We start from the raw sequence: 144,179 nt of genomic DNA on the forward strand, positions 1-144,179 counted from the left end.
GCTACAACATGACCTGGTATAAAGTAGTGAGTCAGTCAAGTCTAAATTGCTAAGGTGCAGCAAACATTACAATTGCACTACTTTCTGATCTCTATCTCTTTTTCCCTCAAATTTGTTGTGTGCCTTTTCATTGCTGTTTTGCTGGCCTATATTTCTTCCATTAGATTTATATTAAAATGCTATGAATGGTAAGGAACTTGTATGGTCTACATTTACATTTATACATTTAGAATTATCAAAAATTACATGAATTGTTTTTTTCTTAACTGCTGCAGATCTAAAACCTCTGTAGCGTTTTTAAAGCTACATTGATTTATTTTTTTTTAATTAAAACTTAAATTAAATAAAAATTTTGGGATCGAAATATTGGGACTTAATTTTAGATTAGATTGTGAAATGTCAGGGTAAAATCGAACATGTAATCCTTTGGCAAGTTAGCACTGGTAGTTTTAAATTGTTAGGAAGGCAGGTTGACTGCCTTGAATTGATTAGAACTTGTCTTATTGTGAGTATTGTTCTCCTGGTTTGATACAGCTGGACCAATGAGAGAGCTCCACGGATGTCCTGCAAAGGTGATTGGAAAGGGAAGTATTTAAGCGCCCGCTCATAATTTTCGCCCTTCTTTTGGTTATTTTCGTGAGTAAAGTTAATTGCAGTGCGCCGTATTTCTTAAATTTTTTTCCGCGAGTGATTTTGAGGTAAGCACCAAATTTATTGTACGTTTTATTGAAAAAGTCTTCTTGATCTGATATTAAATTAATTTTGTTGTCTTTTTTTTATAGGAAAAAATTAAATTCATAGAAACTACAGAGCAATCTGAATAACTTATTCTCGAAGAACAATAGAGCATAATATAATCATACAAGTTACATTTGGTTCATGCTTGCAAGAGAAGTGAATTAAAATTGAACTTTGTTAATAACTTTAATTGAGATTTGAAAAAGTAGTAATTTATTAATATTTAACTGGAACTTTTTATTGTGAATTATTAATTTAAAATTAATTGAACTTTATAATTGTTAGAGAGAGAGTTGTAATCTGAATTGCAGAGACTTGAAAGTTAAGGTTCAAATAGTGTAAAGAGAAGTTGAAATTTTATTTTGTATTTTGAGTGAACATTTTTATTTTAATTATTTCCAAGTGGTATTTCATTTTATTTTAAAACTTTATTATTTTATTTTAGAAGAGAGCTCTGATTTTTAGTTTGATAATTTGATTAATATTTTTATTTCTTGCCAAAGGAATTTTTAAATTTACTAAAAGGTTTGTCAATTCTTTGTGGAAAATAGAGTGATAAAAATTCTGAAACGTTGAACTTATTAATTTGCCAGTTAAAAATAAATCCATTTTTTCATTTAGAAATGTGATTTTTATTTTAGACAAACCAGATAATATTTAATAGTTAACAATTTTAGTAATACATTGTACTTAATATTCACTAGGATCTTTACTAATCAAAAAATATTTTATATCGTCTTGGATGTATTATTGATGATTTATATATTAATACTCTGGAATATTAAGATCAACAATCCAAGTCGTTATATTGACTGCGCCACTCTGCTGGTAAAGTATCCAGTGAATTTTTAATAAACTTATACAAACTGTTTATAAACTTTGTTAGAAAACTTTGGCAAGAACTTGTGTTGTCTAGTTAAGTTGTGATAGTTAAGTTAAATTTATTTAACCTAAAATGGCTCTCAAAGTGGACTTTTTTAAGTAAGGACGAATTAATTTATGAACTGTGGTTCCGTGGTGTGGAAACAATTACTGATAGCACTGTAGATAAACTTAGAAAGTTATTGAGACAGGTAGTAGGTCTCAACATTATTGGCAATAGGCTAAATTTGTCTAGTAAAGTAAGTGGCAATGAGGAATATAAACAGTGTGCTGCTATGTATGAAGTGTTAGTTCTTCGAGTGGAAAAGGCAATAAAGGGTTTTAATAATTTGGAAATTTTGCGGTGCCAGGTAAAAATTGCTCATTGGATAAGGCGAAATGAACAACCTGAAAGGTCTATTCAAATTAACGGATAACTTGATCAAAGAGATTGATAGAATGTCTGAGTGTTTAGTAGCTCAGGAGGAGTCATTGAAATCAGTAGAATTGGATGAACAATTATGTAGCGAAATAGAACGCCGGCTATCAGAATCTAACCTGGAGACGGAAAATGGAAGTGTAGCACTTGAAAATATTACGAAAGGACCAATACCCGTTAATATGTGTAATGATGTTTTCGTACCTGAGAATCGTTCAATTGTATATAATAAGTTACCTAACCCACTTGAAAGGTATCTTAGAATGTTCAAGGTAACGGACGGGTTAAAAGTAAATGAACTATTGGAGTTTTTAAAAGTTGTTAAAAAATTAAAAAACTAAACAAAATGTTCTGATCAAGAAATCTTGGAAATTTGCGTGTCTTATTGCCAAGGTCCATTATTGGCAAAAATTTTGGAAGCGAAAGAGTATGGACAACCCGTCAGTGTTGTTCATGAAAATTTGTTAACTACCTTTGTGCCCCTTTGTTATCGCGAGAAATTAAAATTTGAAAAGATCTATCGTCCCCAAAAATTTAATGAAAGCCTGAGTGGTTTTATACTGGATGTTAAGGAATGGGTTAGTATATTAGCCACATCAATGTCAGAGAGGGAAGTAGTAGATATTATTAAAACAGGGTTAAACCCAGACACCCCGCAATAAAATGATATTTATGGGAAATCCTACTTCGCTCAAAGAGTTGGATGAAATCTGCATAAGGTGCCAAAATATTGAGTATGCGGATAAGTTGAGGATGGTTCAACAAGGCACCTCAAACCGGGAAAGTAGGCCTATAACTAATCACATTCAATTAGGCCATAACAATCAAGTTGTATGTTTTAAATGTAAGAAAATAGGACATTACGCTAGAGACTGTAGAACTTGGCATGGTAATGAGGTTAGTAATCAACCTAAATTGCCTGTTGAAAGGCCACCCCGTTTCTCCAATATTCCAAAAAAACTTGTAAAAGGGGAGGGCTTAGAAAAAGGTAGCTTAGATTCTAACCCTTCCCGTAAACTGGACACTCAAAAAGATTTTAAATATAGTCCCCAACAAAAATCCGGACATATTAATCAACATGTGGCAGAAACGCCATGAGGAAAGCCAAAGTACCTTGCCAAGTGTACTAGTAAATATAGAAAAACAAAGTTAATGTGAAATTTTTGTTATACACTGGAAATACACTAAGTTTAATCAGTGCGAAACTTTTATAATCATTTAAGGGAAGCGAATTTAGTTAACAAATTGTTAGAATCTAAGGTACAATGTGTTAGTGCTGGAAACCAAAAATTAAATGTACTAGGAGAATTAAATCTTAAAATTAAAATTGACAACTTATCCTGGAAGGTTAATCTAGTAGTAATTAATAACTTATCACAATGTGGAATTTTAGGGGCTAATTTCATTAAATCAACTGGGTTTATTTATTTATTTATTTATTTCATTCCAACGGCAAAAACCAATGTTTACAAATCAAATCTATAACATGCAGATACTTAAATATACTAGTAACAGAATACTAGCATGCAAGCAGTATAAATACAAGCAGTATGCAACAACTTGAAAAGTATACTAAGTATAATAACAGCGATAAATATGTATATATAGTAACAAAAACAATTAATAAATACTATCTGTACGTATGCAAGAAATAAAAGACAAACCAATGTTTACAAATCAAACCTATAACAAGCAAACAATAAGTATACCAGCAACCGAATACATGCAGATATAAATACAAGCAAAGTATGTAACAACTTGAAAAATATACTAAGAATAATAACAATCGATAAAAATGCATATATAGTAACAAAAACAATAACAATCAATAAATACTATATGTACGTATGCAAAAAAATAATAACAAATGAAGAATAGATACGGTAGGACGCTTCATGTAGAGTCCTGCTGTGCGGCTGTCAATACTCCTCTCCTTATGGTCGAAACCCCGTCGTGGAAGAGATCCAACCCGCCGCAGTGACGGTTGCCAATTCTCATCATCCTTGCAAGTGGACCATGGAAGTCATAGTTTCTTGAATATTGGCGCCTCCCAAACAACTCCCTCGAACGAGTCCCCGATGGTATACGAAAATCCACTCGCGAAAGCAGCGACGGGCAGTCCAGCTCCCCCCTTATCAGCCGAATCAGCAACAAGACATCCGCCACACAGCGCCTGGTCCGAAGATCTGGGAGAAGAAGCTCGGCCTGCAGCTCAGCAACAGGAATGTCTCTAAACAGCAGTCCTCGCCGCAGTCCCACCAGTCTCAGGAATCTCCTTTGGACCGCTTCCAGTTTGTCAACAAGACCCAGCTGGTAGGGAGACCAAACAGGACTCGCATATTCCAATAACTGGCGAACGAAGGATGAGTAGAGAGTCCTTAAGACTGCAGAGCTTGTCATTCCACGAGTAGACCTGTTGATGAATCCCAACATCCTATACGCTCTTCTGCACAGCTCATCGACATGGTCATTGAAGGAAAGATCAGCAGAGAAGGTAACACCCAAGTCCTTAATTTTGAATACTCTATCCAGAGGTTGACCATCCAGTGAATACTGAAAAATACTAGGTTGATGCAATCGACTGAAGGTCATTACAGAGCATTTGGACGAGTTTAGCTTCATGTTGTTAGTTCTACACCAATCCAGAACACCATCAAGACTCGACTGAAGCAGTGCAGAGTCGTCCCGGCTGGAGACCACCGTGTAGATTTTGACGTCGTCAGCAAAAAGCAGGGCATCCACTATCAGTATCGAAGTAATATCATTGATGAATACAGTGAAAAGATATGGGCCTAATAAGGAGCCCTGAGGGACGCCCGAGGATTGATGGAATTCCTGAGAAAGTGCACCAGGAAGCCTTACCAGCAAGCGCCGTCGCAGCAGATAGTCGCTCAGTCAGGAGAGGAGTGGGCCGTGAATGCCATAAGCTTTGAGTTTTTGTCCAAGAATGTAGTGGTCAACCTTGTCAAAGGCTTTGGCAAAGTCAATAAAAGCCACGTCCAGCTGTTTACCAGACCCCATGGTGGATAGTATTTTTTCTTCAAACAGAAGTAAATTGGTTACTGTGGATTTGCAGGCGGTAAAAACCGTGTTGACTAGGACAAACTAGAGGTTTCAAGTATGGTCTCAAACGAGACAGTACGAGCCCTTCAAACACCTTCCCAACAGCAGAGAGAATGGTAATGGGACGATAGTTTTCAACTTCTGAGGAACTACCACTCTTAAGTATAGGAACCACGTGTCCCACTTTAAGAATTTCAGGAAATATTCCATGCAGTAGAGATAGGTTAAATAGAGTAGTCAGGGGTTTGAACTAAGATGTCTTTGCAGTGATACAAAAATGATGGAGGTACGTTGTCAGGGCCCAGCACCCTTCATAACATCAAGATTCCTCAAGACCTCTAAGACCTCCGAAGCAGAGAAAGATATAGCCGCCAAAGAAGAATGTGTGTTGAAATCGAAGTGTGGAGCTGAAGTTACTGGCTGGGAGAAGACAGAAGAAAATCCCCCCCCCCCCCCCACCCCCCCCCCCCCCCACCCCCCCCCCCCCCCACCCCCCCCCCCCCCCACCCCCCCCCCCCCCCACCCCCCCCCCCCCCCACCCCAATTATTACATATATATATATATATATATATATATATATATATATATATATATATATATATATATACCTGTTATATATAGATTGTATACTAAATAGTTGATTGATATCGAGTGTTGACTTTGGAATCCATTATTCATATTACAAAATCACATGCTAGTTTTGGAGAGCATACATCTGTATGAAAGCTCGCAGATTATAGAAGTTGAATAGTTTTTCTTCTGCCTGCTTTGCTCCAAACGGATTTGTTATTACTCCCGGATGGAGAAATAAGCAATGCAATATACGTTAGGCGTAAAATACATATATATTTCATAAGTTGTTTGATTACTGTTAGAGAAGGCTATCATCTCTCAAGAGGCTGAACAAATTGCATTTGTCTGTTTTCCACGTATCCGCACGATATCTCAAGTGAAACTGATTTACAGACATGCTTCTGATCAGAAGCTTGATTTACATAGATGCATCACCAAGTTATTGATGCTGCACGTCACTCTGTGGGATTTGGCTGAGCGTTCGTGAATACCTCTACAAGGGTCGTAATGCAAAACAAGATGACAATGGGTAAGATTTTAGAATAAACAAATTTGCAAAGATCGGAGTACTGAGTAAACAATTTGTCATTATAAAATGTAACATAGTTTTACATTTAATAATTTTCTTTATTTACGAACAGTTCTGTTAAATTCCTCTTTTTGTCTATTCAACTATATTTGTGTCTCTTGAAAGAATAGAGCTCTTTACGTTTTACATATAGTTTATTTTCTTGTAGGCTTGTCCTTCTATGGGATAGGACAGAGCGTTTGCATAGCATAAATATTACCGGAATATCTCAAAAACAACTTCATCTATGGACTTAAATATAACATCCATGTTTTCTAGTACACAGACCAGAATGAGTTCGATGATAGTATAGCGTCTAAACTAAGATTTGATTGAGCGACATTGAAGCTCATAAATCTCTAAACTGGCAAATTTCTCTTTCGTCTGACCAAGGAAATTCTGCTTTGTATAAAGTTCCAACACTTGAAAATTAACTTAGATATGGAATTTACATGTTTGATACAAATTCCGCGAAGCCTGTTATGTACATGTGGTCTGGCATCCCCATATATTGTATACTTTAAAATGTATACTATCATTTATTTAGAATTTTAGTACAAATTATTTGAATTAAAATTAAATATATGATAATTTAATATTATACATTTGTTTCTTTTAAAGCAAGCTTTTTATTTTGTTAAATTATTATATGGTCTGACCTTTAAAACCCGAATATTGACATCTATATACTCGTATTTATATAATCATGAAATACTCAGAAATTTTCAAAATCTTTTGAAATCCAATTATGAGCATCTTGTGTTCAATATGGGTGAATGGAATTCTTCAGAATTTAATGCTGGCTCTCCTGTTTACTCATAACTTAAAGAGCCACTCTGCAGAAACGCTTGTGAATATGAGCAGGTCTGCAGTGAATATTCACAGTCGTCTATCACCAATTTATATTCAGCTTCTCTCTGAACGTCTCATGTCTTCCCACTCAATATAATTGGCTTTATCAGAAATTCTAAGCATTTTATGTTGGATGTATTGGTTATTGCCAACAGCTTACACTCGTTGGTAATCTAAGTAATAATCTAATGAGCTACTTCGTTGCGTGACAAATTAACAAAAAATACTTGTACGTGTACTCAAAATTAAATAAAAAGTGTTAATTAATGAATATAACTTTTGATCGATATTCGTTTTTATTGGTCAGGCAATAGTGGAAATGTACTTATTTGCAAAAAACTGAGATAGTTTATTGATGAGTTAGGTAAAGATAGAGTAACAAACATTTAAAGAGAAAGTATATCGTATTAGTGATTACGATTACTACGACATATGCCAAATTCTTAAAAGTGCTATATTTTATATAAAAGTCGTATATGCGATTTGAGACGTTAACATGGACTCAGAGATTTTCAAGATCCAAAATAAGTTTTTCGAAAAATCAAATGGATGCTTGTCCAGATAGATTAAATTTTTAGCCAAATTGTTTGCTGATAGTTGTTTGCTTATAAACAATTTAATTTTTTTCAGTTATAAGACACTGATTAATAATCCAGTGTTAAAAAAATTTAATTTTAGCAGGACATAAATATTATAAAAAATAAAGACAAAATGACCTTACATTTCTTTGTATTTTACCATTTTCAACATTCCTACGCAGCCTAGATTAGATCTATAACTTTTAAATTCCATCATACTAAAAACGCATTATATAATTATTTGAAAAGATACCAAATTTCTTTTTCAAAATTTGAAGAAAACTCTTAGCTTCAAATTCATTAACTCTCCTTCTTACTATTATATTTCTTATTTTTACGATTTATTCCTTTTCTGATGTTTTAATTTTGTTTTTGATTATGTATGTATTTAGAAAAATGTTTCTTTCTATCTTCAGCAGCATTGTTGAAACGTAATGTTTATAATGCAACTTTAGTACATTATTAGTGCTTTTGTTATAAAAAACTTCTTGACTAATGCAATTTAAAATACAAACAAAAAGATTAATTCAATCAGTTTTATTCAAAGTAGTAAAACTGTTGAAACTATTAATCTTATATGACCCACATTTAGTTGTTTAGAATGTTAGGCTAAGAATTTCTATCAGTCGATCCACTGTAGCTTATAACAAATGATAATGATCATAATTTCTTTAGCACAGGCTGCTAATATTTTGATAACCTAATGATGTTTTTTGAGATAATTTTCTCTCTCATAAGAATAATATTAATGATTTAATGAGCAAGTACTTGTAGTTTAAAGAATCCTATTGCTTGTTGGGTTTTATACTTACGTAACACTTGATATAATTACAGAACTTTAACGGTTTTATACACGCTTTTAAAATTTAGCCGTAATATATTGCCTATTAGCTGTTACCGACTGCATCACAAACAATTTCCAAAATCGAATTCCTTATACTAATTTTTTTACGATGCTTTTACAAGCACTTGCGATGTAATATAATTAAGTCATATTAAATTGTTTTAACTTGTAGGCATATGTCAGGAATATATTATTATGCAGTGTTACCGGTAAAGAGGATAAGAGTTTAACTTGACTCTTATATCGGTTTTGTATGTGTAGGAGTATTTCTGGTTCAAAATAATTATATTTCCAATACCACAGGTTGCCCTGAGATAATACAAAAAATAGGTCTCTAATAAGTATTTAAGGTCATAAAGCCTTCACTTCTACACTTGATCTGTACGGAATGTCTATTATATTTTCGATCCCTTTGTTGAGTTTGTCTTGTAGTCTCAATGAAGTGTATATACATGTACGATTGAGAAGTTAACTTCGATAAAAATGGGTCTATTTCCGGGCGTTTAACTTCAATTAATGTGCCAGAGTTGAGTTTGACTTATTTTCCCTATAAAACAATATACACGTGTTTAGCTTTTAGAAAAATTTCGGTTAAGAAGTGTCTATTCCCGCTCTTATAGTTTAATTTCTATTTATGATATTTAAAGTGCCTAATTTGAGTTTGTCTTGTTGCCCCGATAGAGAAAATATGTATGCCAGGGACCGGGAAGCCTGATAATCCTATTACGGTCTAGGGTAAAATCATGTAATTTTCAGTATAAGGGGAAAGTTCAGATTAAGTTCTTGTAACATTTTAAAATAATGTTTTGAAAGGTTTTGCGTCATAAAAGTCTTTTTGTTTTTCTGAGTTACTGTAGTGTGAGAACGAATGGATCGTTGAGGCATGTTAGTTAATGATTCTCTGTTACACCTTAAACCTCTGTTAAAATTTACACATCACAAGGTCCAGGAGACCTCTCAGTTTCGAGTACCTTATGCGAAAACATTCATAGCTAAATAATTTAGGTTCGTTTTCAATAATTGTAAATACAGTTTTATACTTATTTGACGCAGTTATACTGAACGTGTCTACAGCTGTTTTAGTATCAGGTACATTTGGATTATTAATATAATATAATCCTTCCATGGATAAAGAAAGGAGTGTGCCATGCGTTCTCCCCTAGGAAACAGTAACATTTTCAAGGCCGCCAACCAGTTTCTAGTAGTATATGTGAAAAAATCACGTTTAGTTGTTCTTGAAGATAAGGCTTGTTTATATAACACCGTTTAAATAGTATTTCGAGTACACTAAATGTTTTAAATTCGTCAATGATGAAATGTGAAATAAAAGTAGGATAGTACCTTTGTATTTTTAATTTGCAACAACTAAAGATGAAGGAACCAATACTGTATATTTGATATTTTCTAGAATAACAATGAAACACTGTTTTCTGCCTCTTCAATGAACTTCAACTAAATGTATCAAGAGTTGTTTAGTATCAGTTAACTTTGTACTACGTTTCGTAACCAGAATGTTTTCCCGAATACTGAACTATTCTGGAAAATGTTTCTATTTACTGTATTCAAATCTTCCTCTGCCTTCAACATATACTTTTAAAAAATAACTATGCGTATCGGTCCAGCCGCTTAGGCATTCATTTTTATTTATAAGATCTGCTACTTGTTCGTTGAGTAGTAAGAAAATGGGATAGTTTTCAACGTGTTACATATAACTTTGGATTTACAGTACTTGCGCCAAATCTCTCAATTAACTTTATACAACTGCATTATGTTCTGCAATGTAAATAGAATATTTATGCTAGGGAATAAATTGTGTGTGTGTGTGTCTGTGCATTTTTGTTGTTGTCTAAACTTAATTCTTTTTAAGATTTTTGTTCGGTTATATAATATTTGTACATGATCAGCTATATTAAATAACGTTTGTAATTGGTTTGCAGCCTATTTTTTACGATGTCACGCTTAGTTTTCTTTACAAATGTTGTAGATGACTTTTAATATCTTAAGATTTAAAAATTCCTAGTACTTACATTTGAATTCTGGCTCAATAACTAATGTTAGATAGCGTATGTATATTGTTATGAAAGTATGGACTAAAAGTTCAAGAATTTTTAAGAATAGATCTGCCTATCCAAAATGAAATATTTTGCAAAGTCTATTAATAATAATGGGAAGTAGCTACAACACGAGAGAGAAAGTTTATTCAAGTAAGTCTTAATCATTCCAACCCATAGTGCTAAACTACATACTCTTTTGTCTATAACTGAAACGGGTTATATTGGTTATAATTGAACACTTTCCTTCCGCTACTGAAGTTTTATTCCATATTATTGTTCCAACAAAGGAACGTATAATGTAGCAACTCCTTTTTCTGTCTCAGATGTGATTCCTGCAACTTTGAAAACACCAATATCCTTTGAGAACGAATCCTTATGTTTATTGTTACTTCGTAGCTTCCATAATAAAGAATGAAATTCAATGAGTCGTAAAACTTCTTGTTTGTGTAACAAGCTTATTCAATCAAATGTCAACTATTATACAGGATCCAAACTCTTGTCGGATATTTTACAGGATCGTTCATGCATCTATAGTATACTCGTTTTTAACTATAGTTTGATATTTTATTACCTTTTTGATAATCTGTGTGTATGTGTATTTGTTGTTGATAATACTATTTTTTCGAGTTTCAGTTGCATTGTCGTTAAACTACTCATAAATAAGTTAATATCACAACATTAGTCTGAAAAATATTACATAATAACAAAAATAAACGTTACAGCAAATTTATAAAAAGTAAATCACGTCGAGTTCATGTCTTTTTACTGCAATTGCTTAGATAAAATCCAGAATAATGTAAAATAAAACGAATTTTCTACTATTACTACTACTATACATAAGTAATAGTAATAAATACTAATACTACAACCAGCTGCACGTAGCTGTTTCTAGTACGTTATTATTAATTTATTACGTACTAGTTTCAAATAATTGTTTGTTTGGGAATCATGGGGTACAGCAATACGAACAGAATGTTATTGTTTTGATTTTTAACACAATACTCAGCATACTTAGCAAATAACACTCTTTAATTATTGTCATACACCTTTTTTTAAGGGAATTGGATTTTCTTTAAATTTAGTTTATTCCATAATGAATTATTTGTACATTTAAAATTTCAAAAAACTTTGGAAAATGATTCTACCGAAGACACAGATAACTAATTTATGATTAATATCTGTGACCATTTCATATTTATTAAATATATAAAATATGTAAAATTTTAGGCAGTGAAAAGCTATGCTAACTGGATGATCAAAACCTTGTTTGTGTGGAATTTGTTACGGGACTACTTAGTTGTAATAAGTGAGAAGGTGTGGGTTTAATAACTCACCTCTGAGCCTCTACAGTGTCACAAACTATTCTAATCTCTACATTACTCAGAAGACTCGTACCTTCAGTCACTGAAGTTTGATTAACATAAGTAGGCTACTCGTTTCCTTGAAACCTGTTAGTTCGGGTGCTTGTTACTGCTATGTAGACTAGCAAGTTTTCTCACTGAGGTTTGATTAACATTAGTACTCGTTTCCTTGAAACCTGTTAGTTCGGGTGCTTGTTACTGCTATGTAGACTAGCAAGTTTTCTCACTGAGGTTTGATTCTCATTAATTCTTGTTTCTTCGAAACTTGCAAGTGCGGGTGCTCTTTACATTCACGCACTTATATAAAAATATTAATTTCAGTAAATTATAGTATTACAATTTATATTACTATATAATTGTCTGAGCTTTAGGGAACTCGTAGAGCTAGAAAATTTTAGTTTCTGTGTGACTCTCCGTGCTATATTTTGAAAATTAACCTGATGTAGCCTTGAAATTGTGCGTGAGGCTTCATTTCATAGGAGAAACACTGAATACATGTATCTCCATGGGATTTGTCTGAGCGTTACCAAATATTTTTACAGTGATACTATCGGTAAACATGAGAACAACGATAAAATATGAGAATAAATCAATTTGTAAACAATCTTAGTTATTGTTTATAAAAAAAGTCAAACATATGATATATTAACCGATGTAGCCCAACTATCCTAAAACATATCTGTGCCAGCTGCGTAAAGAGTGTTAAGTCCAAAATTGGTCAAAATGAGTTATTGCTACACCCGCATGCAGAACAATGATATCTACGTTTGTGTATAGGGTGATAAGTCCAATTTCACATAATAAACAGGTTATTCACTTGTGCGCCAATGGTAAAAAGTGAACAATATTGATTGTGTAAAGTGTGTTTAGTCCATGGTCACATTTTACTCAAACTATACTGCTTAAGGTCTATTTGTGTTTAGTGTGTTAAGTCCAAGCAATTTGTGACTTAACGCACTATTCACTAATTTATTTATTAAGTTAACACACTTTACACTGTTTAAAGCCTGATTTGACTACTTTAGTTTTCAGTAGTTGTATTGACCATACTCTGGAAAACAAGCACATAATAATCATCATAACCTGATAGTTTGTTGGTTAATGTAAAGTGTAGTGTACAAGTTAGTTTACCATCATGTCATCAAGATCTAAGCGGATTTTGGAAATGTGTAGTGCAGGTAAAAGCACAGATTTTTTCTTCGGAAGATGAAAAAGGGGCGTATTTAAAAGAAAAAAATTGTCATCTTGAAGATGCAGAGTTTGCATATGAATCTAAAAAGTTAGATAAAGAAAAATCAAAAGTTGACCATACCACTAAAACAGTGACATTTGATTTGCAGCAATGCCTGCCAACTCCTCTAGTTCACAATTCTGTGGCTTTCTATAAACGCCAACTTTGGACTTTCAACCTAACAGTCTACGACTGCACTGAAGGCTTAACTTACTGCTACCTTTGGCATGAAGGTATAGCTAGTAGAGGTGCCAATGAAGTGGGTTCATTTATCTATTCGTTCATTTCGGAAGCTACAAAACCTGATGCGACATGTTTGACAATGTACACAGATACGTGTGGGAGCCAGAACAAAAACACACACATAGCTGCTATGTGTATGGTGACCCTACAGAATTCGCCAGGACTAAATGAAATCAACCATAAATGTTTGATACCTGGGCATACGCACAAGGAGTGTGATACATCTCACGCTCTAATTGAAAAACGTAAAAAAAACCTTTCACAGAAACATTAACCACCCCCACGATTGGAGCCAGCTTATACGAAGTACCGGATCAAAGCATCCTTTTATTGTAATGAAGAACTTGAAGACTTTTTTTGACTTTGCTAAGTTTTTCAAAAGTGATCTCCAGCAGCGCAAGCAAGATGTTGTAGGAAACAGTTTCAATTGGAGGAATGAGCAGTGGTTGAAGTACCTAAAAAGTGAACCTGGAATCATTTTTCTACAAAACTTCATTGGACCCCAATCAATCATTTCAATGTATAAGTTTTAAAAGTAGATGTATATGAAAACCACTTTTGCAATGACCCCTAGTCTACGTTACAAGGGCCAAACCCCTATCCCTGAAAACAAAAAGAAAGACCTCCTTGACCTATTACCTTTTATTTCACCTGTGTTTCAGCAATTTTATAAAGACCTGAAGACTTCACAGGAAGCAAAGGATACCTATCCAGATGACATTCCAAATGAAGAAAACTGAAGAGGCAGTACCATTAGTTGTAAAAAAGGAGGAACGCACAAAATCCAAAAAAAAAGAAAAACGTAATAAAACGAAAAGAAATAAATATAAAAACAATCCGCCAAAGGAAAGGGTTAATAGACATTTTCAAAAACTAATTAATTGTTTGAAATATTAATAATTCACTGCTCTGTAAGATTTAGAGAACTGTTAACTTTTTTTACAGCGATTCCGAAACACAAAAAATTAAATTTTGTCAATTTACCAATATGTTTGCCAGAGTAAAACTTTTGTGTTTGTATAAATATTTAATCTAGCCTTTGACTTAATTAAACAATATACTACTTAAAGTTTGTTTTTTAACCCTGCAAACAATTTAAATATTTAAAGACAGTGTACTGTATAAAAGTTTACTGTTTCAAATCGCAGCTTTTCTTCTAGTATAAAATAAGTTTAAGTCAATGCAATTAGTGTAAACCGTGTTAAGTCCAAGTCAAAAAAAGTTTTACATTTTTTTCTAATAAAAGAAAATATTGTTACGTTATTTTGAAGTATAGTACCTTTTAAGGTAATACACAAACTAATATTTTAATGAAAATAGGAGGTCTGTAGGAGTAAAATGTCCACATACTACTAAAAAGTGTAGGTTTCAGATTTACTTAAAACTTCAAACGTGAATATCTCAAAACTATGTTTTTTGACTTAACACTCTTTACGCAGCTGGCACAGATATATCATTTTATAGGGATTTTGTGTTTAGATTTATATTATTTAAAACACTGAGATAAAGGCTAATGTCATGAGATACATCTGAATATTTTATGAGGCAAGATATAACGAAAAGAACTTTAATATGCACGAATTTTCATGAAACTTAGTTTCTACAAGAATAAGTTCTATGAAACGTATTTTTTGTATATACTTTTGAAACATTTTGATTTGTCTGCAACACATGTTGGGAATAAAATATGCTAAATATATGAAATTTTGTGTGGAACCTCACGAAGCCTGTTACGGCACATAGTTTTGTACATACTTCTGCTTCAAACTTTATAATATTATTGTGTAAATATATAGTGTTATTGATATGCAATGCCTTTAACAATAATGATTGTTTTTAGCACCCGATATAATAACTAAACAAAACAAATTAACTATTCAAGAGACGGACAGTCAGACAGATTTTCATTTCACATTTGACCCAAAAATCTATATAACTCTTCCTCAGCTTAAGCGAAATCTGTGTACCTAATTTTCAATTCTTTCTGACAGTTCAAGAGTTTTCGCACAGACATACATATGGAAAAACATACGGACTGCCTTTTGAGCTTTTGGTCCTTAAAATAATAGTGTGTTTACTTAGACTAATGTTATTTATCGTTTCCTGTGTCGAGGACATTTCTATCAAGGGTTGTCTCACAGACGGTCAGACTGTCGGTAACGACCTGATTTCAAGAATCACCTGTCTGGATCTTATAATTACATATAAATGTTAAATTAGGTATCTGATATAATTGTCTCCCTAATATGGCAGCCCTTAACATAACGCACATTGACTCTATAATTAAGGCTAAATTAAAAAATATAATAAACTATAATAATATAAATGTTCAAAATTACAAGAATTGAAACGGTTTACTTTGATTGGATTTAAATGATAACGGTTTCTAACATTCATTTTAAATCTTCAGGACTTTCTTAGTAAAAACCTAGTTGCTTCCTTTTAATTACCTCAGAGAAATACGTATACTTTAATTGTTTATAAAGATTACAACAATAACTGTGCACACTGCATTGTGAAAGGTGTGTGGTGTTTGATCTCTGTCACCAATGATATTTTTTCGAGAGATCTGATTTGGAAATTTCTTGTGAAAGTGTCCGCATTCCTTCATAATTGAAATTCGCATTCTTAGAGTCAGGAGAGTTTTCTTTGATTTACAACCATTTTCGTTCCTCAGTTTCACGTAAATTATCTTCAAATTTCGTTAGGGAAAAAGTATTCCATTAAATATAACATTTTAATGATGGGTAACTGTAGTGGTCGTCCTGAATTAATACTCTTCTACAACACTGGTCATAGATTTTATTTTAGGTTTGAAATATGTTCCCTTCTAAGATTACTGGATTATTTAATTTCATTCCAGGCTCACCGGAAACAATAATAACTGTTAAGCCACAATTAAGGCCAAAACAGTTATTAGAAGGAGTACCAAGTTTTACGGCCCACGTCAATCTTAGAGCTCAGACACCACCACTTACATCAGATCCAGTCACAAGTGTCACACAGGGCCTAATACTTACCCATATCCGTTTAAATTAAAATTAAAATGTTATGATGTAATTGATTTCTTCCCGACTAAATCTTATGGAATCCTGATTGATGGGGATGGAGGAAGGAACTGAAAGTGCATATATTTTTAGTAAACAGACATACCCAAAAGCATTATGCTTTCAATATGACATGGACTACAAAAAATGGTATAGTGTACAGCACGATAAAAGAATGTAATTTATATTGTTTATGCATGCAGAAACATTTCTGAGTAATTAAAATATTTGTTGAAACTACATCATGCAATAATAAAGCTGTATTTCCCCAGTACTACTTGTGAGTCTGCTCTAAATAGTTCTTGTCAAATACTTACAAGTTTTCACTGAAATAATAACAAAAAAAACAATAAGTTTAATAATTTTAATCCGTCCAAAATCATTGTTTAATATTTTATCTTTATGTTTTGTTATATATATAATGTTTTTATAAACGTCTAGTTCTTCTTTCTTATAGACTTGTTTTAATAATGTGAAATTTTTATAAGTGTGATTTGTTTCTAATGCATGTTTGGCAATAGCTGATTTTTGAGTTTGTCCGTATTTATAATATTTTTCGTGTTCTTTAAATATTTTTTAAGGTTTCATTTTGTTTGGCCAATGTAAATCTTATCACAGTCTTCGCAGTTAATTTTGTAAATTCTACTTTTATTTTCATTTAAAATTTTATCTTTTGGATTTCCAATGAGATTGTTTATCTTTTTCGTTGCGCAAAATGTTATGTTCATGTCAAAATGTTTTCTGAATACTTTTTTAATTTCTTTATAAAATAGACCATAACTCATGGATTGCCAGGTTCCTTTTTCTTCTTGTTCGCTTTTAAACCGTATTTTTGATGTTTTTAATACATTTTTCTTTTGTTTTTTTAATAAACTTTCAATTAATTTTGTTGAGTATACATTAAAAACTGCTATACTTTTTATATTTCTTAGTTCCTTCGTATATTCATCGTTGTTTAAAGGTGTTGTAAGTAATCTATTAATCATGGTGTGGAAAGCAGCTCTTTTTTGGGAAGGTGGATGGTTCGAATTGTGTGGTTTGTATCTGTTGTTGCAAGTGGGTTTTCTGTAAATGTCATATTGTATGCCGCCATTATTCCTTTTTACTAATACGTCTAAAAGTGTCAATGATGAATTTGTTTCAATGTCATAAGTAAATTTAACAGTCGGATAAAACAAATTTAATAGGTTAGTAAAATTTTGAAAATATTGGTTTTTATTAAATACGGTGGAAATTCATCAACATAACGTAACCAGACTATGGGGAAATTTGTCATGTTTTGTTTTGCATTTAATGCAATAGGGATTTTCTTCTTTTTTAGGTGTAAATTCTTTCTGTATGGGTAAACACAAGTTCTGAAATGCACACACACGCGCGCGCGCGCACACACACACACACACACACACACACACAATATATATATATATATATATATATATATATATATATATATATATATATATATATATTATTTTCAGATTTTAAAACTTACAATAATCTATGAAGAATATATTGTTAAAATACTATAAAACATAAAATTCAACGTATTAACAACTACAGCAGTACCAGTTTCAAAGATGTTGTAACAAAGTTTTTATTTTGCTTTACAGTTAAAACCTACATAACTGTCTAGGTGGAATTTCTTTCTTTGTTAAAGTGGTTTTATTGATTATTTTTAATAAGCAAGCTTCTAATTAAAATCCGAGTACCAAAATCAATTAAACAACAAAGCATCCACTGGGATTGTAGTTTGTTTGAAACGAATCAAACTTGGTATACAAATGTTTCTTTCTTTAAAAAACCCTACTGTAAACAACTAATGAATAGATGGTTTAATTTTATTCTTTATACTATCGTTGTATTTCAACTTTGTTTAAATAATTTAATTCTTTCTAAACGATAATAATGTCTTTATTTTCCACACGTATTGTTAAATATTCACCCGTAGACACGACTTGTTACCAACATATGACTGGAACTTTACCGTTAGCCTTTTTTTCAGATTTGTATAGCACGAGTTAAAGTTGAACAGTTGGTATGCTTAAATATTTATATTCTGAGATCATTAGACTAAATTATTTGCGTGAATGTAAGGCCGTTACGAATGGGACAAACTACAAAGGTGTACATAGTAAAATTATTTTTACACGTTTTACAAGCGGTGAGTATATTTTAGGAACTTCGAAACAGTTCTTCCTCAGAGGGTTTTGACTCTGTCAAAACCTTCCTATAGTTTCAGTTAAAAGAATTTGTATTAAATTTACAATGTTTAACACATTAAGTGTGGATAATTTTGAGCCGTGGATCTCAAGTAGTGAAAACTTCGGGATTTAAATATGAATTATCTTCATCAAAAAAGTTGTACTCTATATGGTCATACTTGCTTGATATTACCCGTTATTTCTTAAAGTAAAAGAATTTAGATTTTTATCTAACTTATAATGCACTCTTAAAAACGGACCACTTAGTATGTCTCCACTATTAATATCGTACTTATCAAATTATAAACTACCTATAAAGATATAAAAACAGTTTTTAGTTTCTGTATTTTATGAAAACAGAATAAACTATTTTATTTATAGTAGAAAGCAAGTTGTTTAACTAGATGAAACAATTGTATAAAGCCCTCTCTGAACAGTTAAGGTTATTACTAAACTGACTCTGTCAAGTTTCCCAATTACCACAACAAACTGTAACTGCCTACTTACTGTCTGCGGGTACAGGTAACCCACGTTTACCTTAACTCAAATTTGTAATCCATTCACTATTAACGTAATGTATAGAGATATTATTATTTCCTGTCCACGCTCATTAAACACACACTCCGTATATTTTTAACTGACTCCAAATTGGAATTTCTTCAGTTCAACAGAAGCCAAACAAAAAAAATTGTGTAGATGCGGAAAATGTACTTTTCGTGTATGCCTTAGAAAGACTTCCCTATTGGAGGTAAAATATATAAAGTAAAGTCAAGGCACAGTATCGATTTTGGAGTTTTATAACTTTTCCAGTTCACTAAAAGTTACATGAAAATTTACTTTGGGAAGTTTCATATTGTACATCCGTGTTCTAAAAACGCTCCTATAGAAGTACTTTTAAAATGACAAGGATCAACGAGACGGAATAAGATGCCGAGTTATAGTTTTCTTTCAATATCTATACCTTAAATGACAGATAATATTGAACATATCTAAGTCTATGATAATTGTCTAAATGATGTCCTCATTGGAGGTAATACGTAAACTCCATCCTTTATTTAGGGGTAAATTGAGAGCAGAGGTTAGAATTAGTTTTATATTACAATATTATCAACTACAGAGACAATCAAGAAGGACACAAAAGCAAGGACTCCTTTTACTTCAGTAAAAACATTAAATTTCCCATGATTTTTTTCCGAACTGAATAGAACAACATTTATATATTCTAAAAATTTCTGTTTTATCTGGGTGAAACTTATCTTTGGTTTATACTGTAATGTTTAAAAAAAGTATCAATCATACAGAGTTTAAAATAAATCATTCCAAATAATTGAAATAATTCTAAACACATTTACAATTCATAAATTATAGTTACAAGTTGAGTACAATTTACTAAATCTAATAGTAATGTAACATTAAAGTATACTATCAAAGTAATCCTTAGTTGTGGTTGACTCAGTTCTACCAGGACCTAATCCTAGATGTAGAATATAATATGAATTTGTTATTATGAAACATTTTATGGTGAAAATATAATTTATTTATTATTAATTTTATGCCAGCTGGAGCTTTTCATACATTAGATTCCTCTGAAATACATGCATGTGAGTAAAAAGAAAAAATGTTTCTTATTTTACGTTAATTAGTTATATTATTTACAATTATTTTATTTTTAATATTCAAATTATAATAAAAAAGTTAAAACTTGTGCTGTTTAGGACAACGAAGTGAATGGAATTATAATTAAGTTGTGTGCTGTATAAACGACAGTTACACACATTGCATATTTATAAAAACATATCTAGGTAAATATTACGCATTTTATGTCCGTGTGAAAATATTATAATAAAAGAAAAAGAATTTAAAATAAGAAGTGAAAAAATTCATGAATAAAATGTATTAGTCGTAATAAAACTGAATATCATGATGAAGGTGAATGTAGTGTATTGTTAGCATCGGTCGAAAACTCGTTTACACATACGCCTAAAACTATGTATAATCTAGGAGCTCTGGAATTCATTATGCTGGTTTAATCATACTGATATATGAGAGCAAACACTTCAGTAATAACATATATGTACACACCGTATTGGTTTACCATTACAGTTGTATACATTTGGAGAATATTGACCTGATTTCAGGAGTTACAAACATATACTACTGATTACTCTATTTAGAATAAATATGTTCGTTGTACAATATGTAATCTATTTTTGTTCATTCGGATAACATTTTTAATAATTTAATTTATTTGGTTTATATTTTTACATAATGTTAATCTATTTCAAACTGTAAGGTACGCAAGAGTATTTTGAAACTTACCTCAAATCAAATGTCTATACGTTTTTTATTCTTGTCCTTTTATTCGTAATGGGATAAACCCAATAATAACAATAATAGCGTATTCTGTGTTACATACGTGTAACCTTCAGGTCACCATTGGAAGCAGTGACATCAACAATTTACTTGTAATAGGTGACTGTCACATGTGATACTCAAGTAGAGAACGTGTTTTTCATGGTGTCTATCTTGAACGCTATCGTGAAGAGAAAACGTTTCGTCATTAAAGATCGAATGCACAATCATGCAGGTTTATAACTAAATGTAATTTATATTCTCAAGTGTTGTAATAAAATTAGGTGTGGCTATCGAAACGGTTAAGGTACAATGTTGAGCGAGGAGAATGTGAGGCCCTCATTAGTACGCCGAACCTACTCTACACTGTCAAAACTGTATCAAATTATAGAATTTCGTTAATAAATATTTTAAATTTAGAAAGGCACCTCGAAAAACTCTACTATAACCATAACTGTACAAAATTTAAATTGTACATTTTGTATCATTACTGGATTATAAAATTTAAAAAAAATAAAATTTTTTACACACTTATGAGCTAGCGGGAGTAGACGTTAATGCAGACATTCCTGATTAATTTTTATATTAAATTATGTTTCCTTTACCTGAAGAAACATACTTTAGATCACCATAGAGTTATTGAACACTCATATATATATATATATATATATATATATATATATATATATATACATATTTTATTATATATATATACACATATATATATATATATATATATACATAAGTGTTCAATAACTCTATTGAACCTTATTGAATAACCTTATTGAACACTCATATATATATGTTTTTTATTTTATATACATGAGTGTTCAATAACTCTATGGCGATCTAAAGTATGTTTCTTCAGGTAAAGGAAACATAATGTAATATAAAATTTAATCAGGAATGTCTGCATTAACGTCCTACTCCTGCTAGCTCATAAGTGTGTACAAAATTTAATTTTTTTAAATTTTATAATCCAGTAATGGTACAAAATATATATATATATATATATATATATATATATATATATATATATATATATATACAACTTTTTTGCTTTAAATGTGTTTAGTCATACTAAATCTAGTGCTTACGTCTTATTTATGGGCATTTTTAATAGTTAAAAATAGATTTAGTAAATTTATGCAACCAACCGAATATGGGACGTATTTTAAAGCGGTAGATTGACACGATGAAAAAAAAACTTTTATTTTACGACAGTAATTTACACTTGTCAAAAGTCAGCAACAATATCCTCCTATTTATAGAATTTTAACCGTCAAAATCACACCAAACAGCTAGAATGGATTTATCTGATAACTTGTATTAAATTGTTTTTATACAGTATGCAAACAAAGTTCATGTTAAAAGTTATCTCGCTCGAAATGTGTACGTGACGCAAAGCTGCTGGAACTGACTACATAAATTGCCTCATCGTCACTGAAGAAGTTTTCACTCTTATGTGACTGAAGATTAGATTGCTTTTTTAACTTAAACTATGCCACTAAATCAAAAGTAATTAATCCTTATTTTTGTTATAAATACCTTATATTTGTTTGTGGCGTAAATGTTGTGATAATTCAACTGAATGGGTACCAAAATTTAAATACATACGTGTCTTTAGAAATTTTACATTTTCAATACTTATTCCTAGTTTTTAAAATACATAACATTCATTATATAATTATAACTTTACGTGAAATTGTAAATCAATAATTGTATTGGAAATTATTAACGGATTATTGTAAGTTTTCACTCTCTACATATTTTATAAGTATTTCTAAACATATTTTATTATGAAAATGTATATTTCCCTAGCGTTCAAAATATTGTTTTGCATGAAATTTACATTTGATAAAACCGCCAAAGGTTTTCATCAAGAGTTGTTTGAATGAGTGCTGTGATGTTGACATGTCACGACATGTTTGACAGAAGCCATTCTCCGCTTATCCAATAACTCGTGTTCACTCAGTCAGAATATTATTGGCTTATATAGTACCACGGTATATTCCACAACGTCGTTCCTACCCCACTTACTTACCCCCAAAAGACATGCCAAAGTTAATATTCTATATTTCTTTCTACTTTAGAGTCATAGAATAATTCATATCTATTATTATGTGCTTTTAATAATCTTATTCTGCTTTGCTTTGACAACAATGCAAAGAACAAATCTGTCAAATAAACGTATTTAATCGCTTTTGAATGTGAGTTCTATGCACTAATAGACCTTAGTCTTCACTCTGATAAATTCTGAATAGCGTAATCTGAGGCAACTAACTTAATTCTGCTATGAGGAATATATGAGGAATTTTATTCCACCAGAGCAATAGTGGCTGGACGGGATCAGTCGAATAATCCCATGGAGAATTACAAATAGGTATAAGTTTTACGTCGGTATTTAGCCCCATTTATTCCAAAATTAACCGTTAATGCTGCTTAATGTCCATCCACAAATGTAGCTCTGTTCAAGTTGTGCCCTTCCCAATTTACAGTCACTCATGAATGAACTTCCTGGTCAAGTAAAAATGGAGATCAAACCTGAGATATTGTCATTATAACAGTCTCATCAATACCACTTCTTACTTAAGCTAACTCTCTGGTCAACTGAAATATTTAAATATATTCTTTCAGCTTAATATCATAAGAACATAACCATCACAACAATGTATGGTGATAAACATCCCGTTTTTTAAATTTTATCCTTTTCTATTCTGTTCCTAATATGTTCTGTTGGCTATTTACTTCGATGCTTAATTAAACTTCCGTTGAACTGTTATTCATTACCAACATAAATCTCTGTTAGATTAAACCATATGGTGAAAATAAATCAGTTCATTCAATTATTGTCAAGGCTGATATACTTAATGTATTTTAAAATTAGCATGTTGGTCAAAAACACTACTATCATGTAGTGATGTTTATATTCTGGTTAACTAAGACTCTTGGACTACATATTGAACCCCTATAACCAAAGTATATTTTAAGAACACTTCCTGATCAATTTTACCTCACTGTCAAGTTAATTTAGTATTCAGCTTAAGACTCTGGTCTAATGCACCCATTAATCAACCCCTAATGACTTTAGAGGCACCAGAGCGGGTGTCTGTCCTCACCGAGTGATCTATAATAAAAATGTTACTTACGCTTATTAACTTTAGTATAAATAACTTGTGTCATTTAACTACAAACTTATTAAATGATTTCCCAACTACAACAAGTATCACACATATTTTTCTATTTCTTAAATCATAGTGGTGTTTTCAGAATAATACAATTATTTCAAAGAAATCTGACAGAAACTGTCATAAAAAATAAACTAATAAAGAAGAAGTTGAATGTTATTTTATGGTATCTAAAAATGTTCTGTATGAAAATATAATACTATAAAAATTAAATATTTTAAATTTTGTCACCTCACTCATACCTATTACATTGTATATATTATTCTCAATAGAAAATATCATTAGAATCAGTTAGTGAACCGTTATATCAAATAACTGTAGTGAAAAAACGATGTAACTCCTCAGAGCAATAGTTGTACTTTTTTTCAGTAAATAATGTTGTGGTGATAGGATATTCGATGACCTCTAATTTTGAAATCACAAGATTTCGAACTTGGTACACAATGATTTTGATACCGTTACTGACCCCAGGACTACCTTGTGTTCAGAAACCCCAAACACTGTTGCTGTCCATGAGTCTATTAGCATCCACGCGTGGTGGAAATACGGTATAATTTCCTGGGCCAAATGTCCAAAACTTACCTTTGGTATACTTTTGGTCATCTTCTCATCGATTGTACAGTTAAGAACTAGAAAATTGTGATCTGCCTTCTTTTGATCAGCATTAGCCTAATTTCCAAGTGCAAATAATGAAGATCTTTAGTAGTAAATGGTAATAGTAGCACTCTGTCCAAATACTTTATGTTTATATAAATTTCGTTGCAAATTTAAAGTATTTAATACGAACTTTAACCTTCCAATTGGTGATTTTTGTTTTTTATTGACAAGTAATTAAATTACTGTAAACTAAATTAATTTCTCACAAACCCCATTTCTTGAATAACTTTAGTTGGTTTTTAGCTAAACGATCTTCACTATTAGTTAAATTTGTCTTAATGGAGTTATAGAAGTATCATAATATTTTTATTTGAAATGCTGCTTTTATTTCAAATATAATATTTTCTCAAAGTATATAACGAATAGTACAAGATAATAAATAATTTAGTTAGAATTTTAATGATATTTGTATTGCTTTTAGCTATGAAGGAGTCTGTTTATATTAGAAATCTTTTTGGAGTTTTTCTATGTTTATTAAAAAAAACATTTAATCCCATTAAAATTATATACTAAGAGAATATAAATATACAATATTAATTTTGTTATTTGTCAGGGAATACCTGGCTATTTAATAATCAGCTGTTGCTTAACTATACATAAGGTCTAAAGATTTAAATTGGAACTTTATAAACGTTTCAAGAAAAGCCCCATAGTTAAATGTGCAGTAAATCCACAAAATGTAACAATTTATGTGCAAAGTATTAGGTTTACTCAAAATATGTATATGAACTATAACTTTGAAATACTATCATCCCCTCCAAAAACTCTTCCAAAATATACAGTAAATTGAATTGTAAAGATTGTACTATAATATAATAGGCTAGCATATATAAGCCGTAAGACAACATTTAGCATTAACGAACACTAATTGGTTTTTAAAATCAATATAGGACTTTTTCCTAAGAAAGAAATTTGTCGTTAGCTACGTTAGGTTTGGTGGAATTCGAAATGGAGAATAACAATAAATGGGAAAAATAAGGAATGAATGTTTTTTTCTCAGAATATATTTACTACCTTGACACATTAAATAAATAATAGTTTAAAGAACTAAAAACACGCTTTTATAGCTAATCAAACTAAAAAATTGAAAATAATTTTTAATTACAAAGAGTTTATATTATGGTAGTAGAAGGCAAAACAATCATTCATTGCCAATCACCTCAAAATAAAATTATAATAAAGTTTAAGTTATTAACAGAATACATTAATTCAGAGTAAAAAGCGTGGGGTGCTTGATATATTAAATATTACAATCATTCTATCGGTAATTATCTTTGAGAGGAGACTTATGAAATGTAGTAAAATGCACCCCATGCTTTTTACTCTGAATTAATGTATTCTGTTAATAACTTAAATTTTATTATAATTTTATTTTGAGGTGATTGACAATGAATGATTGTTTTGCCTTCTACTACCATAATATAAACTCTTAGTAATTAAAGATTATTTTCTATTTTTTAGTTTGGATAGCTGTAAAAGCGTGTTTTTTTTAGTTTTTTTAAACTATTATTTATTTTTCATTTTTTAGTTTGATGTATCTATTAGTTTCTTGTGAAAATGTGGTATTTCTTACGATTCATTCCACAATCTCATTTCATTTAAAGCTTCACTATTGCATGGTGTATTTCCTGTTAACTTAGAACAATCAAGTTCTTCAATCCGAATACCGTCTAAAGATCTAACACGACTAAGTGCTACATAGGCTAGTCCAGCAGCAAACAATCGCGAGCCTAGATAAATGACTGCATGATCAACTGTACAACCTTGCATCTTGTGAACGGTCAAAGCCCAACTTAGGATTAATGGCAAAATTCGTCTCTCAGCAGTTCCATAGCTGTATTTCGATGGTAACTGTATCGATATCTGTTTAATCATGTGCACACCATCTGGTCCGAAATCGATACGGACTGACGGGATGTCTTCCGCGTATAGTTGGGCTCTGCGAAAATTTGGCCAGATAATTTCTGTTATAAAACCAATATTTCCATTCTACACGTCAATGTTGGACCTTAACATCACTTTAGTTCCTACGAATATTTTCAGTACAATCGGAAGTCCTCCGGTTTTATTAATATCATTAGGTATAACAGAATCTAAGTCCTTGTTACCTAGATTTCGAGTAGTATCAATGAGTTGGTCTTGTGCTTTTATTGTATAAATAACTGTCCCTTTACTCTCAAAACTCTGGAGAACTTTTTCGTTGTGTCTAGCAACTTGATCATTGGTTGGGTAGATTCTTAATGCTCTCTCAATCGAGAATTCATTAGTCGCATCTTTTGAAACCTTTTCAAGAAGGATTTCAAGATGCCTAGACGTCATTTCTCCAACTCTAAGGGCGTTAAGCACATCTATAAATGTCGTGTCTCCTTGTTGACGCATATTTTGTTTAAGTTAAACCAGACGAAACTGTCTTCACAAATGTGTAGCTTCATGCGTTCTGGTTGAAAAACTTGATGTCCTCGAACAGTTGGTAACTGCATCAGATCACCAAAGAGAATCACATTTATGCCTCCAAAACAAGCGTCTGGAATTTTCAGCTGTCGCAAACGAGAGTCGATCATATAAAACATCTCATAGGGTATCATAGAAATTTCGTCTATGAACAAAAACTCAACATTTTGCCATAATTAACGCATTCCTCTCAAATAATTGTCAGTAAGAAGTGGCATACTCAAAATTACTCCATCTTTTTGTACTGGTAGTTTTAGCAGACGGTGTAGCGTAGATCCACCGATCAACCGTGCTGCAACTCCAGTTAGAGCACCAACTTTTACCACCGGTTTACCATAACATCGGTTCACTTGATTTTTCAAAAGATTAAAGAGGAATGTTTTCCCGGTGCCTGCTCCACCAGTAACGAAAATTTTTTCTCGTTTAGTGTCGCCATTGAGTTGGTTCTTGATACTTTCTGTGATAAGAATGAACAACTATCTTTGATCAACATTCATAGCATGTTGCGCTCTTTGGAATTGGTCATTGATCATTTCTGTCTCTGGTTACTCTTCCTCTTCAGCTTCAGGATTTATGATCAAATTATTGCATTGTCATCGGTCCTTGATACGTATGCAAAGTTTCAAATTAATCAGACATCTGGAAATTGGTGAAGATTATGCTCAAAGATTCCGTTACATACATAGATACAACCGAAGCTTATAAAAACGTGTTAAGAAAAATACTACGTATGTTTCTGTAAAGAGACAACTCAAATTAGTGTTATGTAATGTATACTAAACAAAGAACATGCATGGATCGTGTACTTAGAGATCTGGCTGCCAAGGAAACCACTAGAAATGGCAGAGACTGGATGACTACTATAATATTACTATATTAAGAGAGTCAAGCACATCCGAGAATACCGAGACGAATGGAGACTTGAACGCTGGGTTAGCCCAGATCGCGCGCTAGCTCGCGATCCACTACAGAGGATCAATAAAAGAATTTATTAATCCTGGTGGTCCTTATAAGGATAATGGAAAACTATGATCAAATTATTGCATCTTCATCGGTCCTTGATAATTATGCAAAGTTTCAAATTAATCACACTTCTGCAAATTGGTAAAAATTATGCTCAAATATTCCGTTACATAGATACAACCGAAGCTAATAAAAGCGTGTTAAAAAGACATCAGACGCATAAAGAGTAGCCATATTATCGTCAGACAATGTCTTTCATAAATTAAAATGTCTCTACTTTAGTAAATGCATATAGTAACTGAGTTAACATATTCTTACGTGTCTGTCGATAAATTTTAAGTATGTCAAAGTAAGAAAAATGTTTATTTCATAATTTTAACACGTTTCGATACTAAAAATTCAACCCTCCATAAAAAATAACGTGGTTAAGTTTATTAATTTGAATTAATTCTTTATTAGGTAAAATGTCTATTGATGTAACGAAAACCAAGGTGTGTCACTACACAATGCTAAGTAGCCATTGGTTTCCGAAATAAAAGTTGTTGGTTTTTTTCTTATTATAAAATATTTAGATGAAACTTTAATTTTAATATTATCATCAACATATTAAATAAACAGGTATAAAAATACAGAGTGAGCACTTTGACGGTAGAGTACACCATATTTGCAGCCTTTGAGACAGTTACATTTTGTATTCCAGCCACAACATGACCTGGTATAAAGTAGTGAGTCAGTCAGTTCTTGCTAAGGTGCGGCAAGCATTACAATTGCACTACTTTCTGTTCTCTACTTCTGTCTTGTCTCTTGAATTTGCTGTGTGCCTTGATATCGCTGTTTGGCTAACTTAAATTGGCTGCTATCAGTTATCTATCAAACTGATATGAATGACAAAGGACTTGAATATTTCTTTACATTTATTGAAACTCATACGTATGAAGTGTTCTTGTTCTTACTGTTGCTGTTTCAATGCTTTATTTGACTAGTTAAAAATTAATAAATATTTATATGAAGATTACCTTAAAGTGTCACCTAAAATAGTTAAATTCAGTAAATGATACAGCGCTTACTATGTTTAAGACCGGTTTTATATATTTGCATAATTTATTCCTTCTCACCCTGATACATCGATTTCTGTATTCAGATAATGTTCTAATACTTAAATAAAATTGCAGTAAATATATCGGGCGTCCCACGAAGACGTTTAAACGTTTGATTTTATATTACTTGCCCATTTATGCATCGAATATTTTCAAATTCTACACAATTCATTAAATAGGTATTACAAGTGTTATGTGAACATTTTAGTTCTCTATTAATAGTTGAAACAAAATGGTGGTACTTAAAAAAAAAACTATACTGTAAAAACAGTATTTTTGGGTTTGAAACATTATTTATTTTTAAATTCTTTAAAAATAAATCATTTCCATCAGAAAAGTAAAGCATTGCCTATTAAGAAACCTAAAATTACAGTCCAAAAATTATTCGAACTGTAATCCATCCACAGCGTCAAACTAATAACAGCGCTTAACAAATGAATCGTAAGCTCTTATAAAGAAATTCTGTAGTATCCGGAGAAGTTTATATTCAATTGATTGTTTTTATTCCTCATCATTATCGAAGCTACGAGTATAAACTTGTTCCTTTAAGTAAGCCTATAGAAAGAAATCACAAACCGTTAAATCTGGGGATCGGGGGTGCCAATCTAAAAAATAAATTCCAAGACTAAGCCAACGGCCATGAAGGTTGTCATTTAGTAATCGCTTGACAGGATTAAGGAAATGAGGAGGAGCACCATCTTTTTGGAAGCTTAGTTGATCCATTTCTGGAACCGTAAAATGAGGCAAGACTTCTTCATTTATAAAACCTGTTCATACCTGCTCCCAGACATTGTACTGGCTGTCGTAAGGTATTTCACCCCATCACAACTAACAGCTGCCCAAACAATAATTCATTTTGATTTCAGTGGAGTCTGTTCAAGAACGTGTGAACTAGTACTTCTACTTTCCTCATCTGATCCTCTAGAGTACTACTTTTTTACGAAACTTCCATTTTATGAAAAAAGATGGTCCACGTTAGCTAAAATGTGAAAGAGCGTATGATAAAAGTTAATTAGATTTGAAAGTTAATTACTTGCAAAGATGTTTTAAAACATTAAGATTATCTTGATAAATACCAGTACTATAACAAACTTCAATGCGCCGTATTCAAAGTAATTCAAAGTAATCGCTTTACCCAGAAGCATAAGCTAGTTAAACATCAATCGAATGTAATTAATTTATTTTATTTTACGATCAATCTTTTCGATGATTCTGACCGGGTTTAGAAACGACAAACAATCCATTCGTCTCTCTAAATGAAAAAAGCCTGTGGAAAAATAAATCTGCGTGTGTATGCGAGACTGATTGTGGGAATCGTTAACCACTTCTACACATCCAACTTCAATAAAATCGTTTTGTCTCCCCGCATGTAGTCCCTGATTGCTTAAGTTGAAAGGCGGATAAACATTCCTGAATATGGAAACTAAATGGAATAAGAGACAATAAAATAATAAATAAAACTAATAATACTTGGTTAATTAGTACCAGTAAAAGTTTACACGTTCTAAATATTAGGAAGTTAAATTTAAAAATATACGTGTATTTATTAGGTAGTGTGAATAATTTTTTATTACATATTGGTTTAAAATACCTTTGTTTCTATAATGTTTTAATTGACACATTGCAGCTCATCCCTAGTAATAATTTATCAAATACATAATGTTCTAAGTAACACAGACACACGCGCGCGCGCACACACACACACACACACACACACACACACAATTATATGACCTCATCGCTTCGTTTTAAAAGATTTTACTAGTTCATATGTGCGATTTTTATAATAGAATACACTGGCTTAGATAACCACTGGTGGCCGGAGAGCGAAATTTGTGTATCTCAGTATCACTGCATAAGTAGTCTAACGTATATTCTGGATTTATTTTATTCGAAGGTTGATATAAATTAAACAAGTTAGTGCTTAAACCTGCAAAGTGCTTCAAAAATTGCAAGAAAAGCTGCATTTTAAGCGACCGAGTTTTGCCATACCCTTTATGGCAACTAACGGTAGAGTTATACCTGTACCTCAATAATTAACCCATTCATTACACCGACAGACCATAAGAGGAGACTTTATTGGATAGAACTTGTAAGCGTATAAAGCCACGCTGACTCTCCAATACTGACGGACTGTGTGTAGCTATTGTGTGTGTAGCTAAATCTAGTGCAATTAAATCTGTACCTCTATTATAGCCGTACCGTTTTGTAACAATGAATACCCACAGCTACTATTTAACCTGATTAATCTTAAATTTTGATTGTCGTTTTAATTAATTAACTTTTACAGAATTGCAAAATTTCAGAAATTTAAATTTTTAAATATTAAGAAAACAAGAAGAGCAGAGAGTAATACACCTCTTCTCCAAGTATAAAATTATAAAAGAAAAATCTATATGAATAAAATCAAACAATGAAATATGTCAATTACGTGATATTTTTCAGCAAGAAAGTGCGTCAAAAACACAATATTCTTCTGAACTACCACCAAGACCAAAAGAAGCATAAACAAAAACCATATCACAGGAATACAAGACGCATATTTCAGAATAATACACATAGTAAGTGAAACTCTATTTACTACAGCAGGTAAGTAGGTAAAAAAAGTTTTTCAAAGTTTACAACTTAACACTTCCTGATTAAGAAAGTTTAAATGGCCGAGAACTCTCAGAATGTTTAGGATTCGAAAGACTACCTCATGGTATGAAAACCCTCTGGATAAGAAACATCACTCCCTGATATCCAGGACAACGTAGAGGCTCAGAATCTCTTGAAGGTGGATTATTGATGAAGGTTCCTAGAGCTTCAAAACGTCGCAAACACACTGAGGCTGGCAGAAATATTCTAGAGGTAAGCCCTCGCTCCCTGAAGTAAGGGACATCTTAGAGGCATAGAATCTCTTTAAGGTGAATTATTGATGTAAGTTCCAAGAGCATTAAGACGTCACAAACTCACTGAAGCTAGCATAAATATTCTAGAGGTAAGACCTCGCTCCCAGGAATAAGGGATGTCGTAGAGGCTGAGATTCCTTTGAAGGTGGATTATAGATTTAGGTTTCTAGAGCTTCAAAACGTCGCAAACACACTGCAGCTGGCAGAAATACTCTAGAGGTGACTACTCCCTGGAGTAAGGGACATCGTAGAGGCAGGGAATCTCTTGAAGGTGGATTATTAGTGTGAGTTCCACGAGCTTCCAACTTACAGAGGTGGCATGGATTTTCTCAATATAGCTAACCAAATTAACTAGCCGTATTCAGTGGTCAAAATAATTGGCTTCTGTACAATGTTTGAAATATAATTTCCAAATTTTATTAGTACGGTGAAGAAAACTAACAATGTTATAAATATTAAGTTTATAGAAGATACCGTTAGTTATGTATGTGATGCAATCTAGTGGTATTGGAACCACAACTGAAGTATAATTGTATAATAACATTTGATGATTTCACTTTAATTAAGTAGATTTGATCTCACTTCATTTGTGGTATTCTAAAGCTTTCAGTCTGGCTATGATTCAGTACACTTAAATACTAGTATACTAGTTAAAACCGGCGGGTCGATATAGAAGAAAGTGTGGTTTCAATTACATTACTTTAAGAGTATTTTTTAAAACATTTATTGTTTACTCTGAAATGAACACAGCATTCAAGAATACGGAAAACATGAAATAAAAACGACGACTTAAGGCAATATTCCTTAAAAGTCCATACGCCATCCCTAAAGATTGCACTTGATGTACGATTACCTAACAGAAAAATATGTTTCAGTGTTGAAATAAAACCATTTAAAGTTACAATTTTTGAAACCCTGAACTGCTTTGCAGTATTATTGAGATATCTAACGCTAAGTGTGATTAAGATAAATATTTCGTCAGGAAAGGTGTAATTTCCTTTATAATTGCAATAATTCTTTTATAAGTAAGTGCGACCTTCCATTGCTGTGGCGAGTAGCGGATGGAAATTAACGGACCAGGAACAGTATACAATACTATTTGCAGACTTTTACTTTCTATATTTTTTTAATAGAGTAAGACATTATCAATTTTGAAGCTGGCTTCTAAACCGAGCCTCCTGCATGTTAAGAATCTCTAGGCAGTTGAATACAAAGAAAAGCTAATAACAGATAATTTTGTTACAGCAATACGAAGGAAATTAGAATGGCAATCGCACTATTTACATCACACACAAGCATAAAGATAAATTAAATAATCACCATCTGTGTGATAGATCCAGTGCAGATTCCATAAACTATATGGAGATTAGAGACGATAATTCACTGCGAAAATGACAACAATGTATTTAATCCGCTCGGACAATACGGTGGGAGGTTGGTTGTGCCATTTCCAATAATTCAGGACAAAGTTTTACAGTAGGAAGTAAATATGGACTAACATAACAGTTGTCTCTAAAATAAAATTCTTGTTGAAAACTTGATTTTATTAAAAACTTTTAGAGTTTAGGATGTAATAAATACTTTTTTAGATTTGAAGAATCGTCTAACACCCGAAAATGATGCTTGGATTCTAGTCAATCAATAGCACTGCTCTAAGAGTCTACTCTATTTTAAGTACTAATAGGATACCATAGACGTTAGTGTTATATTCTGCCAACATTCTATAATACCCAAATATATTACTGTAAGTTTATAGATGATAAGAGCGCAATTACTGCACGGATATTCTAAGGTCACATGTACACGTTCCCTTATGTTTTGAGGATAAAGCTATTATTTGTCTTACTATTTATTATTTTTTCATATTATTTTAATTATATCCTTTAAGCGTATATACGTGCTTATAGTATATACGCTTATTATAATGGTACTAAAGTCAAATTTTGAAAAAATTCTAACGCGCATATTGGATAACTATCTGACTCACACGTTAAAAACTAGATTATGGAAAATATATTTTACCAATGTCCAACTATAAAAGAGAGCCCCTTCTTCTTATGCGAAGTTATTCTAAAAATCGTGTAGCTTTAACAAACTCCATGATTCTTTCTCTGACATTCCTTTACAACCTGGTAATATTTAATGGTCAAAGCCATTAATAATATCTACTTTTTTAATTATCTTGAGTGTTTTATAACAAAACATTTTCATACGTATTAGCAATCAACAATAATACGCTTAAATACGTCATAAATAATAAATATAAATATAAATACATTCAAAAAGCTTGAATAAAGATAAAAAATTCAACATGGTATTTATTTTATTGAGGTATGGAAACAAGAGTAAAAAACAGATAACTGCGAGCTGGATTTAAGTTGATTAAGGAGGTTTTCTTAGTGGCTAGTGGAGCAAATCAAATCATGACGTTGAATATTTAAATAGTAATCCATAAATTTAAGAAAATTTACGTTGGAAATCGTATCAAAAGTAGTTGTGTTATTGCTCAACATATACTTCTATACCCAGAAAATGAATGCTTAATTTTTGTATGCATTCGTTTTTTACTGTTGTTTACTAAGACATGCACATGAAATGTTTGCATAGTTCTTTTTTGAAATCAGCCTGCTTTATGCAAAAATAATCTTACACTTCAAAATAATAATGTGTTGGCGGATCCTATAGTTAATGGAAATGGTTTAGCTACCTTTATATCAAACACAATCAAAAAGTAAAATTAGTTTTGAAAGAGGAGTCCTTTGTCAGTACTTTTTAAATCCTTAACACAAATTTCACTCACTCTCGAAATTATAGTATATTTGTGTTTGCACATAATTAAAGGTAGTCTGTAAATAAAAAGATACCTCACCAGAAACATTCATGCAATAGATTATTACCGTTCTTATGTTCAAAATTGATATGTCAGTAGTAAAGTTTACTCGTATTTATTACAAAACAAGTATTTTTCTCTATTTTTTTCCTATCTCCATCTAGCATATGCAACAAAAGTATATAAAAAAATAAAAGTTCCATAATCTGACTACCCTATATGACGTCACCATTATCATTCCAAACTCAGACATATCACCGATGTTCCTCTTCATACGTCGTTTCCTATTCTGGTGACTTCTTCCAATTCTTTACGGGACCTTCTAGAAGGGAAGCTCAAGCAAGAATTCTAAGTTAAATAAAATGTATGGCTATAAATCAAACCTTATTTTTTAATTTTTACGTTGTGATACTCTGCGTAATTTTCGTTAAAAAAATTATAATCATAAATTTTATCATGCTTTAACACCGATGTTTTAAACGATTAGTAAGAATATGAAAATGTAGGTAACGTTTATAATTAAAAATTTCTCATTATAAATGCTTTTCAACTAAATCATTCAAAATAAATCATTTTAATATATTCTAAAATATATAAATATCATACTACCAAATATTCCGATTAATCGTCAATTAATCCCGCAAAATATTGTTCTTATTTTAAATTCTGAAACGCTTCTAAGAAAAAACTCATAGAACCGAAAAGTGTGGACACCCTAGTAATACGCATCTCCAATTGTATTTGCTCTCTTTGCACCACTATTGATCAAGTAATGTTCAAAAATTTTAATTGTAAACAAATGTTTACTTCATTGCAAAACTTTATCTGAAAGTGTAAACAGCTGTTTAGTGTGAGTAATCGTTGGCTTGTTACGAAACTTCCTTATATATAAATGAGTTCAATCAATCTAAAAGAGTTAGCCAAATTGGTCTAGCGTTTCTATGTTACCGCATTTCGATCAGCAACACATTAGCCATTCAATTTTATTTATAAGAGTTATAGCGTAACACGAATAAGTGCTTAGCAAATTTATATACACCTTTTTTTAAACGTGATTCTTATATCTCATACAATTTTCATCCAGCAGGCATGCAGACTTTTAAGTACTAACCAAAATTATAGAAATAATTTGCAAAACGATAACTACCATTGTTCTGAACACATGCAACATACTACCTACCATCCTGGCTGACCTAAAATTGGTACATGACTTGGGTCACAGTCAAGATGTTTATAGTTTTAGACTAAACGTGGTACAAGGAACATATGTACACATACGTTAATAGAGAACGCTAGCCTGCCTTAACCAATAAAATAATTCAAGATTGCGGTTATTCGTATATGGGAAAAATTGTTATTACGTTCATTTCACAGAAATCACAATTTTCTTAAAATTATTAAACAATATTATACAAATTTAGTTGGAATTATTATCCATCAGGTTTGTGCAAATTAAACATCTAAACTACTTATCCATCTTCGGTTTAAAATGTTGACATGATGGCAATATGTAAAATTTACCCTCCATACGACTTAGCCAGTAGGTATTTTTAACTTCAACTTTATAAAATGAACTTATTTATTGGCTACATTTAAATTACTAATTTTGTATACTTTTATGATACTAAATGCACATTTGGTAAACAAAAATAAAATCAGATAGAGAAACTGGGCTCTTATTAAGCAGTGATCCCTGCAGGGTGTAGTGCGGTAACTTTCACGCTTAACACATTATACAAAGTGCCGGGTTATAAGCGCCTTAGAACGCAATGCGCTACGTCTCCATAATGCTATAGTGCTTTAACAATGTTTATGACACCACGTTAATATTTTGTAATACCATACGGATTTGTTTTGTAGCTTTAATACTGTGGCAGATTAATTAAGCTCTTGTTTTGATATACCTTTTACAATTTCGTCCGAGAGTACATATGATATGCTATTGTTAGTGTCCTATTAATCAGAGAAATGGAGTGTAAACGTTAAAAAGTACATGCAGTATTTATATCATATCTGCTGATGTTCTAAGAACACTTACACAATGACAAGTCTTTTCAACATGTGACTTTCTCGGTGGGGTAAAATATATAGTAAGAGAAGGAAATGTCTTTGATACTGATGAATAATAGGTATACACCCTATACTTATCACTTATTAAATTTAATTTTATACATTTGAAACTGTATATGAAGATAATATTTTGTTAATTCTAAAAATATTAAAAACATAATTTTGATACCATTATTTATAATTCCGCTTTTCGTAAAGCGTTGTTGGACTATGTAACTTTAGTGTATTAACCTTTATATGGTTCTGATTATTTTTTAATAATTCAGAGGTTAATAAAATTGTATGTACGCTAATAACTTTTAAAAATTATAGTTTTATAATAGTTACGTTCTAAAACAATGATATCTCAGTTCCAATTCGTAATAACATTTTTGCGAGTAGTAATCCTATAAAAATATTTTATGTTTTTAACAGTTTCAAATATATGAGTTAAATTTGTCGTAAATACGTACATTATAAGCAAAATTTAAATAGTTTAAAAGTTTACCAACTAATACAGTTACCTAGGCTATTTTTGCATTTATTTTAAACTACTTATCAACATTTCAAAATTTATATATATATATATATATATATATATATTTCTCACTGATTTCCATTATGTTAAATTTATTCGTTACATACTAAGAGGCGTCACGTTATTATTATTATAATTAGGTCTCGGAAGTACCCATGCCAGCATTAACTTGTATTGATTTTCGGACAATGTTAAAAAAAAAAACAAACTGAAGGTTCATCAACCAAATTCTGTTCATAAGTGAAGATAAGTCAACAGGTTTTAAACTATCATTATCTGATATTTAACATAATTCATTTGTAAAAAATCATTTTGCGGTTATTTCCATAATTTTCAAACTTTCTGTCAATTGTGAGCAAGTTAATTAGGTATTTTGTTAGTGAAAAGCAATTTGTAAAGCAGAAAGTAAAGTTTAATTTCAAGAAGGGATGGTGCCTGTCTCAGCTATATTACAGTTGTAAGTCCGGTAAATCACTTAGACTTGATCGCCTTCTATAACGCCTTGTGAATTAATGTCTCTCTCTCCTTTCATTAATCTTTAGTCTTTCAAATTTCCTTTAATTTCATTACTTTTCCTTCAGCTATACCTCATCATTTAAGTTTTCTCTACAAGCGCAATCAACCCTACCCACGTTATAAATCATCTGTTAGTGTGACCTCTTAATGTTCGACATGTTTATCAAAATGGATATACGTATTCTACTTAAAAATAAATAACTATCAATATATCAGTTCAATTTATTCGTAAAGTATTGAAATGTAGGTTCATAAAAGGATTGGAATTAAAGAGTAAACACCGATATGATTAAATTTTACCAGCTTCTTCTTATTGCAAACTAAATGCTTAGTATATGATCAAACACTCCAATAAATGATAAATTTTTATTTTTGTGAGGCCTTTTGTGCTCAATGAACACATCGTCAGACCCACATAACTGAAATAAAATTAAAGTAATCATACAAACAATTTAGGCTTAAATAAAAACATATGTCTAGAAAAATACAAAAATATAATATTTTAAAGGCCAGGAAGTATGTCTAAAAATTAATATTTAATTAGATTAAAGGCAGTAGTAACGGCGATTTCCTTCGTAGTTTTCAGCTATTTTCTCTTTCCCGATTATTAATTTCCCGTAGTAAAAGATCCTGCGATTCCGTAATGGTTCATGGCTAAACCGGAAATCTGTCCGCAGGACATTTCGACAGTAAAATGAACTTTAGATTTTACCATGCACCAGGAAAGCTTATTACGCAACAAGTTGTTTGGCGTACTCCTACCTTTTTGCCTATAAGTACAATGTAATAGTCATCACAGAAGTTGAGCTAGTCCTATGGATTGATACGTGCCATCATCAAAATCAATACCGCTAATATAGAGATAAAGTTTCATATCGAATTTGAAGTCTATCGGTAAGACCGTTCTAGAGATATCGTGTGGCCAGACATACATACTGAAATACATATTTTATTTTAAAGAGATAATTTAGGCTTCATTGGTAAAAATGCTTTGCTAACGCGCGGGCAATAAATATTTAGATAAAATAATGTATTGAACATAAAGACTACTTCAGATTTCTTTTGGAGAACACAACTTAGAAATTAAATGAGAGAAAGAGGTAAAACTATTTGAAAGTTATCTGCAATCACATTGTTATTTGTGTCTCTCCACATTCTCAGAAAGGTGCCTGAAGAAACAAGTTTATTGGATGTTGCGGGTGAGATAAAAGCATTTCTTTGTCTTACAATTCAGTTTTCTTGTTTCATTTCGTTTCCTTCATCTCGTTTATCAAGACCTTAACTTTATATAAAGGTGTCGAAATACCATTAACCTAAACTTCCTGTTTAGTTAATTATTCAAATATTTTATGCACTTTCTTATTTTCATTTAAGTTTATTAATTAATTAATTTTCCCCTTTAGTAGTAACCGCATAGTACATTTTGTTTTTAAATATTCCAGAAAAGCTGCAGCGTTTGATATAATTGGCTTACAATTATAATCATCGCTAGTCACTTCATGCAATTAAGAAAATTGATTGTATTAATTGATTGTACTAATTATACTTTAGATTTTAATCGATTGTGTTTTTTATAAAATGCATCAACTTACTTGATCACACAGATACCAATGGTTTTCATCAAAAAGACTTAGTAGGTCCCCTCACCACAAATTTAAGGTAAAATTTATTAATTGTATATTTTAATACTAACCTATATATATATATATATATATATATATATATATATATATATATATATATATATATATATATATATATATGCGGTGTTTTTGACGAGTTTGAATATTTTATTTATAAAAATGTAAAAGATACTTATTTACCTACCTGTTAGATAACCATGATCGTCCTCTAGCTTCGATTACTCAAAACTCTGCGATTGAGGTTATGACGGTGTGAACTATCTACCTGGACTTAGTGCTTTATAGAGAAGTCAGCTAATAAGCAGATATGCATATAATTGACAACAAGAGAAAACCTTTGATACATTACAAACGTGTGAAGCAGCTCTTGGGGAAATTCTTTCTTATTGGCCTTTTGACCAATAAGAAATGTAACGTTTTGAAGATAGGATGTAATTTGTGATTGGGTTTAAGCTTGGTTTTAACTAATCCTTGTTAGAAAGTAACTCCACACACCCGAAGTAAATATACTCTTGATACAAATAAATTGTAAAAGTGTGAGACAGATCTTGGGCAAAATTCTTTATTCATGACTGTATGCCTCTGTGATCACGCCTGTTACAACAAATTATAACCTGTTACTAACAACTGATTAAACTAACTAAGGTTTAGTAACATTTACTGTGCCAAAATATATGAACACTTAACTTTTATTTCGTTAAATCGTTCTCAGTCTCTTCGCAGGACACAATATAAAAATAGTGCTTGTTGAATAAAATGTTTAATATAAAATTGATCTTTTTAAGTAATATTGTATAAATATACACGCTATTTAGAAAGGTTTGTTATAATTTTGACTTGTTTTGTACTACATATTTTTGAAATGAAGTACGATATCCTTCGAACATGGCCTATAAATGCAGTCGACTGTGTTACATATATCAATTTACCGTCATTGATTAATTACACTAACAAGAGCTGCAGTATACAGTAGACACTTGTATAATCGTGTCAAACAGTATTATATACCTAATGAACAGAACAAACACCAATACTGTGTGTTGGAACTAAATGTTAGGATTAAGATAAATTCACCGTCAGGCTTCTTTGTTTAAATCATGTACTAAACTATGGAGAATTACGATTTAAAAATCAATGGTACGCTTTGGTGAGATTTTAAATATACTCACTTATTATTCTATACGGTTAAAGCATATATACGCGTCACATTGGGTAATTATGACATTTAACGGAATACTGTGGCATATTATAACACCTTATAGGAAGTATCAAATGCCTAAGTATGTCTTTTCTTTAAGGATAAAACGATATGCCAAATTTCTGTATTTAGTACTTAAGGGTATATAAGACATGAGTTACAATTTGAATTTTCATGTTAAAAGAACCATTCATAAATTATAAAGTATTATGGGCTCTATGTCTTGGAGAAAGGGATGTACCAGTGAATGGAAATGATTAAACGACATACTTCTATGATTTTTACGATATTAAAACTTACTGCGTGTTTAAATAGTAAACTAAGAGCCTACCGTTGTTTTATTATTGTATTGAATTTATAATACATTTCAGTCGTGTATATACTCATATACACTACTTCGCTTTTAATTTTTGTATACCTGATGGTAAAAACCATTATCATGCTACAAGATAATCAATGAACACAGGGCTTAAGTCAGCTTTAGACTATACAAACAAAACACGTTATTGTCACAGCCCTGTCCAATTCTAAGAAAATGGCATTATTATTAGCTATTAGGCATGTCTCTGAAATGTTATTCTTAGAGAAAATTTAATACATCCAATTCAAAATATAATAAATTTTGTTTTGTTTATTTGGAAGAATGTATACTTCGTTCTTCGTATATAAAATGATTTGCATTTAAATGAATAAATGTTATGGAAGTAATAAGGTTACTGAATACTGAATATGGTTACGGAACATATGAAAGTAAAATCCATCTTTACTCTTTTACTTTGTTAGACAGCAAAACCATCTATTGGTAATTTAATATTCCATTTATAAGGTAATAAATACGTTTCTAAAATCATTCAGTTATCTCTAGGCCCTAGCTTCTAACAGATTCCAGGCTGTATAGTAACGCGTATTTTGGTATACCTTGTTATACCTTGTTGTATACCTTGGAGTTTCAACCTGTGATGCTCCTTGATCTATAATTTCCTGTAACTTCCGACCACGACATGAAGAAAGACTTTTTGTCAAACAGTTTCATTCAATTCGCTCAGAAAGGGCTCTAGAGATCCGGTTTACGTTTGTTTTATTAAAAAACACGGAGCTTGATTCTTTTTAAACAAATTAGTTTATCGAGACTTATCTATGAAAATGAAGTGTCAAGAATTATGTATCAACGAAGGAATGACTTTTCTCTACGACATCAGGGCTGGTAATCAAGTTGTGAACATTTCCATACGAAATTAATTGCAGCAAATACATTTTATTTGTTACAAGAACCTGCTGTACACGAGGCTATTGCACTATAGAACACAATATAAACTATCAACGAAGGTGCGTAAATGACACTCTTACACTATTGTTAACTTCCTTATGGTAATAAATTTATCCAAGCACCGTTAAATTAAATGACTCACTTAAATTATTTCCATTATTTACCGGGGATTTAAACTTACTCAATCAACGATAAAAAGTAATTGACTTCGGTAATCCAATAAACCAAATTCTCAATTTTACAACTGATTTTAAGATAATTAAAACTGCAGCCTTCAGGTTTTTGTTTAAGCTGGTTCTATTGGAATATTCATGAAGAAGTGTTAACTTGCCTAATCTGAATAACACAAAACTTCTCTTGTGAGATGCTTCTTGGGTAACTGAAGCTCCACCTTATGCCGTTAGTCGTGGTCGATTTAATTTATGGATTAAATATTTATAAATAGTCAATTAAAGCATTTCATTAAAACAATACGCTTTGTTTATACACACTTAGTATCATTATAAAAAATATATGTTCATTAAAGCTTATTAGTGGTTCAGATAAATAATAGAAACTATATCATTTAAGGAAACAATTGATGAAGTGTTTAAAATCTCGATATAGATATACCATTTTACTCGCTTATTATAATTAATTTTGTTTTCTACGAAAACTAAAGTCAGACTCTGGTCTTATATAAATGATAAACACCTCTCAAAATACTGAACTAAACGTGAAGACAGGAATTTTTTTTACCATATAACTGGCAGGAAATCGATAAATTATGTACAGAATATTTACGAATAAACCTGTATTATTCTTTTATGTAACTGATTTAGCTGTGACTTTTCAAGTATTATTTTTAAACAACTACCTTCCCTCTATTCTGTGTAACAATACATTAAATAGAGGTAAATTTTAACGTCAAACATAAATCAAGGTTCTCTACCAACACTAGTAGAGAAACTCACAAGGGAGGGAGTTTTTAAATGGACACAATAGAACAGTGAAACAGCTCAGATATGTGACGGCACAGCACCTGTTAAGCAGAAGTGATATAACCGGTGACCTCATGGAACTACTCGTATTGCAGTGCACCACGTATTTGGCAACAATTTAATAGCTTTCTGCAAAACTGTTTCTGCAAAAGTATCAGGACTTCTTTTTGAACCTTTTTTGCAACCGCTGTTGTGCATAGAGTAATAAAATATTCAGGTAAGAAAATTTTTAGTTTAGTATAATTATACTTAAACCTGTGCATATTATTAAATTTTTAAGTACGTAGTGCCTGTTCAGTACTGTAATGAAGATATCGAAGACAATGTTACATATTTGGAGTAATACTGGGGTAAATTACAATGGCGAAAAATATAAAGTTGCATGCATAATTTCTCAATTGTGGGAACACGTGAGAGATCCGGATTCGACTCCCGGCGGAGCAAGTACTTTTTGCGATTCAATGTTTATTGAAATGAAATAAGGCTATTGCCATTTATAAAGTTTAACGTAAATAAAAGTCATTTGACAGTTATTTGGTCTTCCGATCATATGTTAGTTTGCTTATTTAAACGCATATGTGACAGATACGGCCAAATACAAAATAATTGAATCGGAAAAAGTAAGCGCTCTGTGGTGTAATGGTAGCACATTCACCCGGCAAGTGAGAGATCCGGGTTCGACTCCCGGCGGAGCAAGTACTTTTTGCGATTCAATGTTTATTATAAAAAAAAAAAAAAAAAAAAAAAAAAAAAAAAATATATATATATATATATATATACAGATAATACTTATATACGTGGATATTACAAAAAATACAATTAAAATTCATGGACCTAACCACATATTTTTGCTAAATATGTATGATGACCTAGAGTTACAATAAACTAATATTCACATTATAAGTACTACATACTAGGATAGTAATTTGAATACAGGTTTTGTTAACCATTTCGTTAAACAATTTCCAAATTCCATAAAATTTGATTCACTCTAACGACGCCAGTTTAAGAATTTTTCCAAAAATAAGAATGCAGAATTGGTTTACGTTACTTCACAATTTAATTTACATAATATCATTTCCTTCCAATTAATTTATAGTATATTTTATAATTTGTTTTTGACTGCCAAATCAGTTGTACGTTTTCGCTAGAGAGACCAGGGTAAACCCAGTTTATAGAGGGAGAGTGCGGAGTGTGGAATGTTGTGTTTAAATCAACATTCGATACTGTGGTACTTGGCCATCGAAGTAATAAAAATGTAACAAAAACTTTTATGTAACAATGAATCAATAAATCATGCCTTTATATTCCAGTTCTCCAACTTTAAACTAGTTTTAAGATAGCATTCATTAAAATATTACATGCTACCTATAGCTGAACTATTGATCTAAACGTTTATTTAACAATTTTGACGTGACAACGTCTTAAATTAGGTTGCGGCTCGGAGTCACTCATGAAAAAGTGTAACGCCCGGTAACGTTACGATGCCCGTCCAGTGGGTCCGCCGCACGGGATAAAGCAGATAACTGTGTGTCCGCCGCACGGGATAAAGCAGATAACTATGTTTATTCGTGAAAATGTGGAGTGCTTAGATTCGTCATTTACAACAACTACAACAATAAAGGTAAATAATTGTACACTGATATTTCATTATCGTAAACTATGATTGATTGATTAATTGTTAGATTGACACAAAAGTTGAGAAACTGAGTTTATAGGTTATGTCATACTATTGACAAATGTTGATAGTGTTAAGTAAATTATTAGTTTAAATCACTTTGCAATCAATCGTAATTCAGTCGATTGAGAAGAAACAGCGCGTATTGCTAGTCAAACATTTAAAATAACAAATTATAACCTCTAACCTGTCATAACAGTGCGACCAAACAAACGAACTAAACCGACCAATCACTACGCGCGGAGTTTGAATTTAACTGTGTTTAGCAAGAATTTCAAATTCCAATTTTAGTAAATGTTTTATTCAACTTTACCATTTACAATAACAAATTTTAATTAATCTCAAATTATGTACAATGTTTTAGTAAACAAAATATATTTCTATAGTTAAAATTTGTGCAATTCTTATTTTCATTCAATTCCTTGTTCCTATTGTGCAATTTAATAATATTCATATCAATAAATATTCTACCGAGAAAAAGACGTTGTCACGTAAAATCTTCGCCCGTAAAACCGACTTTACAGGCAACCATAATTTTTTTTTAAATTGAGATATTTTTTCAAGATTATTGTAGTTCTGGATCATAAGTAAGAAATCCCCTTCTTACCTGTCTAGTTCCACAATGTTGGTAGTTCAGGCATGGTGTCCATTTGTCCAAGTGAGTGTATCAGTTCCTTACCTTTCTCTTTTGTTGAGAACATATATTTTTACCACTGTTTCTTGTATATTTGACAGTTAAAAAACATTTTTAACGTAAGCGGACCTATTGAAGACAAGCCAATGTGAATGTATAATATGTGTTTCGTACTGAATTGGAACAAATATTGAGTTAAATGATGTTTAAATACATTCTGTGTAAATACAATATACTTAATGCTAACACACAGAAAGTTCAAAAAATGCAGTTTTAAAGAAGCATCATGTTGCGACCGATGTAAGTTTATTTGTAAGAAAACTATTACTTCTATTAAATTTAAGTCAATTATTTAACAATTATTACAAATATTTTCTCAATATTTGTTTTAGTTCATTAGTTGGTAATAAAATCTCGTCATTAATCTGAAAGAAAATAACATATGTTTTATAAATCTTATTAATAACACCATAAAAGATGTAGCGATAATGTGATGTTATTTAATTATAGGCACCAACCATGGATATAAATATGAAATTGGAAGTGATATATACAAATGTATATTTTAAGAAAAGATTTAAAATTACTTTATATAATATAATCCATTTTATACCACAAAAGTTCTCATGCATAAAAGAAGAATTGAACACACTTTTTTAGAGGAAAGTACAGATTTGAGCAAAAATAATGGAAAAAGAAAGTAGGCTTTTGTGAACTTTAAACAGGACTAGTGAGATTGCTATGGAAAACATTGACTACCTAATATCGTCTACTTTTTTATACAAGCTAAGTTCACAAAGGGCAGAAACACTTTGTATGACTGCTGAACGACGAAACAGTTAATCACCTAAAAGAGTGAAATGATCGAAAAAGGTTGGATCGCAGTGAATACATAATTGTTTGTTTTTTCTCAATGGTTCCATCATTAGTAACAGCTTAATTCACATTACCTATTAGTATCACATATGTTGTTAATATTAAAAATGTACAACTTCATCAAAATTCACGTAAAGAATTTTTACATAACTATCAATTTTACTATATAAATGAAATTGGCAAAGAAACGAAATCGTTTATGTTTTAGATTTAACTCAAGAAAACAAAACCTAGTCTACAGTTTTTGATGTGAGATAACAGATTTACAGTAACAGGTAACAATAAACTATAGGTAACTATGTCCATATGCTACTTAAATAGTCAAAAACATGGCCTCTTAACATGTACGTATGTATATATATATATTATATATATATATATATATATATATATATATAATGAAAACGTAAGACGTCCAGAATAAAAACCTTTACTTTTTCGAATTGATAAAATATACCACATAATATATTCTACATTATAATACTTTCCATAAGAACTTACATAAACATAATTGAACCAATTTATTTCTTAGTTCTCAAAAGGATACTTCCGACTCATATGAGTCATAGTTTCATCTTCAAATGCACAGAATTTTAAAAAACAAATTCAACTACTCGATGCTGTATTGCTAAAAATAACTACTAAGCAAAGCAAAAACGTGTCCAAACTAATCGATGGCAAAGCCTTCTGTTGTGTATTTACGTCCCAATGCCCTAGTCCAGGGGATAGTCTAACCTTAATCAGTACAGTTATGAAACTATTATGTTATTTCTACCAATATTACTAGAAAAACTCAAAATATTAACACCAAATGACGCAGAGACATTATCTTAGACCGTAAATTTTAGTTTTTATTACTTTTTCAGCCAGACAATTACAAAACAACTTTATACACTACTGGAAAATCATACTTCGATGTTTAACTTACTAATGAGCCCTTTTGCCAGTTTAATTGTATTTTATACTGATTTTATCATTCGTTTAAGAACTTAAAAGTCGTAAGCTTGTAAACCACTATGTGTGCAGATGCTGATTGTAAAAGTAATACAGGACAGAATTTCTAAAAACTTTTATCTGTAAGATCATAAAAAACATAAGCTGATAAATGCTTTGAGAATTCATAGAGACAATAATCTCAGTTCTCATACGTTGTAAAATATTTGATGTACATTCGTCCAGTGGGAACTGACAAATGCAATCTCATTTAGAATAAACTGAAACTGTTAGACGGAGTCTTTTAGCGCGTACCTAGTCACTCACCGTAAAATTAATTATGTTGGTTCGTTCCTACTGCTGGATCGTTCCTGGTATTAATGAATTATAAATTTACCTTCTTACGTTCCTTAATTTTACAACGTTACAAGTTTTGTCAACACTATGACATCACAAGGTTGTACCATAGTTCTAATTTATTTATGCTGAATCGCGGTAGGAAGTAGGCTCTTGTTAACTAGACGCGGTGCGTGGACATTGTTTGTTCAGTTAGACCGGTCAATCAGCTGATCGAGCTACGGTGATACGTTCCGACCCGGCTCGCTGTAGAGAGAGAAGGAGTCAGTCGAGTCTTGGAGTTTCCACGAGAAGGTGTACCGGTCGAAGCTGAAGTTTTTTCTCTAACCCTATAGTTGGGATTTAGAGTAATTATTTATCGCGTGTAAATTCAATTTCAAGTATTTAATTTTCTTTAGTGCGTATTATTTTCCGTTCTGCCTCCGTAATCTTCAAAGTAGTAAGTCCCGTACCAGCGTATAGTTAATATCTTTTATTTTTATAATACTGTAATTAAAATTTCTAAAGTTTCCCATCTTTCAGAGTCTGAAAATTTAATTAATTTTTTTGAAGTATTGTGAATTAAATTTTGGTCATAAAGTAAATATCAAGTTTTGTGTTATATTAATTTTGAGTATTTTGAGAAGAGAACTTTTTATTTTGTTTTGTTAATTTAAACCATTTTTTGGAGAAGTATACATTTTTAGTTTAATTTTAATTTTAATACCTTTTGATCAGACTCTTAATTAGATTTGTTCGATTGAGTGACATTTTGAAGAAAATTGAATCAAAAGTTTGTAAACTTTGTTAACTTTTTGGTGAACTTAAATTTCGGAATAAATCAAGTATTTCCGAAAAGTTGTTTTAATTTATAAAGTATTAGCTCCACATAAATTCAATATATGTACTTTAAAAAACGGTACAAGGTAACCAAGCATTAGAGTTCTTTGACAATTTACAGTAAAAACATGTAACATACAACACAAAAACACTGAAAAAAGTAATATGAATATTTAAAAAACAGGAATCGCTACGACGCAATGGCCACATGTTCGCGCGTGCTGAGCGGATGGTTAACAACAACCGGAAGACGAAGGAACTTGTAGAGATACATATTCTTCAACGACCCATTATTCCCAGATGCATTGCTGTTTTAAACAATGAATTGGTTTGAGTGTTAATGTTATCAATCAGTACGTTCTAGAAGCAGTACGTTCTAGACGTAACTTTTAACTCCTTTATATATCTTCTATATTTCCAGCGTGCTCATTAAAATATTCTTGCATGTATGAATTATTTGTAGGTTTTTATGTATATTGCAGTAGGTATATGTAAATTTGAGAACTTTAGCGTTTAAATATAGAGTTAGTGAAGTTGGCAAACAACATTGAGGTTGTGATTCCTGACCTAGGCCACAACGCTTTGGTAAGATTTGTTTATTTTAACCTAGTTTGTAATTATGTATTAGGTTAGTTCTTTACCTGAAGAAGAGATCACATTGCAAATCTCAAAACGTAGTGTTACTGATTTCTTGTTTCACTGAACGATGTCAAATGTCCAGAAAAATCCTGTATCCTTCGTAATTTAACCGTTGGGTAGTAGTATTATTTTAAAGGTGTTCCATAAAGTAGGGTTTGTATGATCTACCCGTTTGTTCTAGACAGTACTTGAGATACTCACAGAACAGTATTTTATAAAAACCACTTTCATCTAAATTATCCTCGTCTGGTTTTTTACATAACAATATGTTGTTAACTTTGTAATACAACGTATTACCTTACGACAGAGTTGTCCGGATGTGATTTTGCAATTTATTTGTGTGAAGTATTTTATTAATTATTTTACTGTTGTAGCCATTACTGTGTAATTTTTATCTTGAATTGGCCACTACCATATGTCCATTTGTGTCTTCTAAAAGATACGGCTATTAGAAAATTATTACACATTTATAAATATATTAATTTATGATATCCTTTGCAGATCACAGGTTCGTTTCTAAATCAAGAATACCACGATGAACAGATAAACAACCTGCAATTAATATTTGATAAATTTTCAATGTACACCGTAATAATATATATTTGTCCACCTTAATACAGCAATAATTGACTGCACTTATTAAAATCCTTTGCGTTAATAGTACTCATAGTTTAATTCGGTCAAGTATTACAACAACTAAAAATAACACTTGTTAGATTGATCTACTCTAAAATTGCACAGCGACAGCACATGAATAGTGTATCGTAACAATGGAACTGTGCAAGATTTGATCGGCAGTTGTTTCCGACGCTAACTACAGCAGTTATTGTGTTCTGTGACCACAGTTTATTACTTACAGCTGACCTGCTGATAAACAATGGCACGAAATGATATCCATCATCAGCCATTATATGGCTAGATTGTGGTTTGCATTTGCGAGTAATAAACTACAGATACAAATATATCGTATTGCTACTCATTTACGGTTCTAACGTTGTCGTGGTCTAAGAATGAAATATATTTTAATAACAGTTATCTCTTAGTATTAATTCATTTTGTACGCTTTATTCAGAAATTTGTAACTAATAACAACATAATTATAATTATAATTTAACTTACAGAATCATAACTTATATTTAGTTTGTTTCAATTGTTATGCACTACTGGTTTGGCAATCAATATAGAGAGAGCATTTTCAAACTAGGAAGGAAGTAAACATTTTGTTATTGCTCTGTATCCTAATGTGCCACTTCCCAATACAGCTGAGATCTGCGAAATTAATAAATCCCTGGTAGCTGATTTTCTCTCTCCCAAACATTACAACACCTATTTCCATGTATAAACAAATTGAATCGTAATCTTTTGGTAATTATATAGTCAAACAGCTAACTTTCAAACAAAATTAATCATACAATAGGGGTACGTTTCCTCATAGAAGAACGATTACTAGGGAATGAAATGTCAGATAATATTAAAACACTTTGTGTAGGCTTTTTCCATCGTGATACAAATTATTGTTCAACTCTCGTCTCAAAAGTTATATTGCGGGGCTCGATGACATTCAATCTCACCTCATCACAGGTCACTTTCTAAACTAGTAATTACATGTAGTATATAAATCACTATTAAATTACAAATTGACTATTATTATCTTTATATAATTAAGAATTCGAGATACCTAATTTAATATTAAATCGTTATCCGCCCCTTAGGTTCTTGTTTTACCCTGCCTTTATATTTCTGAGGTGATCATATACTGCTTGTCTTAGTGTGTCTTGGTTCGTGGCAGGGAAGTTTACTAATATAAAACCAGAGTAAAGGACAACTTCAGAACACAGCAACACAGACTGACGTTGTCTCAAAACCTCCCGAAACAAGTTGGTGTCAGGCTAATCAACAGGATCCCTGAAAATGTAAAAAATTCAAACAACACAAATCAATTTAAAACGCTTCTTAAGCGCCCTTTGGTGTCTAAATCGTTTTAACTCTGTTGAAGAATTCATGATGAGCCAGCGGAAAATTTAGAAATAAAGAAATAAACGCTGGATTTGATGTCGAAACGGATGTGTCTATATGAATTTATAAAATGAATGCCTGGCTGAGAGAAAACGCGTATATGGTATTTTTATAAAATGTATTAAAGTTAACGATTGCGATACAATGTCAAAAATTGTTTAAATGCAATAAAGAGATTATTATTATTGTTAGAAAAGTCCTACATACTTGAAAGTAGGTACAAAGTTATCTCTAGGTTCAAAAAAGTACTTTGTTGGTTGAGGTGTAAAAAGTTGAGCATTTCGTCCGTCTGTATGAACGTCTGTGTGGTGTTTCGATACACCATTGTATAAGTTATTGTATATTGTATTCGGAACTAATAATCTTAATTAATATTGTTTATATTTTACAAGCCTCTTTCAGATATTGGCAATTTCCTGAAAAATATCGTCAGAACTTGTATTTCAAAGGGTATATCACTTTCGGTGTTTATCACTCGCTACAGAAACTATGATTTCATATTAAATGCGTGTATGAGACCAGTAACTAATGCCAACCCTTGTAGCAATATTTCCATCCACCAACTCTAATGCAGAGCGGAACTCCCTAACTCCATTTGGCAGGTAGCCAAAACGTTCATGTAGTAAACAGAACATGTATTTAGTTCCATGAACCGTGACGACACATCCTGCCATAAATTACTGTTAAGTAAAAACTCTGAAAGAGGCTATCTGGTTATAACCACGAAAGTAATTACTGTTAACGTTTCTAAAATAAAGAAAACGTATATTATTTTGTTTATTAATCTCTACTAAAATGCTTCAAAGTGTAAACGTTAGTATTTCCTTATTAGACCCCTTTGTTCTACTTAAACTATAAGGAGATTAATGTTGCTTGAACTTTATATATAATAATTTTAAAGCTTCGTAATTGCTGTTGGTTTTTATAGCCTTCAGTGTTCTACTTTTCTTTAATAACTGAAAAACAAGAGTAGTTTTATGTGCATGTAAGATCACTACAAGAAATTACTAAAACTACTCATGATTTGCTTTGTTCAAAAGAAAACTTCTAAGTCGTGAACGTGTAATGCATAGTAATGGGTGGATTAAATACTTTCTAAAAGCAAATAAATGATAAGTACAAGTACACTAAGTTATAATTACAGCCTTAAGTGCACTTTGAATGAAGATAGTAGATGACCGTTCCGAACTAAGAGTATTAAGAATAAGAACTGAGTTTTATTGAATGTCTGAGAGTTACAGCCAACGATCATTTTATCGTTCCACTGTACGCTTCACCACTTAAAATATATATTTTCTTTGATCATTAAAATAAGATATATAAGTAACGATACTCACATATTTTATTTGATGGTTATTCGTCATTAAACTAAAACTTCATGTTCATTTTTTACTCTCATGTCGTAATTTTTCCGTTTTTGTCAGCACGTATTCGCCCTTGCCACCATGTACTATCTTATGAGTTCACTTAGTAATGAGTGCTAAGAACACAAGTAACTAGATTATGTGAACATTCACAGCCTATAATTATTAATACGGTTAACTGTACTTATTCTCTTTGAAGTTATTATTACTGGTATCACCAAACGGCCAAACAGAAAATAATTCAACACTATCTATCTTTTTACCTAACAATATGGAGAAACATTTTAGGCAGTTTTGATTGAAATAACAGTCAAGATAGATATTTAGCATTTTTCTTATTATAACCTAAACCAATCTAAATTATAAATCAAAACCATTGTAAAATTTTAAATAAATAAAGTAATTATAATGTGTTATCGTAATCAATATTAATCATAAAGCGAAATGAATAATTGAACGTATTGGACTTCTTAGTCATTTCACAATTTATTATTCTTTTTTATTTATTATATTTCGATATCCAGAATGGTTTCAAGGTCATAACAGATTTGAGAAACTTGCAATAAGATTGAATTTTGACAAGCGAAAATGTATATTAATACACAGACCAAACTATTGCATCCGAATCACTGTTTTATTGATTTTATAGAAGGCACCTCGTATGCTTATAACGAATTTTGTCTTGTAAGGTTTTAAGAAGGTGGAGATTGTCTGTTTGTCAGAATGTGCCAATGAATTTATTAGTAGGCCACACATGAAATTTGTTAAACTATCATTCCCATAAAAATATGCCTTGAAAATATAAGTAAATAATATCTACCATTCACAATTTAGGATGACAATTAATCTTATATTAATTCTTTATATACATATATTGTTATTTGTATACCGTATCTATATAAATAAACAATATATGCTGCTACATTTAGCCTCAATATTTTGCAAATTTATATGCCATGTTCGTATTTATAAATTGCTAAGGAAATATAATATTTTGTGACATTTTCTTCTGCAATGGTAAAATAATACTATTATATTACGTTGAAGGCATTATTTAATTGTAATCAATCTGACCTGTCAAGTCTAATGTTTGATCTAGTTATATAGTATCGTCAGGTGAGACGTCTATTAATCAAATGTCAATGCTTGTATGAAACACTAGCGTCTAGAGTAAACTTCCTATTGCGCTCCAATATTATGTAGTTTGATGTTATAAGTGTATAGACTAGACTGTATCGATATAGTAAAACTTAATCTGACTGAATTCTTTTTATAGCAAGAATTTTGACATTTTAAGTTATGCTATTTTACAAACAAAAGTTATTTTTTAAACCTTCTATCTTAACATAATGATGCGTCTGTAATATTTTTAAGAGCAATGCATTCATCTTTTTTATCTTGGTCAATAGCATAAGTTTTAAGAGAAAAGGCGTTGTCTTATTAGTTACTTTGCTAACGTATCTTATTCAAAGTCACTATTTTATTTGAAAATATTTTTTTAATATTATTTATATGTAACTGTCCCTAAATAAAAATCTTTCAGTTTTTATCAACTCAGGTTATTGATTATTTATTTCTTCAACCCATTATAATTTAAAGATTTTAGAGAGTAATTAAACTTTAGACTCAAACCTGTGTTGTATTTTTCGTATCGTGTCTTAATCAACTATCGAAGATTGTTAGAAAAATTGGATGGTATTTCAAAATGATATTGAGCTCTATCGATCGAAATATACTTTTAATTCGTAAGACGTAATAAAATGTTGATAAAAAAACCTAAACAAATATGTTTATACCTAGCTTATCGAAGTGTAAGTAAGTTGTTTCTTATATAGAAGAAACAAATAATTTATTATTCCTTCAAGGGTCTATGAAAAACATTCCAATACCCAAACTTATAGAATATATTTCATTATAAGACTCTCAAGAATGAATTATACACTAATTAAATTTTGCATAACACCCTAAATAGAATCCCTTCTGTTTGGTAAGCAAAACCTTCAATTGCTTCGTGATACATGATGTGACAATTTCAGAGATCTTTAAAACAATAAACATATTTAAATTTGTTAGCTACTTCTGAACTAAATTAGGTCTGTTAATATTCATATAACAGTATTGCCATAATTAGATCATCCAAAGTCCTATTTGCTGTAAATTAAGTTCTGAAATTTAACTGGCACGTCATGCATTAAACGTAATAGGCACTCAGAGCATTTAATCCAGATGATTAGGAAAGACAAACTGAAACATTACTTGCTTTCACTCACGGAGTTGTATTTTGTTTTTGCATTTAATTCTAACATTTGGGAACATGAATGCAACCAATTTGTTAACATTTTCGATATAATCGCATAATCTCATCGACATAAAACATTATGAGATATGAGTATTCATTATTGTAAAAGTATGTCTCATATGAAGCAAGTGAAATAATCTCACTATGACGAGTTCAATTGGACTGTGAAGCAAAGCGAAAATGTAAAAGTAAAATTGTATCCTAAATTTGTTGGGAAACCATTGAATTAAAGCATATTTATGTGTTGTTTAATATTGATTTTCTATTTGTAAATAGGCTGACATAGTTTGCAGTATTGTTGAAGCCAATTTAATACGAAAAAACTATGATATATTTTATTCAAACCTAGTGATTTTTTAAACACTATCTATTGTTCTTACCTATAATCTATATCCTACCTATGCGAGCAACTAACAGTTGTGTTAATAATATTTGTTTCAGGAATGTAAATTTTTTAGATTTTTTTTTGTTCAAAAGCAAGGGAAAGTTTACTTAAAGAGAAATTACCAACACAATTCAGAACCGTATTAATATTTGTGTACTTATTTTGTAGAAAGAGATCAAATCATGTAGCTAAGAAGTTTATCGTAGGAAAGATTCTAAGTAGGTCCAGCCAAATTTGATTGAACCATACAAGTTACCAATAGATCACACAGTTTTTTTTTAATGTCTGAAGTTATAAGAGTATGTTTATAATTTTTGTAAAATGTTCTAATAATCCTTGTAAGATGCTTCAAAAATAGTCATAATCATAAAAGCCATCTGAAAAAAGCCAGACTTTCTGCTAATTACATCTTTCAGAATATACAGTATAGATATTTATTCAGTTCTTAATTTTCCACTAATACATGAAGTTGTCCTTTCGCGTTAACAACTTTTCATTTTCTAAGAGCAAGTTGTGTATTCCACGGTGAAATACATTGGTGTTACAATCATTCCAAAATACTTCCTCTTTCCGAGTTTTCTGCTAATATTGCTTGCTCTACATTTGTACCTCAATTATTGTATATGTTTACAATAATACCTTAGCTACTATTACTATAGATGTTGGATAGACAAAAACCTCTAATAAAGGGTAGATAGGTGAGCGTTATATAAAAAGTTAGAACAACTGTAATGAATAAGTTAACGATATCGAATCAGCTACGATATTTTATTTTATTAGACAATCAACATTACATGTCTTAGTATTATAAAGTTATAACATAAATTGTGTATTACGATGTGTAAAGCCATATAACCAAAACATTAAAAGCTAACTAAAATATTTCAAAAGAAACGTATTGAAACATTATATAATGAAAATCATTTAGGTCAATGTTCACTGAATGTTTCTTAAATGTTTTTAGCAATTCATTAAACTTCAGAATTCACAAAGACCAGAACATCCTGACAAACATAAGAAAAAAACCTCAACAAATATACGTCATTATAAACTTAAAATAAAAGACTTATCAACAGTCTGGAATAACATATAACCAATTCTTATTTCATAAATCTATTCGACTATTGCATTTTATAACTTTATTTAATAGTATACTTAATAGTAATATACCGATATTATCCTACAATTTTCTCGTATATTAGCTTGTTATGTGGAATTGCAGCATGGAATTCGAAATATAGCTAATTTAGCCGATTCCATGTATACTCTAATTTTTTTATTCAACCCAAATATATGAATATTAATGATCTTGTTTGTATCGTTTTTTATTTTATTTAAAATTCAAAATATTTTATATTCCAATCCTAATTTGAACCATTAAATCAACCTAAATTTTCTACAAACATTCCCGCTATTTTTATATTGTTAATAATTCCCATTTAAAGTAATGTGGTTAAAACATTATCATTATTTTAAATTTATAGAAACTAAATACCGATTTCTGATCAAAACACAGATTGCCAAATAAAGAGTTTCAGTTTCAAAGAGTATAAAATCTAAAGAGTTAAATTGTTCTGTGCAAATTCCCGCCACACCGACGAGATTCGCGCTGCCACTGTAGGCGTGTTCACCTCTTTTGTTGAATGAAATACTGAGCCGTTTCAATGCAACATTTAGTGTAAAGCGCTTTCCTGGTTGAGCAACAGGATAAATAATATCATGCAGGAATTATTTATAACAACAAAGGAAATTAAAATGTACGGTTAAAACACCCTATACTAGTTATTTAAAAACTCAGTTTTTCTTTTACTTTTCATTCGTAACATCTAATTACGGTAAGATGTAGAAGTGTTTATGTTGTGCATCTATAACGGAATTTGGGAGTTAGAGTTCTGATTCATCTCCTACTACTGATAATTTATGTTGTTAGCTGCTACCATTGCACTTTCCCGTTTAAGGAGCGTAAAAGACTTGTTTTTATTTTAAATGTTCTATGCTACGTGATTGTGTATAAGTTTAGGCAAAGGATCAGAATTTTTATAGGTAAATTACTTTTAAAGGTATAACCAAATTTAATTACTACAGTATTACAAATATAAGAAGGGTTTCATTTGTCTTGAGTGACTCCAGGAAGTAATGTGTTGAGTTACAAAAGGGAAGGTAATGTATGATAAATATTTGTTCGCCTGGTAGTTACGGTGGTAATATCAACTTCCATCATTATTATGTGTATTGACTAATCAGGAAGCACACAGTCTGCAAATTTTGACGAAGTTGTACCAATGTTAGATGGAGCCGCCAAAATGTTATTCCCATGAACCTATTCTTCAATAACATAAATTCCTTTGTGCAAAATCAATATGTTGTGCAAAGTAAAATGTGCTTTATACATAGTCCCAGTTACTTTTTCGTGGTGTAAAAATCGCTTCATGTTTTAGGTATGTAAAAGTTGAGTAATCAACTAATACCAAAACTCACTGTGATAGGGTATGTTATTGCAGTACTTACTTTATAAATAAGGTAAGTACTGTAATAACTTACTTTATAAATAAAGTAAGTACTGCAATAACGCTGAAGCGTTCATATTGACGCACTATTAAACACAATTTGTCATAATAACGGAATTTGGCTTTTTCATAGACCAATAAAAATATAAACAGATATTGCAAAGTAAGTGCATTCTACAATAAAACTATCCCACTAAAAAAATGTGACCTTTCAATGTAATCACTATTTCATAACAACGACTAATCATCACGCTCTGTCAGTTGTTAGAAACAGGAGACAGATACAGTCTTTATTTATAAATGTATAAAGAAATGAAGCTGACTGGGAGATTTTAAACGTTGAGTTAAAGTGCTTCATCGAAAACAAAGGCCACTTATCTGTCATTCATTTTGAATGTCACGTTTTGCATTTATTACTTTCCCATTTTCAAGAAGATATGTTATTTAAATTTAAACTTCAAGGTATAAATTTCGCATGTATAAACAAGATCATTTTATACACATTTTAAAAGTATCAATCATTTATTGTGTTGTACAGTTTGTGGACAAACTCAATTTCTTTGATACTATTCCATAGACGGTCTTGTAAAATTATCTGCATCGTTTAAAAACTAGATGCATTGCTAGTCCTTAAATTGAGTTATAAATTGCTAGTATATTAGACTAAAATTGCTGTTGTGGTTAATTTGTTTATACAGTATGACCGTTATTATGCAGTTTTGTTTAAATGATTAGTAGTGTTTTACTAACTAATGTTTAAGAGATTGTGTACATGGAGGTTACATATAAAATATTTTTTTTACAGATTTATGTGTGTCATTGCTTTGGTATGACGTATTTATTTTAAAGTACATTGTTGTTCCGTAATAGGTTAGCTATCCACCTAGGAGGAAGAGGTCAGATTGCAGATCTTTAAACGTATTGTTACTGATTTCTTGTATCACTGAAAGATAGCAGATCTCCGAAAAATATTGTTTTCTTCACAATATTCCATCATCTAAAAATATTTTATAGATAATATGCAAACTTACTGATCAGTGATCATCTTTATTTAGGACACGATTATTGTTCCAGTGTGATCAGTCATCTTAGCAGGATACCAGTTGACACAGCTACCGTATGAGGTGATTGCACCACACTGCAAGAATGTATACGAGCCTACTGCAGCGTTTTGGGCGACATTCGTTTAAATTAAAAAAAATTACGGATTTAATTTTTTTAAAGAAATAAAAAGGGTGTTTTAGTATTAAGTACATTGACAGACGTCAGGCAATTATATTGGAATGTACTATTTTGACAAATCTGCTTATGTTACTTCAGGATAGTAGTTCGATTCTGAGTTTGAGCCATTGTTGCACCGGTTCATTTGTCCAACTATTACTGGGTTTTGGTTGCTTCAGATCAGGAAAGCTAGCTAATTCGTTTGGGCAAATATTTAGCTTGGTTATGACATCATTAATTATGTGGAGGGAACATTTATTTCAGCGCTTCCCGACTTCCTCCCGATTTTCCTGTTGGAAGAGTGCGCGAATCTGTGTCAGTTCCGTGTGTGTCTAAATTTCCACGAGTGATTTTTTGGAATTTCACGCAGTGAAGACTAGATTGGAGCTTAATTAAAGTATTCCAGTAAAAAGGAAGGCCGGTAGAATAAACACAATTATTATGTTGTATACTTGGTTTTTCCTATTTAACCAAAGGATTAATTTTTGTTTTTCATAGTTTAGACATGAACTATTTGTAACTAATGTATGCAATTTTGCTAATTAATAGGAATTCAAAATATTGTTGCAATTTGGTATTTAATTTTTAAAACTAACTGTAACATAACGGGAACTGGACAAAATCCTATAGTTTGGTATATAATTATAATAATATAAGTTTTTGAGTTTATTTAATTTGAGTTTGATTGCTTGCATAATTTTAAGAAAAGAAGAAGCCTTAATTTAATTTTCTTAAAACTAAACGGTATTTCAAGAGCAAATAATTTTTTCTATCTTTTGAAAAGAGGCTATTTTATTTTCGTTTGATTTGAATATTGATATTCTTCCCGTAGGAATGAAAATTTTGATCCAAATTTGATTGGTAGTATAAACATATAAAAATGTACAGTAAATTGTTTTAATATTGACTTTTTCCAAATGATATTAAAAATTTATAAATTAACTTTAAACTTTTGAGTTTGATTTAAAAACACTTCAATGATATTTCATAGGCGAAGAAAAAGTTGGTGTTGACAGGTTAAGAATCGCTAAGGCATAATTAATCAAAACATATTAGAGTTAGTTACAATCTAATCCTTGAATTTTATTCAGGATGTTTTTTCTAATAACCTTAATCGTTATCCATCACTTATAATCAATTCTTTTAGAGCCAATGAATTTTCGTGCCTAGCACAAACGAACAATACACAATATAACAACACTCAGAGAGCTTAGATCTATTAACGAAAACCAAATTCAGACATAAGTAAGACTTCTTATTAAAAGCGATATTATTTTTAAGTCAATTCTATAGTGCCAAAAATGTATTTATTACATAGTTTATACGTCTAGTGTACAAGATATATGAACTGTATGATTTCAGATCATCATAGCCTTTCTTTTTAGTACTCATAAAAAATTTATATTTTAATTAATACTTACTCCATATTTTAAGTAATAAATATAAGGAACTGTAAGTTGGTTCCATATTGAAGAATTTTATTCATGTAAATGCTATGCATAAATAAACTTAACAAACTCCTATATGCCGAATAAACAGATTTTATATATGTCTCAAACAAAGTTAATAAATGAATTTTATGGGTTTTGTAAATATATTGTTTGGTTTAAAGTAACCTACCATAATGATGTGTTTACAAAGTGGATCCAATTAGGGACTCTGTGATCGGATCCTCGCTTGTTAGTGTTATTAACAACTCCCGCGAGAACAACCGCATCTATTTTTTAAGCTTCTTATGTTACTAAATGTATGTATGGTTTAAAAATATGTCAGCAAAAATATTTTTATCCAGATTTATATATAATTTAATGCAAAATATAGTTATTATTTTAAATATGTGCAGTTTTTGGTTTAGTTGCTGTGCTTGGTAGTGTCTTGTTTCATATCTAAGAATGGATTAAACTAGAATCCTGAATGTGATCCCTGGGTGAAGATAACCATTAAAATTAGGATAAGTTATTCTAGTAGTAATCATATAGATAGTAAATAAATGATTTAGAGCAGATTTACTATGAAAAGACATGATTCACAAATTTAACTTCATGAAACTTAAAAAGTTAATCTGCAGACTTTTAAGTCACAAAATATATCCTATTTGAGCTGTTCCGTAACTCTCACTTGAAATTCCTTGGTGAGGATCGGTCTTACAGAAGACGAGGTGTCACTTCCCTGTGTCGATGTTGCATTTAGTCTATAACTTCCGCACTTCCAATCCTTGGTCGAGCGGGTTTTCCTACCCTTTAAGTCGCCCTTAATACACTCTAGATCAAGGGTTCCCAAACTGTTTTACAACTTTTTTTTACAATTACTTGTTCATAAAGGCTTTAATATTATTAAGAGAATGTATTATTAGATTATCAAAATGTTAGCAGCCTGTGAAAATCAAATAAATTACTATTTATCATTTATAAGCGTGTGAGCATCGTCGGCCCAAATGATCAGATAAATATTTATTTAAAATTGTATATATATAGGTTGTGAAAGGTCGTTGTTTTAAAAGTTTTAATTTTATAAACAAAACTGAACGAAAAAATGAAATATATTTAACTTTAAATTGTAAAGAACAAAAGGATAAGTTTTACATCACTAAATATTTTTTGAAGCTTAAAACAGTATATCTCTTTTAAGATAACAGTGCAATATTTGAATACAAATAAATAGCTTAAAAATTTTAGAAAGTTTATGCTCGAATTGGAAGTTGTTTAAATCTTTAATATTTGTAGACAGAATATTTTTTAGCAACATTAGTTTAAAAACCTACAGCATTTTTGAACGACATCAATATATTTTTAAATAATTAGAAGAAACATTAAATCACCGGAAAAAATAATGGCCCCTGCAATGAAAAGAAGCATACCCGTGAGGAGGAAGAGTTCGTGTATTTAGATATAAAACCTTCTATTCTATTTTACGAGACAAATTTGGTAACATTTCAGATCAATCACGTGTATTCATCGCAAAGAATTACAAACAGCAAAGTCTAGAGACTGAGTGGGAACAGTATACACGGTAAAATACAAAAACTGAGCTATTTTGTCTTTGTTTATTTATGATTATTTTGTTCTTTTTCAATATAAATTTTATTACACACGTGTTTAGTATATTCGTAATTTTCGTTCTCCTTGTTGGGTGCTGGTGTCACAATTCAAGCTTGTGCTATGTTTTTTTGTAATCCTCAATAAAACGTGAATGTGGCAGTTTAGATCATGCCTGGATTAATTCAGGATATTTTAAATTAAAGGAGTACTAACTAATATCCAGAAACTGAATAGTCAATTGTTTTTTCATAAAAAACCATGATGAAAACAGTTTGAATAATTTTGAATCTGTACATTTAGATGCTTAGAGTTTCTGATATAGCACAAGACGTTCCAAGATAAGTTGAATGTACAGTGGAGAGGAACGATTGTACTTGTTCACTGCGGGCTTCATCATGTTCTCAAGCTCACAGCAGAGTGGCCCTTTAGATTAAGAGTAAACAGCAGAGCTAGTGGTAATTATATTTCATTCAGGAGGATTGTTTCAAGTAGAATGCAACACAAGATTCTTAAATTACGATATGAGTGAACAGAGCAGTGACTTTGAGTTTACTAATAACATAAATATAAGAAATTAAAATGTCAATAATCGGTTTCTTAAAGGTCATACCATTTAATATTTTTAGTTGTTTAAGTTATTTAGCTGATTTATTTTTAAGTGGATCATAGCTTTCAGAAATCTAGAGATTTATATACAGATATGTTAACTTTTAAGAAAAATAAATACACAAAAGGCACTAAGGGATAAGATAAACTTTAGAAATAACATTTGTTTCATATAACAAAATCGCAATTGCGTATCAATATCATTCATTCTCTATGCAAAGCGTGGCCTTGACTATTTCTTCTTTCCACGTCCTCAAGTATTAATATTGTATAATGGATAATGGGAGCACGTATTTTCAAACTTATGCCGACAAATCTTTGTTTCTAAACGTGACCCTAACATACTTTTGGAAAATTTCATGACAAATTACAAGGCTACAGCTTATTTTGTTTTTCAGATGGCCTGAAAACAGACCGATTGGTAAGTGATCCCTGAGATAAAATGAATGTTATCAGTCTATAGAGAACCAGCCTTCAATGACCCTCGGCCAAATCCTGTGGTTAGATATGCACCATATTAAAATTAAGGTCTACTGAAGAATCGATTTTGGGATATCCTACAGATAGTTAAGCTACGTGAACGCTCATGAAAATCCAATAGATAGACATACCTATCACCAACGCAATTTTTCTTGTGTAGGAATAAGGTTACATGCAATTTTTTAAGTCCATATCTCAATTTTTCCAGCTCAATAATCCAGAACTTGATTAGATCGCATAGTAAATGATTTATATTTCTACGCACGTCTCTAAAGAATATATCTTGATGAATTGTAGAACATCTTAGGTCAAAATACGGCATTTGCTCTTGCTTTAGCATACTACGCAATTCGCAGTGCGTATAGCTTTTGGTTTTAATAAGAGTGAATTTATGAAATGTAAAAGTTTAGTAAAGTAATTTTACAGATTGTAAGGAGTGTTGGATGAAAGTAACTAATTACAAACGAAACTTAGTTGTAGTTTATCAAAGACAGTTGAAGACTCGATCCACGAGACTCTTTAGACAATTAATCTTCAGTAAATTAATAAATGTAAAAATGTTCAGAAGTTAGATTAAGAAAGTTCATTGGGTTTGTTAATATTATTATCTCCATGAATAATTAATCACTTTTCATTTGAATTTAATCCAAAGTAACTTATGTACTTTTAACGTACATATCTTGTTGTCTAATTTGTGTTTGTTAATAAATATACATGGTTTTTTTGGAAACGAAGACGTACTTGCCAGGTTAATTATTTTCCATTAATGTTCTATCAAAATGTGAACATAATTTTATGGCATAAACGTAATACAGGTGTATTACTTTTAATTATACGTATTTTGTTACAGGCACATTAAAGCAATTATAACTGTGTTTCTATTATAAACGTATAAAACGAGTTCTACTTAAAATATAATGGTTCAATTGTCTATAAGTAACCAAATATCTATGAAAAAAGTTTGCTTGAAATTTCATTCATATATACACCCGAAGGGATCCTATAATGGTGAATATCCAACTATGGAATATTGCTAAGCATTATTGAAGGCTATCGCCTCGAACGATGATATAATTTTACTCTTACCAACCAGGGAATGTATAATTTCCTTCTCCTATGATTCTGGCTGTCTCCCTATCTGCCCTACAGGCTATCTCGAGAATGAAATGACTTACGAATTTTTAAATTATTTAAGTAATCTCAACGTATTCTTTTACGCGACTCGTGATTTTACGTACTCTTAACTTGTATTTATGTACATGAGACTAAGAGATAGGGAGGAATATATGAAATGATGGGAATATATAAGTAAATATTAAAACTCTTCATGTTACCAGATATAATATAACTTTGATAAACGTAGCCGTAGAGATAAGATTTCCTAGCTTGAACATAATATTAATTTGTGAATAGTATTAGCTAGCGTTTGTGCTTGCACTAAAACGATGCAAAGTGGAGTGAAGGTTGAGTTGAGTTGATACATTCTTTGAAAATCCGTAAGCTGAGAACAAATTAAATCGTTCCTAACATCGTAGGATTGGTTTTACATGTTATTTCACCTCTAGTTCATTGTAATTTAGGTTTAGAACTGTCCAAAAACCTATTAGGTAATATGTTTTAGTTTATAAATTTAAAGTAGTGCTCAAAATATTATGAACCTAATAGATCATGTAGTACTGGTCATATTTTCAATACGGATTTAAAATATAACCATAGAGTAGTTCTTTTCGGAAGGGGTGATTCAATGCGAATTTAGTGTTCAATTCCAGTTAACCTTTTTCTTAACGCATCATCTGAAATTCGAGGCTATAAAAACTTGACTCTTGGAATACGAGTAATTTTTGTCTGGTTGTAAAATCAATCGGTGATATAGAATGTAAAAACGAACTCTTTGCGATATTTCGATATCAGAGACATCTAAACTACAAAATGTAGATATATAGTGTAGTCCAGGTGAAGAAGTATTATCATTGTGTCATCAGGTGCACAATGGAATGCACTAAACATGTTGCTGACACGATCTCTAAGAAAGTTGGATCAACCGAGTTTTCTACATTATAACGTAGCTTCGTTGATTCAAGCCGTTAAGTTAAGCTCAAGTCACCTGTATTTAGTCTGTGATGGCCACGGTTTCCATACGCTGCTCTGAGGGGAAGGTCAACTGTAACTGAACTTAAAATTCGCATTGTAATCTTACATTTGTTGGATAGATTGTAAATAGATTTGAGAAAATATTTTTCCAAGATCCTTCAACGATACTCCGTCATGTGCTCTGTATGTTTAGTAAGAATAAGTTACTATTTTGTATACATTGGTATCCTGTCCTACTCACTATATGAAGTAACTTCATATATTCAAAAGTCATTATGAATGATCCAAGAATGTAAAAAAAGTAAAAACAACAACCCCAACAATATAAGTTAAAGGAAATGATAACTGTGTTGTTTAATTTGTATGTGACAAGTATTTCCATACTTCTTAAGTAGTATATAAAATAAAGGGGACAAATATTTACAGTATCATACATGTTTGTAAATAAATATTTAAAGTGAAGTACAATGACAATATATACTGATTAATATAAATGTATGTACATAAAGAATTTCTCATTCAAGAAAACTTTACAATAACTTTGGAAGGATTTTTTACTTCATTCTGCTTTTTGGGATTGTATTGATACTCTTGCTCACTTAAAATTTACACTAGCATTTCTTTTGTAAAAGAAAGAAGAAGATTAGGGGGTGATTTGTACATTTAATATAATTCTTTAGTAATAACTTTGCTGCCACTTTTTAAACACTAGCTCTTACTAAACTTGTTTTATACTTACTTTTGCCTGTAAATGCAAAATTGTACACTTGGCAATAAATATATTATTGAGAAGTATTTATCAAATTGCTCTAAAGTAGAGGTTGCGCAATGTTGTTTTGGATTACATTGTATAAACTGTTATCCTAGGGTTTCTCAACTTTGAGTTCATTGTATAAAACTACTTACGAGTAAATATATTTACTTGTTCCGGTAAATAGCAATAAATTAAATACCGCAGAATAGAGTTAATCTAAACTATTTGGCGTGTCCGGGACTTCCGTTCAAACATGTTATGATTGTTTCCGGATAGAATAAAAACCAAAACATATTAAAACTTCAAAGAAATCGGTAATATTTATTGTCCGAATAGCAATCATTTAGTTTTTACTCCTTTACTAATTTATAATGTTAGAACAGCTTGTTGTAATTTAAACTGTATAAACTTTAAATTATAATATCTTTTGAAACGCCGTACAATTAAATAAGTTGCAGTTAAGTCGCTTATTTAAAAACTTAAATTGCATTTTTTAACTTAAAACTGCAAAAGTATGATTTCTAAAAATTAAAGTTGTTTTTCTTTTAACGGGTTATTAAATAATATCAATTGTCCTTGAAAATAAGATGTTTTATTTTTAGCTACTCTATTCAGCTGGTGTTTTACATTGCATTATTGTTTTGTGACCATTATGGTCTTACCAATATTGTAGTATTTGTGTTTCCTTTTATTACAATGTAAATATAAACTATGCACATCTATAAAATAAACATCTATGGTATGATTATTTATAAATTCAACCCAAAGTTTTTCTATTACATCATAGTACAAAATATATATATATATATCTTTAATAAAACAATGTCCACTGTTCAATGCTATAACTAAAAAAGGTCAAATTTATTATAGTAATATATATATATATATATATATATATATATATATATATATATATATATTGTAGAGTAGATATTTTTGAAAGTCTGGTATATGTCCTGGTATATGAAGACAATTGATCTCATGAGATTGTCAGAAATTTCAGGGATTTCTAAAATATAAACTAGGAAACTAATATTAACGTTTTACTTAAATTTCAATATGTAAATGAGGTTCTTACTTGACAGCATAAGCAGAATCTGACATATGACGTCAGGTTTGACAATGAGGTTGTCACTGCGATGTCTGTATCGGTTTCCGGTCCCGCCCACGTGGTTCTAACAACTGGCTATAAAAGATTTGTAAATGTGTTGTTAACATGTAAATATGTTTCTCACTGTACAGCTGAAGCAGTATCTGACATGTGACAGCAGGTCTGACAGCGAGGTTGTCACTGCGATGTGACATTGTAACAAAAAAAAAAAAAAAAAAAAAAAAAGACACTTCACTTTACTCACTGGCTATAAACCATTTGCATTTTTGTACACGATATTTGCTACTTCAATTAGTATTGTTACCACTATTTCAGTCACTATTGTGTTTAAATGCTATTTTTAAAATCCTACATAAACAAATGTGAAAATTTGGATTAAGTTGTATTCGTGGACAATTTTTCAACATTACACTTCCTTTTTAATGGAAAAAACATTTAACCAGATCAGGTAATACATAAACAGTTATATTTTGTTTTTAATAAGGCATTTACATCGTTATAATAAATAATTTCAAAAAAATTAAAGGCCATGGTTAGAAAACTCAGAGGTAAATGTTTAAATCAGATAACTAGTGATTGATAACAAACGTTTCTTACGGTTCAACAAGTTTTAATGATAATGACAATAGTTTAATTGTTTAAGCGTTAGTAAAGCCTGTCATTCGGGAGGCTGTAAAATGCCATTTCTTCCTGCCTGTATAGCCGCCATTTATTTATACGATATTTTGATAAAATAAAACAAATAAACTGACCGATAAACTCAAAATATTTGATGAAATTTAATTTTAATATAGGGAACCTTGAGTTAGCTGATGGTGAATATTCCTCAAATATGTCTCAAGAGAACTCATGTTTTGCACGTGATTAGAACAAGAAGCTAGCAATTACTCTTAGATAATAATTCCTATTAGCTATTAAGGGTACAAGATTCTAATATTCCTTTATTTCGGTCATGCAGAAAATTTGAAATGTATACCTTTACAACCAGTCTGTTTCAACATTTATTAACAATCATAAAACAAGTTGTAGTCTATGACTTTTCCTATTTATCGATTTCTTAAACCTTTTCAAGCTTCTCCTATCATATTCTATTTACAACCCATACTAATTAGATAAATAAAACCTGGAAACTCAATCATATTGGTTACTTTATACTTAAATACTTTACCTCTATAACATACACAATTTTTCCTTAAAATATGGTAACCTATTTGATGCCACAGTCATTTTAGTTAGGTGATCTCAAACAAATGAGTCGAAAGGTTCTGTGTAAATCCACGCCACACCGACTTGATTCGAGCTGTCAATGGTGGCGTGTTCACTCGTTTGATGAATGAAATACTGAATCGTTGCAGTGTGACGTTTAGTGTAAGGCCTTTCCTGTGTTTCAATTTGGAGCAACACGATATAAATAATTGATAGAAATAAATATCAAGCAGCGATTTATTGTATGAAAACCGGGAATAAATGTTTTACGGCAAAGGATTACGTATAGTACATGAGCACTTAAAAAACCTATGATAGTTCTTTTGTATTTTTATTCTTAAAACGTGATTATGATAAGATCCATAGCAGTTAATAAATTCATGAAACTATTACTACACTCTGGTAACTTTTCTGATATGTCTCTTTCTACTTGTAATATATGGTGTTAACAGGTATAATCTCAAGTCTTGTTTTAAATACATGTAATTTTAAGAGAAACAGGATCTTTTTACGGACATTTTCCTTCGTTCAGTAAACCAAAATATCAGTAACACTATGTTTCGAGATCTGTATCTTGATCAATTCTTCGATTTATACCAAATTAGAATATATTAGCCTTTTTTTCTTCACTATGTGACTTTTTTAGTTGAAAATCACATGTTTCAAAACCGTAATATGTCATAGACTTATTTTTACAAAAGTCTGTCCAAACTATGTAATGTATCATTAATCGAATTTTGAAATAAAACAATTTAAAATTCATTGTAACACATGCAGCTAAAATTGGACTGTATATATTTTAATCGCGGATATTTCAATGGATAAAAATACAAATTAATAATTTGGTAGGATGTATTTAGAATTCCAAGTGTAATTATTCACTGATGTTTAAATATTAAAGCAATGAAAGGCAAAAAGAGAATTTGGAGGATCTCTCCAACTTAAAAAACTATGTTTCAAATTACATGAGTAATTGTCGTTCATTTAATATACGATACTTTTGTATATTTATTAGCGAAAATTGTATGTTTTTATATTTTAGTGGTATAATTTTCGTCTTTTTATATTTACCATTACTATTCTGTTAGTGCGCTAAAGTTTTTAAATCTGTCAAGTTCACAAGTGTATATGAAAATAAATTAAATTATAATTGTAATTTGGCAAATAATGTATGGATTTTATTTTTACGAGATTACAATAATTTTATAGTTTAAGTTTTAATAAATATTTTAAAATAGTAACTTTTAAGAAGTTAAAAAAATTTTATTGCAATAGAGTGACCAAATTTTTTTTCAATTTAAAATTTACTATTTACTATTCGAGTAAGGAACGATCAAAGTTTAAAGAAACCTTTTTCATAAAATAATGTAGAAAGACTACCATTTATCGTGAATTTTTATTTTATTTTAGTTGAATCGAATCACGTCAAATAGTTTCATAGCTTCTACTGCACTTTGCCCAATAGATTTACCCATCCGTAAAATGGGGTACGGACTATCAGACCAGAACCACCCATGTAACACTGATTTAATTGTTGTATAAACTAAAGTTCACTTTCTTTTCTTGGAGAACTGTATTCTATTCAGTAATTGAGGGAGGTACTTACTAAAACGTCACCGTCTAAGGCAAGTAAATCTGCTAAAACTGACGATGTTAAGGTGCTCATCATTTTATTTTTAAGACTTAATAACAAGTCTTTACCCATGTCCGTATTTTTACATACAGACCTATCAGCATAAGCATTACACTAACATATTTCACGGCCCGCATACCAACCTCGTCGAAAACATTTTTTCGTCAGCCTGAAGGTACTATTAGAAGTAAAATTGGCTCCATCGATAAGCCTATATTCCAGTATCTAGCGAAATATAGAATATTTTTCTCCCACGTTTCACTGCACTACTGAATATTGTCGATATATGTGGAATATTACAACGAGGTCGATACATTCAGCTTTCTAATAATTCAAGAAAAAAATAATACTATATCTGCATATTTAGCTGTCAAAGAGTCACTTTGTACTTTTACAGTCTGTTTAAAACATGGAAAGTACAATACATTTTCCGAAATAATATTGTTACAGGATATTCTTAAAAATCATATTACACCACTCCAGAGGTTAAGGTTTAAAAAATATATTTAAGAACGTATTGTGACGTTATCAAGCAGATAAACAAAACTTAAAATAATAATACATGTTAATAATTTTTGCATGAAATAACTATTTGTAATATGCATTGCATCATTACTTTCTGTGACAACTAATAATGGAAAACAGTTGGATAAATTTATTTGGAGAATTTATAGACACCCTTGACGCATATCATTTCCAACTTAGGTTGTAATATTTCCGGTCGTATCGGGAAGTAATGCAAAAGGAAATGCCATAACTCTATTTGGAATATACTCAAATCGTTTATATGTAGGCTACAGTTCGCTACAAACACTAAACTTTGTAATCTGTTACAACAATACATGAAGTTAAGTACGTAACGTAATACAATATTGTGTTCCGTTTTACATTCAGGTCTGATGTATGCAATAAGCGATAATATTAAACAAAGACCTAAAATAATTCAAATTATATTGTGAGTAATATAACGAACATTGTTTACACAACTTATATAAGAATATTAATTATAAGTTTTCTTCTTTTTAAATACGTAAGAAGGAAAATATATTACTAGAATGGAATAAAACCCCATCTATTTACTTATGAACGCTATAACTCAATTATATAAATATAAAATTTAACTTTAACCCTTGGTTTTGTATGTTTTATAAACTTTATACTAAATTCATTTAGCATTATTCAAACGTCGCAGTGCACAATGACCTCTAAATAATATTTACAGTATTAATAATGTTATAGTTGATTTTTAACAAACTATTCAAATATATCATGTAACTTAAAATAGTTTCTAAGTAATAGTAGACTCTATGATATAAATAATAATTCATTACTTTGTTTAGCAAAGTATTATATAATTAATCTATGTCAATAGTTTGAAATATTAGTTTGATACAACTAACATCATATAAGAAATTGAAATATTAGGAAGTATTTTATATATATATCCATGTGAAATATACTCTCAGTCAATAAAATAGATCATTATAACTTATTTTTTTCAAGTTAGCTCTTCTATGTGCATTAAAAAATCTGTATTTTTGTTTTAACAATATATTTTTGGTAGGCTAAATATTAAATCAACTACAAATAATGCAGGATTCATCATGGCTACATTTATATTTACTCAAGAAGCGCAATTTTTAAAGTTTATTTCAACTATATCCTTTCAAATTTGCAATATGTCAAAGACACTTAGTTTGGTACCAGCTAATTGTATTAAGATAGGTCAATCACGACTTATTATTGTTAAAAGGAATCCGTGAATAAAATTAATAACACATTACTAACTTTATTCAAGTAGAAACATACGTTTAAAATAAAATTTTAAAAATTAAAATTAATATTCCCTTAGTCCATAATTTCAAAGAATGTTTTGTGGTGAATAAGTTTCAATCCTACTTTAATGTGACTTTCGCGAACGATAAAAATTGCTAATATCATGGAATAATAGGTTTTACTTTAAAAATATGTTGAGGACTGGTTCACTGTCTCTCTTACACAACAATGATAGAAATGGACAAATCAGATAAATGAGGAGATTTTTCAAAGGCAAAAAAACTTTCTCTGTGGCTAAGACATAAAACGTTTGGCTTTAATAAATACAATAGAATAAATTACACTTCTGTGTAGTTGACTAACTATCAAATATGACTCATTATTGACGTCTTTAGCACCAAGTAGGGTGATCCTTACTAGTAAGGATTATAATTTTGTTGAAAAAACTTTCTTGATATAATGTAGTAAGGATGGTTCACAAAGCTGGTAGGTAATTTATAATATTAACAATTGTACATAAGTGACATTGTTACAGTTAAAGAATAATATAGCGGTCAACAACCATCATGAAGTGTTACAATACGAATATTAGGTTTTAGTCAAATACTATAAAAGTTCATATATAATCTGCTATTACACTAAACTTAATGTGTCATGATAAAAAGGTTATGAAGATTTTAAAAGTACAAAAAAACATTTATTTTATATTTAAATTGCATATAAAACCAATATCTGTTTTAAGTACCATACAAAGAAATATGTATCACTTTAAAAGATTTTTTGCGTTATTATTTACAATTCAGACACAAATTATGTTCACGTAATATGTAATTAAAGAATATATTATTTCCTAAATTTTTATATAATGTTTATGTATGAATTTATACAAAGTTGAACGCCTAAAACAATCCAGTGGCCTAAACTTTAGACACTTGACAGTAACAAGACCTTAATTAAGACAGGTTAGGTTTGCCTAAAATTAATGCAGCACACCTGCTTCTGTGTCCGGTTTTTCATATCACCTTCAACTTAGTGCATAATCTCTCAATTCAATACTGTAGAGCTGAACTTAACATTAATAATTAATTATCCCTTCCCACAATTACTCTACGTTTTGTGTAGAAACATCGGCTATTCCACCGTCATTTGCGATCGTTTCAAAACCACTGTAGTGCTCTCAATTGTGCACCTGGTGAGACAATTAAAACACCAATTCATCTAAATTACATTTTTTGTTAGACACTTACAAGTGTCTCTGATGTTGAAGTAATGTACAGAGTTTGTACTCTTTCATCTTTTAAGCTACAACCGGTTTGTATATTTATGTCTCACGTTTAAGATTATAGATGTATACCTAAAGGTGATACAGTCAAATATATTAAACAATGTATCTGCCTAGATCATAGGAGTTTAAGACGAAAAATATAATTTTTATGTGTAAACAAAAATTAAGAAGGCTCAAAATAATTACTTCACTAAGATAATCTCTCAGGACACACTAATTGTTCCAAGAATTATCCGCCTTTGAGAATAAATGAGTAGTGTCCTTTTAATGTCTCCTCTTCTATCCCCAGATCCTTAAGCAATAAATAACGTTTTCAGTGTTAATAACGACGACTATCTCAAATAAAGTTATATTTTGTAAACCTCTATAGAGATTTACTGTAAATTTCAATAATGTTTAGTTTATTAGACAAATACAATTTCCTTATTCGTGAGCTTTATGCTTCAGTTTTAACAATATTGAAACTTTCATCATTACTGAATGTACCATAATGTTTTCTTCTAGTAAACAGTTTAAATTAATATTTATAGACAACGTATTATAAAATCTACATTCATAAAATAATTGTATTGTTATTAAGTATATAAAAATAATACTGGTTAGAGTTAACGAAACGTAAAATGCTTCTATAAACGGTTTAAAATGATTAGTATATCAATACGGTATACTAGTTTCCTCTTAGTTCTTTCATTTTGTATGGTAGAAGCCGTTCTGTTTTAATGAATTATAAGTAGATTTACTTATATATTTGTAAGCATTTTGTCATTTTAAACTAACAGGTAATTAATTTTGACTCCATTTGATATAACCATAGTAACAATATTGTTTTAAGAACGTTTTTACATGGATAAAAGATAAATGTGCATAGTAATGATTCATAAAAAATCTCCTTAATCTTAACAATAAAAAAACAATCATAACAATGATGTTATACAATCATAAGTCATACATTTTTGAACATTAAAAAAATAAGTTTGTGTAGATAAAAATAAAATTAGATTTTCATGCAGCAATTAAAAGTATATTTATCCATATGCAGTCTATGACGATTTCAAAAAAATTTTGCCAACCTTAAAACTGTTGCAAAGTATTTTAGTACTAACTAGACCCGCATCTGTATATACACAAGATTTAAACTATCAAGTTTATACACTCATGAACACAAACTTCTCCCAAACAAACTTGGTGTTTGTAACTTCCAAAACTTCCATTGCCACTGAAATTACACGTATACAAAACTCCATTACAATACGTTTCGTACAATATTTATATAGGAGAATTTAAAATATTTATACTTTACTTGTACAAATATAATTAATAGGATAATAGCTCGGAATCAGGATTTGGTTAATCTACTTAAACATATAATTTATTAAGTAAGTATGAAAAAAATGAAGACCAATTTCTTTTTCATGTAAGAAGTTGACAATAACAGAACCTTCTTGTAACCCATATCTTGGTGGTGAGTTAATCGAATTTTCATGTGGTCGTTTAAAATTAAAAGAAATATTATAATTAAACATATTTGGACTAATTTAAATCTCTTTATTATTTAATTCTTAGAAATACATGTATATTGAATTTAACTTAATGGCAAAATTACATTTTTTCTTATAAATTGAAATACATTCTGAGATGTTAACTAAATTATATGACATGGTATACTAAGGTTTGGTAAGACAAATATTATATTCACTTAATGCATACTATTCAACATCAAATTTTATTTCTAAGATACATGTAAAAGAAATATGTATAAGAAAATATTCACAAGTTTTTTTTTAAAGAATGATACCCTAAAAATACTGTGCAGATTGAATGAATTATAATGAATTGTGATTGTGTGAATATTTAGTGTAGCTCTATATCACCTTCCGTTTAGTGCAACTTGTGAAATCTGACACTGGTCAAATTGTGTCCTGGAATCTGAAGTCCACTGTCTGTCTAAAGAGAACCATAAAAGGTCGGCTTCGAAGGCGTTTAAAACAAACCAATTGCATTGATTCGACATCAAAGACGCCTACGCTAATATGATGTTCTGTCTGATTATCCAGAAGTTAACCAATGTAATATAAGTGAAGAGGATATTCTCATTGTATTATCTTTATTAAAAGGAATTCTCAGTTTTGCACTCGATTATATAAATTTGATGTTTCAAAGTTTCAATATAATAGCTGTTTATACTTTAATAAAATTCACAACTTCGTTATTTATGAACTTATAGGAAAAACAAAATGTTCTTAATTGCTTGTAAGAGTTTATTATGTAATTAACAATTTTAGTGCGTATAATACGGTTAACGATACATTGATTACTTTTATATTCCATAAAATTCTTTCTATCACCAAGAACGGGCAATAGGAATGCTGAAACGTATTCATACTTAGTAAAAACATACAAATATGTACTTAGGAATGTTTATTACATTAATTAGAGATATTTTAAAAACTATGTGTTTAATTTCGAAATATTTAATACATGTAGACCTCCTGCAAATAAATTAATAATATTTTACTTGTCAAATTATCTACCTAATTCCGACTGAGCCGGAAGGAATATTTTGTATTTAAGTTTATGAGTAATTTATATTAATTGTGAGAAAAATCCGTCCTGTTTTATGTAATATCTCACAAATGTCAAATTCTGCATTCAGACTTGAAACGGAGCCAAAAATATTCTAATCTATTTCAATGCATATATGTGACTTGAGAAGAAAAGACACCACTGAGGAATCACCTATGTGAATCAATGAAGAATTAGTTATCTGTTCACAATGGAAACGAGATAATGCATTGTCTGTTTCTTAAGGCAGGTAGTAAATGAAAGATAAAGTAATAGGCAGTAAAGGTAAATAATCGTAATCTCTTCATTTCCATAAAAATAGCTAATACATTTATTTTAGGATTAAAGTATGATTAAAACGTGTTCAAACAGAGATGTTAAAACAGTGGTTTTCGGAAACACAAACATTTATTTACTGACAAGTGCTGTCTGTTTATTATAATTCATAAAGGAAACAGAAGGGTATTTCTCGGTAACGACAATTTTGTCACGCTCCAGTTTCGGTTTTACTGAGTTGGTACACTTGCACGTTGAATGAGCAACACACCGTATTATATTGCTCACTTCATCAAGCTTCATTGGAATTAAATTACTTTTCCACAAACCAAAAACGAGGTAGGTTTTAAAACATTTATGTATACTTTCCGATGAATTCTCCACCACTGCTTTAAATAAATCGTGTTATTAACACTTAATTTATTGAAATAAATTTCAGCTCTGTGCTATTTACATCGATTTTGTTTATGAATCACTTAATGTAAACGCCAATTCTCAAACTTTATACCTTGGCCTTTTATTTCCAATACGTGGGTGATAAAGTAAAATATGCATTTAATGTAAATTACACCTCATAATGGTAACACTTTGTGAAAATCTTTCATATCCATCAATATTGTTCTTTATTAATGCCAAAAGAAAAAAAACACACCAATTATTATCAATTAATTCCAGTTAAATTGATTATTACCAATTATACTTCCATTCATAACCCAGCTATATAGCTTTGTGATAAGGCAATAGCTTTTGCCAGAAAGAAAAATGTGTCCTTTATACCTACACGTTAAAACTGTTTCCTCTTCAGTTTTATTGGCTAATACAAAAAAATGTCTGTTCTGATAAGAATTACCTTAACTACTTTCCTGCTATCTCAAATGTACTTTACAACATTACATAGAATAAAAAAAACTTAGATGCACGTGAATTGAGTCTGGTTAATGGAACGTGTACCCCTAGCGTGAGTAAGGGTAGTGTTTTGTTAGTTAAAATGCAACAACCGAATAGATTATTATGTTTGTAATTAAAATTATTAAATAGTTTTCCTGTTACAAAGTTGTAAATATGTGATAACCTACAATACTTCCAAAGCATTTGAATAGTAAAATAAACTCTTCACTACGGATACTTTAATGAACATTTTGTGAAACTTTCATATAAATATCAGAAGCTTTTTACAAATGGCTGCCGAAAAATGTACACAATAACATTTATGCTTGAGATTTTGAAGGAAAATCTATTTTATGGTAACAAACATTACACTAAATGCTTTCTTGCGCTAATTTGTTACTGTCGTATGAAGGTACTCGTTACTTTTACATGCTCACGTGTGTCTAAGACTGGAAGAAGGTTTAGTTTTTAATCCCAAGTTCCAGCAACAGAATTGGTTGCATTTTCAGTGAAAAAATAATCTTCTGCCCATATTACAGACGAAAACCCACCTCTAAAAAGAGTGAATACATCACGTTACAGATTTTGACTTCTTCTTACCATCTCTTACACATAAATCGCGTTGCTCATAAGGCGCATTGTGTGTGTCTACTTACGTTTACCCCCGAAATTCTCGCTTATAGAAAAATATGACTTATTTTTAGTCATTAAATATTAAAATACTTATATTAAAACAATAATCTCCTTGACTTACAACCTCGTCATTGTGAAACCTGAGCAGCAAGCAATTGGTTGGAAGAACAACAAACGTAACTCGAGGGTAGGCACCGGTAAAATTTGTAACTAAAATCCCATTTTCGTGTGACTATTAATTCTCGTAACTTCAACCATTCTCGAGGATAGGCAGAGATAAACTGTATAACTAAAATCCTATCTTTTGTACTCATCACCGTCTTTCAGGTTTTAACAATATCAAATATTTTCCAGACATATAATTTAACTTTCACAGCTTATTAGAATTTGATTTTGAGCAGTAATACAGTATAGCATTATAAAAACTACTTTACTTTATAAAAGAACTATTAATTTTATACGCGTTTCTAGTCTAATCTAAGTAGATGCTTATTTGGAGAAACTAAAATAACTGCTTTTCAGGGAAAAAGTAAACACAATAAGGAATTAAATAAAAAATACGAGCTAAACTTAAACAGTTACGGGGTTTGTACGAGAGTTTTGTGTTTAAGGACCCACAGGTCCTTGATCACATCAATCCATTGACAATGAAGTAGAGACTGGCTTACTAATCGAATAATCTGCGATCATATTTTTACTAGCGCACATTGAAATAACTAACCTAAAATTCAAACGAAGAAAAATGTAATGCTATGTAACAGTAATTATTAATCTTTCATCTTAATTCTACTATTGCTGCTTGCAGACTGATACTTACAGCAACGACGCAGCTGTTCAATTATTATTATATTATTTTTCACGTGCGGACCAGATGGACATATCAAGTTCTATACCAAAGTTAGCGGTGTTTTTAAGAATTGGCTTTTCTATTTACCTGCACTCGTTTCGCATGTTTCTGTGTAAAAACGTAAATTGCTTTTTATGTAAATATTACGAATGTACGTATTATATTACAACTATGTTCCAAAATGTAATAATAATTTACATAAACAATCGAATAGCTCTTGATGAAGGTATACAATAATGTACAATAATAAACAATATTAAATATTTATAGTTAAACTTTATAAAGAAATTTATCAGCTTATACTCTTATTGAAAGTTGCGTTTAAATTATTTATATTCTATTAGTTAGTTTAATTATAAAAATAGTAAGTTGTAAAGTAAAATCTTAAAAATCGGTACCTATTTTAATAAATTATACAAATTTAAATGAATTTATTTTTGTAAGAAATTGTGAAATTTGGGGTATGTAATCATGTTTTACACTATCAAAATAGACATATACCAGCAAATGACGCCACGAAAAATATAAACTTTTACAAACTTTAAAACTCCTTTATACATCGGTTTGGGTGGTTTAGAGCCACTCGCCCACACACCCTTTTAAGTAATTGGATTTCTCATGAGCCTTTAGAATTGGTAATTGCATTAACTGCTATTTTTTTCATTGATTACAAAAGTAACCTCTCCCGAAAATCAGAATATAAAAACTCTAATGCATAAAACAAAAAGACTAATTATTAATACATAAATTTCAATATATAGCTGATACATATTAATAAATAATACTTTGCAAACTTTATTGTAAATTTATTAACGCCATTACATTTACCAAAGCAAACAAGATTCCCAAGAAATAAATAATGTAGTAATCTCTCAAAATATTAAAATAAAACCACGCTAAATAAAAATTTGAACTAATTTTAAACCTCATTTTACTCAGAGAATGGCCTAAATCTTTGATGGGCTATTCAAGAACCAAATGTGTTTTCATTTTTATTACCATTTCGATGTTTCTATTGGAAGTACCATTATTTTCCAATATATACATACATATATCATATACATACATATACATACATCCAATATATGGTTTTTCTAAAATCTCATCTCAAATTTCCATCAGTCTTACTACAGTGGTTTATTCTAAACAGATTCCCAACTAAATCAAACAGCAACCTTTTTTTAATAATTAAAACTCCGTAAGAATACAGGTGCCCCAAAAAGAAACTTAATATTCTCATTTTGAAATTTAAAGGCTTTCAAATGCAAATAAACTAAAATTTTTGAATCCTTTAAAAAGCTTTGAATCTTGGCAAGTAATACTTTATTATATGATTCAAAATAAAGGTGTAGACAGTGCGCATACTTGGTTTTTTTACAGCCACAACCGTAAATACGAGTTCACCAAAATACATTTTGTTGTAAATTTCATGAACGAGACAACAATAATGATACCATGCGAGGCTGTATTTTTCAAAAATTTCTACTAGTGTAAAACTTACATTAAAAAGTAATTGAAAATGCCCATTACCCAACAAGTGTTGATGGTTTGGGGGGTTTCCGCCACTTTACATTAAAGACCTAGCGAAATCTCCCACCTTTACAAAATAGTGACAAACAAACTGTATTTACAAGTACCGGTGGAGGTTTAAATTGTATCTTTGCAAGTTTTTAGGCAATTAAGAGGCCATAGAATAAATTATTAAAAAGCTGTATTCATTTCTCTGATTAATACCACTTCAAACATGCGCTAGAGCCTGGTGTCCTGTACATAAAACCTTTCCTCTTTAACATTATGGCCTCCTAAATATTATATTGTATAAGAATAGCTTAGATCGTAATCGACTGTTAATAAATAATTGAAAAATGGATGGTTAATAAACACCGGTTTATTAAAAATATTTAATCTGTTTGATACTAAGTATAAAAAAACTATGAGTCTTTTGGTTTACTTTTTAGTTCATTTTTCAGAATTGGTAACCAAAGCGGCCTAATCTCGTCTGACAATTGACTGATTGGTTGGTCTGCCAATTCAATGCATGAAGACTTGATTAATTTCCTTAAAAAAATTATGTTTCTGATTTATAATGCTGGCTTCACCCCAACTCGTATGATGGTCTTCTAATCTACAATAACGTGCAATTTTTACTTCTGTTAGACCCTTTTCCGCGTTTTCATCATGTTCTGTTATTCTTACGCTTAATGGCCTTTATGTCTTTCCTATTTATTCCCTACTGCAACTAAATTTCATATTTTTAAAAACAGTTTTTGAATTTCTGTATGCAACTTTTTGGTTTTATTTTCATGATAATTTGTCTAAAAGTATCATGTGTTTTAAACGCGGCTCCAACGTTATACTATATACCTACTCTTTTGATGTTCTCGGACAATCCCGGCACATAAATTATTGACATAAACGCATATTTATCACTATTACGTTTTACTGACTCAGAAATGATAATTCTGGTTTCTTCTTTTTTTATTTATTAATAATTGAGGATATCTATTGCCATCCAATCCAACTTTCTTAAATTCCTCTTTTAATCCATCTGAGCATAAGCTCTTTGACCTATCAATATTTTGAGTTTCTGAAAATAGTACATTAGTTAATAGACTTTCAAGGTCTAACCTTACTATTTTATCCATTTCACACAACTTTACGGGTTTTGACTTCTCTGAAACATCCCTCGAATTTATTTTTGGAGTAAGTTTTTCCTACAAATGGCGTTAAACGTCCAAAAAGTCTTTATAAATATACCACGGCTACGGAATTATATATGATAGGCCACGGAGGGATGCTAGGTTTGTGCTTTTTGTAAAGGTCATACATATTGGGGATTATAGAATGGTAAGGAGATAATTTAGATCTAAATTTATCTTTAAAATATGCTTTGAATTTTCCTAAGGTGTTTGCCACTTTGCGTTCAAATGAATCAGTTGGGTCTTTATTTAAAACTGTATTTACCAGCATTTAAAGTTTCTGTAATATTTTCTTTATATACTACTGAGTCAAGTACAACAGTACCGTTGCCTTTATCGGCTGGTAAGATTGAGACCGTGTCGTCTTTACCAAGGATCTACATGGTCTTTTCTCCTCTATTGCCAAATTAGGTTTTGTCGAAGGGATTTTTCTAAACAAAAGACTAGCTTCACAACGAGGCTGTATAACAATATACAATATAATATATATTGTATAGAATATACCACATTTAAAGTCACACCCCCATATAAATGTGCAACATGGTGGTTGTGATTCTAAACTTATACATGTCACAATGCTCTGGTACGATTTATTTATTTTAACCTAGTTTGTAATGATGTGTTACATTAGTACCTCAAGAAGAGATCAAATTGAAGGTCTTGAAACGTAGTATCACTAATATGTTTCACTGAACCATTGCAAATGTCTAGAAAAATCCTGTTTTCTTCACAATCTTCCCATCGTCAAATTCAAACTTCAATCAAAGAATGGTATTTTTATCCATAAGACAAATGGAGAGTCCAGAAACCCGATTAAATATAGCTTTAATCGCAATCATTGATTTATAAGCCATTGCTTATTTACTAACTCAGTAAAATAGAAAGATAATAATAACTATTACTATTAAAAGTTACAGGTTAATAAGAACTAAGAAATAAAACTAGAATATTCTGTTTCTGGCGAATTAATAATAAAACAATGCGCACACTCAGGAAAATCGGTAGACTTGGGTTGTTTTGTTATATTCTTTCCTATAACGCTTTAATTAAGTTTTCTGTTTACAAATGGTGCGTTTTCATTATCATCAATATTACTAAAAACTTAAGTCAGTTTGAGAATTTTATTTAAAAGAAGACATTATTGTTAAATTTGTTATTTTTATAAATTTCTGCTAATTAATTAAAAAGTATATTAAAAATTAAATCTGGTTCAAAGGGAATGCCTCCATAAGGAAGTTCCTATGCTGATGTAGCTGCCCAGTTATAAATATGTATTAAGCACATGTGTAATAACTTGCTAACACGATATTTAAGTTCCATTTATTATATGAAATTCCTAGGTACTAATTGATCATATATTGTATTTACGATTTGAAAATAATAATGTTTCTAGACTTACTTTAACATTCAAACTCCAAAGTAGGGTATTTTTGTAAATGCCTGTATTTATCATATGTGTATTTTTACCCCTAAAACAAAATAATAAAACTGTCATACTCCTTAGATATTTTTACTGTGGATGAGTATAAAGTAATAATATATATTTTAACCAATATTGTTTTTGCGTCACAAATAAGTATGTTTGTAAGAGACTTTTTATAAGTTTTTTAGAACAAGACTAAAATAGAATGGTAAAACTACAATAAAATTCACGGAAGAACAAACTCACTACCACGTCAGCTGACGTCCTGTGTTGGCTCAGCAGCCCGGAAGTTATATATGCGGCAGTGTACTACTTGAGTGAATATTTTACTATTCTCGTGTTATTTGTAGAAAAGGTCTGTACATTGTTTCTCATAGTGAAAAGTTGAATCCTTAGAACATTAAGTTTAGTTTAATACAATATCGTTAACAAATTTAAGTATAAAATCTCATTATACAATTTAATAGTTTTAAAAGCATAATTAGTATTATAAAAAATCTTAATTCGTTTGTTAAATGCAAGCAAAACATACCTAACAAGTACATCGTAATTTCATGGCATAAATTTTACTTTATATAGAAATATTTAAAACTAATTGCAAAAGTATGTTATAATAATTATTTTGCCATAATTATCACATGATTAATTACAGAATCCGGAAAGAGTAAAATTTACTTTGATCTTCTCCAATATAACACGTTAAGCTTAACTCTGGTTCTCACACTTACAAACAATATTCATTGCCTACATTGTCTAGTCCATACCACGTGTAAACATATCTAACACAACTGTTAATGTAAACATTCACCTAACTTAACTATGAAAGTTAGGAATACATTTCGCCGTAAGTATATCCAGATTAAAATTAAAAATGTTAAAAATATAACAAAAATTTCTTTCTCGTAAAAACAAATATAATAGTTGTTCCAGCTGGTTTAAAAACAGGATAACAATATTAGACTGGCTAAGATCACGATGTCAGTTTAAAAACTGGAGTATGCAAAATGCCATATAATTTTTGATTAGTATTATTTTGGAAACAAAACAGTGGAGATATATATACACATTTCTGACCACGTTTGAAACTAAAAACGTTGGGATACAGAGAATTCCAATTTTATGGCTAAATTGTAAGTGAAAACGAAACAAAGAAACATTAAAAAATGATACATGAATCCAACTAATTAAATAAAGCTGAAACACAATGGCAAAGAAAAGAGGAAAATTAACCTGGAGTTCTAATTAGTGGTTTACTGTTTAAATTCCAAAAAGAAACATTTGTGTACAGGAAGTCTTATTAATTTCAAGAAAACTTAACAATCCCAGTGGGAGATTGTTCTTTAGTTCATTTTGCCACTCGGCTTCGTATTAAAGCTCTTGCTTACTTTGAAGAAACAATAACATTCCTTTAGTAAAGAAAAGAGTGTAATTCAAATAAAAGGTATTTTCGCCTTTAATTCATAATACAATAAAAACTTCTTACGAACTCTCCAACAATCACCTTTTCATGTTACGTTAAACAGTTTCGTTCTCATATTTATTCGAAGTATACTTAAATATTATTTAACAATTATAATAAAGCTTATACTTTGGTTCAAGTATTACATAATTTTTTAGACAGAGAGTGCACGAATGTAAAAAAAATATTAACGGATGTTTTTGCTAGGAGTTCAATTTATAAACCTAAGCATAAATAAACATAGTTACTACTATAGATATTTTAGCATCAGACACTGTAGGGTTATATGGATGAAATAATAGTATATAAAAAAATGTGATCGTGCTTTATTATTTTATACAGCCACCACGTTCTAAAGACGTAAGAAATTCTAAAATGACTAATGTTATATTTTTATTTCGGCTGTTTAGCTTTAATTCCATTTTGTATTTTTCAAAAACATGATGAACAGAAGAAAATTGTAGATATTTGCATGAAACTTTGCAGATGTCTAACCAACACATATATCTAACACTTAAAAAGATACTTTTCATATTTCATAAAATGTTATTCTCTGGATTGTTAATTTTTGAAGTTTACTAGTATTATTAGTATTATCAACCTCAGCCAAATTCATATGATGCTGCAAAATAAGATTCTTATTACTAAAGAAGGATAATACATACTAGTTTAAGTTATATTCTTGAAGTTGTGTCCTCAACTGTTGTCCAGTCTATTACATTCATCCTATTTATCCGTTACATTTTATATTACATGAAATACTTCTTATAAAGTTTCTACATAGCTAAATGTTTTTTATTTGTCACTTCCAAAACATTATATTCGCTTTATAGGTCGGAACCAATAAAAAACATAAATTGATAAAGTTTTTTACAAAATTAAACTACTTATCAAAACACAAGACATTACCTTTTACATTCCTAAAATTTAGAGATGCTCATTTCTGTACAATTGGCTCTACAACAACAGGAATAGCCGAACAACCCATATCATGTGCCACGATTAAATTAACATCACCATACTGGGGGTCATTCTCATATAGGAAAATTACGGATATCCAAAGATTCCATATTGAGATTTGGACATTATGTACCCCCCTTTTACTAGTACATTGTGCTTATCCTCTGGCCATATGCCCATCAACGACATCATCACCAGAAATTACATGCACGGCATTGACCGTTTTTTAGCGATAAAAAGTAAAAGTATTTAGTAATACATGTTTTGTGTACGCATTTAACCTGCATTTTAGCTATAGTTCAGTTGATTTAAGTTGAATTTAATCTTTAGTTAGCATACACGCCAAGCAATCCCAAGGAGTGACGCACACTGTTATCGAACTCTATTCTATATTCTTGGTATAGAAGTAAGGCTTGTTGCATAATTTTGTCAACTGAATATGCACCATCATCGAACTCAGTATATGTTTATAAGATATACTGAGAGACTTCAGCAATTATTATACTGATTTTGTATCATAAAGTTTTACTACATACAAATATACATGATTACAGGGTGTATTAATGAAGACTAAAAAATACTCAACAAATAAAATAAAAAACTTGTAATAGATCAGCAAAATTAAAGTGGCGAAATAATATTTTATTTGAAGTTTGGCGGTCTACACTTGATTAATAGATTTGATTGAATCGGCATGTCAGTTCAAATTGAAGAGAAGCAGTTAACATTTATCAGAGGTAATTTCTAGGAAAAGATTGAAATTATTCCGAGAAAACTTTCCTCTCTGAGAATAAATGATTAGAGCTAAACTCTCCCTTAACCTAAGACCCAAGGCATTATTTAGGCTTTAGTGCGTTAATAATGATGACACTTTTAAACCGAGGAACTTTTAGATAAAACTTCTGCTGTAAGTAGAGGTAAGCCTAATTTTACTAACTTAACCAGAGCAATAAATAAGAGTGGAAAGAATAAATAACTTAAAATATTATTTCTTGTATAAAGAGAGTAGACATTATTATCTTATTAAGATAAATGTTTCTTCCTTGATAAAACGAAGTTAATAGGCCAGACTACTTTTATGAAAATAATAATAAAGTCAAAAAGCTGAGGGACCGCTCCCTGTCGTGTTCCGTGAGGTTAGTGGGTACTATATTTAAGTATGGTCACCTTGTAATATAGGAAAGCCGCCTCTGTAGCCCCACCTTCATTTCTAGACCAGCAACTGGCTTAAACACTCACGGAGCTCCATCAATGCTAACAGTGACACCCCAATATCTCTAAATTTCGATTAGTGGTGTGCCACGCCTGGACAGCTACAGGTTTGCCCAGATTTAAGTAACACATCGGATGTTTTTCATGTACACATTGTAGTCTTAACTGGAAGGTATATACCAGCTACACGTGAAAAACTTCTGGATAGCAGCAATAATATATTTGTATAATTACTCTTCGTAACATTTCAGGCAATAAAGAGTAGAAATCTTAGGCAATTTTATAATTGGGCCTATAATAATGATGGGCCTAGAAGTTTCAAATGTGAAACCTTACATGACGTACACAGGTTAAATCTTAACTGGGGGGTTTATTCATTTATGACTTAAGGATGTTAACTAATTTCTTAAATGTATATAACTTAAAAATACACTTTAGGGTTTTAATATTTTTACTTAATTAGATAACACTGTACAAAGCATAAATATCTGAAATTGTATATGGAGTTATAAAAAATTCTTGAAAAAGGACTTTTCATCTAATAAATAAAAATGAATCGCAAAATGTGTTGCAAAGGGCTAATCTCGACAACTGTTTAGCCAATATGGCTCTCTATTTTCTAAAATATTCGTGGAAACTCAAGGAATGTTTAAATGATGAGAAAATTTTTGAAAAGTTACCTGGAATATTTTTTTCGAATAAAAGGCAATATTTATGTTTTCATAATCCTAACTTAACTGACACTAAACAGTTGCTGGTATTTGCAACTGAAGTTTGACTAACAGGCTGAAAAATCTATTTAAAGACAGTTAAAGTTTATAAAATATTAAGTACACAATGCTAGATTATTAGTAATAATTCAGAAGCAAATAAAAAGTATATCTAAATTTTAATGCAGATTGTGCCATTGATGGTTTAAAAACATCTTATGCATTGTAAATACTTTATAAACACTATTATGCATTAACGATCAAAGCTGTGAAACAGGCCAAAAAGCAAAAACACTTCTATAACGCAAAACCTTATAAGCGATTATTTTGAGAAATTCAATTAACTTAATTAGTACATTTTTCTTATAAAAAATTTAGAAATCACGTACGATTCCCTATTGATCGTAACAAGCTTCTCAGGCCTATGTATGTATGTATAATTTTTTCATTGGACTAACACGGCAAACTAAACCATGGAACTGGGAATATCTTCGAACAAAAGTAGACCCGAAAGTAGACGATTTTTGTTAAAAGTATATGTTTAAGAAAAAGCTACATAGAAATATAGTTTTTTGATCAGGGAAATAAGGCACCGACTAAAACAACAGTGGCGCCGTAAGGGAATTTAAACTACCCCTAGTACATAACTTATAACCAAAGTTCGTTTCTCAGTCCTAAATGTGTATATATGTTTTCATACTTTATTAAGGCAAACTTTACTGTGGCCTTGAAAATACACCGGAAGTAGAAAAGGGCTCTTACCGACATTTGTATTTTCCTAATCGAGGCAACAAGGCAGACTCGGTTATGGCGACGGAAACATCATTACTTCGAACCAGAAATGCTTCTAAACATGCAAAATGATGTAAGTACAAGGTTAAACCTGATCCCCTAAGCTATGATTACAAATAATATGTTACATGCCTAGTTACGTTTGAAATACATAATAGGACTCTATCACGTTACATCATAAACGTTTTTCTAAGTAATATAAGACCTTAGATTTTGAAAATTGCGTGTGAAGCAACGGGTAAGAGCTGTAAGATAAAAATTTATTTTTAAAACTCAAAATCTATTACCATCCATATGGTTTTTATTTTCTAATAACACAATTTATTAGAAATAGCATGGCTCAATTTAGATACTTCGTCAGTTGTGATTGTAAGACTAAAAAAGTATCTCTTGTTTGACGAATGTTATATTTTTGTATTTTATTTTGTGTTAAATTCATTTTATAAACAAAACAAAATGAAATATAATATTTAAATTTTTTTATGCAAAAATAGGAACGGTATTTATACAGTATTATAAACTAGTCAGTTATGAGAGAAATTATAAGTCTGAACGCGGAAATTTTAAAATACTAGCGGTGAGTAAACTAATAAAAATATAAAAAAAGTTGATACATGATAGTTTTTTAAAATTATCTATTCAGCTATAAAAATGATAAATTCTGAGTGTCGTATTAAAAACTTGAAACACTTGTACTATTCTTCATATCAACAGATAATAATAAATTAATTAAATAATATTTAATATTTTACAGTTGAAGATTAAATAGTTTCATACTAACATTTTTAGTTTTATTTTTTTAATGTTGAAATTTTTTCAGTTAAAGTTTGGCTACTTCTAAAATATTTAAATACATAAAATTGGATTGATAATTATTTATTATTATTAAGCTAACTACCCAAGCTATTAAAAATCAATCATAATAAAACGCGTACAAAAGCACAAATAAACCTAAGATGTTTAATTTATTGAAATTAAGAAGAGTAATGGTTACATTTCAAATATACGTGAATAAATAATTCAGAATCATCACAAATGCAGTAGTTATGACAACTTATTAATTAATTTTCAATTCATTAACAAGATTTTTAAGCTAATTAAAACTGCCGCTTTACGTTTTTGTTTGAGCTGGTTCTATTGGAATATTCATGAAGAATTAACTTTCCTAATCTAAATAATACGAGAAGTTTTCTTTTGAAATGCTGCATTATAGAAGTTTAAGAAATTTTAATTACCCCAAGAGCATTCTAATGTTTTCTAAATAAAATATAACATAAAAGATTGTTTCGCAGCTCTTAAAATGACTTTTTTAAATTGAATCATTGACAAGTCGGTTTGTATCCTAGGCTCCTAATTACTATTTATAAAACGATATTTAATCATAAAATGTAAATAACTGGATAAATCTTTTTTAAGTAACAAATCAAACCATAAGCTATAAGAATACTCTCAGAGAGAAAATTCCCAATATAGAACAAAAGCATTTTGTAAAACGTTATATGCATATTTATAACGTTGGACGACGAACATAGTAGTGTTTTTTGTACCATTACAAAAACCAATAAAGACATTTAGTCAAATCGAAGTTCGAGTATAAATAAAAGAGCTTGTAGGTCATTGCCATCCGAAGCAAATTCAAAATCGGTCTTTAACAATAAATGACGTTTTTCCATGTAATAGGCTATCTTGCGATATCCGAATCAAGCAACGTCCAGCGTGGCTGCTGCTTACATGGGTGACCCATTGGTGGTGGTTAGGAAGTGACCTTTAAGCAGTTAATCCCCAGGATGTATTAGAGAGGTCTTATCAGCCCTACCTTCGCCTGGTTAAATAAGAGATTCTTTAACTTTTTTAAATCTATTTTAAATGTGAGGATTTAACCACTCATGCAATATATATCAGCCTTATTAAAGGTTTTATTTCTTGGGGATTTAAATCTTTTAAGTCAGATTCAATTCTGTAATTTTATATTATTTTATCTAAACAAGCAGTTTTGTGTTATTTCCATTATTAAAAGCACAAAGAAAAATAGGTTTCAAACTTATAGTTTGGTTGTGGAATTTTAGCTACTCCTTTTAAACTAAGTAGATGCATTATAATATCTCTCCTTGTGTGGTGGGGCGTGTAAATTAAGATATCGTGTCAATGTTGTACATCGTAAGTTTATCGCGTTCTATGTAATGACGATGTAACACATGTAGCTTCTTGTTCACGTCATTGTTCACTTCTACTATCACGTTTGCTGTTGTACCCAGCTCCCTCTTATGAATTATCATCACCGCCCATGTCACTGCCTTAGTACCACCCAGCCAGAAGCACGACCACCCAAAACTTTGTCTATTATTGCACAATTAGATTATCTTTATTCATAATAAAATAGTTATTAATATCTCAATTAAATACAGGGTGGCGCATAGAAACGGGAAATTTTAAAGTTGTTTTTGGTACACCTGTAAGTTTCGTAGGAGTGGGGGACGGAAGTCATGTCTCCAAGTAATAACGGTCATTTAGTTGAGATTGAGCAGTGGAGTGGTGCGGAGCATGCCTTAGCCGTGAGAACGTATTACAAAAATGGCGACAGTGTAACAGCTGCACGAGTGTTCCAACGCGACATTATGAGATTTCTACCCGACGTTCCTTCTTCACATGCCATATCATCATGGGTTTGAAATTTGGAAGATACGGGTTCGGCCTTAAAGAAAAAACCTCCTGGGCGTATAGTGACAGTTCGAACCCCAGAAAATGTTGATGCAGTGCGAGTCCCAGTGGAAAGGAGTCCAAGTCGTTCTGTACGAAAAAATCGCCTCATTATTGCGACTTGAGCGTCGGAGTGTACAAAAAATATTCCACGGCCTGCAGTTTTAATCTTACAAGCTTCAGATTGTTCAAGCTCTAAAACCAAATGACGGTGAGTTACACTTACAATTTTGTGAACACCTAATGACTAAAATCATTGAGGACGCAAATTCCCTCAAAAATCTTTAGATGTCTGATGAGGCCCACTTTCATTTAAATGGGCATGTCAATAAGCAGAATATGCGTTACTGGGCTCGCAGAAATCCCCGTGAACTTCATCAACATCCATTACACAGATTTAAAGTTACTTTATGGTGTGCAGTGTCTTTTCGAAGGGATAATTGAGCCTTACTTCATTGAGGATGGTAATGGTTCCACTGTAACTGTCACATCTGAAAGTTACATTCATATGCTGGAGCCATTTTTTGCTCGACGGCTTCATGCTTTTCTAGATATTGACATTCAGCAAACCTGGTTTCAACAGGATGGGGCCAGCTCACACACTGCCAATTTGTCAATGGCAGCACTGAGGCATTTGTTTGGGGAGCGCATAATTTAAAGGAACGCTAACGTCATTTGGCCTCCACGGTATCCAGACCTCTCAGTATGCGACTTCTTTCCATGGGGACATCTAAAGAGCGTTGTGTACCAGACTAGGCTAAGAAATCTTCTTGAGCTCAAGACTCAGATTGAAGAACACGTCCCCCAACATCCCAGAGAACACGTTGCGTCGCACAATCACAAGTTTTCTAAATCGATTGAATGAATGTGTTAGGCTCAATAGACAGCACTTAACTGATGTTATTTTAAAAAAGTGACTGTAACTTCATTATTATTTACAATATTTCTCATGTAATTTCCACTCTTTGCCCAACACATTTTAAGCACTAAAAAATTTTGTTGCACAATTCATTGGTTTAATATGATTATTTCAAAATTTCCCGTTTCTCTGCGCCACCCTGTACAATCAGAATAACGACTTTAAAACTACTGGAAAATTGTATTTCAGTAAATGCCAATAGCCTACGGTTGAGCGCAGCATATCACCTGTTTTGACGTCTCCGACACTACAGAAGGTCGCCTAGCGACTCGGACTACTGCCCCTCCGCACACATTAAGTTTCGGGCTGCTACTATAGATTTTGAGTCAGCATTGTCAAATTACCAGATTTAGGAATCCACTCGACCAACTTAGGGTTACAATATTTAATCTCAATTTTACAATGATTTTCATAATTTTTTGAAAAACTAAATCACAATTACTTTATGAAAGTTTCCTGCGTACCTTGTTGTTAACGTTATGAAACTGAGAGTAAGAAATACTCCTCTGAAAATATATGTATTGATTGAGCTTCCCTTTCAGAAACTCTCCCACATGTTATAGAAATATGAAGTATTATCTACAAGTTTTTGACAAGAGAATGTAGCCGAAATATTTGTGAAATATCTAGCGAGAGTAACTACATAATTTACTATCAAACAGTTGAAATTGGCATTGTTATACAACAAATCTATAGCAAAATTCAGTTAAATCAGAGACAATAAGGCAGCGTATTAAGAGAAGACGACTGCAGCATTAAGAGAAGACGACTCGCAAACAAATTTCAAGCTTCTTGAGTTTAATCACAGATGTTGGAATTCAATGCCTTCGTATAAAAGGTAAGAATTACGGAATCCCTGCGTTTTCTCCTAAACAGCTTAAATAAGTAGTTTAATATGCACGTATATGAAACAACAATGGTTTTTACTTATGGTGGTATTTCAATATTAATAAAGCGGAATAAGAAGGAATATAGTACTAACACAAAACAAAATAGATTCTTTGCGTCATACTCTGCATAAAACTACATACACTGATAAACATAATATGATTGCTTCAAATTAAATATTTTACGCTTTTTTATAACAATTATGCAAAACTTTTTATTCATTCTGAATTATACTGCGTGATTATTGGCCTAGTAAACCAATAATATCTGTATATTTCTTTGACGATCTTTCTACACGATACTAAAATTTGTGCATGAAAAATTATTTCTATATAAGCAAACTTAAGGTCTAAGATAGTGGCTGTCACTGTACGGGATTTGAGTGAACGTTATCAAACATTTTTACATTGATCTAATAAGTATCTTGATACCAGAAAACCCATCGTTGAAACATATATTATGTGTAAACAAACGGATTGCAATGTATAAAAAAAGTTACAAGTAACATGTAACTTATTAAAATAAACTACCGACTTAAAATTGTGCATGCAACCTCAGCGCATCGTGTTACCCGGCACTTGGTGTGGAATAATTTTGTCTTGTATAAAAGATAGTAGAACATGTATTACAGTTTTTTAGGTGGGAGTAATGCTAGCCTGTATTGAAATTACTCCGATGTCACTAAAATATTCTTTTATAAAGTTATCAAATGTCAAATTTAATGACTTTGTCTCTGTATTATAAAGCACGAGGCTACAACAAAAATTAAATAAATATCAATAAAAGTTAAATTTTACGTATCTTACATCTTATATATATTGAAATATTGGGAAGGAACAACAAAATTAAAACTGTATAGACAGGCAGTAGCATTTTTTTAAATGCAGTACGTTCATGTTGTTTAGCATTAATTCGAAATAGAGCGTGATATAATCGTAGTTGTTATTCAATACATACGAACATTGAAAGGCAGAACGGATTATATCAGAATATTCTGTAGGAGTAGGTTTCTCCCAACTTCAAAATATAGCTTCTATTTCTATAGGTAAATTTATGTTCAGCACACTTTTGACACTATTATCAAAATTTGATTGTCATAATAGATCATCTCGTTTTGAAAGAGCCATGTTCGGCATAAAAAAACGTTATTTGATACACTTTTATTTCTTTAATAATCTTTTAAAGTATACAAAGAGTGTAATAATGTCCCTTACATTTTTAATTTGCTCAATAAATAAAATAAGAAGGAATAGTTTTTCAAACAGTCAATCTTTTATTGTATTTACAACTTCTTTAGACACAGCATTAAGATTTGTCATGCATACATGTAATAACTGTATTGTAATAAAATAAGTAAAAGGTATATTTATTTAAGAGTATAAAATAAGCTAAAATTTTAAATACGTTTAGGAAATTCTAATGGAAAGTTTAAATTGATATACATTTATCTATGAAGTGAAGATAACCATCATTATGATGAGTGTGAATTTTTCAAGAGCGAGTCTATTTCATCCTAATAGTTCTTCGATCCTGCCTCTGCTTAACAACAGTAGTTGATCTGTTGAATAATTTAAATTTAATATATTAATAGTTATTTTATTTTTAAGAATATACATGCATAATTAATTATCAATAAAGTGTAGTGATAGTACTGTAAAGTATTCCCGAATACAATGTGTTCCGTAATCGTCAACAACAGTAATTAATAAGAATTTATAAGAAAATTTGGAAGATTAAGGGAACTATTCCAGGTTGCTGTAGATAATTACAGATTGCATTAGTGAGGATATTAATTAAAAGGTAAGTAACGTAACTAATATTGTGAAATCCCATTCAAAGATTACTATTCTCAGATTTTCTCAGATATATTCTCAGCCTAAGTTTTATATATAATCTACTTGGTGCATTTTGCGCTGGAACATATTCTGCCACATCCTTAATGCACTAATATATACAATTTATTCAAAAAATAGACCACGAAGACAACCACAATTTGGTAAATAACCAAGAGGTCAGCTGTAATTTAGTGTTTAATATGATTAATTTACCACTGTTCAGATGTATTGATAGTCTTTTAAATCCTGTGCATAAATGTTGGGATCCAAAGGTTTATTCCGGGTTCCATAATTATTGGTTCATTAGTACAAGATATTACGTCAAGCAACCATAAACCTTTAGTCCATTGTACTAATCAAGAAAGAATACAAATTAAGGGCATGGGATCTCAATAATCAAGGATTTTGACTTATACCGTCACTGCAGGTAATTACCTTGGCAAATTTGACTCAATAAAATAATAAATTTTAGTTTATTTGAGTAACACTAAATAGTAAATTGTGTTTTACAATGTAGATCTGTAGAAGCAAGATCATTCCAAATTATGTACAAAAGATTTACCGTATTGATAAACATTTTTGCTATAACTATCTGATACAAATGTAATAATATTACATTTATATTAATAGATTTTTAACAAAGAAGATACTATTAAAAATAAGAATAAATTAATTAGCTATAACCAGGAACTCTACACGAATACCATAATTATTTAACAAGGATATCATTTGCATCTTGATTTAAATCTTTTCCAAAGTCTTCCCAAAAATACCCAATTGAATGAATCTAAAATAAAATTTGCACCAAAAATGTTTCTCCTCTTAAAGTAGGTTTCATTTCTTTTTTAACAGTTTGCAAAGGTTCAAAGTTGAAAAGGATAGAAAACTCATTTCCAGAAAACTTTAAGTAGCTGTTTGATTCGTATAAATAAGCTATAACTAAATGGATTTTGAAATATTATTTAATGTTCAACGGAGACTCTTATAGAACTTCAGATAATAATTTTAAACTTTAATTAGCGTCCCTATTCAGAAATTTTACCGTGGCTATTTATTCAAAATCCTCTATAATTACATCAAAGATAACTTTCGTCGTTTTCTGCTTTGGAGCGAATTTAAGTTCTGTTGAAAGGTGACAATTGGTCAAATACTGAAGTAATTAAACTCGATACGATAAAACGATAAGTAAATTTCAATTTAGCCGGTGAGTTAAAAAGGTATACTTTCAAAAACATGATTTTCCAATAATTAAAACAATATTTATCAACCTAATAATTATTTACAAAAAACCTTTAATAATTTAGTTATAACTTTAGGTGGGTAGAAAGCGAAACCAAGTTTTTTTAGGTGCACTACTTATTCTTACTAACACAGCTTTAAACATAACCTCAGACTATTGCAATAACAAAGAAACCTTATGTTGGTTGCTGAGGGCGCTATGGTGATCATGAACAGTACTAAAGCTACATTGAGTTCAAAAAGGGACACATTTTTGTAATAATTAGAAGATTTTTCATACAACAATATGTATTCTTAAAATGTAAGTAATGTGTTCCTACTTCCACTCAGTTGGTGTGATTTAGTGTAATGAACATATTGGCTATCTCAACTATTTTTACCATCATGTTTTGGAATGTGTCTCTTTTGAAACTCACCTCTTCAATTATTTTTATATAAGTAACAAATTTTTATTTTTGTGTGTGAAAACATTTACATTGATATTATCCATATCATTCTTTTTAGAAATCGAAAGTACCACTAAACATGAAATTTGGAAATGCAACATTAACTGCCAGTCCAAAACATTGAAAGTCGGTAATTTAATGGATAATAATTGTATATTGATAGGTAGTACTAACAAATTTAATCATAACACAGTAGTTTTGATTATTATTATCCGATAAATCTAGATTTTGTTTGCTAGAGGAAAGATTAAACTTAAAAGGAGTGTATGTACTCTTTAGTGTCGAACGCAAAACGGTATTTATGCACTGAAGATAAGCTTTCAACGAACATCCACTTTAGAGGATAAAAATAACCTTCTATAGGATAAGTTTCAATATGATTTATCTTTTTCCTTTTAATTTTGGGAATATATATATATATATATATATATATATATATATATATATATATATATATAATTCTTTTCGCAAACAACTTAAGTATATTTTCCTTATACAACGAATTTTGTAAAGATGCATTTATTTTTACTTTAATAAAGAGATCATTTATTTCACACTTTGTGACGCATGTAGATTAGTAGTAGTAATATCAATCCATCAAACATAAGCTTGATATGTAAATCTATGCTTCAAAGTGATCATAATTAGTTATTATAAGGCATTTCATACGTCCAAGATCGCTTCAGGATATGAGGATGTTTTTACTCCCACAGATTCTTCTCTCTCTTTCTCACACACACTCACATAAGGATTAAGTTCCCTAGACCTATGAAGGTTAATGACCTTAAGATTTAATATAATATTACAGTAAAAATAGTACCTTCCTCGTCTCGTTTAATTGAAAATAAAAACATTAGTTAAGTTTTCAATAAAAAGTTAAACTGGACATGGTTAAGGGTTCACTAGTCGATTCTTAACCCTGTAAAGTGATTGATTTGAGAAAATATTATATTTTACTTTAAATTTTATTGCGTTTTAAAATAAATTTTGACTCTCAAATATTAAAAACCTCTTGATTAATACTGTACAATAAATAGGCCTATAACCGAAATTGCTCTTGCAGGAGTTTTCACTGTTGTTAATATCGCTAACAAGCGAGGATCCGATCACGGTGGCCCTAATTGGTTCAACGCTGTAAACACATCATTATGTGGTGTTTTATATAAAACTACATAAAAATCTATAAATTTGTCTTATAAAAATTTCCAAAAAATCTATAATATTTAGTATTGCACTTTTATGCTATTGTGATATAGTAAACAGAGTAGTTTCACCTAACTATGGTAAATAGACCATTAGCATATTCTAAACTAAAAAATAATGTCAAACAGAATTCTGTGAAAGCATCTGATATAGAATTTACCTTTATTCTCCTAATGTTTCAATTTACAATATGCACTGGAATTGATCTGTAAAGCCAGCTCAATATTACTTATTTGTATCAAGTGTGAACTAGAGCGTGGCATGAATTTTGGACCAGTTTCTGTTCCACCGCAAAATATGACAGTTTGATCAAAGTTTTAATACAAACAGTTAGTAGATAACAGGTATTTAAAGTATCTATAATAAAATTCAGAATGATTGTTTTATGGACCGTAAAACGATAATATTCCTTATAAACGAAAAATATAAACTAAATGGTATTTTATATGTTTGTTTATGAAGTCGCAACGTTTGTAATTTGCAGTAAATATAAAATATTTACTCATCTTTCAAAATTTGAAAGTACGAGTATAGTTCATACTAACATGAATTACATTATATTATATCATACCGTTAAGCCAAAATACTTAAAAATATGTTATAAAATACTAAGGCACACACCTTTGTTACATTTTTCCAATGATGAAAAAACGTGTATGAAATTTTACTTACATAAAAATCATATTAAACTAATAATATTCATTTCACCTTTTATACTCACAGCTGTCTTGGATTAATAACTTTACTGAAAATGATTTTCAAAATGAATGAACTTTTAATTAATGGAATTAATATATTTTGACATTTAAAAAAAAGTGAAATATCCTAATGAACATTATTTTAATCTAGTATGATTTGGCAATCCCTTTCTGTGTTTTAAAATAATCAGTATTTCCTTCAAAATATTGTGGTATATTTTATGTAGTTTCTTTATGTAACTGAACTTATTAATTTCATAAAAATGTACATGGTTTATAGATCCATTACGAAAAAACTATTTATCATTAATGCCTACTGACTACAGAATAAGAATAATGTATTTAACAGTATCCAAGATAGGATTTCTCGATATTATATGTCATATTTCTCCATAGGATTTTAAAGCGTATTATTTTTAGGTGGCCATACGTAAGTAAATATAAACTACAAATGAATATACTTATTGATATTAATACATTTTCAGAATATTAAATTTCGCACTGATATTGTCTCAAGGATCCTTGATAAGACGAGAATATATTCTTTGATTCTTTGATTAGTATGAATTAGCTTAATAAATAAGTAATACTAATGATTTAGATAACTTTATAGTTAGGAAATCAAGTTATATAACATAATTATATACATTTTCATACTGAAGAAAGTCTTAATGGATGCAAAACGTGACAATCTGAATGAATGGAAGATAAGTGGTTCGTGTCTTGAATGGGAAATTCCATCTTTTAGGTATTAGAACTTTCCTCTCAACTTTTATTTTTCATACAGATATTTTTATAATTCCTTACAGTATTATTTCCACTTATCAGTTGCATAAATAAAATACTTTTCAATGTCGATCAAAAAACTTCCAAAATATTTGACGACATGTTTTTCTTGTTTTAACATTCAGTTTTGTTACATAAAGAGGGTAACGATAAATATTGCTTCCGTGGAAATTGGACAACTTATTCACCATTGCATATATATTAATCAAGTAGTATAAAAATGGATGTCATCTAAAAAATACTTAAACAAGAATTGTCAGTCTTAATGGATTTATAGTATATTTAATATTTTTAGTAATGATATAATGTTTTTGTTAAGTATAAAATGTGTAATACGCCATTATAAATGTACTGTAATTGTATTATACGTATTTATTTCTTTTAAAGCCCTACTTTGAACAAATGTTTATATAAACTTAAACATAATATATACATTTCGTAAAAACTCCACTCTTATAAAACCCTTTTCATATTGACTCAGATACGGGTAGTTCTATAGAATAATTTTTGTACGTTCTATAGAATCATTTAAGCTGGAAACGTTTGAACTGAAATGATTAGCTTTAATCATCTTCCATAGATGTTCACAGTGCAGACGAGCCTAATTCACTTAGCAGTCTGGTTGACATTGTGAGAATGTAGAAGTCCAACCGCAACGTCTACAATCAATTCTCAGCCAGAAGTGTTTACAACGCAGACGAGCCTAATTCACTTAGCAGTCTGGTGGACATTGTGAGAATGTAGAAGTCCAACCGCAACGACTACAATCAGCTCTCAGCCAGAAGTTCTCACAGCGCAGACGAGCCTAATTCACTTAGCAGTCTGGTTTGCATTGTGAGTGAGTAGAAGTCCAACCGCAACGACTGCAATCAGCTCTCAGCTAGAAGTGTTCACAGCGCAGGCGAGCCTATTGTAGGGAACAGTCTGGTTTGTTTTGCCAAAATCAATCAAATTAGTTTGGGAAACACTATTGAATGGCTCATTAATAATCGTGTGGACTATGGCAAAGCAACATGTTTTAAGCTAAGTTAGTGACGTGATGTTTATTTTCTGTGTGTTATACATAATCATTGCAATAGAGAGAATGTTAATTTGTTCGTTAAAAGGAGTGAATTGAAGTCCTCGAGATTACAGTAGTGGATGAAAAAGAGATAGCACATGTATAAAACGTTAACTGGCAGTCCAAGCTGCCACAACATTAAACAATAACGTTATCACTGCCACCAGCTCAACTGTAATTATCTTTTACTGGTAGAAATAACACGTGAGTGTATGTTTGAAAAATGTGCACTGGTTCTTTAAGTATCACAAAATATACACAATAGTTTAGAAGTATTGGATCATTAAAAACTTCATGTTTTAATTTAATAACACAATAAGAAATTTCATGCTAAACAATAGCTTGCGGGCTCTCTTTGGTTTTGAGGTTAGATTTTTGCTAATAATCATACTAAATAATATTTTTATGGTCAGTGTAAATTTGGTCAGACCTCTTCGTTTCACCTGCTTCAATGTCACCACTGAAGACTGGTTGGGAATCGGACACTGGTGTTGATGGATTACTTAAGGAAACAAGCCTGTAACCGTGGATGTGGTCTTTGTAAGCATTTTATTTAGAGAGATCGTTGCGGTTGTTGAAGCCCTATTCAATGCAATACATAATAGATATCCAACTATTCCGTTTTTCGTCCCAGGATTTCTGTGTAACCAATCACCAATCGCTTGTGTACAAAATCAAACACTACAAGTTGTTGGCTCAATGTGGTGGGGGACACACATTCACTGTATATTCAGCGCAGCTTTGGCTGCAAAATAATTTGAAATATACTTCTTTTTCTGAAAATTGTGTCCTAAAGCAATAATTATATTAAAATCCAGTAAATGATTTCGAAGTACTTACATTGCTCAATTTCTTTGGGTATTCGTTTATTTATCGTTTTACATATTATTATGACATTTAACTTGATGAATTCCTTTAAAATTCTATTTCCCATATCATAAGAACTCACTGCCCGCATAGCCTTGGGAGCTCAAAAAAAATAAAAATATTCCACTTCTACACTTTTGTTTCTCAGGATGACGATATAGGCTTGCTTAGCATGAGACACTATGTCATATTGTGTGTACCGTAATGTTTCATATTTAGCGGAATCACGCAGGCACGAAGGTGAACGGTCTTTTGAGCTTAAAATCAAGTTCAGTTTAGGTTATAAAATAAACCGGCATGTTTGCGCTGCATGTCATTATGTACCTTTTACACTAAGTATTATAAAAGTAGTCTAGTTATAAACGTTATAAAAGTTACTCTAGAGATAAAACAAGCATTCGTAAATTTGAGTACAAAAAGTCGCCAAGCTTAAATTTTCATAAGTAGTTTATACATTTTCTTATTAGAAAGTTTCAAAACTTATTCGTAGCGAGCACGTAATGTAATAGTTAACATGTGTAAAAAATTCCATGCAAATCCGTTTTGGACTTTTTCACTGGTTGAAAATTAAACTGCGTCACGAATGCAATTTGTTTTTGTCTCCAACTCAACCCACGAGCGTTTACTAAGCTACTTCTACAGCTAAATAATGAACAAGTTAATAAATAATTTCAAGCCAATATAAAATTGCATGGTATTTTTTAATATCTAAATCACATTTAAAAAAAAGTGTTTCACTAATGTACAAATGTCTCAGTCCCTAATACTGCGTATGTCTGATTTTAATTCTCACTACCAATTTTGGTTATATTACAACTTTTGAATGGTTTAGCTTTTCATTCGTAACTTGATGTGGTGAAGTGCATGCCAAAAATTATAATAAATCTAACTCCCGAATCAGTAGTTTATTTTATTCTATCAACATTTTAATAGCACAGATACCACCCGAAATACAATTATTTAATTCTTTACAAATTTTATTAAATCAGATTATTAAACCTTTATTTTTTACTCTAAATGATGATCTATGTTATGTCAACCAATTAAAAAATTTTTTTTAAACCATTAAAGCATTTAGCAAAACAAAACAAAACAATAAGTGTAAGAATTAAACAAAAAATTTGTAAGCAATATCATAATTTGTCTGTAGAGAATTTTAGAACTATATTTAAAAATACTATATGACTTGTAATATGAGGAAATATGGATAGTCACAATATTTCAGCTGGAGTAGGCTGCATATGACTATTCACTCACCACAAGACATAATATTGTATAGTGCCCATGAAAATATCATGAGCTACAGCAAAAAAATGCGGTAGGTTAACCAGTAGAAGTCAATGATCTTCAATACATACAATTGCAAGAAGGCGACTAATTTTAAAATAAATGTAAAACCACAAGTAATTCCAAGGAATCTTTTTTAAATTATTTTTTCTCTTGAAATCATGCTTTCGTTCACGGCAACCTATCTTGAATCTTTTAGTACCAATTAACGCATTGACGAATAATAATTCTTCTTCAACTATACAAGCAGACTTGCACATCATCCATCATAACAGATTATGAAATAGTTATAGCAATACACAAATGGATCTTTTTCACTTATGTATATGCCACTTACATATGCCAGAATGCAATATGAATATTACATTGTGTTTAAACGAGTTTGCATACAAATTGAAATGGATGGAGTAATGAGTACAGATTTTGAGGTAGAAGATTGGATGTAAAGTGGAGTGAGACGGTTGTGCTTATTCACTGCAGGTTGATAATATTCTCTACCGCGTAGTAGAGTGGCTCTTTAGTTTAAGAGGTAGTTCGAAAGTCTTTGGTATTTTTATTTCATCACGATGGATTCTAACAAGTTTAAAAAATAAATAAGTAAATTATAGTGTATATTGTATCCAGACTGGTTTATAGTGTATAGTTTCAAGTCATAAAACCAATGGAATATTACTTTTAAAAGGCCTTTAATGAATTCAAAACATTTTTCCAGTACACTTGCAGGTTTTCTTATTTTTAGCAAACCAATGGAGTAACATAGACCATAATTCAACCGAATATTTCTTATAAAAAGAAAATAAATAATGTTTTAATGCGACATTTCAAGAAAACAGCTTAATTTGATATTCGCTAACGCTTAATTAATACCAGTGTTACTATAAGATACACATTGATTATATTGCTAGTAAACTAACTCTATAAGATACAAACATATTTTTTCCATTAGTGTCTCCGTCAGTACATAAGAGGCAAAGCTCTCACTCACTCAGCAATCATTCTCTAACTTCAGAATTCTTAAATTATATATAATTTAATATAATTCTTAAAAGTTGCATGTATACTTCTATGATGATGTTCTGGGAACACTGTTCTTACTATAAACTATACTATAAACTTCTTACTAATAAAACCACTATTAAATAATACTATTCAAAACGTAAATACTCTTTGAAATGTGTGCAGATTTAGTCTTGATGATAAAGATTGCTGAAAGCGACAAGTTTAATGTATGTAAATATTATTTTCAGTTGATATATATTGGTAATAGGAAATCAAATCTATTGTTATTAAATATGATGTATTTGTTGACTTTCAATTGAATTAAAAGTTCGTAGTTACATTTTTGACACAACGAAGCCACAAACTGTGACTGTTCTCGCGGGAGCTGTTAATAACACTAACAAGCGAGGATCAGATCACATCGGACCTAATTGCCTCTAATCTGTAAACACATCATTATGTAGTGTGTTTTAAAAAATTATGCAACAAATTCTCCTGCTGTTGCATAATAATATCATTAAAAACTGTATCCCTAAATATTATCAATAGGGCTATAATGCGCTTATTTTAAAACTGTTAGTATATAAAATATATTAAAACTCACTCTTAAGTTAAGTATCAGTAAAAGAGCCTCCGTTTCTTCCTTTTGATGAGATGGTCTAAACTGAGAAAATCACTGGTTAAGATACAAAACTTTTGTGGATAGCAATATTTACTTAATTTTACGGAAACTTTTGGCATAACCCTTTCAAATAATATAATTTCTAAAGACAGAAATTTGTTTTGATCTGTTCCACCTAGAGTAGTAAGAACTCGCAGCAAATTTTCGGAGCATCTTATAATCAGCCCAAAGGAAACAGGTTTAAGTAGATTATGAGGTTGAAGATATGAACATTTACAATATGTTCATCAAAGATAACTGGAAGTGATGTTGTTTTTCTTTATAAGAAATAAAATTCCTGACGATTCTGTCTGTAGGCTACGTTATTGCATATTAGTGGAGGTGGATTGAATAATAAAACCTTGTCGAGTTTTCTACTTACCTTTAAAGTCTATGATGATGATTATGTTAAAACGATTTAATTTATATTAAAATATTACACTCCTTAATCGTGTCCTAATAAACCTTTTGGCAGTGCCCCAAACACGATGTCTTATAGCACTGAAGTAAATACATAATTAAATATTAAATAAACAATGTATATGTCTCTTAAAAACACGGTAAATTATATAACAAATTATATTCTTTCTCATTATTCAGTTTCTTCAGTTATTTTAATTGAGTTAAAAATGGTATAATTGTTAGAAGTTAATTAAAAATTTAATCACACTGTCAGTTTGTTATGCAGATTTTAAAATGAAAGCCTTGTTATTAAAATAAAACGCACTGATATTATTCACCGTAGCTGTTCAGTATTTCACCCGACAGACAAGTAAACACGCCGCGCCGCTCCGCGAGTGACAGCCTGAGTTGATACAGCAAGTTGACTTGGTGCGAGTTACACAGAACCTTTTATCCCGTTTGTTTACGCGACCTGACTGTACAACTGCGACGTCAACCTGGTGAATCTTGTTTATGGGAAAACCGTGTTTTCGGATAAAACTGTTGCTTTATGGATTTAACTTCTATTTTTTATATCTACCACATTTTCATTACCAGTTGCAGTTTCACTGTGTCAAATGGAAACAACGTAGAGATATATAATTTATAATTTAAAAGCAATTACATTCTATTTTCAACAGTTCTTCGCGTACGACACCCTCCTTCACTACATTTTTGGTGCCAGGATCTCATTTTTGGTAAATCAGATATTGATTAAAATTAATAGGGAAATAGTTAATAAACGTCTAGATTAAACAAGATGTTGTAAAACACGGCACACATAGCTAAATATTTTCCCGGCCTAATCAGTCATTAATATCTGTTCACCGTAAACTCAGTTCAAATACAAATTTTAACTGCCGTGTTGTAATCGACTATCCATGAAAATGGTAAGTAAGATAAACCTTATGAGAGGGGTCGATTATTGAGTCAGGCATTGACTTTTATAGATGAAAGATATTTTTGTATTTTGTAATTTATTTCGTGCATATATCTGTATAATGCTACTATATAAAAACCAAAAAATCTATTAGAAATGGCTATTAAAGTCTACTAATAAACTATAAACAACAGACACATATTATTTTATCAACATACACATAGCCTAGCACTAAATGTGGTACAATATATTGTACTTTCATAAGCCAAACCAAAACAAAACACTGTAATGGTAATCACTAAAAGCCCTGACTGAAGTAATAACCCAGTAAATAACTACAGTAAAAATGATGGAAAAGACAAGGAATAGGTAATAGTTTCTAAGTGTAACTAACTATCTAAAAATGCGACAACCTATCTAACAATGGTATGTAAAACATGGTAGCTAATGTATAACCAACTCAAGCCTAACTTATAAGGTTATGTATAGTTTTTCACCTCGAAATAGTGGTTCATTAGTGATAAATAATCACAGTTAAATAGTTTTAAAATGTTTAACTGACAGAATCACAACAGTTTTGACAAAAATATTTATGAATGACTGGACTATTTCCATTAATTCCTTGTTTTAAATATTCAATGAAGTCCAATAAAGTTTTGTTTCTATAGAAATAATGTAAAGGGTTCCCAGAATAATTTAAAATTCAAAAAGTATTATGATAGTTTTTTATTATTTTACAAAAGAAAACTCACAATTCTCCATTAATTTGTGTTTTGGAGAATACACAAATATTTGGAGAATTGTGAGTTTTCTTTTGCAAAATAATAGAAAATTGATATTCCAATAAAAAGAGCTCCTCCTCCTTCATATTATGATAGTATTTATATATCTTAACCACAATTTAGCTGTTATTAAACAGTTGTCCCTTTTAAGTTTGCTAAAGAGCCTAAAAGCTTTTGTTTAAATTTAAATTTTTGAGAATGTTTAGTGTACGGTGCTAAAAAAGTAGTGTATTGTAGAGAGCAAAGACAAAGTAACTATCTAGCTTCTACTCCAGATGGTTACGGCTACGGATTAATACATCTAATTTATTGGAAAACAATTAAAACGCTATTATAAAAAACACCTTAAGCAACATATTGTATATGTTTGTGCATAAGATATTGGTAATTGGTGGCTACTTTGGCATTGCAATTTGGCATTTTTACAATCGACTAAGGAACAATGTATCATACAGAAAATGTTTCCCGTAATCCAGAAAACAAGACATCTGTAAGGCATACGCTGTTATAAACAATCATGCATAATTATGAATTTTTTTGCTAACTAATTTTTTCCATAAATTATAAGTATAGAAGATTTAATCAGATCACTATAAACTAAAATTTTTTTTATGTAAATATAATCATATGTGGGTTTCCAAAGTTTAAGATTTTTCATTCATAATAGTTATTATACTTGCGTACCCTTTTCCATAGATATGCAACTGCACGCTCACTGTCATTGATACTGTTGCGTTTTAGAGAAAACAATGACTTTGCATGAAGAATAGATTTCAGTTAGCAGTAAAGTGATGTAGTTAGTTATTATTAATAACCAAAGAGATGCAATGATTTTTTAATAAGTCTTTAATATGAGGATCAATTCATTCTTCAAGTAAGAGGTGTTAATTAAATGTATTACTATATCTCAGCCAAACCTCAAACTAAGATTGTAACGCAGTCAACAATGCATGAAACAGTTTGAAGCCCTATTCTTAATTTTATTGAGTTAAGACAATAGTAAAAATAAATATTCATTGTACTTTGTTTATTTAATTAAAATTTTTAGAAGTTGTTGTTGAAATATTTATATATAACAAAATTCACTGTAATACATATTTTCTTTATTTGCGTTAGTAGTTATCTCGTATAGTTAATGCCGTAAGATGGCATTTTATGCTGTAAAATAATCTTTAAGGAAATAGAAATCCGATTAAAAATCTTGTCATTCGAACTTGTTTCCTTTACATTGGATCTCTTTCCATTAAACGAAGCTGCTTCCCTTTGAGGATAAAACTTCAACTAACGATTTCCATGAAACTGTCAGAACTTGTATGTCAACCATTAAAACTTTTAAGTAGGTAGGTATGAAAATGTAATGAGTTACACACAATTATACAGTATGGATTCATTATAGTAAAAAATAGCTTCATTTAAAATTAATCGATAGTTTGAGTACTGAAGTTCTCTATAACTCTGTTAATAGCTATGTTCATGTTGGCGTTTACGGAATTTCGTTGGATATTTTACCTACAAGCAGAGAATGTTTTATGTATAAGAAAACAAAAATAAGAATTCTAAAATTGTTAATAATGGGTTATGGAGTCCTGAAAATTTTTATTTCAGGTGAAACTTTATCTAGGCCGGTTACTCAAAGATTGATTGCTTACACAATTATAACATAAAAAATGCTCATTTCGTGATTGTATGTAATTTAGTTTTGTTATTTGTATTGTTTACTAGAATCATTAAAATATTGCCTAATTACTTTTTATTTTACTTTCTGTAATATTTTCAACCTTTCACCTTTGAGTTGTCGGTTCTTAGGTCTTAACTTCAGAGAAAGCTTCTTAGCCCTATCTTTGTCTGTTGAAATAAGACATCTACCTCTAAATACATTATTTTGGTTTTGACAATGTATTTATGTAAAACATAGACATCATTACGAAAACATGCCATTCAGAAATCATTTCAATGGAAGTGTCATTAGGCATAGAATACATATGTCACACGTTTGTGACATGAGGTTGCGGTATGGCCGGCTCTCGGTCTGTCAGTATGTACCCTCTCCTGGAATGCACTTGCTGACGTCACGTAAAGTGATGATGGCACTCCACAGCAATGTAATGTCACTTAGATGTTAGATGACGTCATAGATTATTGTGGACTAGGACAATACCCTGGCATTGGTGCTATACTCCTAATATGTGCATAATACATTAAATATTAGCAGATACTTGTTAAAAAAAATGTTTTAATGCTTATAAGGGCTTCAATCATGTCAATGCTTACCTAAATGTATTAGGTTGATGAAATTTCAGTTATTAATTACTTTAATGAGCAGTTTTCAAAAGGATAAAAGAGTTCCTAAAAAAACACTATTTCTCTAAACATAGATAATTTTAGCCTAGTTTAGATAAATGTACTTCATCTGTCCATTTTATTCATCAATTAAATTTTTCTATTGTTTTCTACTTTTCAGAACAATAAACAATACTTGAGTTATAACCTAAAAATTCTTCTTGGACATTTATTTCTAAAATATATGAAAATATCTTAATTTAATTAGTGTAGCCCCGCAGGCTAAGTGTCCTATATCATGAACTTAAATGATTTATATATTGTTATTCATTACATTTTTAACACGAATTACACAAAATAAATAACTTTTACACGTGTATAGGTAGCGTGGACTGAATTTAGCGTATTGACACCAAAAGTGACAAAATAGAATATGTTTATAAAATTTTATATATAAAAGAAGTTTTAATTTTTATAACATTTTATATATACAAGAAGTTTTAATCAAACCCCTCTAAGTGATGAAGATTGATTGTCTTAATTAATAAGGAGGTTCAGAATTTTTATGATTTTGGAGTTTACTTTTTTAGTTTTAAAATTTTTCAAAAGTTGCCCTCTATTGAAAAATATAATATGATTTCCACTTTAAGTTATCTAGAAAGTTTATACTCTAAAATCGTCACTCATTTAGGTCCAAATAATCAATTTATTTTATAACTTGTTTGTTAAACTATTACACCGATTTTAAATATTCCGAGGGTTCGTTAAAATAGGTAATATTTTGTTTTACCTGCTTTAAAAATTTACTTATAATTACCTAATTAATAATATGTCCTAAATATCAAGAAAACATACACCTTTTAAAACATAAAATGATCCGTATTTCTAGACATTGCTAATTTGAAAATCATAATTGGAGATAAAAGTATAAGTTATGAAGGTTACTTTATAAACAGTTGTTACACTTTTTGCCATATTGAGTTTAGCTCCTCAGTTTCGTGCAGCGTCTTACGAAACAATGTTTCCTACTAATGAATAAGTGAAGAAACTATAAATATAACACATTTCGAATTTGGTAACCTTAACTATATCTTTATGTTATGTTTATACGGTAAACCATAATTGTGAATAGAAAGTGGTATAAATAATCCACATTTTTAGTTCGATTTATACCAAAATCCGGAATAAACTATAAGTTTGGAAGATTTTAACCTCTAGGTGTCCTTTAAGTTTTTAATATGTAATGTCTAAATATAGATATCTCATATATAGTGCTCCACATATCATTCCGTTTCATTGGCGTATTTTTTAAAAAGAAACGTGAAACGGTTTAAAACGTTTTATGTATTACTAATCTTTTATTACTGTATTACTAGATGTGTTACATTGTATATAACCATCTTATTACACAATACGCCATTAATAACCTCTTCTCTTTAAATGGACAAAAATAATAAGAGAGTATTGAAGAACGTGAAGTAACATTATACGTATCACCGTAAAAATGTGTATCAATAATAGTTATTGTTATACTAAGAGAATTGAAATATACGATGTAGTATGAAAATATGAAATTTTCTATAGCTCCGGATTAACTTTAGACAATATTATAAAATTTATTGATCTTAACATCAATTCAGAGTCATTAAATATACGTTTTGTTTCAGACTCTTATTTTAACATGAAATACGGTTTATAATATGGTTTTGTATAATTATAATTACCTAATGCATTATTATTTGTAATATATTTACTCGAGTTATTACTGTTAGATTGTAGAGGAATCTTTAAAATAATTCTGCTGCGTAAATATTAAGTTAAAAATAATAATTATAACTGTTCTAATTAACTGTTAAAATCCTGTTATTTTAAATACATATATATATATTTATATATGCAATAAAAATATTAAAATTAATAGCGAAGTGATTAACAGTATTTTAAAGTACCAGCAACTAAAATAAATTATACTGCTGAAAGGTAACTGTGGAAAGAGTAAACATCGTTTTGTAATTTTACTGAATGTTAACTTAAGTCAACTCAGAGCGAGATTAAGTACCATTCACAGAGTTCGTTTTAAATTAATTTAAAATAATAAAATCTACTTCGTTCATAGTCTGTTTTAAAAGTGTTGTATTCATTGCCTTAAATAATATTTATCGAGCATTACACTTTTATATTTTTCAATACATCAGCAAGTGTTTATTACACCTATACTAAGTATTTATAAATGTTAAACTTACAATTAAAATTAAACTTCTTTGGCAACCAATATATTAGTGAAAGCATTAAGTATATAAGGAAAATCCTTGAAGAAAAATTAAACCTGTATTAATTAAATCACATGCTATAATAAAAAAAACTAATTAAATTATGTTAAACTAAAAAAGTAATGTTGGCGTTGAATAAAAATAAATAATATATTTCCTATTTTTCAACACATTTTGTCAACCCATTGTTAAAAAATTAGGCTTCAGTGCTGTTTGAGCATTTTATGTACGTATATTCTCATATAAAATGTATTATATGTAAAGTTTTATCAATTATTTTAGACTATTTATACTTTTAATAACTGCTTTATATAAAGAGTAATATAATATTTTTCTTAATAAAGAAAGTTTAAATGTTCAAACCAATTAAAACATGTTTTAGGTCTGTTTATGTTTTAATTCCACTTCAAAACTGTATTGGAATAATTGGAGAGTTGTACACCAGAATAATATGAAAAAATACTTTTATAAACAATAAAAATCCCTTTTTCAAATAAAGTAATTTAATTTATCTCATTAATGCATAATATATACTATAATGTTATATAGTACAAAAGCAAACGCATTGTAACAAATCATGGCAACAATGTCAAATGAGAAGAAATTTTCTCTCAACTGTAATATACATTATACATGAGTATAGTGATTTAACTAGGGTAGTAGTATAAATATATTGCTAGTAAATAGATGTTAATATTTTAATCAAACGAACTAATATTGATTATACTTTAGGTATACGTTTAACTAATTTATTGTAAATAAAATAAAAAAAAATACCTGTTAATATTCAGCGTTTCTTAGATACATCTGTTTTATAAAACAACACTCGACATTTAAATCTATGTAATCCTTCTACATTAATATACTAGTAATCCTTCTTCAATAGTGCATTTCATCTTCTACTTGTCAATTAACTATACGTAAGTGTAATTTTGTATTTTTCATTTATAAAAGTAAAAGAATAATAAATGAAAAAGGTCTTAGCAATTGTGAAAGGTTTTCGGCCTTTGACAATTCGATCTCAACATTTAATCTGATTTGTCCATCTCCTTCTTTGTTGTACGTGAGAACTAGAGTAAAGCTCTTCAACATCTTCAAAAGATAAATCGTACTATTTCAGTAGCAGAGTAATTTTCATTGTTTTGAGCAATAACATTAAATAAAACCGTAAACTATTTTACTTTAAAAGAATTTCAAGAAAAATAGGATGAAAATTTAATTTATAATAAATAATTAAATTGATTAATTTTTACTTGTACGAAAGTAATTAATTTGCTCTTTGGCATTACATATGCTTAATGTTTCAGCGCTTCTTCATACTAATAAAATAAATATAATGAATTCATTTAATAAAAAAGCTGACTTTTTTAAGATTGTGTCGTTTTCGAATGGAGTGGTATACATTTTGTGACAGATGAAAGTGAAATTTTGAAGTTGTGAGCCACATGCTGACATTCAGGTATGGAGATAATTCAGGTAGACTCTGTTTCAGAGATACGATGTTGAACCTGTTTTCATCACCTTTTCGTCGTGCGTGCTAATTTGATGCTTGATATTTTCTTCTCATGGGTTGAATTTTTTAGTTGGTTTATGTGTAAATGCCAGATAACTAGTTACTGAAATGAATAAATCTCTCTCTGGCAGCCGTGTGTGACCAACAGAGAAACAACAAAAACTTAGGAAGATAGATTGCCAGGTATTTTATCCTCCAATAATATCCATACGTATTTAGATGTAGGTTCATTTCGTGGAACCTATGAAACTTTTTTTTTTTTTTTTTTTTGAGGGAGAGGCAGGAAAAATGCAATTACGCACACAGGTGGCCAGCCTGTAGTGTGGGACTCCCCTAAAAACGGGTTTACCCACTAAAAAACCTCCTCTACTCTTTAGGATTCTAACCTGGGATTGTTTATCACATTACTTCAGGCTAGGCCTAAATTTGGCTTAAGCCCGTGGGGCTCGCTCCTTATCCAGCCGCTCGGTCAAGGGATCTGGGCCACTTCGCGGTCCAGATCGGGTCTCTTTTCCAGGAGGATGCCCCGGACGAACTGTGACAAACAATCCCAGTTCCCCTCATCCTCCATTATCTTTTCGCAGACCGTATCCACCGAAAAAACCCCGAGTTTTCTTGTGGCCTCCAGGCGGGGCCTTTCCCAACGCGGACAGCGGAAGAAGGTGTGTTCCGCGTCGTCGGGAACGCCCGGGCAGTAGATGCAATCCGGTGAATCGGTCTTGCCCATCCGGTTCAGGTACGACTTGAAATAGCCGTGACCTGTCAGGAACTGCGTGAGGTAGTAATCCACCTCGCCATGCCGCCTTTCGACCCCATGGTTGAACCTGCTCGATGAGTCGCGCAGTCCATCGTCCTCGGGTTTCGTGCTCCCAGCTGTGTTGCCACTGCTGGAAGGTTCGGGCACGCTCTTCGGATCTTGCTGCGTCCTTGCCGATCTCGCCTTGTCTCTGATAAATCGCCTTCCTCTCCCCTGCCAAGAGCTTGACAGGGATGACTCCGGCAACCACCAGGACGGCAGGCTCGGATACTGTCCGATAGGCGGAACACACCCGGAGCGCAGCTTGACGCTGAAACCCATCCCCCAGGTTGGTCACCTCCATCGCCAGATCGACCTCTTCTTTCCTCTTTCCGGATCCGGACGACGATCCGGTGTCACTAACAGCCTTGAACGGCACCGGCGGAGGGAGGACGCGGCACCGGCGGAGGGGAGGTTTTAAGTCTCCTCGTCGGCGTCCCAGTCGTCAAGGTCGGAGACCTTTGCATAATTGAACTGCGCTTGAAAGCGGCTTGCTCCTTCTCCTTTCCATTACTCCTGTATGTAGTTTGACAGTCCATGCTTTTTTGTCACCAGCGCATCGTGCGGCAAGGAGCGGCCCGTTCATTGGCCGAGAGCGGGTGTACCCTTGGAGGTCCTCCTCCCGTAGGAGAGTGGACGCCCCTACCCCAGTTCCCCGGGGCCCGAACCTCCGTTTGCCCAGCACCGATACACACAAGGTGCCGTACGTGCTGGGGGTCGCCCGTGGCAATGCAGAGTCCGATCCCTGCATCCATGCCGCACTTCCTGACCAAGGACCGAAGTAGCTGGCTTCTGACAACACACACTGGAGAGGGCCATCGGCAGTGCGAGGCACACATCAGTCCCTGCAGCAAGTCAGGGACACTCCCAGGACTCCCCAGCATGCGCCGGTCGAAAGAAGGTGGAAGGACACCCGTAATGCGGGGTCGAAAAAAAAGAAGAAGGCGAGCAAAGTTAGCTCAGAAAAGAATAAAGACAGTGAGCTAAGACCTAAAAGATGGGAAGAAAGGCCCTAGCTCTGGAAGAACTGTGAGAAGGTTCTCACAGCTTGGCTCAGGTACCCCGGGGTCGCCAAAACACCCGTACAGTGGAAAGCCCACTGCCCCTGAGGGAACCTATGAAACTAGTCAACAATAATATAATACAGTACATAACTCACTGCCTTCTGTAAGTAAACTCCACAAAAGGTAAGTTAGGTTCACGAATGTTTTAAGGAAGCTAGACCCCAATGACTAAATAAAATCGAGATAAAATAGAATCTCTGAAGTAATTAAGCATATGTGGAAAGTAAGATTATAAATTGTTTTACGTAAACTCCTGCCCTTATTTTCAACTATGAGGCTATCTATATGTTTTAAAGTTTAATTAAACATTAACGTGGAAAATATTTGTTAGACTTAATATATACACACTAATGAAGAGTTAGTCGTAACAAATATATTAATAAATAATCATTTTTATAGAGTAAAATTTGAAATTTTTAACTATACTACACGACAGACTCACGTCACAAAATGTAGCATTCACAAACAATATTATTTGTATTAGGAGTCAGAACTAAACATACTGCAATAAAATATGAACATATATAAACTTTTCGTTTAGAAATGAACAAAAGTATGGTGACTTAAATGAAAAGTAAAATTCCCATTTAATCTAAACTGTACCACGTTGTATGTCTAGTTGGAGAGGCTGCTTTACGTTTTACGTCATGTTCTGTTGCTCTTCAGTGTTTCAGTATGAGCGCGTTTAATATTTACTGAGCTTGTACTACACACTTGTCTTGTGCATGAGTCTCGTATAAACACTTTATATTTACGAGCTTCTCACCAAATGACACCTTACGATAGTACTTAAATCCGTATGGTTTAAAATTAACAGTTTGACACCTCGTCTACAATTTAACTCTTTGCAAAATATCAACAAGCAGGTATTTAGTGAATGTTTTAACTTATGTAACATATAGTCTCTAAAGAAAGATGACGGGATTAGACTTAGAGATTAGGCGCAGTAACTTTACGCTTTATAAACAAATAAAATCGTTCTGATTTCACCACGACTGTTTACTTTCACAGTTATTTGTTGATTGCCTCACCACGAAATTCCCTTTGGAAATCGTCCAAACCATTTACGTTACTGCCATTTAACGCTGGACAGAAACAAAATGTTTACTATGAAGTGGAAACGCGTTTTGACCCATAATATAGACTTAAAGTGTGCAACGCTTGATATTTATCAAGAATCCCGGGTAAGTTTTAAAAGATCCTCCTCATAAATATTTCACATTATCAGTTATCAATTCCAGAATACAACAGATCAGTATTGAGTGGTAAGCGCTTTATTTTGATACTTACATTTTAATATTTGTACATTTTACAGTAGTTATTAAGTTAATAATTGTCATACCTGCGTTGGAATTACATTAAAATGTTGTGAGTAAAGGGCATATACATGGCTCCAATGTAGAGTTTTCTACTGAGCATAGTGCCGCAGTCCGTTTTCAATATCTTTAATCGCTTTGAGTTATTTGTACTTTTGTAAACAGAAAAAGGTTTTCTGCCAGCACTTTATGCTGAGTGATTACTTACATCCATTTATCATAACTTATTAACAGTTTACTTTTAGTTAGGTAGTTAATGACAGTAACCTATAACGTAAAGTAATGTTCTTTAGACTAATTTACATCTAAAGAGTATTTTTAAATGACAAACAGTAGACGTACATGAAATAAAATAAATTATTTCTTCATTTTGATTAACGTTTCTTCGAACACTTCAGGCACTTTTGTCAGTCAAGTGTTGGTTTATGTATTTTACAAAGTGTGTAAATTCACCATATATAACAGTTGTTCTTTCTCTATGGCACATAATTATGGTTCATTTAAATTCAAAATTGAATTAGTACTTATTATACATTAGTAAAATTAAAATTTAAATGAAATTTATATATTTATGGAAATTAAATTAAATGTTCTTAGATGGGTTTTATAACCCATCATTTACTTCTACATTTATTTGGTCTTTCAATTTATGTAAAAGCTAGATAGTATAATGTCCTTTGATATTTGAATTACGGTTCTTACTAAGTACTGCATACATAAAATTAGATAAAATGTACATTTAAAAGTGTATTTCTACTAAAGTATTTCTGATCTGGATATTTTCTCACTCTGTGCTTAACAGCACTTTCAGAAATGATTTACTAGGTCATATTACTACTACGATGCTCACTCCATGTTTGTATGGCTGTAAATGTAAACAAATTTAAAATAGTAGTTATATTAATTTAGATAGTTAATTATTTTAATATTGAGCTGCTATAAAACAGTTTTTTACAGAGAACTGTTAGTAAAGTTGAACAGGCTTGTTAATAATAATATTCGTTTGCTCTAATGGAAATTTAGATACCAAGATGGGATTTTTGTAAGGTTTGAGACCAGTGAGTTAAATCCCGGAGGAATTTTTGAAATAAGAATAGGCATGTATGTTAACCAGGGATTATAAAAATCTCCACTTAAAATGATATTACAATTGGTGCATAGATCTGACGTGTTTGAATATCAAACTCCCGAAAGTTTTATACGATTTTTAAATAGTAGTATAGATCGATTGTTATCAATCTAAGGGACGTATTAAGAGTATAAAACCTGACGTGAGAAATAAGCAAAAATTAACGAGTTTCAGTTAAGATCAAAGTCCTTCCTCACATCAAGGGAAATCATAAGACTCGTTGTAGTCGAAATATTGTAAATCCTTTGATCTCTTTATATTTAAGGGATAATGAATTCCCGTCTACGTCAACAGTGGGCTGATTTATCTGTTTGAAAACCTTTATTCACCTGTTATGATAAATGAATCAATGGAAGTTTTGCAGCTGTGGCACGTTATGTCCGTCAATTATTCATCTTTTCCTGAAAAATATTCCAGTATCTATAGTATATAAATATTTATATATAATCAAGGAGAATAATTTAATGTATCCTTGTGAGTTATTTCGTCCATTCTATTTCTCTGCACACTTTACCAGCTATACCGTAACTTTAAATTCATTTTCCTAAACATAACTAGTTTCTGTACTTTGGTGGACAAAGGTTTTTTTATATTTTGATTTATGCTAATTCATCCTGCTTTTTAAAGGTGGTTCTTACCGGTACACCTTAATTTCATCAAACGAAACTTTAAGCTTAATAATCCGTAATATTCAAAGCAACGTTATTTAAAACTATTACAGTAGAGCACATAATTATGCTTGTTAGAAGTTATATTATAGATAAATACATCTATTTAAAAGTCAAGTGGTTATCACCTTGCAACTTTACAGAATATCTCCCAGTTAATTCTAGATTAATATGGAAATGCCAATAAGCAGAGATTTAAATATTTAATAGTTTCTTTATATATTGTAGGTAATGCCTTAATTTTAGAAAGATAGCCTAATCGTGGTAATTATTAAAAAAATTAAGTCATTTTATTCTAGTTTAGTAACATCTTGTAATATTATTTCCTTATTTTTGTACATAAATCGAATATTGGAAGAAAAGATACATGTAAATGATCATAAAAACACCAACGGTAAAATTGTAATTAAAAATATTGTAAGTAAAAAATCAAACATAATGGAACCCTGTGTTATGTCGGGGCAAGCACAAATAGAATAGGCACGATTGATGCAGCCCCAGAACAGGCACGATGAGATTGACAGGAAATCCCGCGTTATTGTGACGGCCTTTTAGTGGCTCGGTGGCATTCCACAAAGGACAAAGCAAGACAAAGGTATTTGTTTCTATTTAATCGGTCTATCATTTTTAGAATTTTTTGCCTGTATTAAGACTTTTTAAAATTCTACAGAACGGGTTCAACATTGACATCCAACTGCAAATGAAGCTATTTTCGTTATTACCACATATGATAGTTTGTTTAGAAAACCTTGCATGCCATTCACTGCCTTTGGTTAGACACAATTACTTTTTCCATTATTAATAGTTTAAAAACTCACTAAATTGCATGCCAAAAATACGTTTATTCACTTAATACTTTTTTTATAATGGCATAAAATAATAACAAAAAGTTATAAAACTCGTATTCAATTATATTTACTTTTATATGCATTTTGTTGCATATATATTGAAAATAGTGATATATTGACCATAATCGAAATTATTTGTATATTATAAATCATCTGTGTCATATATTATCTTACGTATATGACTTAATAACGCACTTTGAACAAATATTCTAATGTTAAAATAATAACCATTCCTACATGTTAATTAACTTTGTAACAATTTGTAATTGGGAGATAGTGATTTTAAGTAGTATTTTCTAACAAATTTCATAAGCACTAAATAAAATCACAATTTGGGATCTGTCTCTGTTTATAACGAATTTCCTAAGCCTAATGAGCAATAATATTACGAAATATTCCTTATCCCGTTGATTTTTTGACGGTTGTTACTTTTTATTATATAAATATTATTTATTTACTATAATTTTATTTTTATTCTGGAAACAACTGGTGGTATTATTAAAATTCCAAATTACTTATTTATTTTTTTACATTTACCATGAAAATAAGAATGAGATGGTGTTAAACTGGCTTGTGGTATTTTGTGTATTGTCCATTTCCACATATATTGTAACAAGAATACACAGTTTTAATAATGTATAAACCTTATATTTATTTTAATTTCAGTAGAGGAGCACTCGACACATATGTCATTTTTAATTTAGGGATCGATTCTATTCAAACCTAATTTGAAATTAGAAATACCTCCCAAGACCACGAGTCTCCTCGTATAGAATTTATTTTCAATCGAGAACAACGTTCAAATTCTGATACATACAACAGTCTTCCTACCCGAGTAAGAGACTTCGCCCTTTGTGAGACATAAAGTTGTGCCTTTCTTGTACATAAATATATTTTGCAGGCAATATTGGAATTCCTAGCCTATCATGTTCTTGTCGTACAAATAATATTACATCTCTTTTCAGATATTATATAAGAAAGATAAGACTCGATAACGTTGAACATAAGCTAACGTTGAAGTAAGCCAAGAGGAGTGTTGTTACATTTTATACTTTCACAGAATTTTTATTTATGCGAATAATTGGAATTTAGTAGTGAACATATGGTACAAAAAGTAGTATTAAAAGATTTTTTAAGACTTATAAACCCCTAATGCTAGTAATAGATTTGGGTCAAAACACTTCTACATCATAATTATCGGAACATTTTATGAAGATGTAAATTTTTTTTATCCTAGACAGTGTAGGAATATTTTAAACTAAAATTTTCATTCCCTCATGTAACATTATACACATGAGGGAAAAAAACATTATACGTATTTAAAAAAGATAATATCTATTCTAATGCTTGACTTTGATACACAGGAACATATTTTAATCTAAATGTTAAAAGAACATGCGATGAGTGAGAGAGCTAATGGAGTCGGTGTGGCGTGAATTTACCCTGAACATTCCGACTTGTTTGTTAAACAGACTATATCAACCTGGTGAAACTTTTTTGTGTAAAAACAATGTTTTCTTTAGAAACCAATATTTTTTATTTCCATAAGTTGCGTATGTGACTGAGTTGCCATATTTTCTTTTTAAATTATTCAACTGTATGAAAAATAAAATAATTATAGAAAAAGGCTTAAAAAACGACTTAATTACGACGAAAATCTTTGGAATGTACGATTAGGTTCATTAAATTATACCTGAGAAAATCAGATTCTGTACTTGCAACTAGGTTGAAAAATGACAAATGTTATTAATAAAATAGCTGTAAATGTAATAATTGGGTATGACAATGTTAGACTACTTAAATATGTTTCCATAGAACTTATTACAAGCAGATATTATTCATTTTTCTCAATATCAGTACCCTTTATACAAGGTATCCAAAATTACATCATAAAACTTCACTATTTAATTTTTCAGATAAAAATAAATAAAAAATGTCATTAAAAGTATAGTTCTATCTTGTTTAGTTTACGCTCTGTCTGTCTCGTTACATTTGTTAAAAAAAGATTTTAAACGGAATTAGGGTATAAAGTTTAAACTTTACAGAATCTTAAGGCCTGTTGAAATATACAGTAATATTATGTTTCTAAATGACGACCGTACAAAATTTTCAAATTGCAATAAATATTAAAGGGACGATTTAATACCTAATTTATAAGAATAGTACAATACGCGATACTTTAAAAAGGATATTTTGATTCCAACTTTATTTTGTTTTTTTGATGATGGTGTATGCAACTCTTATCAGATTTGGATAAGTGTTAGTGAATATTTTTGTACAGAATATTAGCTGGGTTATTAGTGTAGAAGTTCGTGTGAGTGAAACTCCTGTACAGAATCAACGATGTTCTGTTGCACTTACCACACAACAGGCAACTTTACCCATTAGAACTCAGCGTCACCGCCGCGCCGCGCTGCTCTCAGCTCTGATTATTCAATCTCGTGCATCGATTCTGTGAGGGCATTGAATTCGACTTAAAATCAGTTGTTGTTAGTATACATATACACACATACATTTCATGTTATAAGCTGATCTTTTCATGATGAATTTGAATAAATCATAACGACTAATAAAGTAATTTTGTTTCTGAAGTCTAAGTTTTATATCGGCCAGAAAGAAAATTAATTCTTAGTTCCTTATTAACTGAATTATAAAGATTGTTAAGTATGATTGAATCATTCTAAGTGTTTCCCTGCATATTGACCGACTTGACCAGGCATATTTACCTTTGACTGTGGGCCATTGTAAAAAAACTTTTACGTTCCTGCTCCAGACTACATAAACCTCATTAGGCTCGAATACGTATCCACCTAATTTACATCTGACTGTGGGCCAAAGCAGGAAACAATCAAAATTGTTAATAAAACCATGGTTATAGTTTCCAGAGTTTAATAATTTTGTTTCACTATTTATTTACTATCAAGTGTTAGAATATATTTCCGGGACTATCGCTTATCGCAGAATTATATCAATCGCCATTTATAAAAGAATATTTACAGGGTGTTCTAGTTTATAAAAATAAAATTTTAGGCAAAGGCGCGGGTAACTGCTAGTAATATAATATATTCTCATAGTCAGGTAAAAGTCGATGCATTTCTTTGGGAAATTCCCGTACATAAAAGACTTGAAAACAACTCTAGAAACCAAGTCTTACCGCTTTCTAATCATAAAATTGGCTACGGGCCAAAACATAGCCATAAACTTCTGTATGTTATATATGACATCGGAATCTATTTAGCATCCATACAAACATTACTTTGTTTTACTTCAGTAGTTCAGAATGATATATTTTAGAGATAACACATTCGTACTTTTTGTTATCATTGTAGGCTAAATTAATGGAATCCTTAACTTCTGGGTACAGTTTATAATGCCGTATTTGTTATGCACGACTGTTATTTCTCAAATTAATATTATGTAATAAAGTTCATAAAATAAATTAACTTACCTACAATATAATATTTAAAAAATTCGAATATAATTCGAATAATAACTGAGAATACTATCATAATAAACTGGAGGTAGTAATTTTTATTTGCTGAGTTCAAGAAATCAATATCTCCTTGATCACTTGTTGCTAAACATGTCTCAAAACGACAAAACCTCAAATAAGTTATATATAGATGAGTTCAATTACATACACAAGCGTCGTATTTTTTTATTTACGATTTAAAAAATGCACCAACGTAAGCATAAGATTTAACGTGTAATATAAAATTGTAGAATAAATATCTATAAACAAAATTTTCGAGAATTCACTTTTTCTTAAAAAGCGCCCACTTTATTCTATAACGTGCCGCCATCTTCCGTAAGGGGTTACTGTTTTTTATATACTGGCCACTTGGCAGTGGTTCATTATTAGTCATTAGTGTTTGTTTTATGAAGTACATGTCTTAGAGATAAAGGTTCGTGGAGTTGACGTACGTCATATATGTGTCATGACGTATTTTATTATTCCGTGCATTTGTTCCCTTTCTGTTAGTTCCGTACCGACGTTAGTTCAACAATATGTCTGGCACAGGACTTACGAAATGCAATAAAAAAATTCATTACAGTATAAAAAAAACATATCATCGCAAAATAATAAAACTTGTTGTGACAAAATCATTCTTGATTTCCTAATGTAACAAATAAAATATTTCCCTTGATGATATAATTGACTAATGTTTGTATTTGAGCCGTAAGTAAGGCACAGTTAAAACTGACAAGGTTCATTGTTGACGCCACTGCAAAAGTATCGGATTGTACGAATGATCGTCCTAATATGGTTACATTGACAAGGCAAGGTTTATTGCAACATGATAAAATAAGGCAGGTACTGCACCCTTTATTAGTAAAAACGAATATATTATCGAAAAAAAAACACTACATTGATAAAGTGAACTTTATAGTCACTTCGGGTGGTGTGGATTTAACTGAATCAATTGATATATATTCGTCATTAATTAAACGAAACTTATTATTTGGATATTATTAAAGGATATTTTGTTACCCGTAAATAAAAACCAGAAAACCCCCTTTATCTTCAAATTTCCTTTTTAGTACATTGAGTTGCTTTATAAAAATATATAATTGAAAAATTAATTATTTTGTTTTCTTGCTCAATATACGTTTGTAAGTTTATAGACAGTTGCTTATCCTACCTCTATTAAAATTACGCTTAAAATCTTATATTTTTAATAATTTTCCAGTTGTAACCTTAAAGACAATAATTTAGTCAAAAGTATATATTAAGAAAACTATAATGTGTAAGTTATAAATTTCTAGAATTGAGAGAAAAGTTTATAGAATTCTTAAAGTTTACACTCTTTAATAACACCGATTATATTGAGTAATTCAAAAATTAATTTGGTGTAATAGATGCTACATTTAGTCAAGAAAGAATCGACATTCATTTAACTGCAATGACATATTACACTGGGAGAGTATTTGAATATAACAAGACCGTAAAACATAGATGTGATTTCCCACCAATTGGTTATTACTAAGTAACCGGCAACATACCTACTACCGCAACCTGTCTTTGGTAGTGGAATAAAATTTTAGTCTTTATTTTAAATAGGACTAATAAGTAAAATACTTATTAACAAATTGTATGGAAAGTATTAAAAACTCTTTTGGATGTAATTTGCGGTTCACCTAAGTTATCCTTACCTTTTGTCCTTATCTTGTAGAGGAACAGTTTTGAGTTATCAGTACAGTCTGTCGCAGAAACTTTTGTATTCCATCAATCGCTTCGATGTTTGTGATACAGTTACTGATGCTATATCTGCCGTAAACATGATATGTGACATGTAACAAACGGAGACCTCACACAGCGTCGCATCAGTGTGTCCTTGAAACTTTGATAGCATAAGTTATATGCACCAACACTGAGTGACATATCTATTAAATCTTTGTATAACACATATGAATAAACCTTTAACACTTTTTAAACTTTTATTTTTCTTACGATGTACATTTCGAAATCTGTGATTTCATCTTCAGGTACAAATAAGGTTAAGTTAATTATAAAAAGTAAAATAATTAAAACAAATTTGTCATGTGTTTTTTTACTACCTTGGTGGCTAAATTTGTTGTATTTAATTTTATGTGAGATCAATGTATATTGTTTAAAAGTCTATCGAATAATAAATTTTTTTGTTAGAAAATCTTTGTCATTCAATAATATATTATGATTAATTTTGGCACTTTTTGTAAATTTCAAAATGTTCTAAAGTAGATAATAAGCGACTTTTTTTGCTTGTGTGTAAAAATTTCAAGATTTTTTTTCGATGTTAGTGTATGTTATGGCCGGTGTTATTTAAATGGTCTGCATATTTTGAATTTGATGATGTTTTCAATGCCTTTATGTGTTCATTAAATCTTATTTTGAAGATGAAATCACAGATTTCGAAATGTACATCGTAAGAAAAATAAAAGTTTAAAAAGTGTTAAAGGTTTATTCATATTGTGTTATTACATATATAAAACACTTTTCGAGGCTACATCTCTAATATAAAATCTTTGTTATGAATGTTCGGTTATATTTTTACTACATATTAGAATTAATTTAGACATATTTTAAGGAACAATTTTAAATTAAACATCGTTGTCTTATTATAACGTACCTTTTTGCTAAAGATTATTAGGATATATTTAAGTAATTGTATAGTGTTAATTATCCTTAGACATGACCTTTATCCATCTGCCTACAACATTATCGTATTTCTCTAATGAGCCACAACCACACATCAACTGTAATACCAATGAACTTTAATATTTTTGTTTACTTTCTGTTTGTAAATGAACTAATTTTACTCAAACATAATAAATCAAATCTGAGGAAGAAGGAGTTGTAGGAATGTAACGTAAAAGAGCAAATATTACAATTCTTAATTACAATGTACAATTCTGAACCCACCAGTGGGTTGCATGGCGGTCATTTTGACTATGCTTCTTTCCTTTAAAGAATTAATATTAAATTAACTTTAGAACTCCCGTCTTCTGAGGGGCCTCCACAATGTATACAGGTCCACTATTTTGGAACTACGCAGGTTCCGATTGCTCTTACTCTCTAGGGATCTTGACTTCTGGGATGTCTGGTGTCTAGCAGGCTCCGGCCTCTGAGAACTTTCAGCTTTTAGGACCTCTTTGTTCCTGAGAGGGGCTGAGCCTCTACAAGGTTTCCAGCTCCCAGCAAGTCCGGTGTGGAATCCTCTGGCAGCAGTCATGATAATACTTAGATACAGAGTACTTTTCCATTTGCATTCTGCAAAAGGTAATCCATAAAAGGCTTATGTTTAGGGGTCAGGTATTATTAAAAACGTGGCTGTGATATTGCCTAAGGATATTCATTATTACAATTTACCTGTTATATGTGCAGTTTCCTCACATTTTCATAAGTTGTATAAATGTTCCACCAATCTCAGTTGTAGACACAGAAAAGAAGAGAGTTAATAATTGTGTTGCACTACTTAATGTTTAAAACTCTGTACTACAATGTTCTAAATAACATTATATGTACAAAACACTAGTCAGTGAGTTTCGTATAGCTTTCTTTTGTAAAAATTTGACACATATGGTTATATTTTATTATATATTTTTAATTTTATCATTATTGATGTTAAACGGTAAATATTCGTAAATTTGTAGCGACATAACATGTGTCATAATTTAAAGCGACACATGAAGTGTTTTTTTTTCTAAATATTAGGACACACAAAAAAGGTGTACAATGTAGGAAGTATTTTTCACTCGTCATTCATACAGCGTGTGAACTATAAAACAATTCTTTCTCAAATTATATTAAAATCTGTCACAAGATACTTGTACATTTAAAAAAATCAGTATTAAATGTACAATTTAAGTATTTTAAGATTATAAAAATTCATAGTCCTGTATTTCAATAAGTGAACATTTTGCGATTAAAAAATTTAACATATCCAGTACTATATCGATCAAAGTTATTTTCTATCTGAACGCCATTTATTGGTATTCCACATTCTTTCCGCCTTAATATAAAGGAGTTAGGGTCCTAACCTATCACGCTTTTTTAAGAACCTGGTCACTCATTATGTCTCACACAAATACAATACTCACCTTAAACGACCCATAAAGTTACAAAAAATTTCTAGTTTAGTTATTATCTAAAAACACAATGAAAAGTTTAATTTACAGTGCCCTGGAAGTTGTTTAGCTAGATAAGACAATTGTACAAAGCCCTCTCAGAACAGTAAATGTTATTACTACTCTGACTCTACCAAGTTTCCCAATTACCACAACCAACTGTAACTACCTACTGTGGTTACAGGGACTCTCCACGTGTACGTTTCCTCTATTTTGTAATCCATTCACTATTAATTTAATGTACAAGTGGTGTTATTATTTTCCGGATTCTCCCCATAACCACACATATTAAACGTTTCCTGTTTTTTTCACTTAATTTTGAATCATACTCAATGCTTAGTTAATTACATTCAGATGATCGTGTATCCTTTATGTATACTAGTAACGGTTACAAAACCGTTAAACCGTACCAAGACGTTGCGGGAGCGGGGAAGCCAGCTTAAATTATCCTTATCTGCCCACTAAGTTGCGCTACTTAAGTTCACCCTACGTAGTCATTAAGGCAAATGAGCTAGCTAAACCTCATGCTGGAAAATTTAGAAGGCCTTAATGATAACTAAAAAATGATACTGTTAAAATAATTAAGGTTATGGAGTAACGTAGGTACTGCCATTATTTGGTGTAGACGTAATTCTTTCATCTGAAACTAACAAAAAGCCTATAAGAATAAAATATAACATCATATTGAAACAATAATATAAAAAAACAAATAACCTAAGATTAACTATTAAACTGTAGAAGAGATAACCCTGCAAAAGCATATTGTACAAATCGCGTAAAAGCAAGAAAAAAGCACTAGAAAAATAGGCCTACTTAAATATGAAACATCCATCTTATTGTAAGGTAAAAATAAGAAAATCCCCTTCGATTACAAGACTTTCCCTTGTGAAACACCTGCAAAGAAGTTAAACAAGTTAAATAGGTTAATTTTGAAAAGAAAGTTCAAAGAAAAATGTCAACATTTTAAAACCAAATTAGCATAAACTAGATTTGAAATGCTATCCAGAAATCAAATTTAACAAGCTGACATGTAAATTTGTCATAAACGTCCATATAAATCTAAATTTTAATATATTTTGGATAACACATCTTTTACTAATTATAAACTTTCACACAAGTAAACCATAACTAAATTAAATAGTTTTCAAAATTGATGTTACAACATTTGGACAAAAAGTAAATAATTTAGTTGAAATTATTATGTATTTGTCAGACTGTAAAATAATTGAACGCGAGGAACACCAAATACTCGTAGAAAAGTTTTAAGACTAGTCTAACAGCAAGGCGAGAAATTTAAAACAGCGATTAAACGAAAATTATTTAGGAATGAAACTGTATATTTTGGTAAAACAAGCTGTAATTAAGAGCTAATAAATACTATTAGAAAGAAAAATAAGTGAAATTTATTGCTTTTAGGTTTGGTTAAGGAACAAGACTAGATGACAGGTGAAGTTAATTTTAGGTTACATTATTATATTTAGGTATATAAGGTCAGGAGATAACTAAACATTTAAAAACACAAACTACACCTTGGACAAAATATTTAAACAAACCAAAGCTATTACAAGCTATTATTTACCAAAGCTACTATCTACCTTGTAATCCACCATAACAGTCGTGTTGAAAAAGTATACTATCCGTATCCTATGGTATATGTATAGCACTAAATATTTCTTCATTTTTGGACACGACAGCAATAACTGTAATTACTTCAACCATAATTATACTCACCTATTTCTACAATATTTTTCTTAAATATAATATACAATTGTATGGCCTGGTTTTCATATATTTTCGTTTGTGTAGTACTTGTTAGAGATAGTGTGTGAAGTGGTTGTCTTTCATTGTAAATGATACACAAGTTAATTCTATATAATTCATTGGTACTACTTTTAAAATTACTAAACTGTTTGTGAATAAATCATTACAGCAAAATTAATAAACACATATTGCAACTAAACCCTTCTTATGTACATAAAAGACAATGGCTTAAGGTATAACCTTTACACATGGTAGCTCTGGAACACAGCAACAGCGGCATTGTGGTGTGAACAACAGCGTGCTTAGAGTAAAGCCACTTACATTACAGCACTTCACATAATAGAAAATAGCGACTGTAATAACTAGAAATAGCAATGTTTGTATTTGTCCAAACAAAATTATGATGTGACTTTGCATATCACAAACTTCATGTGATATCCATGTATTCCTTACAGCATTAATTAGATTTTCTTATCATTTATTATTTATTAGCGGAAATGAAGTTAATATAAAACACTTAGAATTAACTCAAAATAATATAGAATTAACAGATTAGTACTCTTTGGCAAATGGATGAAACATTAACCCGTGTCACTTTTATAAATACTTAACAGCGATCGCAAACTCGGATTAGTTGAATAAAATGTGTATTCGTTAGTCCTGGAGGTAGTAATACTAACAGGTTATAAACTTTATTAATATCATTTTATAATATTTTTTGAAGTATTATAAAAGTTTATTAGATATTTGTAATAAACCAACTTGGAGTCACATTATGATTTTAAGAGGTTCATATAGCATGAACCAATAATAAATAAAAGGGCCGATTCCTGTCTTTTCATTGCCGCCATCTTGTTTTCTGCCGTGACAGTTGCCATTTGCTATTCTTGACCTTTGGTAGGTCGTAGGTGGTTGATCGACGAATGCAGACGTATTGTGACCTGTATTCTGTAGTTAAGTCTTAATAATTAGTGTTGTGTTTATTTTTTTATAAAGAGAATGTTTTAGAGTTAGTGAAGTTAACACACAACATGGTGGTTGTGATTCCTGGTTTAGGCGTGTCACACAACGCTCTGGTATAATTTGTTTAATTTGTTTATTTAAGCCTATTTTTTATTATGTGTTAGGTTAGTTATTTACGTGAAGAAGAGATCAAACTGCAGACGTCGAAACGTAGTTTTATTGATCTTTTGTTTCACTGAACAATGGCAAATGTCCGAAGAAATCCATGTTTCTTCACAGCATTAATTGTTATGATATGTAGTATCTTTTCATTGCATAGACGGAAAAAATGTCCATTGGCCTTTACGCCTCAAATTCATCAGCCTTTTTTTCTTAAATGAAGTTGATTTTATATACCAAATTTCAGAGTTGTGAACTTTCTCTCGAGAGCTCTGTCATGAAGTTCTTGATAAACACGGTTTAGTTGGTTCGGCACAAAATAATTAAGGTGTTTATATTTTTCCATCTCGATTTTTCTTAAATATTACAGCCTTTTAGCGAGGGTAAATAACTTAACTGAAAATATTAGCATTCACTCCCAACCATTTGCATTCAATTTATTTATTTCTTTCAAATTGAAGGAACAATCTAGGTTTGCATATATACTACTAACAAATCTCAAAACTAGAAATGTTTAGGACAATAAAATGAACTGAAAAAGACAGTTACACATTATATTATATTCATAAAACATATTCAGAAAAGTATTCTGCATTTTATGTCCTTGTATATCTAAATAAATTATAACAGTAGAAAAAAAAAGGCATGGATCAAAAAAAGAATAAATTAAATGTAGCATTAGAAATAAAATTTAATATCACGCTAAAAGGGTGTTACATTAGCGTCAGTTGAACGCCCATTTACAATGCAGGAGCTTAGAGATTAATTACGTTATTGTGCATTAATATTGATATATGAGAGTAAACACTTCAGTAATAATATATGTACATATTATATTGGTTGAACATTACAACTGCATACATGCGGAGACTATTAAACTCATTCCAGGAAATACAAACCTGTACAAGTTATTACTCTACGGAGAATAAAGCTGTTCATCATACGTGTAATCAATATGAGTATAGTGTGTTAATATAAATAATGTATAGTGCATTTTATGAATATCATTAAAATCAATGGAGAACTTAAATAAATTATGCATTTTAGACAATAAGTGTAAGCTCGAATATTTTCTATTGACTTTCTAGTAAATTTGTAAATATATGTCTACTTGTTTATGATTAGCTAGTATTTGAAGAATACCGTGACTAGTGTTAGCCATGTGACCTTTAGGACAACAGCAGAGTGGTGACCTCAACAATGTATGAACTGTTAATAAGTGACTCTTGGTACTGACCGGTTTACTTCCGGCCAGCCTGTGTAGAATGTGTCCTGTAGGGAAGATGTTAGACTTGAGGATTGATTGAACAATTAGGATGATCTAGAGTTAAAAATAATGTATATTCATTAGTGTTGCAAATAATGTTAGATGGTGCCATCAAACGGTTCAAGGAATAATGGCGAGTGCAAGGTCAATAGTACGGCAAAACTACTGTACAATACATGGACTTTTTCTCTGTTCGAGAGTTTCCTTAACTATTTTTTCAATCGGAAAGGCATTTTGGAAAAAACAATAACTATTATACAAAACTTCACTATTTTATCGTTATTGGTATTTTGAAGTAAGAAATGACTTCTAAGATAACTATAAAAGCAGACGGGGGTAAACTAACCGTTTCGGATGAATTTTGATATAATATTTTCTGTTTGGCCTATCAATAGAAAACTACGTAAAAATTACAGGAGCATTCGTGAAAATTCGGTGTAAAATTTAATATTATTGTGACATATGCTCATATTTTAAATCTGTTTCATCGTACTAAATTTAATGCTTACGTCTTATTTGTGGGTAGTTTTCAGAAATTAAAATGGTATTTGTTAAATGATGAAGAAATCTGTACAAGGAACCTGTTTTAAAGCGGTATATTCACACGATAAAAAATACTTGCGATATTTTAGAGAAGAATTTACTCTTGTCAAATGTCAGCAGGAATTTCCTCTATTAAACTGAATGATCGACCTGTCAAATAAAGGTTTCACAATATATTTTTCTACACTTTAAGGTTAACGATTAAATTGATAAATATAAGTAGCCCACTATAGCAAACCGTAATATAGCTTCACCAAAGTAATTGATTTTTCAGAAGCAAAACAACAATTTAGTGTAATTTATTTATTCTCTTTGACAATCAAATGTGTCAAAGCGTGTGAAGGGGGTTAAAAAACAAACAATGTATTCCTCTCTCTAAATGAATAAAGGCTGTGAAAGATAAATCTGCGTCTGTATGCGGGACCGATTGTGGGAATCGTTAATCACTTCCGCACACCCAACTTCAATAAAATTGTTTTGTCTCCTACAGTGTCTCTGGTCTCACAAGCTTCAGGAAACATAAAACTTGCTGTAAAACCATAAAGGATGGCATGAATTTGATACTAATAGTAAACTATTAACTTTATAAAAAGCAAAATTTTATTCTATCTAAAAATTGGGACAATTAACGATGGAAATACATAACTTTTGACTAGTAGAGACGAATAAAATTTATGTACAAAATATATGCTTGTTACCTTAGATTTTAGACATTATATTGACACATGACAACTCATTCCTAATGTTGTATACTGTAATGATGAATTTAATTATTGAAATTGCATGTATAACTGTAAGAATATTGACTTTTTTCTCATAATTAGAATTCTTGTGCACATTTAGAAATACTTTCTAAAACGTACGATTGTGATACATTAAGTTCAAAGTTTAGGGTGGGAATAAGTTACATTCATAATGCTTACCTAATCCAAGGATTATAATTAATTTATTATTGTCTGGGACTGATTTGAAAATGTTAGAGTCATTGCTCACACATATCTATACAAATCTGAAATACAGCTAAGGTGCATTTTAGGGGACCGATTTTAACCGCACTTTTTATACAAGGCCATTGCTACTAGCGGTGTAATACCAGAATAATAAACACAATAATTATAGCGGCGAAGTAGAAGAGGTGACTTGATTAAATTGAATTTACAAGCGTTTAAACCCCATATTAGCTCTCCAATACGGTTGGATAGTGAGGAGCTATTTTAAATCTAATGCAATCAAACCTTTATCGCTACTACAGTACCACACCAATGGGTTCCAACAAATTCTTCTCCTTTTAATCTTATATAATTCCAAATTTGATTGCCCAGGAAATTACTTAATCTTAAAAGAATTACAATTTTTAAATATTAATACGCAAAAAGACATGTAGTTACAAAAGCTTTTATCAATTCACTTTTCCGTGACACAAAGAAAATGTATACGTATTAAATTAAACAACAAACATTTAAAGTGACACATTAAACACTTATTTTTCAACCACATTACTTCAAAATACAATAATATACTTTTGAACCACCAAAATCAAAAAAGCACAAACAAAACATACGTTAGAGAAACACTCACTTAGTGCTGAAAAATACAAAAAGTAAGTTGAAATTATTTCATATCAGCAGGTAAGTAGGTAAGAATTACAGACTTTTTAAAATTTCATGATTTTGAAATTTTCCAGACATTAAGACATTTTTGAGGCCGAGAGCGTTTAGAATCTCCGGTAGCCTAATTGCTTCATGAGATAAAATACTTCTAGAGGTAATATCTTACAGCCTGGTAGCCAGGGGCATCATAGAGATTGGAAACCTACAGAAGGTGAATTATTGATGCAGTCGTCACAAATCCACGCAAGCCTACTGCTTTCAATGACTGAACTCTAACAGAGAACCTACAGATCCGACATTTTTAGGAGGCAGGTATCTTACAACTTACATAGGCACCAAGAGGTTCGTCCCTGAAACTTAAAAGAGAGGGGGTAAGATTTCACAGCTGTCTCACAGAGTGGAAAATTTATACGATTATAAATTACCAGATTTCGTGGGCTAATTTAAGTATATATATATATATATATGTGTATATATGTGTGTGTGTGTGTGTGTGTGTGTGTGTGTGTGTGTGTGTGTGTGTGTGTGTGTGTGTGTGTGTGTGTGTGTGTGTGTGTGTGTGTGTGTGTGTGTGTGTGTGTGATATAGTTTAGAATATAGAGCGATTAATTTCTGATTATAACGATATTTCAAAATATGTTGCTGATTATTGACTAACACCTGAAATCAGAAATGTACCATGATAATCAATAAAACATGGGCAGACCTAAATTTTGTTTATATCTACGAAACATTTTCTTACTTTACTAATACGTCAGTGAAGCTACACCGAGGTTGTTCATAGTGCAAATTGTAATAGCGGTGATAAATTGTATGATAAAGGTACAAAGAACTGGGGAAGAAATAATATGAATCTTGTGATACGTGAGGCCGGTTTACATTTGATCTAAAATACAGAAATATTGATGAATGTGAACGTTTGGAACCAAGCCGACAAATTGGTAATTTTATGGATGTAATTGCTGAACTATTTACAAAAATTACTAGGAAAATCGTCCTAAAATCAGAAAATACTGTACATTGATGCATGCGATCTCTTAAATAAATAATACTGCTACATTTTAAATACAAATACGAGTACAAAGTTCAGTATACCTTCACCATTTTACAATGTTGAAGTATTGTAGTAAATTGAAAGAAGATAAAATGCAACCTCAGCACAGATCACCTAAGTAGGTTACGTATAGACATTATCTTCTGTTTTAAGGGTTTAAGTTTGTTAACTGCTCTTTTTTGTTTTATTATTTGTTTATATATATTTATATATATATATATATATATATTATTTACTTGTGTAAATTTTTTTGTGTGTTTTTTTTATCTTACCTTTTTGAAAACGGAAAATGCCGAATGATAGAAGGAAATTATATACCAAGAAGTCCAATAACTGTTATAATAGAGCAATTCTGCATTTATACATCCGAATTGAATATATGTATAAATATAAAATGTACTCAGCTTATTAATATTATATATATATATATATATATATATATATATATATTTTTATCAATGTTTATATGAAATTATATATATATATATATATATATATATATATATAATATTAATAAGCTGAGTTTCAAGGAAGTCTCGAACACACGTAGTGAATTGAATATGTTAAAAAATAAATTACTGTGTCTCATGAAAATTAATTTTGTCACAAATGTTTCATAGATATTTAACTAATTAAATATAGGACATTAGTATAGTCCAACATGTTTGTGGCATAATACGTAGAACCATTAAATTTGAATAATAGTCTTCCATTAACTAATGACATACGTATAATGGTTCTAGTTAGTTTCAAAATTGTATTTTATATTTTAATAAAGTTACCACAATAATAATATATGTCTATATACTATAATTATTTACATTTTTTAGCAAATGACCAAATCATTATTTAATAAATCGTAAAAATGAATAACAAATGTTTCAAGCGAGAGAATAAATTTATTTTTAGGGATCATTCAAAATTCCTTAATATCAGGTATAAAATACAACATAGCATTAGTGTATTGCGGTGAGAATATAAGCAAAAGTTAAACGTCCAATTAGCGAACGGGAAATTTTATGGTTGAGGCAGACTTCTAGGTCGTTACTAGAACATATATAGTTATGAGGTCGTGCATAAGGTTAGGAAGTTACCTGTTTGTGGAAAAGTACGTCACTAATTGCATAAATAAATTGTAATTTTTTTTTAATTCTCAAAAAAGTAATTCTTGTAAATTTGTATTACTATGCCTGCCTTGGCAATTAAATGTAAACAATTAAGTGTTTGTTTAGTGAGATATATTTGTTTTCCAAAATTTAGTCTGTTAATGAATTACCATCGACGGCTCCCATAGTTGTTAGAAATGGTTGTGAGACTTTATATTTGACTCTATCATTAAAAGAAAATATCAAAGAGGACTGCCGTAACAGTATTTTGGAACTTACTTTAACCTTTATTCCTTCTTTTAAAAAAATTCCTAAACACGCTCGTGTTTAATTCATATACTTATTTACAGAAATGTTAGATAAGTATGTTTTGAAAAAGTAGCACAACAGTAAAGCACGTACAATAGATACCGACTATTACGTTCAAACTGTGTTATATTAGAAATCTATAAATATAACGACAGTTGTTTCATTCATTCTCTTGTATCCTTATTAAGCTGTATCCAAAAAGACCACATAAGAATATAAAAGCTAACTGGTAGAACGTACCATACTCTGACATCGCTTTATGACAAACCGTTACCATTCCGAACTCCATTTTACCACCAATGTTCCTTTTGATGCGCTGTTTCCTATTCCGGCAACATCTTCCAATTCTTTACAAATCCTTCGTCAAAGGAAACAGAAGCAACGTTTCTGAGCTGAATGAAATGTGTGGCTATAAATCAGGCAATGTTTTTCAACGTTTGGGTAGTTTTCTTTCAACAGGAATACATATGTACATAAATTGTACCTCTTATTTTACTACATTTACTAATAGTATGGTAATTTAGTTTATTTTTATAACAATTTGTATGTCTTTACCAATGATTTTCAAAATAAATTGTGTTACATAAAACATTTATATACGTAGTAATAAATGTGTCATACTACCATTTATTACGTTACATCGTCAATTGGTTCTCGAAATGTTAAACAAAACCCAATACAAAGATTGATATTCTTTTAAATACATATATATTTCTCTCTAAATGGGCAGAAATCAGAGAACTGGAAATGGTATCTCACCCATAGCAATATACCTTATATTAGGATATATCATTTTAAGATTAAAAATACCCCGTAAAAAAATTAAACTTTACTAATAAAATGTTCTTTCATGATAATTTAATATAAACCAAACCAATATTACAGTGTTATTACAGACTCACTATTTCATGTATAAGCTCCTCCACTTATGGTTTAAAATTAATACTTTATGCTTATTTTCCTCTTTAAATAAAACGATACCTTTAAACAGTTACTATTATAAATGTAGTTTTCTTGCATTATTTTTGACGATGCATTCATACCCCAACATTCCAAAATGTTAGGTTTATTTATTTTCTACCTAAAATACAGTTTTTTTTTAATGTTCATTTAAAAATACCCCTTTCCATACTTTACTAAATACCTGTAGAGATAGAGAATATAGGCTCTTAATAAGCCGTGATCCCTGCAGGGTGTGGTGCAGTAACTTTCACGCTTAACACATTATCCAAAGTGTCAGGTTATAAGCGCCTTAGCACACAGAGCGCTACAACTCTATAATACTCGCTTTAACAATGTTTATAACACCATGTCTACCTTAATAATAGGTTCTAGTACTATCTTCTAATTTAATTTTCATATAGAACATATTTTACGATACTAACTATATTATACACAATTCAGCTATTGATGATCGAAACAATAGGATTTTGGACATATGCTATCGTTGCAAACTACAGTGTTCCACTTTTGCAAGAGCGTTTGTGACGTCTTTTTGTGCTCTTTGCTTTAGTGTAGTGACATCGCTTAGGATCATTCTCTCCAGTCTGATGTTGCTGTTTGGTGTATCAGTCAGGTGATATAAAAACATTTTCAGGGGCAGTCTATTGCCGCATCATTTGTTTTTAAGTGCATGTTTATGTAATATTGGTTTAGACACGTGAAGAAGATGTTAGATTTCCGTCCTCAAAACGTAGTATTATAATTTTTTTTACATATAATATTGGTAGATGTCCGAATTTCTTTTATAATTTAACGATTTAGACAATACACTGCAGTTAGGAACAGGGTTTGTAAGGGTTTCCTCAGGTGACAATCAATGGCTATCGTAATTTTTACGTACTGAAACATAATAAATGATCATTATATGTGCAGGAAGTAGTAGAGAGTAGTATAGAGATAGGTAAGTAAAGTAATTACGATATAGAGCTACCTAAAAATTATCTGTTTTTTACTGACTTAAACATATGGAAGTGGTGGATTACTTTACTTTGATCTGAGTTAGAGATAACGCAGGTTAAAATCTTGTCTGTAACTGAAATTGTGTTTTTTAGACTCTCCCCCCTATCCTGATAAGATCATCGTTCGGTCAGTGGATCAATCAGGACAGCCGAATAAAGCTTAACAAACAATCTACTTCTCTTTTAAACAATAAGAAATAAAAAAAACTGATCACTCAGCGTCTGGTGCCCTCCGTACCGTTTTTACCCTCTCTACTGAACTTCTGATAGCTGCGTCAGATAACGCTAGTCGTTATTTTTCCAAGCATCCGACATATCAGTCTCAAGCCCATCTAGAGTTGAGACGTTCAGTTATTAGTGCGATACATAATACGATGATATGGTCTCTATATAATAGGCATAGTCCGTAGTAATAAGTGAGTACTTTTGATATTACTTACTTTATCAGACAGCCCAATTCTTAAGCCGCGACAGAAGTGGAGTATTTTTTATGTTTCACACCGGTGTTTACGGCGCTGTGTTTCTTATAAATGTTGAACAAAGTGTCCTGCGTCACTGCAAATTGGAAAACCATGTAATATCAAGAAAATTTAATTAAAAGACACACTCCCCGTTTTAATGTTTGTTTCTTAAGTTTTGAACAACTGCAGAATCCACGTAATTGATGGACGCATAGATTAATACAGAAATAACATAATATTTACTCAAAAGACATCACCTATTATATTTTAATATAAACTAAAATAACTCACGTGAAACTGACTGCGAACTACAAAAAATGCCTGTACGTATAATAAAAGGTATATACACACTAAATTTTTTCACCATGAGCACTAATCTGAAGTCTTTTCACTTTTCCTGATGGAACTTAACTGCGAAACCTGACCTGAAAACCTCGCTCGCCGACATGATACCAAAACACTTTCATATTATAAAATTAGTTATGATACTACATAGCCTATACACATTTGATGCAGGTTTGTGTAGAAATCGTACAAGAATAATTCATAAATTTAATAATTTTCAGAAACCGTGAGTGGAATAAATATTAGGAATCTTTCCACCTCGAGGTATCTTTCCTTCTGCTCTTCCTTAGCTTCTTAACTGAAAAATAGCTCTAAAAATTTTACAAATTGCAGAGGAATACTAAAAGTAAATAAACTCTTGTAATCGGAATAATAGGTCATATTGTCATTGTTTATGGTTAATAGTAGGATTAGTTTAAACTCTATTTCTTTTACATCATGAAGGAATAATTTGCTTTTACATATATTTAAAAGTTGTTTTCCTGTAGGTTTTATTTCACTAAAAATATAAATATGCTAAGAAATATTAAATTAAAGATCTCATTACTGAATAAAGTATTAAGTCGGATTTGGTATTACGATCCCCGTCAGCGAGAAGACACAATATAAATCGGTCACCGAAAGCTGCTTACTTCAGTCTTCTCTTGTTTAGTGCGGGCGAGAAGCCAACAGTCTTCTAATATAGCGAACATTACAAGAGAACTTAATGGATTGTTGTATGATTTATTCATGTTCTACAATTAAACCAAAAATCAAAGCTTGAAATTGCTTTGAAAGTATCACGAATATTACGATAAAAATATTACATTAATTTTATGGCTAATTTTTAGGAAATTGCATTTTATTTCAAGAAATATACATAGATATTTTAGTTTCCCATTTTTGGAATAAAAATAGTCATTTAAGGCCTGATACATTCCATTTACCGAGTAAAGAAATCCAATGATGTCCTTGTTCTGGTTATAAGATGGTTATACCTAATACATCGAAATATGATGGATTGTGGGAACTTACCTTCACATTATCGTAGTTAAAGATTATTACGGTCCTCTTAATTTTATCATCCAGGTAAGGATGTTTGATAATACTTCCGTTTTTTAGTACAATACATCTGTTTTCAGCTTCACATGATTGCTCTTTCCAGAGCTAATTAAAGTATTTTAAGTCTCACGATATATCTTTCTGATATAACTTTCATGTATGAGTATATTTGATGTACACTCGTTTATGGCATTAGAGTGTCCGATGAAGCCAATGATGGATCAGGTCTATCTTGCTTAAGATGAAATTAAGTACAAAAATTAAAATATTCAATTTAAAGGTCTTATGTATCTTTTATAGCCTATTTCATAAAACAGAAAGATGGCATGCGATCATGAAGTAAAATCTTTAACGTTTTTTGTATAGAATTACAATCTACAACAACATATCATGAAGCTTTAATAACTTTTTACTAATAGTGCGTCATAGAGTAGGCTGAGCTAATTAAATAGTGTTATATATTTCGTCGATAAATTATGAAAATAATAGGTTTACAAAGGTTACTATGGAGTTTACTGTTGTAGCAGCAAAATTGAGTGCACTATGTTGTGTTGTTCTTATCGTACAATTTCCATCGTTCAACCTTTCCCAATAAAACTGGCAAAACCAGTGCCACCGATCTCACTTCTTTATTGTGTACAATTGATTTTAATCTTCTTTTGAATCATGTCTTTATTTATTTATACTTATGAAACTGTAATAATAATACCTTAATACTAAAACCAAAAGTTCACGTACATTCTTTCCGACTTCCACCGTTCAACTTACTGCAATGTGACTTGAATGTAAATCTCTGTCATGGATTAAATACTCACACATTATTCCTTATACAAAACACCAGAAATAGCCACTGAAAGGGCACATATTAAAATCACGACCAAAAACATTCTTGTTGCACTTAATGTTTAAGAATTTTAGGAGTCAATTGCAATAATAGTTCTAAATTACTTCACTATATATTCATATCGATACGAGTTATAATATTGTGAAATATATTCAAGTTTTTTTTTCCAGTTAAAGTTATACATAGTAGTGTATGTTTTGAATTTATGTTATCTGACTATATTTAGCTGTAAATAATACATCATTGTACAAACTAAGAACTTTTTAGCTTATTTGTTCAAATATCTACTAGTTTATAAAATTGCAAATGCTATCATCAGTTTGCTGGTTTCAAAGAATTTAACTAAACACAATTGGTGTATTATCTAATACAATATAATGTAGTAAGATTTACTAACAGTGGTTTAAGAGGATTTGGTTTATTTTGTCTATTTCTGAAAATTTTTTTATTTGATTTTTAATTCCAGTCAAAAATGGGACATAAAAATAGAACAAAATGTTTAGTTGTGTAATTGAAAATGTAAGAAAGATATGTGCCTTATATATCATATACATCTAATGGTTCTGAGCTCTCTTTCAACCTATTTAGTTGTTATTTTGACAAACAGGAAATCAAAATATCGTATTCAACCCTTCAAAAGCCAGATGATTTCCAAAAGAGCCACCATTATTTTTCTTCACTTAACACTTTTTTTTAAACTTGCATGAGGATGACTTGTCCTAATTTTAAATGTTGGTATGTAATTTTATGACACATAGGAACTAAAAGTGTTATTTAGATGTTTAAATTCTAAAATAAATATTTAAGTATGTTTGTGATTTTTATAATCCTATTCAAAGTTAAAGTTATAATGTATTAAAGAATTATTTTAATATAAAAATTATTTTTTAATCTGTATAAAAAGTTTTGAATAATTGTTATATATTTTTATATTCCTCTAATCTAAATCTAAACTTTTGGATTTATCTTACCATAAAAGACTATTTAATTTAGATTACATCCTTTTTAAAGAATGAAAATTGTAGATTTGGCAAGGAAATGATTTAAATAGGCGTATAAGATACAACTGGTGGACTTCAATTATCTTTTACGTGGTCATATGTACAGTAAAACACCAAACACTCACACACACACATTTAACAACTAAAAGTTTCAATGTTTGTACATACATAAAGAACGGAAATTAATATTTTAAAGAAGAGTCATATGTAGAGTTAAAAGTACAAATTTAATTTTTAGTGTAATTTTAGACTAAAGAAAAATTGGCATCGGTGCATAGTGACTTTGTCCTTTATGTATTCCAAAGATAACCACACACAGGAAGGTTTGGAGGACGAAAATAAGAGTCAAGTAATCTTTTCCACAACAACCAATAATATAGTGTTGGGGGTTCGCTCGTTTGAACTTCGCGGTGCGAACGGGCAGGAGTCCAATCGTATAGAAATACTGCAATGATCCCAGTCTTCGTTAAGCTGAGATGAACTGCGACACATATAATGCTTATCTAGATTTATTAAATAATGGTTGTTATTTAATAAATCTAGATAAGCAGTACATGTGTCGCTTTTTTCCGCGAAGAAAGAAGGGTCATATAATTTTGTTGTAGACACTGCACAAAAATCATTTAACTGTGTCGAGATGTTCCTCAAGAAAGTGCAGATCATCTTATGCCCTAGTTCGAATGACGTGTTATGTTTACTTTACTGTTCAAGTAAAATTTTGCCTCAACACTGAATATTAGTTTGTTGGGGAAATTTTCACTTTCTAAGTAATCTTTTAAATGCATACTTAGCTCTTTTAATTTTGTATAGTAACCTGGTTTCAACCATTGGAGAAATATTGGTCAGTATGGTTTCAAGCTCATTTTAGTCTTTCAGATTGCCGATTTTGGTTGTCTATGTTCAATACTTAACCTATTGTGACCTTTTTTCTTAGCCCTCAATAACTCTATTCACTGTATCAATTGGCGTTTTTCGCAGACTGATGCTTCTATGGTTGAGCAAACTTTCAGAGTCTTTGAACTGACGGTCAGAATGCTCTGAATTTATTGGAGCTTTTATTCTATCGAATATCCTGTACACACAGTCAACACTTATTAATAAACTGATCATATTCCAGTACTCAAACTCTTTTGGTGAAAAGTAATTACTTTGAAAACATGCAAATAAAACAAACATGATTACAATAAAGTGGATGAAAGTTTGACTGTAAAACGTCAGATCATTTTTACACCACATAGAAAATAAATGCTTCCTAGACCTTATTATCAATAACTTTCAAACATTATGTACTTCTGATTACCTAGATAAGTCCAAGTTTAAGTACGTGGGTTTTTCATGTGAAGATATAAATTTTATTGTTTTAACAATATATCCTTGAGTTATTTGTTGGTTATTAAAAATACGAGTATTTATATCATTATCCGTTTTTGTGTTTTCTCTCAGCTATTGAGTATGTCAGTTAAATATTTTTATTTATGTACTTGGTTCTATTTGTTATGCTATTTAGCAAAGTAATAAAGGTCTCCAAATTACAATGTTCCATAACTTATTTATAACTGCTCCTTCTTAGAGATGCAATATCAATTTAAGTTCATAATAACATTTTTGCTGGACGTAAAGTAATAAATAAAGATCATCTCAACAGGTTCTTGTTCGGAATTTTCAATAAATAATTTATCTTTTTACTACTCTATTACTCTTATGAATTACGAATATAAAATTAAACTATGCAGTCATTAATGAAGTTTCTTCCGTAAGATAAATGTAATTTCTAATAAATACCAAGTCATAAATTTATTAAAAGCAAATTATACTTCAAATTTGCTGACATAAACAATGCTAAATTAACATAATTTATAACCGATTCTCAAACTTTTAGAAAAGTCTCATTAATTTACATAATATAAAAATTTTATTATATAATGATATTCATTTTGTAAGGTTTCTTATGCTTTGCATTAGGCCGGCTTTTTTCTTAACTTATGTCACAAAGTAATATTAGTTAGACAAAGCATTACTATTCATAATTTTAATGCTTTGTTTTAAAAAGATATATTGATGTTTCTTACAGAGGCATTGTTGATAGTATTTCAACTCAAATTATTAATCTATAATATAATAGACCTTGACTATTTAGTTATAAAAACTGCTTTATTTCAAGATAGCCAATAATATAATTTACGATAAAGGTAAAATGATTGGCGTAAATTGTGGCAAAAATAGTCATAAGGGCTAGTTAAACAAACAAAAATTATCTTATTCACTAAGATCAAATTGTTTAACCAAGTTAAGATATTTAGACATGTTTTTGTGCTATAAAACATTGTTTTTTTTGTTTTTTAATATGTTAAAATATTATAAATTCAAATAGACTTATTTTCAATAGAGAACATCTTTTACATAAGAGAACATCGTACAATGCTTTAACTAACTTCCGAGTTTTCCGTTTCGCATTCGAAAAAATAAACAGTTTTCACATTACAAATACATTTAAATATAAAGAATAATTTAAATATAATTATTAAAAGGTTATACCTACGTTCCTTACGGTATTATTTTGTTTCAAAATAACAATACTAATAATAAACTTTTTACAAACACTTTCATAATTAGGGGTTAAAGTTATTTAATTTTAATTTTGTACATACAATATTTACTTTTCAATAAAAAAGCAATTAATAATAACTTTTGTATTAATAATTAATTCATTAAATAATAAAAGCAAGTAATATTGTAAACAAGCATACAAAATTTGACATTTTTTAAATATTACATATAAAGTAAAAGTTAGTAGTTTGGAGAAGTAATCAAAGAGCGAGTATGTGCTTCTCTATACAAGTACACAAATATTTACGTCTTAAGAATCGAGATAGTTTAAAATTAAAATACTAGGCATGATTTTATAATTAAATAGGATCCATTAATTACATATTTGTTCTTATGGGAATGCATACATTTATTTCGGAACAAAGGATGTGTTCGATTATTTCGTAGTATGCATTTTCATTATTGTTATCTTCCCATTTGTTATTTGTAACAATAATTTATTAAACGTTTTTCAAAAGAATCTTTATACTTATATATGTTACATATAATTTGTAAATAATGAGGTAATCAACCAAATTAAGTATTTTCAAACCATTTAAAATAGTACTTGGTATATCATATCATAGCTTGTCTTATTTAAATGTTTCTTTGCTTTTAACATTTATATGTTTTAATTTCTCCAACAACACCCCTTAGCAGAATTATGGTGGAGTTGTAGGGGGAGAGGAGGAGAGCTCTGTTACGTCTCGCCTAACGCCACAATGCACCTGGCTTCAACTTTAATTGGTTCTCCCTTCCTTCAACTCTAACACCTTTAGCAATATTAGCACAACAACATAACTTTAAATTAGTTTAATGATTTCATGCTAACTCCATTGTCATGGCAGCTGAGCTTTAGCGATAACTCGTACATCTGCAAAAATTAATTTCTTTGTGTATCTGTTTGTGTATATGTCTGTACTTGTGTCCGCACGGTTAAAAAAAACAATCTAACATGAAAAAATGTCCAAGGAAAATGTATATACGAGAAAAAAATGTCCAAGGAAAATGTATATACGAGAAACCCTGAATTCGATGATGGTTCATATTATTACTCATTGTGATTCATGTTAGCCGAGCGATTTACCGCTCTGTTTCAAAGCCAAAACCAAAAACCAGTTGGAAATGAATAACTTTTTTGAACTGGATTCATATCTTTAGTATTTCTCTACCAAGGAAAATGATTCTACCAAGTTCTTGGATGTGCCTTGATCGAAGCCTGACATGATAGATCACATAGAAGGCATATGTTCAAAGGTTTCTTCGGTCATTTATGCTTTACAAAACCTCTCAAAGTTTTGCTGCTTGGATGTAATAAAAACGGCCTATTTTGACATTTTATATATTCATTTTATAACCTAAGGGCTGAGACTGTGGGTTAGGTGTTCTAAATACTAATTTAAAAGAGTATTTAGAATTCAAAAGAAAGCGTTCCGGATGACTTCAAAATTTAAATTCTGACTCAAGTAAAAATTCTTTCATGTAGCTTGAATTGCTGACTTTGCCCTGTATTTATATCCTTGAAGTTGCTTTGTACTGCTGATTCAATTGTGAGTTGGTCCAAGGCAGATATGTTCACCAATATGTGACTAGGGGCCGGGATAACTTTCGTATTCAACAGCACAGAACTGCCATGTTCGAATGTTTAGAGTCCGAAGTTGGCGATAAGTTGATAGATAAGGTCCCCGATGATATAAACAAATTTTAATTATCTAAAAAAATTCAAAGGTCGATTGAAAAGCCTTATTGGTGTTGAGGGTATTCTACTCTTTTGAAGAGTTTAATGAGCCGCTGGGATAAGATTTGAAATTAATTTTAGTTTGAAATTAAGTGGTTCAATCCTTTAGTTTAATTTTAAATTGTAATCAGCATAGCTGAAAACTGTTCAATAAGTTTAATTACGTGTGCTAAAAAAGATTTATATAGTTAAATTTTATTTAATATATGTATATTGAAGATTGTATGCAATGTTTCTTAAATTGTGAACACAATAAGATTTTAAATTATTATTATTTTGTATCAAGATCTTTTTGCCCTATTGATTTTGTGTTTTCTATCGGCAGGACAACTCAAGAATAAAGTTAACTCTTAGATTTGAAATTTCGCAAGAAATGCCAACAAAACCTGTGGTGTGGTAATTAATCCTACCTTAAATAAAGAACATAATAAACTTTATAATAATATACTACTTTAATAATTGTTTACATCACTATGCATACTCAATATGAGTGTCATCCAAAAGTTTGTTATACAAAAAGAAACTTTTCCTTTTATATATTGAAATCATTTTATTTACAATGTTATATTATACCGCTAACGCTTACATTTAATAACGAAGATATGAATATTAGGACTTCTCGTAGAACCATTTATGATGGTCTGGTACTACAAATACTAACTGTATTTTTTTTCTTACTATCGTATAAACACTTTCCCAGCATCTAAGTGACGAGTTAATTAAGATTAGCCATATGCTATTGATGGATTTTGCTATCTTCACACTCAGTGCTATCTTCACTATTTCTGCGTAGAAATAGACCTTCAT

General features: G+C 30.6%; 1 protein-coding gene across 1 annotated transcript; it reads right to left on the reverse strand.

The window, feature by feature from the left end:
* Positions 1 to 3,931: 3,931 nt before the first annotated feature.
* LOC124358420 lies at positions 3,932 to 112,529 on the reverse strand. Its single transcript, XM_046810718.1, has 2 exons — positions 112,355 to 112,529; positions 3,932 to 4,779 (listed from the first exon to the last, which is right to left on the reverse strand). The coding sequence occupies exons 1-2, from the start codon at positions 112,527 to 112,529 to the stop codon at positions 3,932 to 3,934; spliced, it is 1,023 nt and encodes a 340-aa protein (XP_046666674.1).
* Between the last annotated feature and the right edge of the window lie 31,650 nt (positions 112,530 to 144,179).

This window comes from Homalodisca vitripennis, chromosome 3 (assembly GCF_021130785.1).
Source record: "Homalodisca vitripennis isolate AUS2020 chromosome 3, UT_GWSS_2.1, whole genome shotgun sequence".
NCBI lineage: Eukaryota > Metazoa > Arthropoda > Insecta > Hemiptera > Cicadellidae > Homalodisca > Homalodisca vitripennis.

Coding starts and splice junctions, on each gene's coding strand:
- LOC124358420 (XM_046810718.1), bottom strand. CDS start 112,529: ATGGACTGTCAAACTACATACAGGAGTAATGGAAAGGAGAAGGAGCAA. Junction 4,780..112,354: donor CGCCGGTGCCGTTCAAGGCT/GTTAGTGACACC, acceptor CGATACTGATAG/TGGATGCCCTGCTTTTTGCT.